The sequence below is a fragment of the Nelumbo lutea genome, chromosome 8 (genome assembly GCF_056320005.1).
Source record: "Nelumbo lutea isolate HS-2025 chromosome 8, American lotus-T2T, whole genome shotgun sequence".
NCBI classification, from domain to species: domain Eukaryota; kingdom Viridiplantae; phylum Streptophyta; class Magnoliopsida; order Proteales; family Nelumbonaceae; genus Nelumbo; species Nelumbo lutea.
Genome location: NC_142691.1, coordinates 51463487 through 51607665, shown reverse-complemented (window position 1 = coordinate 51607665; position 144179 = coordinate 51463487). Strand labels below are relative to the sequence as shown.

The 144179-nt window shown below is 38.7% G+C and overlaps 2 protein-coding genes and 1 non-coding gene across 12 annotated transcripts; 1 reads left to right on the top strand and 2 right to left on the bottom strand.

The window, feature by feature from the left end:
* Positions 1–58051: 58051 nt before the first annotated feature.
* On the bottom strand, positions 58052–102980 carry LOC148844151 (UPF0481 protein At3g47200-like). 10 transcript variants are annotated; one of them, XM_088959978.1, is made up of 5 exons: positions 102655–102979; positions 92417–92479; positions 73746–73827; positions 58539–59683; positions 58052–58296 (listed from the first exon to the last, which is right to left on the bottom strand). In XM_088959978.1, the coding sequence occupies exons 2-5, from the start codon at positions 92421–92423 to the stop codon at positions 58184–58186; spliced, it is 1347 nt and encodes a 448-aa protein (XP_088816104.1). In that variant the 5' UTR covers positions 92424–92479; positions 102655–102979; the 3' UTR covers positions 58052–58183. The 10 variants fall into 10 exon arrangements, 8 of the variants coding, with proteins under 8 accessions (XP_088816104.1, XP_088816108.1, XP_088816107.1 ...); XM_088959982.1 differs by adding an exon at positions 74153–74309 and having other exon boundaries at positions 58052–59683; positions 102655–102978; XM_088959981.1 differs by lacking the exon at positions 73746–73827 and adding exons at positions 67097–67264; positions 68195–70550 and having other exon boundaries at positions 58052–59683; positions 102655–102978.
* Positions 83447–83553, top strand: LOC148844152 (small nucleolar RNA R71). The gene has a single exon (XR_016103943.1). It is a non-coding gene; the product is annotated as a small nucleolar RNA R71 (small nucleolar RNA).
* Positions 102981–111659: 8679 nt separating the features above from the next.
* Positions 111660–115978, bottom strand: LOC148844150 (uncharacterized). Its single transcript, XM_088956898.1, has 4 exons — positions 114948–115978; positions 114523–114564; positions 112910–114000; positions 111660–112042 (listed from the first exon to the last, which is right to left on the bottom strand). Exons 1-3 carry the CDS (start codon positions 115660–115662, stop codon positions 112913–112915), a joined length of 1845 nt encoding a protein of 614 aa, XP_088813024.1. The 5' UTR covers positions 115663–115978; the 3' UTR covers positions 111660–112042; positions 112910–112912.
* Positions 115979–144179: the final 28201 nt, after the last annotated feature.

Sequence of the window (144179 nt, the reverse complement as noted above, 5' to 3'; positions counted from 1 at the left end):
ATTGTCTCATCTAAGGTCAGCTCTATTGTTGGTCACATACTCTTCCTTATTTGAGGTGTCTCCCCCCAAGTGAAGCAAACTATATCCTTAGAGAGATACATGAGGGTATCTATGGAGACCACCCTAGTGCACAGACCCTAGCATACATGGCACTTCGGCAAGGCTACTTCTGGCCCATAATAAAGCAGGATGCAACTCAACTCATCCAAAAGAGTGACTGCTATCAAAGGAACTCAAACCTACACCATTAGCTGGTAGTCCCACTCAGGCTCATTCCTAGTCCATAGCCTTTCACTGAATGGGGGATGGACATCTTTGGAGCTTTCCCCACCGCGGCTGAATAGAAGAAGTACCTCCTCATCGTAGTTGACTCTTTTACAAAGTTGGTTGAGGCCGAATGCCTGGCTTATATCATAGTGCAGAACGCTCAAGGCTTCCTATGGTGGAATATCATTTGTCATTTTAGCATTCCTTTAGTCCTCATTGCCAACAATGGCTCCTAGTTCATCGACATGAAGTTCGAAGCCTTCTGTGCCGAACTCAAGAGAGACCACTAGACAATGGCAGCTCACCATCCATAGAGTAACAGACAAACTAAAATCGCTAACCAAACTCTATTGCACGGTTCGAAAGCAAGGCTCAATAAGGCCAAAGGCAGATGGGTGGAAGAGTTGCCGAACATCCTTTAGGCCTACACTATGGACAACTACCAAAATAACCCTATTCAGCCTAGCATTTGGAGCCGAGGTGATGATCCTTATAGAAATCGGATCCCCCACACTTTGAACCGAGCTCTCCAATGATGAGACAAATAACGATATTGATAGCCCAACATGGAGGTGCAACAAGTAGGAGCTCGGGAGCATTGCAGCTAGGATAACCTAGAGCGGTCTAGTACAAGCCTTCACCATAGTTGCAAAATAAACACTAATCATGGAGGTGCAAGTTTAGAAAGAATGTTTCATTAATTAACCAAGCCATACACAACATAAGCCCAACACCCCATGTTGTATAGATAAAAAAAAAGAGTTCAGAACTATATTGATAGCCCAACATACCTAGCTTGGAGACAAGGGGTAAGGAACAAAAATCCATGGTCAGCCCTCTGTTAAGGGTTCTTTAGCCCAAACCTGGTCATCATCAGCAACCATGACCTCGGTCACTCCAAAAATCTCATGACACAACTCTTCAGGCTCGAAGGGGCCAAACTCTTGAACCACGCTCGCCACTTCTAGAAACTGGCACATCAGTCGCCTTTGGCAGAGAGCAAAGCTCTTCTGCCAAGAGTCAGTGGCATAATCATCCAACTCATTTTGGTGGAACTCCAAAACCTTGTACTCGGTGACTTGCAGATAGTCTTGTCCCTCTCTTCAACCCCCACCTCACTTTGGACAGCTCAGCCTTCAAATGGGCATACTAGCTGCAGCCAAAACATAGTTAGCAAGAAAGGAAAAGGAACATTGGAAAGTAGAAAGAAGTTGAGCTTACCGCCATGATCTAATGGATTGATGCACTCTCCTGGAAGCTACTGGTGTGGTTACTAGCCTCCCTCTTGGTACCAGGGAGGATCATGCCCCGAGCAAGTTGTTTGGCCACCCCCTCGGTCTCGAGGGTGCCATCTGGATGGACCGATCAATGTGGCACGTAGACATCATCCATTTCACCGCCCTTGGTCGAAACATTACCCTGAGCATCCCTCTTCTACGATGAAGACTGCTTGAGCTAGGGGGCATCCTCAAAGTTGACCACCACCACCTTCTCTGTCGACCTCGACCTATTCACTTGTCAAGGAATGCCCTCCGCTAAATGATGTTGGGAGTTTGTATTCCCCGACGACATGGCTGAAGCCCTTGCTTCCTGGGCCTTCCGCACGGCTGCAACCTGCATGTGCCAAGCTCCGTCCTCAGTGTAATCCATATCAGAATCTGCAGAAATCATTACAAAAATCAAAACTATTAAAGCAAAGTGGAAAGGAGTTGATGCATTGAGAAAGAACCATGCATTCTACGGACCGGACTAAGACTAGTTAGCCGATGGATGCATCAACCTGGCTAGGGTCAACATCTGGGGTGATGTGTACTCCGTAATGTGCACCCATACTATCCTCTTCACGACAGCCACCTCCTCCTTCGACAGCTTAGCCTGGGAAGGGACCTTATCCTTAGTTTGAGTAGTAGTTAGGGTGAAGGGAAACAACCTACTTCCTCAGTGCTTGACAAAAAATAAGCTCTCTTTCTAGTGCTTAATGGAAGAGGGAGCCCCAATGAGCACCTTGGTGTTTGGCCTAGTTTACAAGTAGTAGTAACTTTGCTTGTGCTTCCTCAGGTAGAGGAAGTACCTAAACATCTACAGTAATCTCAATATCCTTGAGGGTGCACTAGCACTAGCACAATAGCTATGGCCTAGCTGACCAGGTACTAGAATGAGTTCAGCATCAACTGAACGGGTAGGACCCAAGATCACCTCAGTACGACTATGACCCCAGGATCTAAAGGTAACCTAAGGCTGGTGATCAAGCTATGGACGTACACATAGACCTCCCCAGGATGAGTTGAAGTGTCCCTCTCACCAATTCTTGGACATCTCAACTTGAACTCCTAGGGAATGCTATAAGTTTCCCAAATCTGTGCCATATCGACAGAGGTCAGAATGCACGGAATCAAAGTGAATCGCTCTTCGAACCTCCTGCAAAGATCCATCCTTCCGACTCCATATCAACCTTAGTAGCCTCTTTGGCACCAACCTCCTCTCAAGCCTCAACTCTCTCAAACCCGATGTAACCTTCCTCGTGGACCTCGACCACATTGGCGTCAATCTTCGGTGCCCTAACCTCAGCCGCTTCACGCCAAGGGCTATCCTCACTCTCACTCCCCAAGGTATACCCAGTAAAAAGAGAAGAAAGGGAAGACACAGTAGAAGACATCTTACTGAGAAAGGAAAGAGCTTGGGACACCTAAAACACCAAGCATGGAAACAACATGAGATGCAACCAAATTCCAAGGAACAAACACACAAAAATAACAAAGTAAAATGGCTTTCCACCCCTTTATATAAAGGTAGCCAACAGTCCAAATAAAACTAGATCAACGATGCTGATTTAGTGTCGCACTCCACACGTGGGTGACCTCAGGAAGATGAAATGATGTGTTTTCTAACCCGTAACAGAGATGGAGTGAGTGTTGAGTCGCCTGGTTTGGCCATTGAACTAGTTTGACTCTAGACTGACCAGCTCAAAGAAATTGGCATTCCTCAGTCGAGGTCCATAGAACTCTTCTACTCATCCGCGAATGATCCATACGCACCTCGACTTTGGAACTAGGGTAGTGGTGTTCAAGTGGTTTTCGAGCTAGTTGAGGATGCCATGTGGCGGGCTCCGTGGCCGCCCACTTTAGACTGCATCAGCCTCATTGCTTGAATCCATCTGATGGACAAGCATGATTAGAAGGAGTGTTTCACACAGACAAGGAAGCAAACTCCACCTAGGAAACGGAAATCTCTTGAAGACCTCGACAGATAATCTCATCCCAACAACCCCGAAAGCTTAATTCGACTAAGACATAGATGCTCGGCTATAAATAGGCACCCCCTACTCAAGGTAAATGACTTTAGACTTTGGACCTATTGGGACACCCTTTTGCATTCACCTCGATCTCGACTAACCTGATCACCTCGGTTCATCTTGACCGATCTTCCTCCCTAACATTGATTTGAGCATCAAAGTACTTACCTGGGGATTAACTCCTCGGCCCTCTAACTTTTTCTGTGATTGTAGATCTCTTTAGTGTATGACTTTGTCCTTCAACATCGGCCTCATCCAGTTAGTAGAATTATGTGACTATGTCCTCAATTCAAGCCACCTCGGATCAGCTAACATCATTGTCCTCTCTTCTCAAGAAATCAATGTTTACCTTAATTGTGTCGTCACTTGGTGGTAACATTTTGAGCTTATATATAATCCCTAACTTAGAGTTGTTTTGATGACCTCCAAAGGATACTATTTTATTTTTATGATAGCTTTCATCAACTTGGTTGTTCCACCAACTTACTATAGATTGGTTTCCATCAAGGTTTGGAACCGGAAGTTGGTCGTTAATAGACCTGTTCATGGGGCAGGTAGCCCGACGGGCCGACCCGACCCTTGAATGGGCTTGAACATGAATTTTATCCTGCAAGCTTGACCTCTGGCCTAAAATCCTGACCCGACTATCTTTCGGGTCGAGCTCAAGATTTGTCAAAAAATCCCGACTCGAGCCCAGCCTAGTCTAACTTTTTAAAGTTTCTTCTAAGCCCTAAATTCCTAAAACCAAATAACCCTTTCCCATTTCCCTCTTTTCATCATCTTCTTAGTTCCCCTCACTCTCGCTCTCAAACTCTCAAAAATGACAATGAACTCAGGCACCATTCACTCTTAGAGGTGAGCTTAGACTCTTAGGAACTGGCGACAATGACGAATCAGGCACCGTTCTTAGTTCCCACTCTTAGTTCTCCTCTCAGACTCTCAGGAATCGAACTGACGACGAACTTAGGCACCATTCACTCTCAGAAGAAAGTTCAAACTCTCAAGAATTGGCGAAGACAACGAACTCAGGCACCGTTCTCAGTTCTCACTCTCATTTCTTCTCACTCTCAGACTCTCAGGAACCAAACTAGTGACAAACTTTGCCACTGTTCACTCTTAGAGGCAACCTCAAACTCTCAGGAACCGGTGAAGACGAAGAACTCAAGAACCATTCTCAGTTCTCACTTTTAAATTCTCAAGAACCAAACCAACAACGAACTTAGGCACAGTTCACTCTCAGAGGAGAGCTCAGACTCTCAGGAACCAAATACGAAAATGCAATCATTTTTTTAGGTCAGGCTTTTTATAAGGGCCTGGCCCAAGCCCAAGTTGTAGGCCCATTGGTTGGGCTGGGCTTGAGCTCGGGCCAAAAAAAAGTTTGTTAATGAAGAGCAAAAGCCTAGCCCAACCCATGACTAGTTCTAGTCATTAACTAGACTGCAAACATGAAAGGCTAATGGACAATTATGTAGAATGCAGTTTGTGTCTTCAGGATTCACACAAACATGGCATTCCGGATTGCATAATAATCCTCTTCTCTTAGGTTTCTTTTGATGAATTTTTTTTCCTTATGGCCAGCCAAAGAAAGATTCTTATTTTTGGAGGACATTCAACCTTTTGGTTATTTTGCAATATTTCTTAAGGTTGTGTTTGGTTGCAATGTAAATAAATTTGCATTGATGCAAAACCATGGCAATGCAAATGATTTGAGTGTAAATTCTAACCTTATTTTTCAAATTTTTATCATATTTTGTTTGATTATAGTACAAATGAAGTAAATTAAGACATGAAGCAGAATAAAGTAAAATTCAAAACAAAATTAAACAATAATTTGCATTCCCACGTATTTGTACTAGTGCAAGTAAACTTGCACTACAACCAAACACATCCTAATTAACTTATTTCTTCTTCTTCATTATTCAAAGCTACATAACACATAAGCTGATTTGACTGAGAAATTGCTAGTTGTGTTGATTCCCCAAACTAATTCATCTTCCTTTCGTTTTGAGGGAATTTCAATAGCTCTAATTTGCAACATTTTAAAAAACGACCCAGAAATGGAACTATTCTGGCCACTGATTTCTGACTCGATGGTTTGACCGTCTGGTTCGAATGAACAACCCATTTTGACAAACAAATTAAAAAAAATAAAAATAATAATTAAAAACAAAAAATAGTAAAAAACTATTGAACTGGTCGATGGTTTAACTGCTCGGGTCAATGAGTCGTTGGCATTTTCAACGAGTTTTGACCAAAAACTGGGTTTTGAGTAAAATGGAACCAATTGCCTAGACGGTTCTCGGGCCAAACGGTCCGACCATCCGGGTTAATGGCGGTTCAAAAACCTTGCTAATTTGTTGAGCTATATCGTAAGGAAGTAATTGAGATATTGTATAAGGTTTTTAAAACTAGAATGGATAGGGAACCATTCTAGGTTAGGTTTTCAAGTTGAATAGTCCAATCGTCCAGCCTAAATGGATGACCTGCTCTGATAAAAGAACAAAAAAAAAAAAGAAAAACAATTGTTGTTCGGGTCAACAATTCGACTGCTCGGGTTAATGGTTCACTGACCAAATCAATAGTTTTTAGCCAACAAGCGATTTTAGGGTGAAACGGAACTGGTCAGGTGACTAGTTTCCAATTTTTCAGTCCAACCTTCCAGTCTGGTTTTGAAAACACTCATACTGTATCCATGTCCCACCTCGCGTGCTCACGGTTCATAAGATTCTTAACTTTTCTTTTGCTTACCCTCTTTTAATGTAGTTGGAGGTTATTAATTCTTTGAGGGGGCATTTGTAACCCATTTGTCTTTCCAAACTTTACATGTTTTCCCCTTTCCTATCTAGACCTATAATGTCAGTCGTACTAGGTTGGCACAACACGAACTTAAGGCAACTTGGGTACATTCTATGTTGGGCCTCAGGCCTTGGCAGGTCATGCTTGGGCAACCTAGTCCCCCTCCTATGTCAAGCCTGGCACGATCCGTTTTTGGTTACTAGCCAAGCCAGGCTGGGTTATGCTAGATATCTAAGGAACCAAGTTTTTTTTTTTATTTTTTAGTTTTCCTAAACTAAGAAAATCACAAAAACATATAATAGTAGAAAATTAACATGAATAATAGACAATAAGTTATAAAAAAATGTGAAAATTTTATTTCATTTCAAATTTAATGTATACAAAAAATAAAACAAAAGTACCTTGAAAAAAATAATACAATGGAGTTGAATTAGTAAAATAATAAAATTAAAGATAAAAAATCATAATGGGATTGTATTATTGGAAAATATTACAAATATTTTTCAAATAAAATTCAAAATAAAATTTACAAGAATACAAAAATATTGGATACAACACATTTTCAAGTTTCACCTCCTCATCTACATCTGGTGAACTATCAGTTGAAGTGTCATTTTCTCTTTTGTCTTATAGTCTATCTTCTATATTTAGCTAATCCTTCTTGCAAATGTGCATCTCTAAAGATTGATCATTTAAGCTACTCTTCTTCTCATCCGAAACCCAATTACCTATAGAAAACACAAGACTCTGATGCAACTGTTGACATTGAAGGGGTTAGTATATCATGTGCCATGGTTGAAAGAACTAGATACTTGATTGTTGCAAATAAAAAACAAGGCTAAAATATCAATTTTGTCTACTTCCTCTTAGTTAAGGTAGTTAGACATATTTGATTGTTGCAAATAAAATTGGAGTTCACTAAATGACAAACTTAATGAAGAGGTGGTAGTTGATTGTTGCCTTCTTCTGCTTATTATTGACTAAATTTTATTTCTACTACCACTTTCAAGTGGTGTTGTCAACATGAAAAGCTAGCACCAATAAAGGTTGGACCATGTGAGATAGTTGAAGTTATTAATGAAAATGCCTACAAAATAAAAATACCTAGCCATATATGTACCCATAATATTTTCAATGTGTCAAACACTTGACACCGTATATTGGCAATCATTCAAACGATGACTTGAATCCAGGGTCGGATTCTCTCTAACCTTGGGAGAATGATGTAGTATAGGAAAAGATCAATAAATTCTATGCATGTTAGAACCACTCCAAAAAAAAAATGACGTTGGGATGACATTATTGATCAAATTGAGTAAATAATTACTAAGTTGGCTTCGACAACCCATCTTAGTTTGTTTTTACCAAGATAATGTCATCGTGGAAATTCTATTTTAGTTCATATTTACCAAGTTAGCGTCATAGTCGGATTTTCGAATTTGTCTCGAATTAGGACATTCTTTTCAAGAAGATTTAGAAGGATTTTAATAAAGGGAGTTCTAGTAGATTAGGAAACTTTCTTGTAGGAGCTATAAAAGTCCAAAGAATTCTACATAAAAAGTAGCTAGGGCAAAGCTATGGGAGTTCTATTGTTTTTCTCTTAATTATTCAGTGAAGAGTTGTTCTTCCTGTTTCTTTCGGCTTTGGTCCTTTTCTTTGAAGCTTTTTTGAATATCATTTGTTTTGGAACTACACCACTTCCTTTGAAGACAGAGAAGAGGAGATCACAGCCTAAGTTATACAAAAACCACTAAAAAAGCCAGTGAAAGTTAAAAATGAAAAAAAAAAAGAAGAAAATTAGTCCAAAAACTATAATAACACTACACTATTAAACTTATTCAGGGTCAGAAAAAAGGGAAGTAAGAAAGAGGCAAGGCATCTAAGTAAAGAAAGCTCACGTGCTAGAAAACAAAGCTCAAACAAACGGAAAAAATGATTAGAAATTAACAGAGGAAGCAAGAGGAAGTAAAACAAAATACTACTTAACCTACTTAGGCTCAAAGAAAAGTAGACTAGAAAAGTCAAGGATACCAACTGAAGACCTTAAAGAGAAGAAAACAAAACTCAACAATATAAGATAAACACTTGAACAATAGGAGAAAGGATCAAAAAGCTCCCTCTTTTGGTGAACTCCTGGTAAATAGGGATTGGGGAATGGACTAACTCACTTTTTTTTCTTTACGACCAAATCCTATCGTGTTAATGTCTGATTAGGTGCTTCTTTTCCTTTGCTCTCGGTTCTCTTGCTCTTCTTCCTCACAGTGCTTCCTTTTAAAATCTCAAATTTGCCCTTATAAATGGCCACAATATATATTTATTGTCTCCCCACCTTTGAATGAAAATGACCCATATCTCTATTCTCTCTCTCCCCCTTCCCCCCAACCCCTCCCCCCTTCTCCATTCTCCATTGTTATAGCCAACCGAGAAGCTAGAGCCACTATCCTCCCTTTCTTTATGGGATTAATATATATTTTAATAATATGATAAAATCTTTACAGAAAAAAATAAATATGATATAATCTTTATGGGGCAACAACTATAGAAGCTAGAGGAAGGGTTGATGAGAGGAGCATTCTGTGGTCTGCTTAAGAAATTGGTGATAGTAGTAATGGAGAGCACAAAGCCTATCAACTACACACAATGAGTATAAGTGATATGTTGGCGGCAATGAGAATAAAAAACAATTATAGTAGATGCAATAACATTAATGTTAACATTAGTCGAAGATATGCTAGCATGTAATCTTCCCTTAGTTCTTGGTTCATCATCAAACCTCAGAGTGTTGTTATGCTTTTGCACCTCTTATTTTTGCTATGTGGGGGAGCCATTTAATTTGTCAATCCAAATCATTTGTTGGATAAGAAACCTACTAAATAAACCATGTGAATGAAAAGCAGAGTTGCAATAGCAATACCTTCTATTATTTGTCTATTTTATTTGAATCTAAAACAGTGTCGGAAAGAGAAATCTTGAATAAACTGAAAGGAAGCATTTGATATTTATTGTTAAATTAAAAAGTAGTGTCATGAATATGCTGGTTGAGGTTCAACCAACTCCTTCTTCTTCCCACTCTGGGAGGTTTTGGCTTTGGAACCTATGGTTAAGAGCACATGAAAATACAGGATTATTTGCATCACAATAGGACCCTGAAGAGAGAGAGAGAGAGACGTTGGGATAACCATTAGAATTTAGTGATATTAAACTCTAGATAATCTCGTTATTTACATTGGCTCTCTTAAATAAACTTGTAACTAATTAATTGACTCTCTACATAATTGAGAATTCATGGACCCATTACTGGATAAAATAGATTGTCATGACTCATGACTCTTAAATTGACTCTTAGACTAACACAACTCATAGCAAACCACCCTACAGATACCAATATTCATTTCATCTCTGTGCCACCCATCCATATAGCATGGATTCTGCAACTTCACACCCCAAATGAGTCTAAATGTCACATCTACTAAAGGCAATTTGTTCTTTGCTCTAAGAAAACCCAAGACAAAATTCCACTATACAATTTCAAGATTGAACAACAATTGAGGATGGGGGAAAATGGATTATTAGAAGCTCTAAGAAAATTGACCAAAATTGAAATCTATTTTACTATTAATCAACACAGTTCTTTTGGAATTGTTAACACTTTTGCTAAGAATCTAAGTTAATGAATTAGATAGGAGTAGGCAAAGGCCTCCTATACAACTTGGTTGTATTACATTAATCTTGGTGAAAGTTATAGGCATTCAACAAATTATATATTATAATATGACAATCTGCGCAAGAGTTAGAGAAATATAGATCCTAAATTTAGAGTCACTACAAGAAAATAAATCTATAGCTACGAACAAAACTGTAGCTATAAGTTTATAGTTACAGACTAGCTATAGTCAGAAAACAGTAGCTACTGTTGCAGTGGCTATAGGTAATAGTTATGAATGACAAAATCCGTAGCTAAAACCAACATATAGCTATGGTTTATGCCTGTGGTTAAAGCCTGAATTATTAATTATATGTATATTTTTAACTATGGCTTTTAAGTTATCTCTAGCTACAAAATTCATTTTATAGCTAAGATTTGTTTCACAAGTGTAGCTAAATGTCAATCCATAGCTATGGTTTTAAGATGTCTATAGCTACAAAATTTGGATCTATAGCTACGGTTTTAAGATGTCCATTGCTACAAATATTAATGTATGGCTATGATTTAGTGGTCTATAGCAAAAGAGCATGAATCTATAGCTACTGTTTTTAATTGTTTATAGCTAAAATTGTTGATCTATGGTTGATGGCTAAACCCTGAAATTTTTTTCTTTACTTTTTTTAAGCCTTTTCTCCTATATCAAATACAAGCACAACTTATTCCATTCATAAAACTTGAACACAAAATTCCAATAAATGATTATGTAATAAAAAATGAATTGCATCTTAAGTGCTTTAATACATCCATGTATTTAAAATCTATTACAAATTCACGGTTCTTGAGTATAAAAACTCAATAAAAAATATGACATGTAAAATAAGATCAAATTTGTCTCCATCTGCATGTGTAACTATCTCCTTTAGCATGTTCAGCCTATAAGAAAATAATAGAAAATAAGTTAGAAGTCACATTTTTGGAGATATAAAATCATGTATGAAAATCTAATCATTAACTGTGCAATATACACTTACCTACTTCATTCCAAACTTAATGTTAAACAAATAAGAAGTATGACTGAAATCAAACTTGAGATGAGGCTTAGGATTCTTGACTGCAATTATGCATATCTAAGTATCTAACTATAAAAATACCTTGGGGTGAGGGTTCCAAGATAGCTTATCCTCCCAACTATAGTTTGTTAGGTTTATCTCAAGAATCTTTAATACAATATTTGGCAAAAAAAATGCTCATTAATTAATCTAGTATTCCATTTCTTGCAATCTCTAAATCAAGTAATTAACTTCAATCAAGCTTGTCTAAGTAGATCTTAATCCATAAATGCTGCAACCATTCAAACTTGGAAGCCATAAACGTCATCAAATATAGACTTTCCCTTGCATATACCTTAACAAAGAAGACAAGGAGTCATTTTTATTGAATAATTCCCAATTTTTTTCTTTATTAATTTATGCAGTGTCATGTGTATAATCCTAACTCTACCCTTGATTAATGGAACAAATTTCAGTCCCCAACCCTTTATATCCTTGTCAAATGCTAAAAGTAATTCTTAAACTTACTTTTTATGCATGTTATCTAAAAATCTGGGCACAGGCTGATGTGGAATGAGAATTAAACACATGGTCAAACCAAAAAGACAGATAGGTTCTTAGTTCAAATTATTCTCACACTTGGCGGAAGTTGGATTCTTGGGAAATACACAGTCTACATCTCAGTGAGTCTTGCTACACAAGAGCAATCATACAACTTCATAAGAGGAGGCTTTTCAGGCCATCATGGATCTCACTCCTTTAGATATCTATGGCTAGCATTGATGATGATCTTGCTTGATGCGCATGTCATTAGATCTTATCTTGACCTCGCTCTTGTGGGGGATCTAGCAGTATTAGTTTTAACACTCCTGCTTTTTTTTTGGCTGGTGTTAGGTAGGGGTAGCAAATGGGTGAATTGGGTTGGGTTAGGTTGGGTACCAATCCACTCATATTGATCCATTGCCACCCATATTTATTGGGTATTAGTGGGTCACAATCTACCTTGATCTTGACCCACCCATATGACTCATTAACCCAATGCAAATATTAAGAAAATATAAATATTATACAAAATGAAATTATAAATATTAAAAATTTAGAGAAAATACAAAAAATACAAAGAAATAATAAAAACACAAAATTTGACATACATTTGCAAAAGAAAGAAAGAAAAAAAAACAGATAGAAAAGCAAGAAAAATTGCAAAAAACAAGGAAAATTGAAAATATATATTTCAAAAAAGTAGAAATTGCATAAATATGTAAGTTGACAAAAATTAAAAATAAATATATATTTCAATTGAGAAACTAAAAAAAAAGATAAAAAAAAAAACAAGAATTGCATAAAATACCTAAAATCATAAAATTTTCAAAATTTATATTTTTCAACAAAAAATAAATAACAAAAAAATCATTAAAATATAAAAAATCAAAATGATCATATACTTTAGTTAATACCAAATAATATATAAAATGATGCAATTTTAATATATAATAAAAATGTAAAAATTGCAAAAAAGAAAAACATCACCTTTGCTCTAGTTCCTATAACCGGCGGCCATGCCATCCTAGATCTGGCCCTATGCCAAAATAAGAAGAGCGGAGAAGGAAGAGTTAGAAAACCTAATCGGTGGTACTAGTGACGACAATAAAAAGAGTAAGAAGAAGAGGAGAGGTGGAGGGAGTAGATCTGAAATTTAGATCGGTGGTATTGGTTGGCGATGATGATAAGAATAATAAGAAGAAGAGGGGAAGAGGAGGAAGTAGAACTGAAATCTAGATTGGTGGTATTGGCCGCCGACGATGAAGGGGAGGAGGAGGAAGGGTATAATATTAGATTTGAATCTAATATCTAATACCGACGATGGTGAGGAAGAAGAAAGAAATCAGGATGGACATAACGACGTTGGCAAGGTTAGTGATATCGACGACAGGAAGATTGGTGGTACTGGTTGTTGTAGCTGATGAAGCACAAAATGTGTCCACCAATAGATGCAGCACAGGATCTATCCACTCCCTCTGGTCTACTGAGGTGACTCGGGTCGAGTCCAGTTTATGCTACGCCGAGCTGTTATGCTGAGCTATGAGGTCAAGCTGGGGTCCGAGCTGAAATCTATTACAAGGAAAGAGAAGATAAGAGTGCCTAGGTAAAAGTTTTACCCAGGAGGACACTCCGATGCTTAAGTCAGTGGGCAATTCTATCAAGGAAGTTAGGAGAGAGTGAGAGCTTATGCGTGCCCACCTTCTGAAGTCGTCTTGAGGTCTTTTTATAGCCTCTTGGGGTCCAAGTGCTGATGGGTAACGTCTCTGAGCCTTGCTTGGAGCTGTTTCTGAACACTGGGAGTGTACTGGTCGGTTAGCTACTAGATCTATGCAATGGTTACAGGTCACCAGCTATTCTTGAGGTGGTTAGCTCGGTGGATTGCTCCGTATGTTTTGGTTACAGCACTCCTGTCGGCGTTGTTCGCGGGACTGTTTTGGACAAGTAAGTGAGTTGAGCTCGCTCCATCTCGACCGCGTACCTGATACTGCCTACTATTGGTGAGCTGCTTCTTTATGCTGGATGTTGTGGGTCGAGTTCGCTCTAGCTCGGCCACGTATCTGATATTGACTGCCACATGCTATCCTGGCGAGCTGTCTTTCTGAGTAGGACGTTGTGCTATTGCCAACGTCCACATGTCCATCATCAATGGGGTTGACCAAAATGCCCCTCATCAATTGCCCCCCCACTCTCAAGTCACTATTCAATAGACAAATAGAGTAAGAATTCCTGGGGTAATTTTGTTTCGATGTTTGGTTCGTCTTTTGGATCGGTTCATCCAACTCAGTCCATTTTGGTGGGATTTTGAATTTTGGAAATGGCAGGATTTTCTCTTCATTTTAAATTTCCACGGTTGGTGTGCTGACAGTTTTGGCGTGCGTGTCCTTTGGTAGTTGTTAGCAGCTTGCCAATGAGCAAGCACCACTCAATCGTGGGAGATGTGCTCCTATCACATAGCTTCCTAATCTGCACCGTTGACTTTCCTTCCTACGAGCTTTAAATATGGGAACTTTCGAGGCCCCCACCTTGTCGCTGCACTTTGTCTTCTTTATAAGAGTAGGTGTGTGGTGAGAGTTTCATAGTTTTCCTGCTAAGACAAGCTCTGTTTTCCATGGGAGAGATGCTTTTTCTTCTAATTTCAGTGGTTGTCATTGCCTAAGTCTTTCCTAGCATTCTCCTGGTGAGTACTTCATTCTCAACATGTCTCACAGTTCCACTAAGGGTAGGGTTCATTATAGTGGGTCGGGAGAGGAGTCTACTCGAACGAAGAGACTTTCAGGGTTTTGTATGATGGGACTATGGTTGGCAAACGGGAGGAGGTTAAGGCTGCTATGGCTTCTTTTAGGTGGTTTAAGTTGTCGAGAGATGAGGTGGTAGAACTATGTCATAGGTACGAGATCCCAGACGAGTAACAATGGGTCATGCCGGGTCCTAACCGTTATCCATGGGAGCATGGCTCAGACGGTTTATGTGTTTATGAAGAGTCTTTGGCAACGGGTCTTCACTTTTCCCTTCATCCCTTCATTATTGTCGTTCTAATGTGCTATCGAGTGTCCCTAGGTCAGCTCGCTCCCAATGGGATTAGGACGCTGATCAGGCTGATCAGCTTGTTCCATCACCATGGCTTCCCCTAAGTATTGAGGCCTTTTCAGCTTTGGTGCATATGAAGCGGGTTTTGGGTCCCTTTTGTTTCTATCTCCCTTTCCATAGTGGGAAAAAGATTTTTAACTTTCTAAATAAGGTTAGGAATTGGAGGCATCATTTCCTTTTCCTTGAGAAAGCAGGTGGTTGCGGCTGTAGTATTTCCTAGTATAGTAGTCCCTAGAATGTTCCTAAGTGCAAGGATGACAAGTTGTGGGCTGCCGTTCAGTAGCTCATTCGAGAGTGCGTTAAAATTGAGGATTTTCTGACCGAACCAATGCTTATGCAGGTGGGCGTGATCTAGATAGGTGGGTCGGATGTCTGGCCACTTGTTGCATCTTCAATTGAGGTTGCTTGTTTGTTCGTTTTTCTCTTTTGGTTTGGTAACTAATACTCTTTCATTTTCAGGTATGGCGAACTTAGCTTCGATGGTGTCTACTGATGCCAAGCAGAGGTCCTCCCGCAGGAAGTGTTGAGCTGAGCACAAGTTGTTGATGGGTGGAGCTTCTTCTTCTGGGGCTCCTCCTATTGTCGACCAGGAAGGGGAGGGGAATCCGATGCTTACCGAGCAGGGCCCTTCTTACCTTGCGTGAGAGGTAGGTCCCCATCTTTTTGATGTCCCACCCTTTATTCCTAGTATTTCGGACGTGAAGGTGATTGACGGAACGAGCGATGCTTAGATGGCACTTCAGATCGGCACGGACATCCTTCTCCTGGTGGACATGGAGCGAATTGCTGAGATGGATCTTGCGGAGGCCGGAACTCAGATGACCCAATGCATTATCTAGGTGCTTTTTGTAGGCCAATGTTGGCTTGCTTAATGCTGAGGTGCAGAAGCTCGGGCTGGACTTAGAGGGGGAGCATTCGGAGTGTTAACGCTTGCAGCACGATTTGTCTGAGGCGATGTCGCAGTGTTCCCAGAAGGAGTGTCTCGGGGCTGAGCGAGCTAGGGCAGAGGTAGTGGCTTCTTACCTGGAATCTCCTACGTATGAGAGTCAGTGAGCTTTGGATGGCATCCCTTCAATGAGCAGGGGTTTTAAATTGTGTCATTGCTACCTCTAGTCTCTTTATCCTGATCTTAATGTCAACTCTATTTCTTCTCAAAAGGTACCACTTGAGCTCATTGCCCAAGTGGACCAAGAACCACTAACCCCATCATATGAGGAGGAGGATGACGAAGAGGGGTTCGAAGGGGGAAATGGCGAGGAGGCTCATGATGGCGCTGGCGGTGAAGAGTAGCCTGTCTCTTATCTTGGCTGAAGATTCTTGTGATGATCTGGTGGTGTTTCTTTTCTACTACTCCGGGGGCTTTTAAGCTCCTGTTAAGATCTTGGGGCCTGCACGCCCTATATTGTCCAAACTTATACTTGTTTGTTCGAACTATGCTTGTTTCCTCCCTCCCCCACCCCCCATTTTCTCTCTTTCTTTTTTTTTAGGCGGCCACTTGGCCTGCTTCTTGTGGGGGGGTTCGGTTTTCTTTTATTTTGTAATAAAAGAAAAGTATCGTTTCTTCTATTCTTCTTGTCTCTCCTATATGACTTAGCCCTGTTGTGTTGCTTCGAGCTCTCTTGTTTCCTGGTGTCGATTGAGCTAATTGACGAGCTGTTTGAACCCTTATTTTTTTTAGGTGTAGTATCGACAGGTTGTTTATGTTCCATGCCCGAGGAATCTTTTTTCCATCAAGCGTCTCTAGTTCATATGTGTTTCCACTAAAACTCATAGAGACTCTATAAGGTCCTTCCTAGTTCGGGCCAAGTTTCCCAACTCCAAGTTCAGGCACTATGACTTTCTTGAGTACTAGGTCGCCAACCCTGAAATTGTGTTTCTTGACTTTAGTATTATAGTATTGAGCAACACGCTATTGGTAGGTTGTGATCCGAATGTGAGCAAGCTCTCTGATTTCTTCCAATAGGTTGAGGTTAGTTCACAACCCTTCTTCAATTGATTCTTTAGCATACACTTCAGATTGCAAGGTTGGAATTTCTATTTCCGTTGGTATCACAACTTTAGTTCCGTAGGTTAAGTTGAAGGGTGTTTCACCGGTTGCTGTCTTGGAAGTGGTCTTGTAGGCCCATAGTACAATGGGTAGCTCATCCACCCATAATCCTTTGGCTCAGGATAACCGAGCCTTGAGTCCCTGTAGTATTGCTTTGTTGGTAACTTCAGCTTGCCCATTGGCTTGAGGATGCACTACTAACGTGAATCTCTATCTTATTCCCATTTGATTGCACCAATCTTGAAACTTGATGTCTTCAAATTGTTTTCTGTTATTGAAAACTAACACTTTCATTAAGCCGAACCTGCATACTATGCTTCGCCAAAAAAATTTTGAACACTATGAGTTGTTATCATCACTAAGGATTCTGCTTCTACTCACTTAGTGAAGTAGTCCACGACTACCACTAAAAATTTTTTCTGTCCCTTAGCCGGTGGGAAGGGCCCCAATAGGTCTATGCCCCATTGCGCAAATGGCCACGGTTTAGTCAGGTATCGTAGATCGGCAGTAGGTTGATGTAGAATGTTCACATGTCATTGGCATTGATCACACCATTGGACCAGTTCGACTATGTTTGCCTTCCTGATGGGCCAGTAGTACCCTTGTTGTAAGGCTTTTTGGGTGAGGGCTCTACTTCCTTGGTGTCCTCCATAGAGACCTTCATGGATTTCACATAGAACTTGATTTGCCTCGGCTTTTCTTAGGCATTGTAAGTAGGGCATTGTGAAGGATCTCCTGTAGAGTAGCTCACCAACTATCACCTAGTGAGCTGCCTATCTCTCTATCCGCCGAGCTGCATTTTTTTCCGTTGGTAGTGTGTCATGTTTTAAGTAATCGTAGAGTGGGTCAATCCAGCTGAGCTCTAAGATAGTGATGTTGGCGGCCTCCTCTCTCACTTTTTCTATCGAAGGTCATGGTAATTCATCTACATAGACAGTTTGTTTTGTCAAGTCAATCATGCTCGCTAATTTGGAGAGGACATCATCCTCTGTGTTTTCTAATCTTGAAATTTGTTGAAGATACCATGATTCAAAAACTAGTACGAATGCTCTAACTTTGGTGAGATATGCCATCATGGAGGAGTCCCGAGCCTCATAGTTCCCATTTACCTAGTTTATGACGAGCTGTGAATTGATGCATATAACTATGTGTGGGCTCCTACTTCCTTTGCTAATGCCAATCCTGCTAGTAGGGCCTCATATTCAGCTTTAATGTTTGATGCTCAGAATAAAAACCGGAGTGCGTATTCCAACTTTGTTCTGCATGGTCCGTATGGTATTAACCCAGCTCCACTTCTGCCTTGATGAGATGAGCCATCTACATGAAGTATCTAGGGCTCCTCATCCCAGCTCGCTATCTTGTGAGGTAGGGGTGCCATGCTGGAAAAAACTTCTGTTGCTAGCATCACTTGTTCGGGCATCGGCGAGTTGTAGGTATGCTTAGCAATGAAATCTACCAAGACTTGTGCTTTAAGTGCTGAGCGCGTTTCAAACTGGATGTCATATTCACTGAGCTCGATTGCCCATTTAGTGAGTCTTCCCGAGATCTCGGGTTTCAGGAGAATTTGTTTCAATGGCTGATCTGTTAGCACCACTATGGGGTGCGCCTGGAAATAGGGTCTCAGCTTTCGAGCAACTACTACTAATGCGAAGGTGAGCTTCTCAATGTTTAGATGCCTTGTTTTGGTAGCGTAAAGCACTTTACTAACATAGTATACTGGTAATTTTGTTTTTGTCTGCCTCTATGACAAGGACTAAGCTTACCACTTCGTCACTTGTAGAGGGGTAGAGTTTGAGCTCGTCTCCCACCTCTGGCTTGGTCAGTAAAGGGGGCAAGCTAAGGTATTGCTTTAGTTCGTCAAAGGCGAGCTGACACTTCTCGATTCACTCAAAGGCCTGATTCTTTTTTATGGCTTTGAAGAAGGGAAGACACTTCCCTGTGGATTTGGACATAAACCGGTTCAAGGCTGCCACCTATCCTATTAATTTTTGGGTTTCCTTAATTGTCCTAGGTCATCTAGTAACTTTCCTGAGGTTACACTGAAAGTACACTTATTTGGGTTTAGCTTTAAGTTGTATTTTCGCAAAACTTCAAATACATGATTTAAATCGAAAACTAATTCTTTTGAAGATTGAGTTTTTACAACCATGTCGTCAACATAGCATTCAACTTTATTGCCGATCAAATATGAGAAAACAAAATTCACTAATCGCTGGTAGGTCACTCTAGCATTTTTCAAACCGAATGGCATGGCCTTGTAATAGTACAGGCCTATCTTGGTGGTAAATGCTGTCTTTTCTCAATCTTCAGATTCCATCAAAATCTAGTTATAGCCTGAATAGGCATCCGTAAAGTTGAGCAATTTGAATCCTAAAGTCGTGTCTACCAAGCGATCTATGTTGGGTAGGGGAAGCTGTCTTTTGGGTGGGCGCGATTTAAGTTCGTGAATTCTATACACATCTGCCATTTACCGTTTTCTTTTTTCACTAAAATCGAGTTTGTTACCCAGCTCGGGTACTGGACTTCCTCTATGAAGTTCGCAGCTAACAACTTCCCCATTTCTTCATTTACTATGTTCCACCTCTCTAGGGAAGGTTTCTTTTCTTTTGCTAGACTAGTCTAACTGTAGGGTCCACATTAAGCTTATGAGTTATCAGATTGGGGTCTATACCAGGCATTTTAGTAGTCGACCAGGCGAAAATATCTAGATTTCTTAATAAAAAACTTACCAATTCGGTGCATAGTGAATCTTTTAAGTGGGCTCCTATTCGTATAGTTTTCTCAGGGTTGGTCTTGGAGACATGCACTGCTACTATATCCTTAGTCGGGCGAGCTCTTTCTTCAGTGTTCTACGGTGGTGGATCCAGGTTGATGTTGACTATCATCTTCCCCTTGGCTTTTAATCATGCCACGTAGCATTTCCAAGACTCCAATTGATCACTGCGTAGTATCCTTACTCCTGTGTTTGTAGGAAATTTCAGTGCAAGGTGGTAGGTAGACACTACAACTCGCAATGCATGTAGAATAGGTCACCCTAGGATAGCATTGTAAGGTGACGAAGATGCTACTACTAGAAATTCATGTTCCAGGTGAGCAATGTGGGGTGGTGACCCTGCTCCATTCGGTAGCCTGGTTCTACCAATCGGGCGAACTACTTCCCCACTAAACCTACCAGTGGTATGTCAGCGGGCTATAGGTTGGTTTTACTTAATCCCATTTTCTTGAAGACTTCAACAAACAAGATATCGGTTGAACTACCTGAGTCTACCAAAATTCTTTTTACCATGAAATCATTTATGAGTAATTTTACCACCAAAGCGTCGTCATGAGGATATTGAATTCCTCACATGTTATCTTCAATGAAATAAATGACTTCTGTTCGGGGTCATTTATGTGGTTGGTTATCTTCTTGTTCCAGTTTGCGTATCGCATTCCTTCCAGCAAATGAAGTGCATCTTGCTATAATCAAGCCCCCCGTGATCACGTTGATAGTTACTCTGACCTGTCTCTCTAGTGCTTGTTGGGTTTTGGTAGGTGGTTACCGCTGTCTGCTGCGTTGCATTGCTTCCTTATCAACATCTAATTCTTGAGTTCGCTCATCCTTGATGAAATGTTTCAAATAACCTCACTTAATGAGGTCCTCGATTTCATTCTTCAGGTTGCAATAGTTCACAGTGTCATGCCCAAAGTCCTTGTGGAAATAGCACTACTTGTTTGGATTTTTGGTGTTGGGGTCCCCCCTAATCTTGGGAGGCCATTTCACATAGTCGTTGGACTGAATATGCATGGGAATTTCCTTTCTATGAGTGTTCAATGGCATAAATACCCTGCTGTATGCAGATGGTGTTCTAGGTCGTCACCCTTTCCTTCTATTTGGTGATCTGCTTTTTCAGTGTGGCGAGCTGTGTTGTGCCCAAAAGCGTGTGTCGTTATGCACTTCGGAATACCAGTTTAATATTTATAAAATTTTTTCGATTCTCAAACAATTACAAATGCAGTAAAAGGGTGAGAATGGGTCGTATCCATAGGGAAGTGAGGGAAAAATCATTATTTACTTAAATCCGAGAGAGAACACGATTGGAGAGTGCAAAAATATAAAAATTAATTAATTAAACTAAAAAATATATAATTTGAACATTGCAGAAATTAAAAGTGCAAAAAAATAAATAAATACAAAAATAAATAAATGGAGGAAATGACATAGAAAAATCTATAATCCAATCGGAGGTAGCAGTCTCTGAATCTCTCCTTCGACCCTCGAACTTCTCGAGCTAGGCCTTCCATCTTACTTGGCTGAATTGCAGATCTACAGAAAAGAAAATGAAGATCAAATATAATGAAAATAAATTGCAGAAAAGAAATAACAAAATTGGAATTGAAAGAGCAGAAATTAAAACTAAAACAAAGTAAAAGTGGTTGGGATTCGATTCTAGAGGTGGCAGTAGTGGTGTTGGCAAACTACAAGTAGGAACCCCTCCTCTTGCCTAGGTGTTGTTTTCTTCCTCTACCCTTGAACTTCTCAAGATCAGCCTTCTGTCTTACCTGGGGGCAGAATCCTACCCTTTCTTAGGAGCTCTTCGGTCCTTTTTATAGAGAAGTGTGGATATAACTAGAATTAGAGAGAAAGAGGGGGTGGCCTAGGGTTTAGAATGAAGGGCTAGGATGGTTATAGGGTGATCCTAAGGCTGAGAAGAAAAGGAGAGGGTGGCCAATATTATGTAGGGCTAAGATTTAATGGTTAGGGGCTAAATGGTGAGGATTAGAAGTTAGGTGGCACCCTAGGGTTTAAAAACTACAAAAAGAGTGCCCTAGAATGGATGGTGGAGATTGGAAGGAGTGGAGGGTGGAGATTAATCAACTAGGGGCGGCTAGGGTTTGCTAAGAGTGAAAAGAATGAGTTAAAAGGCACCCTAGGGTTTTCTAAAACATGGGGAGCATGCTAATACAGTAGGAGGGGCGCTAAACTGGGTTTAGCAGCTAGGAGGCGCCCTCTTGCTTTCAGTTTTTCACAAAAATACCCCCTCTCTCTGCTAGACTTCACACTAGCTTCCCAAAATCTGCATTTCAGCCATGTAACTTCCCCAGTTTTCCACAAAATTTGCACAGAGACCCTCAGAGGTCACAACATTGAATTTAACTGGGAAAAGGGCATACTTTGACTATTTTAAGGCCGAAAATACCCTTGAAATGATGCCCTTAAGGCATCAAAACACAAAGTTATCAAGCTGCTATGCCTTCTCCTCGGAGACCTACTTTTACGAGGTGACCAGCTCCTCCGCTTGGTTCGACTTGAGCTTGTCTCTTCATCTGTTTGTTTCCTTTTTCCCGTTGTTTCAGTGTCTGCTTCTACCGCCTCTTCCGCCCTAATGAATTCATAGGCAACCGTGAGGAACCCCACCATGGTAGTTGGAGGATGAAGTTCCAGCTCCCACTTTAACTTGCGATGTTTGACTTCCTTTTTGGCTGCTATAAGTTGTACTAAAGGGTCCATGTCGGGTATTTGCAGCTGTTCCATGTTGAAGCGCCGGATGTACTGTCTAAGAGGTTTGTTAGGTTTCTGGGCTGTGTTGAATAAGCATGTAGCCGACTTCGAATGTGGTGTGCTGGTAATGACTTGGTTGATAAAGAGTTGGGCGAACTGATCCCAGTTTTTTATGGATCCCGGGGCTAGTCCCAAATACCATAGCCAGGCTTCTTCTTTCAAAGTAGTGGGAAACGCTATACACATACTAGCATCATTTGCTCCATGAAGAAGCATGAGAGCTTGGAAATTGTTAGCATCTTCTATCGGGTTTGACTTCCCTTGATATGATTCCAAGGTAGGTCCTTGAAAATTTTTAGGGTGCGGGGCTCTAAGGATTTCCAATGCGAGAGGGGTTTCTCTAGTTAACCCGAGTTGTTTTGATAAAGTGATCATTCCTTTTGTCGCCGAGCTTTCTTCTCCCACACAAGCTCGGCTTCCTGCTCGAGTGAGCTGTATCTTCCTACCTAGGCAGTGCATCTTATTCTTCTTTATGTGTTCTTTGGCAGAACTAGCTACATTAGACTCAACAAGGGCTTCCGCCTGGCTTTATTCCACTCCTGCTCATTTGGAACTGTGGTGTTTTCCCTATTCGATGCGTGGATCTGACCATGTACTTGTTCCTGGGGTAATCCTTCTTGATCCAAGTTGTTGGGATATGGAGGATGTTGGCTGTTGTGGGACTGACTATCCCTAGGTGCTGGTTGTCTGGATGTCGCCGCATGCTATGATCAATCAACACTGTTGTTGTGGTTGCTGGTGAAGTTGTTGAGACTGCCGAACTCATTGTTGTTGTTATGCTGATTTTGTTGATTTTGTTGTTGTTGTTGCCCCACAATAGAGGCGAACCTATTCTCCCAAGAGTGCATCCATTCAGTCATATTATGTAGACATCGTACTAAGTCATTAAACTGTTGTACATCCACTGCTGCAGGGGTTGCTGTGTAATTCACGACGAGAGGTGGGGGTGACATGTTCATCCCTTCTTGCACGTTGTCGAGTGGTGAAGGAACATCAATTTGGCCTATGGTGATTGTTGGCACCTGGTCGTTAACATTACTAGCTGAAGGGTTGCTTGAGAATGCCATCAGAAAAATTCTTTGAGTGAAGGTGAAAGAGAAAAACAATGAAAGGGGATAAAGAGAAAGGAAAACACAGGATTTTTGCTACGGATTCCCACAGACGGTGCCAATTGATGAAGCACAAAATGTGCCTACCAATAGATGCAGCACAAGATCTGTCCACTCCCTTTGGTCTGCTAAGGTGACTTGAGACGAGTCCAGTCTATGATACGCTGAGCTGTTATGCCGAGCTGTGAGGTCGAGCTAGGGATCCGAGCTGAAAACTATCACAAGGAAAGAGAAGGTAAGAGTGCCCAGGTAAAATTTTTACCCTGGAGGACACTCTGATGCTTAAGTCAGTGGGTGATTCTATCAAGGAAATTAAGAGAGAGTGAGAGCTTATGCGTGCCTACCTTCTAAAGTCATCCTGAGGTCTTTTTATAGCCTCGTAGGGTCCAGGTGCTGTTGGGTAATGCCTCTGAGCCTTGCTTGGAGCTGTTTCCGAACTTCGGGGGTGTACTAGTCGGTTGCTTGCTAGAACTGTGTGGCGGTTACAGGTCGCCAGCTACTCTTGAGGCGGTCAACTCAGTGGATTGCTCCCTGTGTTTCAGTTACAACGCTCCCGTCGGCATTGTTCGCGGGATTGTTTTGGACAAGTAAGTGAGTTGAGCTCACTCTAGCTCGGTCACATACCAGATACTGCTTGCCGTTGGCAAGATGCCTCATTATGTTGGATGTTGTGGGCCGAGTTCACTCCAGCTCAGCCACGTATCTGATATTGGCTGCTACATGCTATCCTAGTGAGCTTTCTTGCTGAGTAGGACGTTGTGCTGTCACCAGCATCCACATGTCCATCTTCAATGGGGTTAACCAAAATGCCCCTCATCAGTAGCCATCGAAAGTTCCTCAAAATTTTCTAGATTCTTTTTTTAACACTTATATCAAACCCTAAAAGCTAATTAGGTAGATGACTAGAGTTAACTTTGACCCATGGGTACCCTCAACCCAACCCTAGGGTGGCAATGAGCCAAGCTTTTCACGAGATGCCTGAGCTTGGCTTGTTAAAAGCTCGGCTTGACTCGGTTTCAATCGAACTCGAGCTCGAGCCCAATTCACTGGCTCGATTATGAAGCAAGCCACGCTCGAGCCTATTAGAGCTCGGCTCGTGAGGCTCGCGAGTCAGTTTGAATATATATATATATATATATTCAGTAGGTGGTTCTTCCCAAAGCTAAGGTTTAGAAATGAAATATCTGACCACAATAAATCTTTACCTAAAATTTTTGGATTTCACCAGGAAACAAAAAAAAAAAGAAAACTCAAGAAAAACAAAAGACGATGCCGGAAATCCATCTTTGTTGGTGTCATTGCTCCTAATTTGTAGAGTACTATTATTTTAAAAAATCTACAGATAAATTGAACTGCCAAAGCTAAGATTAAGAGAGATTTGTCCTACTTGTATGTAAATAACTAACACGAGAAGAAATGGTATGGTTTCTATTTTGTTCAATTAGGTTTTGCTAGAGTTATTTTCTTTTCCTTCTTGGCAGCAACTTGGAGGCATTGTGGGAGTTTCAAACTTCTTAACAGGTTTTCCTTGCAGCAACAACAACTTTAGGTTCATGGGTTTTCTTCTGGTTGTAGCTAGACAAGGGAGGGGAGAGGAGAGAAGAAGATGAAGGGAGAGAGAGAGAGTGATAGATGACTGGTTTAGTTCTCCTCATTGCCTCCTTTCCTTAACCAGAGGAAGATGAACAATGGCTTGGGGAATCAGTTGCAGCAACAAAGGGAAGAAGAAGAAGAAGAAATAGAGGAGAGAGAGGGAAAGGTAGATAGGGCAAAGTTACCACTACTACTTTGGTTCGGTAGTGCTCCGTTCACTACCATTAGAGGTGAACTATGTTTTTCAGCCATTGAGCATACAGTGGTCATTGTATCAATGAATTTTTTGAGTAAATTAATTTTAGGGAAAATTCCTGATAGGTACCCTATACTTTAGGCTGAGTGGAAATTTAGTACTCAAATTTTAAAATGCAACAATCTAGTATCCAAACTTTCATTTTACGACGATTTAGTACCCGGTGTTAACTCACCGTCAGTTAGAAGACAAGAAGACCTAATTACCCATCAGCTATTTCGAGCAATGTATGAATTCCCAATCGAAATTACGAAAATGATCCAATTAGCTATTCGCTTGACAAGATTTTGGTTATTTTGTGCACAGTTCGGTTATTTTGAGGGAAGTGATGAATTCCTAATCATCATCAAATGCATCCGGCCGTGATAAATTTTCCTTGTCCCATTGAAAGTTATAAATATCATCATCAATTCCAAGTAAGAAGAGGAGATAATCGTTCAATTCTATTCCTGAAGTTGGTAAAGAGGAAGAAGAAGAAGAAGAAGAAGAAGAAGGTCCAGGCATAGGCATGGTCAAACCATCTTTCCTCATTTGCAATTGATGATGATCCTGATCAGCAACCTGGGTGATTGAGTCACCACATGCACCCTTATGAAGCATCTCTTTCAGTCAACGTCCTCTCCCGAATAGCCCTTCGACTAGACATCGTCCACTCTTCAAACTGGTTCTGCTAGCCTTATGCGTAGACATTCAGAGGTTCTACGACATAGATAGGAGTTTCTTGATTCTCCACTGTCACAGTTGGATATTCTCAAAACTCCTGGACCGACTGGCTTTTATGTGTTTCCAAAGACTAATCATGATCAAAGGCCATATCAGCGTCTTTCTTTTTCTGATCATATTGCTTACCCAGATTATTATTCTTGTGATGGATGATTCCATAGAGCACCCAATGTTCGAATTGTGACAGTTGGGCATTATTGATGAGGCTGTATTCATGCATGATCCAGCTCGTCTTGGTTGCATCTTTTCTACTTTTTTTCTCACCATTGAACTAATAGAACACAAGCATCTTCATCCACCCCACCAACATATCATTCTCGTAGATTTCCTTATCTACTGTGGTTGCCCTCCAAAACCCTCCTCCTAGTGGGTTCTTGACCACCCGATTTGGTCGTGATCCATTCTTCGACTTCTTTGACTTGTACGTGAAATAGTAATGTTCTTTGATCTCCCTGTCACCACCATCCGTGCATGGAAGAAACTGGGGTTCAACATTGTATACGTCCACTTCCATCACAGCATTTGAACAGAGTCTCTTTCCTGCAACCTTGTTTCATAAATAACGAAAGATGAGTTCTAACTTGGTCAGAAAGAACCTGTATCCCGTTGGGGTTGCACCATTGCTAGTAGAACCCATTAATTTTTCCTATAACAAAGAAAGAAAGTAGAGGAGAAATTAAAAGAGACAGACACTATCAGCTATGACCTATAGAGAAAAGAATTAAGCAGAAAATTCTTGAGTCAATGCTCAGAAGCTTTGATACTGCAACCAATGATGGTAATTCTACATCCATATACTTATATAGAGTGGAATTAGAAAGTTTACATGTTATCCACTTCTTCTTTCTTGCAAACGCTGAAACGAATCTTCTGAATTTGAAGAGTTTTGCATCCAAATTGGACATGAAAACCAACTCCCAAGAATACACACTGGTTAAGCAATCTAATTGTAAGGAGTTCAGACACTCACTTTGAGTCTGGACAGATGCCGAGCAATCTTCTTAAGCTACACATTCGGAATATCTCCCGCACTATGGGAAATGTTCCAAAAACACAGTGAGATATGAATGTGAAGAGCGCTTTGTGAGGAGATCCCAATTCCTAAAACCACTCCTTTCTTACTCAAAAAGGATAAGATACAACATTTGTCATTATGTCATTAATTTTGGTGGTTAATAATTGGATCGGGACTGAGTTTTGTTATTTTCAACCAAGTCCAACTCAAGAGTCAAGCTCATACACGAATAACTAATTCAAGCTTCCCTCAAAGTTTGAATTCAATTACAATTTGGTTCCAGTGACGGCATTCACTTGACAAGATTTTGGTTATTTTGTACACCGTTCAGTTATTTTGCGCATATTTTCTGGTGAAACATTTTGTGCACAGTTCTAATATGAAAATGGTTTAGATCAGAACCATCTTTCGGTTCATATTCCACCGAAACATTTTTAGTTCAGAACTGTGTGCAGTTCTGAAGCTAAACCTTGGTCCCACCATCTTTGGTGCCTCCAACAAGATGGCTATAGATGAATTCTGTATGCGGCTTTGGAGTGGTGCCTATATGAAAACTCCATCAGAACTGTGTGCGGTTTTGGAGTGAAGTTTGTATGAAAACTCCATTTGAATTGTGCATGGTTACAAAAAACTCCATCAGAGCTATGCACGGTTATAGAGATGTTGAAGGAGTTGGGGTAGACAGATGTTAGGTGTGAAGCTTACCACCTTTCTTCGTCGTTCCTCTCCCGTGTCATTTCTTCAACCATGTTTGAAGAGAAAGGGATGGAATGGGCATGCTCGGAATGAAGAGGAAGGTCAGAGTTGAGTGAAGTCCCCTCTCCTCTCTTGTTCTTTTAACCCATATTGAAGTCTAAAGGGGGAGTTGAGTGAAGTCTCCACTCCTCTCTCGTTCGTTCAACCCAAATTAAAGAGAAAAGGGGATTAGGGAAATAGAAAGGGAAAAAGGGTAAAATGGTCCATATTTTTTCATAAAGGTTAGTTTTGGTATTTTAAATGTATTTAATCCGCACCTGATATCACGTGATTCTTCTAACTAACGGTGAATTAATTCCAGGTACTAATTCATCGCAAAATGAAAGTTTAGGTACTAGATTGTCGCGTTTTAAAGTTCGGGTACAAAATTGGCACTCGGCCTAAAGTACAGGGTACCTATCGGGAATTTTCCCTTAATTTTAGACGAGAAGAGGGGTAGAAAGAGGATGGCATGTTTTAGTAAATTAATTTTAACATTTTTAGAAGTTTGTCCGTTAAATGTACCATTAATGTTAAACTTTGAATAACTTTTTGAGTTTTCATTGGAGTTCGTTGGTTTATATGGTGACCACAATCATTGCAGATGCTTTCGAGTTGAGCCATGTCGTTGTTCTCCATGTCATCTATGCTTAGGACATTTGGTGGTCCTCAGCTCGGCCAAATGTCACTCCATACCATCACCCCACGTGGTAGTTTGACCGAGAACCAAGTAATTACCCATCACCTTTAAATGTAACTAGAGATGTAACTAAATGTGTGTAATTTAGTTTGAAATTTACTTTGAGTTATTTATTTTTAAAAGTTAAATCAAGTTTGTAATTAATAAAGTATTTTATTTTTGAAAAAAAATTAAAAATAAACGTGGGTTTATGGTAATTTTTTAATGGGTCCTACTATTTGTATTTAATAGACTATGGATAAACACGTGTTAAACTAATAAATAACTGTTTAGGAGTGAAATTACCTACTTTTTGAATCCTATTTCTTGAATTTATAGGTGCCACGTGTCTAGCTTTCTAGAAAAATGAGAAAGTCACATGTCTAAATGGTGGAGGTTATAGCATGCAGTGGGCGATCTAAATGGTGATAATGGGTTGTAGGCTTTAACAACTTCTCAAAAAATGCCATATATCTTGATTTATAGAAAAATGAGAATACCACATGTCTGAATGGTGGGGGTTATAGCCTGAAGACCTTTCTATTTGTTAGCATATTGATGTATGGTATCATTTCACCGCACATGGATTGCAAATTTTTCCCAAAATATTAAAAAACACACTCTGTCCACACGATATTTAGGGAGATGTTGGATATATTACCCTACATACAAGTTATGCCTTTCATTGTAGGGCTCCTAACCGGTAAAGGGAAACTTTTTGCCCTTAATATCAATAAAAATAATAATTAAAATAAGACACTTTTTGGAAAAATATCAATTAAGGGCACTACGCAGTACTGTTGTTGTCTTCCTCGCTAACAAAGAAACAGTTTCCTGTGCCAAAGTAGAGTTCTAATCTTCTATGAATAGTCGCACAGTTCCTCACCATGAAAAAGAAAAGGAGAAATAAAGGAAAAAAATCCGAAGTAAAATCGGTAAAAATCATGGAAAATCTCAGATTTGGACATCGACCTCCTTGAAGGTTCGAAAATACAATTGAAACAGGAAAATAACTTAAAAGAATTTCCCTGAAACCACTCCTATTTTGAGGAAAATAACTTAAAAAGGATCTGGACATCGACCTCCTCTCCAAACTACTCTTCCAACGCCGGAAAATCAGGAATTTCTCAGTGATAAACCGCCTAAAATGAACTTCCCTGAAACCACTCCTGTTTCCTTCTCTTCTCTCCTCTCTCAAATCAGTCAATGAGATGGGAAACAAAAACCGCACTCCTCACAGTTGATCGATTTGGCTCCTGGCTTCACTTCGCCCAGTTTCTCTCTCTCTCTCTCTCTCATGAAAACCTCCAAACCCCCACCACCATTGCGACCTTCAAGTAACAAAACCACTTTCGTCTGAGATTTTCACTTTGGCATGGAGAATTCTTTTTTTATTAGGGGAGGAAGACGAGCAACAGTAATGCATAATGCTCTGAATTGATATTTTTCTAAAAAAGTTATTTTATTTTAATTATTATATAAAAATTATTTACTGTTCAGTCCACCTATAAAATCCATAGGTGTTCGTAAATTAGAATTCTGAAGTCCCTTATTATTGATATTAAGGTTGGAAGGAGATCCCGTCAATTTAATATTCTGTCACTTTCAGTCTGGTTAAAGATTTGGATCATAGAATTGGGAAGATTTGGATGAAGGTCGCGACTGACGATGTATAGGCGCCTTAGGTATTTGTAGAACTTCAAAGCATTTTCTTCATGAGTTATTCAATTCTTATAATTAAACACAATTACGGCCTATTGCCCATGGAAAGTTTCTTTTGACTCAAGAAAAAAAAAAAAAAATTAAATACATTCGATGCTCACAAAAGAAGGCAAAACGCTTCGTGGTCCATACCATCATACCAATCAGGAAGAAAGAAAGGCCATGTGAGTTAAATGTTGATTGTTGTTGACTCGGTCCTCAATTTTCGTCAAGTCAACATTTCCCTACTTCGGGTTCAAATATTAGGAGTTTGGGACCCACCAATTAATTGGGGCCAAGTGGCCAACCAATCAAATTCAAAGAGTAGAGCTGTTAATGCATCATCACCTCTGCTTTTTCTCTACTTATTTAATTATCATAATAATAGCCTGAAATTTTATTTTTATAATACAATTTTAACAAAAATTGATAATAAAATAGTAAACTGTTTATATGTTTATATAACAAGTGTTTTTGACTACCTATTTTAGACAAAATATAACAAAAACTGTAATTACGATATCTTTATATATTATGAATATGGGTCTGTATCTGTTTTAAACACCAGGAAGCCCTTAGAACCGGAACCAACATTTAGCTATGGGTCAATTCTACTTGACCAGCTGAACTAGTTTATCAATGGATCGGGTCTACCCCATGGATCCGAACCAATTCAGGCCCAGATTCAGTTATAATATATATAATTTTGATCATATTTTATATCTGAAATAATAAATTTAATGGATAATAAACAAGATAATATTAGTATTTTTTTTATTATTTTAGTAAATTTATATTATCAAAATTTAAATTTTAAGTAATTATTTAAATAAAGATATAGTTTTCAATATAATCGGGTCTATTGGGTCCATAACTGATAGGCTTCACTATTAACCGGGATGGTTCTAGGTCTATAATTTTATCCTGATTAGTAAATATGTAAATATAAATGTAATTATTTATCACTTTTATTATAGTTTGGAAGGAATACAAATGTAAATATGTAGAGTGCAAAACCTTAAATTTTATATTATTTTATTTGTATTTATGCTGTACATATTTATATTTATACTCTTTTCAAACTGAGCCTTAGGGACTAAAATTCTACCAAGACCTGACCCATTGACAGTCCTAAACGAAACTGAGACCGGTTATATTAATTTTGATTCTGTGATCGGTTTGATATTATCGAATAGACCCGATCCGTTGAAACCTCTTTTACTTTGTCGCTAAGGAATAAAGGTTTTACACTTGTTCCAGGAAGCAGAAAAGTAGGGAAAAAGTCATGACACGGCACCCACTGTATGTCTAACGTTGAATTATCGTCAATCCAATGTATCAGGTCAACAAATTAGGTAATAGATCATTAAACGTGTATTCACATCCGGAGGTGGAGGTGGGAACTGAGAACTTTCTTCGCCTACGAGTCTTCGGCTTGACGCAGTTCAAATAGGGCGGAGTCTGGCAGACGAAAGGAAATTGCATCACAATTCACAACTAGTGGAAGTAATCGCACTTTTTGCTGGAAACTGCTAGCTTTTCTGCAAATCGTGTAGACATATATATTAATCAGGGTCGGTTGGTTTCGAGGAGGTGATGGCCGAAATTTCATGTTGAAGCAGTTCAAGTTCTGCAATAGGATCCATGTGCAGGATGTTTTAAATTGGTATTCTTCACATAATCGCATGGCCCTTCTGTTTTCTGTTTAACTCTGTTTTTCTCCAATTTTTCTCCAATCAATTCAACATGGTAAGTTGGTGTTCGATCATATTTCTGAATGAAGATATGTTTATTTCTCTGCCTTTTGGGAGTAATGGGAAGAACCCTGTAGCTGTTTGTTTTCAATATGAGAAACAATTTTCATCAGTTTATTGTCTAAACATTTCTAGATGTAATATCTGTGAATTTTTTGCCACATTGCTAACAAATTGATTTCATGAAGTGTGTGTAAAATCATGAATTCCTTGTATGTCTTTCGCAATCCAATTTGTTTCTTTTTTGTTTCTATCTTTTTTGTAGTTCAAATTCATTTAAAAGCCAGAGAACTCGGAACATATCAAAGCTCTCAAACATTCACCCCTGCAAGGAAACAGAAGAAAACAAACACCCACATACACACAATAAAACAAAAATAGGAGTCCGACTATGTTGTAGTATAGAAATTGCCCTAAGCCAAGGGAATACAGTCATGCTGACAGATGACTGCCTCCAAGTCATTCCAAAGAATATCAACCAGATTCCTTGGAGGCGATCATCCAACTCCATAAAACCCATTTTGCTTGAATCCCATTGCTGCAACTGCATGTGCAGTTCCATTTAGTTTCCATTTCTTGCAGCCAAAATATCACAGAGAAATTCTGTAGCACAGAAACATGTTTAGTTGTATCAGCATTGCAAACCGCACCTTCAACTATAAATCTATCATATCACGGGCACTTTAATGTTGCTCCTTGACGCAGGTTCAGCCTTTCTTCACTAGTATACAAGGTGCATCATCATAATGCTCATGTTGTAACATTTATGTCTCGAGGTGCAGTTCATAGTAGCTTATTGACATTGTCAATTTTCAAGTTCCTTTATAATTAATCTATCCTACACCATTATCTTAGCATCACTATAAAATTCAGTTTTAAAGTTTAAATGTTACTCAAAATACAACCAACTTAGGCATTCAGGCCTTGATTTGGTTAAAAAGTAGAAGAATAAAAAGGAGAAAGGAAAATAAGGAAAAAAATTTCTAGCTATTATTAGTACTCCAGCCATGATCAAAAATGTGAAACCCTAAACTTAAAATAGTCATATTCCCATCAAAAAATAAAATAAAATAAAATAGTGATCGCTTTTTTGAACCTTGGCTTGAAGAAAACAGATCCACTCATAAATTTATTTTTTATTTTTGGTAATTAAACTTTTCATCAGAGACCAGAAAAGAGAACTTCAGACACAAACAGCTGAGACTAACGCAACAAACACAAACAACACCACTAATATCTAAGACCAACACTAAACCAACCAACAGACCAAAGACCCAACCAACAAACTGACCATAGTTGTCAAGGCATCGCCTAGGTGACTAGGCACCCTTGTCTGGGTGTCTCGCCCAAACCCTTGACTTTTAGAAACTAGGCGCCCTTCTACGCGACTAAGCACCTGCCTAGGTGACAAAAATGACAAGGCAGACACCTTTTGTAATATTATATTGTTATATCTTATTCTTTTATAATATCATTTGTATTCTTGTATCTTATTAATGTATGTGTTAATACATTTTATTGTATGTTATATATCAATTATACTTTGTTTTAATGTTTTACTATTGAATTTTAAAAGATGAAAGGGTTTTGAGGAGAGAAAAAGAAAGAAAGAAAAAAGAAAGAGGAAAGAAGGAATAGAATTATAAAGAGGTTCTTTTTTTTTTCTTCTTCTTCTCTCTCTTTCTCTCTAATTAAATAAAACAGAAACTCCATCCTTGCTTTTTCTATTTTACTTTCCATCTTGAATATTTATCATAAAAAGTTAACCTTCTTTAGCTGATAATTAATATGAAATTTCTCTATTAAATCCTTATTGTAGTAGCATTACTTTTGAAAATAATAAAATTAATATATGTAAAAAATTTGTATCATTTAGATGGGATGATTTGCCACATTTTTAGAGGAAATTTAATGTTTCTATAAAGAGAATTGCTATTTTCTCAATTAATATGCATGCTGAAAGGTGTATAAAACTAGGGAATTAGCCAAAAGTTAGTTTTTCATATTATAAAATTTTTTTGACACCTAGGCACCCCAGTGTCACCCAGAATCGCCTAGATGCCTTGAAAACTATGAAGCGGGCATAAACAGCACCTAACTACAAAGCACAACAAACTAGAAGACAAACACAACCCAAAAACTACACCAATAAACAGATGAAATTGAAGATTTTAACTGCAACCCCTTAAGGAGGATCAAAATTCCTGCTAATCCCAGCAAGATTAGCATCATCATTGAAGAGATCCATCAACCAACTTGGAGGGTCAATAAGAGTGGTGGGGTGTCCATTTATGCCTTTCTGTAGCCCGCTCATGACATCTCTTCTCACAAAAGAGACCATTTTCCTGTCATTGATAAGCTTGATGATGTCTTCCATGAGATGCCAAGCACTCATAACACATTCAAAGGATTGTTAATTGCATTTACAATTGCTTGACAGTCACTTTCAATAATCAGATTAGAGATCCCCAAGTCTTGAGCCACCAAGCAGCCTCCATGTCTACACAAAAAAAAAAAACATTCCCATTTCATCCCTAAAAAAGAAACCATATCAAAAGGTCAACACCCTGCTTCAAAAAACTGCCATCCACATTTGCTTTTATACATCCGACAGGAAAGCTTTCCAACAAGGATCCAAAGGATGGTATATTACATTGAAGGAAATTGGTAGTAAACATGATGAATAAGATCATTGCCATTTTAGAAACCAAGAAAAATATTAAGAGAAACATAGAACTTCATTCAATACAATCAAGTCATGCTATATTACAAGGACAATTTATGGGCCTATGGGCTTTAGGTTTCCATTATACTCAAAGCCCAAGGTTACACAAAATAGTAAGAACTGCCAAAATAGTGCGAACACCTTTTTCTTTTGATTCCACAACCTATTTTTTGAGTCAATCTATTACCTTAAACTCCAACTCCCACTCCCCGCACTGCTCAGTTCTTTCTTGCTTTGGTTGTCCATCTTCTATTACCTTATTGCTGGTGAGGTAGGTTGCAATGTAGGCATACCAAAGAAGGTTGAGAAAGCTGAAAATCTTCAACATCCGAAAGAACTTATCCAGACGACTCCCAATTATGGAGTCGGAAACCAATTTGGCTCAATAGCTTTAACAATGGCAATGCAAACTACACTGAAGATTTTGCCAATTCCATTCATGCCCTTGCTTAATGAGCTTGCATACATCTTCCTTGAATCAGGCAGTTTCTCATCTAGGAAATCCTCTAGGCCATCCCATGACAATCCTTCTGCAGACCCTAGCAAAATGAATTGGGGAACTAGCCATAAGACACTCATGGGGACACCATCATCGTGTAAACCATATTTCTTTATGACATTCAGCCTTTTGGCTTCCACCCTCTCAGCAATAGCACTACATAATAGAAACAGAAGCATCCCAAGTCCTATTCTAATTCGGATTTGAAGGCTTTGTTGTGAAGGAGATTTACTGAATTTATTAAGCAATAATGTGTAGCCATAGCTAGTGAACGACCTTGATATAGAATCACACACCAGGAGGATGAAGACGGGGAATCTTGTGTCATCCAATGCATTTGCTTGTTCAATAAAGAACGTATTCCCTATAGAGCTTACCAGGCCAACTGTGATGAAGGTGGTTAACATGAAGACAATTGGCCTAGCATTCCCCTCTTCTTTTGCCTTTTCCTCTTTATTTATGTCTTGAGTTGTTGAGGCATAAGTTGCACCTTCAACTGATTCTCTGCAACCCATTGATACAATACATTAGAGAGAGAGAGAGAGAGAGAGAGAGAGAGAGAGAGAGAGAGAGAGGAGTCACCTGACGCTGTTGGTTGTAAGCATTGATTGGAGCTGGTTACCATCTTCAATCTTATATTTTTGGTCGAGCTGGGAAACAGGTAACCCACATGTGAGGGGACTCGCGTCTGTTTTGATGTCAGTGTAGAAGGTAGCACCCGCTCTGAAAACTCCAGTTGCAAAGCCCATGAGTAATCCAATGGCTCCAACAAGAAGCGCCCAGTTGCGTTCCACAAGAAAATAGCTCAAGATTATGGCTATAAACATGTTAACAAGCATGTGAAACTGTGTACAAGCCTTGGCTCTTTCCTCGTCCTTAAAATGCGCAGATATTTGGCCAACAAGAAACTCTCTGAGCGACGCGCTCTGCCCAGCAATGCCCAATGCCATTAGGACAAGTCCGGAATAGAAAGGTATGGCCTTTCGTTTGCTAAGCCAGCTCAAAAGGGTATGAAAGCAGCTTGGTTTGTCCTTGAAATAGGTCGACAAGGCTGAAATTGATAAACCGACCGTTCCCTAAAATCAGAACAAAATGTTGGTTTAAATAGGCGAGAATTTCTTAGCAATTAGAAAAGTCCGGAGGGCAAGGCCCACAGGCCCGGGCCTGCACCAGGCCCATAAAAATGTGAGCCAGGCCTGGATATATACAGAATTGAGAAACTCTAACTCTTAGAAGCCATTTGATGACTTGATGGCTTGTTGTTTTGTTGTTTTCACTTAATTATTTTGTCCACTAAAAGACAGTAATACTGTACTCAATTTAGCCACTTCAGCCTGTTAGACAGTGTATGCCCTTAGCTCCAATCAGATTGATGTACATTATAACATTTATTGTAAATGAATAAAATACATATTTGATTCATGTTATTGTGGTGTGTTTATGTGTAATACCCTTAAACTGGACACTTATAAGACTGGTGTTAGTTTAGAATGTTCACAACCGGTGGATTGATCTGGGGAGATCTATCCTGATAAGGCTGATACTGATGTGTTGCCAAGTTGGTTGGTGTGGTCTGTCTCAGCTGTTAGGGTGAGACCTGAGGTACATACAGTGTGGGTTTATTTGAAACATTGAACCGGACCAGAATTCCAGTATGCCCTGGACCTTGGTGATTAATGGGCAAAATTGGAATGTTACACCTGACCCCTACACTCGATTATGATACTACACTAGGTGTCGGATTGGGCTGTCTTTGATATGCCAATCAGTGAGATCCATAGAGAGGATCAAAACTTGGGTATGTTGGGACAATTCAAGAATTCATCTGAGTGGGTGATCATAGTGACATGATCAGCCTCTTTGTCGGACAAAGGTAATGATCGGGGATGCACTCTCTTTGATGGAAACCAAAACTGCCGGCAGTTGATTTCAATCGTTGAAATTTGTTTTGCAAAATATATATATTTATATACGGATATACATATATATGTAATGGTTTCAAAATGCTTGCAAAAGGTTTTAATTCCCGGGATCCATGTTAATAAAGAGTGCAGCACTGCTCCTTGCAGCCAAGGGAGAGGTCCTCTCTTGTCGGCAGTGTTTGATCATTATGGGCTAAGATGTTAAGTGTAAGACCATTGAGGGTAATATCTGATGGGCTAATCATGCATCGGCCCGCAGTTCTTGGGTTTTTATAAGGTGGCTTGGCTCAGGGACCACTTAGTGTAAGTGTTGGGCCCATTAAGAGTTCATGTGATGGGATCGGGGGGTTCACTGTCTTTTCAGTGAAATCCAACTGGGCAACAGTTGGTGTAAGAGTTCATGTGTAGATCACTTAGTGTGGTGACCACTTAGTGTAAGAGTTCATGTGTAGATCAATGTTTGGGTCTCACGCCATACAAAGAAATCCAACTGGGCAACAGTTTGGAAGGTTAGTGAGCACATAGACTTAATGGGCCTAAAGCCCAATTCGAACTGGTTTAATATGATTAATTAAAAGGGGGGTGGATCTGGGATTTAGATCAGCAGATAGGATAAGGGATTGTCCCTATCCACTCAGAGAGTCTAGATCCAAATAAAGATTTGGATTTGGAAACTCCTAATAAGATTAGGAGGGTTGATCTTGATTTGCAGATAAGATAAGGATTTATCCTTATCACTTAAAGAGAGTCCAGATCCAAATAAAGATTTGGATTAGGAAATTTCTAATGGGATTAGGAAAAGATCTCTTTAAGGCTATAAAAGGAGGAGGGGGGCAGACTTCCTTCATACAAATTTTATATCACAGAAGAGAGAAGACAGCTACAGTGGGACTGTGCCATCTTCTCCCTTGCGCCCTCCTCCTGCTGCCGCCATTGCTAGTTCGATCTCCACATCTGTAGGAGCGATCAAGAAAGGTTCTTGATATCAGTTTTTGGAGAAAAACTGATATGAAGTCGTGCTCACATACCCTCCATCGAATTCTTGGTGAAGGATTCGGTTCTTGGGAAGAACCACTTGATGATTCTGCTCCATCCTACACTATGTCATCTTCAGTGGTAGCAGTCTTTGGCCTCTCCTTGGGCGTGAACACCTTCATTGGAGGATATTATTTCTTCGTATCAGGTATCCCCTTCTCCCACCTTTTTGGTTTTAAATCTGGTTTGGTTCTTGGTTCAAGATTGATCATTGAAAAATGCAGTTTTTCTAAAACATGGAATGTGATTCCCAAATGGGAGAGAGATAAATTTTTGAAATTTCGCCCTACCTACCTGCAAGGTTCGGCTATCCATATGATGGATCTCTCATCCCTTCACAACCTTCTGAGAAATGCTGCCTTATCTTGGGCGATAGGCATAATTATCTGCCTTAGCCCAAAAAATGCTGGTCAAGTTGGGCTTGTTAGCGTGAAACTTTTGGGGCTTGTGAAATTTGGGTTGAGCCCAAATCGAATTTGGGTGGAATTGCTCAAGGTTGTGATGCCTTAAGCAACCCAATTCGACACAAAAATTAGTGTCCAGATTTTCTGGTTGCCACTCTGTATAACAGGCTACATCTTTCGTGTGTAGGGAACAATGATGTTTTATCCATGATTGGTTACAATAGCCTGTTGTATACATCATGGCAAGATCACAAGTGTAAAATTTGACCCTAATGCTTAGTTTGGAAGGAGTACAAATACAAATATGTACAGTGCAAACACATATAAAGTAATATAAAATACAAGGTTTTGCACTCTACATATTTGTATTTGTACTCCTTCCAAGGCTCAGTTTGGAAGGAGTACAGATGCAAATATGTACATTATAAATACAAACAAAATAATACAAAATACAAAGTTTTGCACAATACATATTTGTATTTGTATTTGTTTTTAAAGAATGCAAATACAAATATGTACAGTAGAAATACATACAAAATATATAGTTTTGCACTCAACATATTTGTATTTGTACTCCTTCCAAACTGAGCCTAAATGTATGTACTAGTAAGTGTGTAAACTGAAAATTTGTTTTTTTTTTGATAATAATGATAGCTAATAATATGTTTCCAAAATATTGTATATTTTCTTACATTTCTATACCTACAAAAATTATTCTTATTTGTTACACTTATATTTGATTAATATGATAAATATGTGATATTATAGATGTTCCAAATGTTTTCTATAAAAAGTTTTTATATTTTTTGTTTGTTTTCATCTTTTTTTAATTATTATTATTTAATTATGATATCTAGGGTTGATACATCTGACCCAAATGGCTGAATTGTTGACACACCACCGAATAAGAAAACAACTCCCTTGAGTTTTTGATCATTATTGAAACCTCCCTTGAAATTTGGTAATTACAATATTTAATTCCCTAAATATAAGACTTAATGAGAGGGAATTGAAAGGGGAGAAGTATAATAGTTCAAATTATATTTTATGCCCTCACAATTAAAGAGGGACTAAATTTAAAAATAGGGGTATTCTAGTCAAAAAGAGGTTACAATGAATGTTAATGAGAATTAATACCTTAAATATAAGACTTAATGAGAGTGATTTGAATAAATAGAAAAGTGATTGTTTAAATTATATTTTTGTCCTTACAATTAGAGGGGCCAAATTCAAACATTGAGATATTTAAGTCAAGTAAAAATTCCACACTATCATTCTCACTTTTAATAATAGAATATACTAATCATACCCTTATTTACTAATTATTGAAAAATTGGTCTCACTAAATGGGATTTTTCACGTGATTTGAGGAATCAATTGATATAATAAACTGTAATCAAACATCCCCTAGATTTTAGGGCCTTGAGTAGGGCACTGGCTTAAAATTCTCAACATGAGAAATTCGGATTTTGTCCTCACAGCTATTGTAGCTGTGGATTGGGAATATCTTCTTAAAATAAAAAAGTACAAGTACAGAGTTGTTCACAGTATTTGCGAGGAGAAAATGAACTGGAACATGATGCAGTTGCACTATTATCTTAACTGCTTAAAGATAATGGCCCAACTTACTTGCTGGGCTGGACTTAGTCTTTTTCATGCCCAACCAAACCCAAAAAAGGTGGATTCATTAGGTAGGTGTTTGGCATCGGTGCTTGGAACATCACAACATTTTTTCATAAAAATGGTGCTGGGCATGCAGAGTTGTAAGCACCATTTTCTCATAAAAGTGTTTATTTTTTTGTTTGGAACAGGTGCAGGCTGTTTTTTGAGAAAACAACACTCATTTTATTTGGTATCAATGCTGACAGCAACATTTTCAACATTGATCTATTTATCCAACATCCAAGATGATGCCACATCATTGCACCGCTAGCAGCAACACACCGTTTTCCTAAAAAATATTGAATTTGGCACTGCTCGAGATCATACTTTCCCGATTTTTCCAAAGTGTGGTCTGGAGCAATGTTTTTTCTAAAAAAATGGTACAATCAAGAGGGTGTTGTTTGAAGGACCACTTTCTCTGATGTGGTGCCTATGTGGTGCCATTTTCTCAGCATCGATGCCAAATACCACCTAAGGCTACAAATAGATCAGTCAATCGGATATTGCTAGATATAAACTTCATTTGTTTATATTTGAGTTTGAATTGGATTTATATTGGATCTTTAAATATATGACACTTTAGTAAAAACAACATTCAACCTATCTTGGGACAATATAAATTTTAACTAGGTATATATGAGGAATTGGATTTTATCAATAGGATAAGGGTGGATTCATATTTGATCCAATATAATCAAATTTGGATCACCCTTAATGGGATAAAAAATGGAATTCAAATTCAGAGAATGGGATTCCATTTGCCAAGAGTTCAGTGTTTGTAGTTTTCAGTGGACTTGTCACTTGGGTTCTCAACCAGTCAAGCCAACTCCAAATCAAGTTCAGTTGGATTTATCTTGGTTCATTGGAACAGGTGAAGAATGGCTACCTATTTCCTCAAACCCCTTGAGGGAGAAGGAGGTAGTCAAAACTAAAGACCCAAGAAGAAGGATTTTATATATATACCATGCTGTGGAAACTGGAAGAAGCAATGAGTATATGATAACATCCAACAGTTTTGGTGAGTGGCAAAGCTCCGATCGATAATAAGGCTGTCAGTCCATCACGAACATTAACGATGGCCGCGGCATGAGTGAGCTTCATCCCAAGATCATCCGTCAAGAATGTCATCAACAGGCCCACCACCAGGTACTGAGCCAGCTTCGAGCAGATAACTAATCCTACCATGTAGTTGAATACAGAACTTCAGGGTTCAGTAATATATATGAAAATAATGGGTACGTTCGTGCAAATTATAAAACTACAAATTCAAGAAGAACCTTGAATGAAGAATCGACTTTTCGGGCCACCCGTGCGGTACTGGATCCAACCAATTATTTCTCTCTTAAGCTTTTCTGTTGTTGTCTCTGGTTGATTGTCGCTCATCTCTCTCTGAATCCTGGTTGAAGGATGGATGATAGATGGAAGAACGTCTTGTAGAAAGCAAAACGACCCAGAAACGGGTTTTTTTAGACTGCGGGTAACCAGGAAGCTAAGAGACAGGGCGGAGGCTGGAGATTGAAGAAGTGAGGAATTTAGGATTAAGAAGGAAGAAATCCAAGAACGTAAGAGAGAATTGAACTTTAACAGGACAAGAAGGAAAGGGTTTTGTGGGTTTGATGGCCTTCAATTATTCAAATAACCAGAATCCAGGATTTTATAGACCTGAAAATCTACCGCGTGAAGGAAATTAAAAGACTCCTTTATATTTTCCAACAATTTTCTTATGTATTAAGCTTCCTGTTCGAAACCAAAAGGCCACAGGCCGGTTGGGTGGAGCAAGGTTCAAATTAAACGAAATTTCTCAGCAGTTGCTTCAACCTCGCGATGGAACTCCGTCTGGGGGCTCGTTAGGATACTTCTTTGAAACCTGCCATTCGTCCAAACGTTTCTGCCTGCTCCATATATGCAAAATCTTCAGCTGCCCATGCACAATTAGTTTTAATCGTATAACGAATTTCTGCGTAACATGAATAAACACGACCTGTAAGAAGGGCTACATAGGCCAATCATGAATAAACACGTAAGTTTTAATATTGGGTTATATAGCCTATTATACAGTAAGTTTACTCGTTTAAGGGAGAGAACATCGCAACTACACAGAAACTTCAGCTGCATGGCCATCTGCAGCTTTTGTATCCCACAGGCACACCGCAAGGAAGATGTTTAGGCGGAGGCAATTTCTATGATGCCGGAAGGTTATGAAGAGTTTCTAAGAAATATCGACCGTGGCCCTCGAACCCTAGCTTAGACGGGAGTGTCGTGGCGGGGACGGAGCAACTGGACAGCCACTTTGTTTGAACTTCGTAACCCTCTCCCCACCTCTCTCTCTCCTTTGTGCCCGCTTTCTGGGAAGTTTACGTCCATGAAAGTATGAAACCATTCCATGTTTGTTGGGTCTGCTTCGCTTTCTTCTTCACCATCTAAATTAAGTTCGTCGGATGTGAAACCCTTATTGGTCGAATCCAAATATTTGTTTCGCGGAGGTAGGAGTATATCTTGTAATAAGGTTGTGCTAGCATTGGCAGCTAGGTAAGGGGGTTCTGTTCATCTTCTGTGTACTTAGAGACTTACAGTGGGAGAGAGTATTGCATGGCTTCTGCATCCTGAGTGGTGCAACTGGAAGAAAGGAACCTCACTGTTGGTAGATTTGCAAAGAGATGTTATCAACTTGTCATCGCCTCAATCGAAACTAGCTAATCTAATATGTTCGGCAGTAAATGAGTCCAATGCTGAGTAATAGGGTTGTAGAATCTGGATTCGCTGCGTTTGTTTGCGGTGTGTAAATACAAAATACAAGAAAATCCGGATTTAGCAAAGGACAAAACCAATAATATATAAAGCTCGCCCCATCTTTTATTAAATATAAAGTGTTGATGCTCGGATTAGCCGAGGGCAATAAAGTAAATTTACTCCCGAACTTTGGTACAAGGGCGAGGGCTTTGAGGCTTCGAATGGAGTGAGCCGAGATTGAGGACTGGAGGCCGAGGTGAACTATTTCTTTCGAGTCTAAAGAGACTGAGGACTAATGACAGGGATGAACGCCTTCGGAAGAACTGATGTTGAAGTTGAGCTGCTTGCCCGTGCATACGAGGGGTCTGAAGAAGTTCTTGTATGGTGCTATGCAAGGGAGAAAGTATCAGAGGGCTTAGGGGGTGACCCGAGGCAAGGACTCCAATGGTCAAGTTAGTGTCTCAGAGATTCCAAGTTGGATTAGGATCCTTCACCTTGTGGGAAGCACGTTGTATTTATACTTGGAGTTGCCCAACGGTGGTTAGGCTCAGAGGGTGCAGATGCAAGCCATACAAGGGCAGAGCGTGAGGATCTCACGAAGTTGGCACAGGGTAGCCCCTGCTACAATGGATCGAGCCCCGTCTTGCATGTGTGGGCTACACACCTTAGCCTGAAGTGGGCTGGACCAAATTAGCCTATATCACTTGCTCCCCACTCTCAAGGCCATGGTTGAGGCTTCAGCTTCAGCCGATGGGAGTGTTGATAGTGGGCGTTATCTGGCACGTCAGGAGAAGGGTACCCTGCAGTGGCATCGTAATTGTTTCATTCAAGCTTTCGCCCAATCCCGTTCCTTGGAGGAAGAAGGGTGAGGCTGTTGGAGGGCTCGACTTCGACTAGGAGGCCTGAGCAAGAGGTGCTCGAAAGGGCCAAGCCTGTGCCTTGACTCCATGCATCATTTGTTTGGCGTCATGCATGATATGGGTAAGATGAGCTGTTATGCTGGGGCCATGCCCCATATGGGTCGAGCGCATGGGGAGTCTTTCATGCAGAGGGTGGCACTTTGGGTGTGTTAGACAGTGTATGCCCTTAGCTCCAATCAGAATGATGTACATTATGACATTTATTGTAAATGAATAAAGTATATATTCGATTCATGTTATTGTGGTGTGTTTCTGTGTAATACCCTTAAACTGGACACATATGAGACGCATGTTAATTTAGAATGTTCACAGTCATTGGATAGATCTGGGGAGATTTATCCTACTAAGGCTGACACTGATGTGCTGCCAAGTTGGTTGGGGTAACCTGTCTCAGCTGCCAGGGTGAGACCCAAGGTACATGCAGTGTAGGTTTAATTTGAAACCTTGAACCGGACCAAAATTCCAGCATTGCCCTGGACCTTGGTGATTAGTGGGCAAAACTGGAATGTTACACCTGACCCCTAGACTTGATTATGATACTGCACTATGTGTCGGATTGAGCTGTCTTTGATATGCCAATCAGTGAGATCCTTAGAGGCAATCAAAACCTAGGTATGTTGGGACAGTCCAAGAACTCATCTGAGTGAGTGATCATAGTGACAGGATCAGCCCCTTTGTCAGACAAAGGTAATGATCGGGGATGCACTCTCTTTGATGGAAACCAAAGCTACCGGTAGCCGATTTCAATCGTTGAAATTTGTTTTGCAAAATATATTTATATATGAATATACATATATATATTATGGTTTCAAAATGTTTGCAAAAGGTTTTAATTCTTGGGATCCATGTGAGTAGAGAGTGCAACACTGTTCCTTGCAGTCGAGGGAGAGGTCCTCTCTTGTCGGGCAGTGTTTGATCATTATGCGATGAGAGGTTAAGTTTAAGACCATTGAGGGTTATACCTGATGGGATAATCTTGCATCTGCCCACAGTCCCTGGGTTTTTATAAGGTGGCTTGGCCCAGGGACCACTTAGTGTAAGTACTGGGCCCATTAGGAGCCCATGTGATGGGCTCAAGGGGTTCACTATCTTTTTTAGTGAATTCGGCCAGGCCTTATAACAGAGGTTAGGCTGAACCCATGTGGTTGATGTGTAGATCAATGTTTTGGTCTCACACCATACAGGGAAACCCAACTGGGTAGTAGTTTGGAAGGTTAGTGAGCACATGGACTTAATGGGCCTAAAGCCCATTTTGAACTAGTTTAATTAGATTAATTAAACTGAGGCGGATTTAAGATTTGGATCAGCAGATAGGATAAGGGATTATCCTTATCCATTCAGAGAGCAGATCTAAATATAGATTTGGATTTGAAAACTCCTAATAAGATTAGGAGGGCTAATTTAATCTGCAAATAAGATAAGGATTTATCCTTATCTCTTAAAGACAGTCAAGATTCAAATAAGGATTTGAATTAGGAAACTCCTAATGGGATTAGGAGCTGATATCTTTAAGGCTATAAAAGGAGGAGGGGGGGCGGACTCCCTTTCATAGATTTCCAAGATCACAGAAGAGAGAAGATAGCAATAGTGTGACTGCGCCATCTTCTCCCCACGCCCTCCTCCTGTTGCCGCCATTGCTAGTTCGATCTCCATTATTGTAGGTGCGGTCAAGAAGCATTCTTGATACCAGATTTTGGAGAAAAACTGATTGGAAGTCGTGCTGACATACCCTCCATCGAATCCTTGGTGAAGGATACAGTTCTTGGGAAGAACCTCCTGTTGATTCTGCTCCATCCTACACTGTGTCATCTTCAATGGGAGCAGTCTTTGGCTTCTCCTTGGGCATGAACACCTCCATTGGAAGATATTATTTCTTCGTATCAGGTATCTCCCCCTCCTACCCCTTTTGGTTTCAGATCTGTTTCGGTTCTTGGTTCAAGATTGATCCTTGGAAAATGTAATTTTTCTAAAACAGTGAATGTGATTCCCAGATGGGAGAGAGAGAAATTTTGAAATTTCGCCCAACCTACTTGCAAAGTTCGGCCATCCATATGATAGATCTCTCATCCCTTCAGTGGCATCAGAGCTAGGTTCAAATCCTGAAACAAAATAGATCAGATCTGAACTTGTGCAAATGGGCAGAAGGCGTTCTACCCGATTTGCATAGATTATGGTTTTCTATGAAATTGTTTCCCAGATCAAGGGCGAATGATCTGAAATTAATTCTTTATAAATCTGAATTGCATTTAAAATTTTTCTTTATGATTTTCTTGATTTATGGGTTGTTCTTACAAAGGAGATTGAATTCTTTATTGGCGCAGGATATCTGCGATTTGTAGATTTTTACATTATGGCCTGTAATTATTATTTTTTAATTTTCAGACTGAATGTATAGGAATTCGATCTGATGTAATATTAATAGAAAAATTAAGATTTTCTATTTATTTTATTTCAAGATCGAAGTTGGATGCACGAGAGAAGGAGAATTTACAGACGGGGGAATTGCTATCTGCGATTTACAGTTTATGAAACTGCAAAATGTGATCTGATTTTTGTTTTGTAGGTTTAGAGATGTGCAAACAACCCTGTTACTGATTCTTATTGTCTTTATTCAGTAAATTTAATTTCAGACCATTTTCTTGAATTAAATCTTGAAATTAAAAATCGAATCCGAGACCCATTCGAACCAAATTGGACCAAACTGGTTGGACCAAATCTGTGGTTCGATGGGGGTTGTTCTCAACCCTGTTTCTCCCACTCATGGATCAGGGATTGATGTTTAATTGAGAAATCTAATTTGGCCCACACCTGTAAGGCCCAGTTTTAAGGAGTTAAAACTACTAAAGCCCACTAATTACAGGAAAGCTATATGGGCCAAACTACTGACTGCTATTCAGCCCATATACCTGGATAATGTTAATCAGTAATATTATGGATAATTATGGGCTTTAATAATGGGCTTTACATATATTAATTAATTGGATCAATTTTATCCTTGCATGTGTTGTATGGATGTGTGATGTGCAACATTCATGGGCCATAAGTACTTGGCCCATGTAGATACGATAGTGACTCTTGCGCCCACCTCCCTCTGTGGTGGGCTCCACACCCCTAAAAAGGAACCGTGCGGAACCCTAGCCGTTTAGGGCCCACTAGAATCTAGCTTTATGAAAGTCAATGGAAGCCACTTTGGTTTGACCTAAATTGAACTAGGGCGTAACTTTAGTTCCCTTCGGAAATATGAGTGCATGTGATAGGGAGATTCATATGATGAATTCTCTAAAGGCCTTCCATCATTAGCACGAAGATGGGTCCTTCAATTAATGGGGGTACACACCATAAAATTGGGCTATCCCTTTTGCTACTAGATCTGTTGGAATATTTCATAAGATGATAGGGGCGTCATAGACCGATGTGGGATGGGCCTATACTAAAATGGAAGACTCTCTTACGGTACCTTGGCGTTCACAAATATGATGTGTGAGCACTCACTGGATAGAAAGGTTTAACCTAAAATGGCAATGAACCTTGTTTGACAGATGCCATAGGGAAAGCTTATATGATGAGTGGATGTGATCCTTCACAGAAAGGTTGTGGGGTTATGCAGCTGAAACTGTTAGATCCATGCACCCTATGTGGTTTCCCACATTTCCAAAGACATGATTCGCAGTCTCCATCACTGAGATGGGAGGGAAATCTCAGAGATGAACAAATGGAAATGGAACATAGATTAAAAGCCATATCTATGTAGATAACATGAATCAAATTAGGTTGTGGACTAATGTTTGCTTTTTACCAGAAATGTCAAACGAACAATTTGCAAAGATGTTGGATGACAGCACACTTAAGGGCCCAAACTATGCTGATTGGTACCGTAACCTTATGTTGGTCCTATCTTTTGAGAAGTTGGACAAGGTGGCTAAAAACCCTTCCCCGGAGCATCCGGGAGATAGGGCTTCAGAGGCCCGTAGGAGGGGCTATCAAGAATGGGAAGAAAAAACCTCCTTGGCCCGGTGTTACATCATTACCTCCTTGGACAATCCGATACAAAGGCAGTTCGATCAGATCGAACTAGCCAAGGACATATTTGATAGTCTAAAGACAATGTATGAATAGCAGAACCGTTCTACTCGCCAGAAGGTCTTGAAGCAGTTCATGACCGCACAAATGTCCAAGGGCCAGCAAGTTCATGACCATTGTCTTCGGATGATGGGCTACATCAATGAACTTGAGGCTCTTGGGACCGGACTAGACCATGTGACCCAGATAGATGCCATCCTGAATTCTTTGCCTCCTTCCTTCAATCCGTTCATCATGAATTACAACATGAATAAGTTGAATGTTAGCGTTCAAGAACTCAGCAATACGTCACAGAGGGCCGAAGAACTGATAAAGAAGGATAGCCTCTAGCCATGTTTGTTGAAGTTGGCAAGTCAGGCAAGAACAAGAGGAGGGCAAAGAAAAGACCCCAAAAGAAAGCCACTAAGTTCAAGAAGCAGAAAAAGGACAGAGCATTTGATGCCTGTCACTTCTACAAACAAACCGACCACTGGAAGAGGAACTGTCCTCAGTACCTGGAATCCAAGAAAGGTAATTTTGAATCTTGTATCATAGAAACCAATCTGTTGGTAACTTCTGCATCCTAGTGTATTGATTCCGGGGCTTCAACTCATGCGTGTAACTCATTACGGGGGTTCAAGGTAAGCAGAAGACTAAGTGATGGAAAAGTAACTCTTTACTTGGGGACTTCGGCAAGTGTTGCAGCTGCAGCCATAGGAATCGTAGAGCTAATTTTTAGAAAATGATCAATTATACTAAAAGATTATCTTTATGTACAAAATTTGAGAAGAAATTTGATTTCTGTTTCAAAACTGTGTGTAGATGGATATTCTATTTTCTTTAGTAATACGATTACTATTAAAAGAAATAATAAATTCATCACATATGGAGAACTTGAGAATGGTCTCTATGTTCTGCATCCTTCTCTAGAAACTAACATAACCAAACTACGTCGGTTGATATCCCCAAGAAAAGAACCCGTGGTACAGTTAGTTCCATGTGCCTGTGGCATTACAAACTTGGCCATATTAATAAAGATCATATCACAAGGTTGGTAAAGGATGGTCCTTTGGATTTTCTAAGTATAAAAGATCTTCCCACTTGTGAACTTTGCCTTTAGGGTAAGATGATGAAATGACCATTTAACGGTAAGCCTGAAAGATGTACAGGCACACTTGACCTTATATATACTGATGTATGTGGTCCCCTAAATGTTAGGACACGTAACTAGCACTTTTATTTTATAACATTCATCGATGATTATTCTTAGTACGGTTACGTGTACCTAATGAGACATAAGTCTAAATCCTTTGAAAAGTTCAAGGAGTTCAGACAAGAGGTCGAGAAATAGTTAAGGAGAGAAATTAAGACCCTTCGATCAGATCGAGGTGGAGAGTATCTCTCTGATGAATTCAGGGACTACTTGAAGGTCAACGGGATAGTATCACAGTTAGCTCCTCCTACTACACTACAACTTAACGGTGTTTCAGAGAGGAGGAATAGGACCTTATTGGATATGGTCCGGTCACATCTCGTGCACTCAGAGTTACCCACATCCTTTTGGGGTTATGCATTGGAGATTGCTATATATGTGCTGAACCGGGTTCCAACCAAATCGGTTCCAAACACTTCATATGAACTTTGGACCGGAAAGAAACCAAGTGTCAGACACTTGAAGATTTGGGATTGTCCAACACACGTTAAAAGAACGAGTCCAGACAAATTGGAATCCAAGACCAGTCGTTGCCTATTCGTAGGCTACCCCAAGGGCTCTGTGGGTTACCTATTCTATGACCCAGGAGAACAGAAGGTGTTCTATAGTCGGAATGCCCATTTCTTTGAGGATAATCATCGTCAGAAAATTGTTCTTGATAAGGAGAGCTTAGGAGCAGTGGGAGGTATCTCACAAGTTCCAGGTAATGACCAACCTAGAAGATCCACCTGGGTTTCCAGGCTTCCAGCCCATTTCGGCTATGACCGTGATAGTTACCTGGTGGAAGCTATGACTTGTGAGGAGGATCCCGTGACTTATATGGAAGCTATGTTGGACATAGATTCCTTGAAGTGGATAGATGCCAGACCTTTGAGGCTTGTCTAGTGGCAGAAGGGTATACTCAGAAAGAGAGCATCGATTATGAGGAAACCTTTTCACCGGTGGCCATTCTTAAATTCATTAGGATCCTGCTAGCTGTAGCAACATACCATGACTACGGGATTTGGCAAATGGATGTCAAAACCGCATTCCTGAATGGAGATCTTACTAAAGATATCTATTTGCAGCAACTGCAAGGTTTCATAGCTATGGGTCAAGAACACATGGTATGTAAGTTAAATAAATCCATATATGGACTTAAGCAAGCTTCTAGGAGTTGGAACATCCGGTTTGACTCTACCGTCAAAATGTTTGACTTTGAGCAAAATCCGGATGAGCCCTGTGTTTATAGGAAGTCCAGTGGGGATAAGGTTACATTTTTGGTTCTGTATGTAGACGACATTTTACTCGTTGGGAATGATGTAGGAATGTTGACTACGGTGAAAGTATGGCTTCACAGCAATTCTCCATGAAAGATCTTGGAGAAGCCTCCTATATACTGGGTCTTTGACTCTATAGAGATAAATCGAAGAGGATAATAGGATTATCCCAATCTGCTTACATTTACAAAATAGTCAAAAGATACAGCATGGAGAACTCCAAAAATGGAAATGTTCCTTTCAGGCACGGAGTCACTCTCTCTAAGAAAATGTCTCCCAAGAATTTTGAGGAGATTGAGGGAATGAAGGACGTTCCCTATGCCTCAGCCGTAGGGAGCATCATGTATGCCATGCTGTGCACTCGTCCTGATATTGCTCAGGTAGTGAATGTGGTAAGCAGATTTTAGGCCAACCCAGAGCAGGAGCAATGGACTGTTGTGAAAAATATACTTAAGTATCTTCGAAGGACAAAAAAGTTTTGTCTGGTATTCGATAGTAGCTCACTACAGATCCAGGGGTATACTGATGCTAATTTCCAATTGGATCCAGATGATAGAAAGTCTACATCTGGGTATGTTTTCATGATAGGATCGTGTGCTATTTGCTGGAAAAGCAGCAAACAGGGGTCGACTGTAGATTCCACAACCGAAGCTGAATACATTGCCGCAAGTGATGCTGCCAAAGAAGTTGTATGGATGAAGTTCATTCATTCATGGGAGTAGTTCCATCCAGCACATCACCCATTCCATTGTTGTGTGACAACAATGGAGCTATCGCTCAAGCTAAGGAGCCACAAGCCCGCTCGAAGTCGAAGCACATCGAGAGGAAGTAATAGCTTCTGCAGGAGATAGTTGGAAGAGGGGACATCCTGACTCAGAAGGTAGCATCAGCGGAAAATGTAGCAGACCCATTAACTAAGCCACTGACACAAAAAGTGTTTGAGAAACACGTGAAAAGTATGGGACTCCAGCTTATACCAGATTGGACCTAAGTGCAAGTGGGAGATGTTAGACAGTGTATGCCCATAGCTCCAATCAAAATGATGTACATTTTGACATGTATTATAAATGAATAAAGTTTATATTTGATTCATGTTATTGTGGTGTGTTTCTGTGTAATACCCTTAAACTGGACACATATGAGACTCGTGTTAATTTAGAATGTTCACAACCGTTGGATAGATCTGGGAGATTTATCCTGCTAAGGCTGACACTGATGTGCCGCCAAGTTGGTTGGGGTAGCCTGTCTCAGTTGCCACGGTGAGACCCATTGTACATGCAGTGTAGGTTTAATTTGAAACCTTGAACCGGACCAGAATTCCAGTATTGCCCTGGACCTTGGTGATTAGTGGGCAAAACTGGAATGTTACACCTGACCCCTAGACTTGATTATGATACTGCACTATGTGTCGGATTGAGCTGTCTTTGATATGCCAATCAGTGAGATCCTTAGAGGCAATCAAAACCTAGGTATGTTGGGACAGTCCAAGAACTCATCTGAGTGAGTGATCATAGTGACAGGATCAGCCCCTTTGTCAGACAAAGGTAATGATCGGGGATGCACTCTCTTTGATGGAAACCAAAGCTACCGGTAGCCAATTTCAATCGTTGAAATTTGTTTTGCAAAATATATTTATATATGAATATACATATATATATTATGGTTTCAAAATGTTTGCAAAAGGTTTTAATTCTTGGGATCCATGTGAGTAGAGAGTGCAACACTGTTCCTTGCAGCCGAGGGAGAGGTCCTCTCTTGTCGGGCAGTGTTTGATCATTATGGGATGAGAGGTTAAGTTTAAGACCATTGAGGGTTATACCAGATGGGATAATCTTGCATCTGCCCACAGTCCCTGGGTTTTTATAAGGTGGCTTGGCCCAGGGACCACTTAGTGTAAGTATTGGGCCCATTAGGAGCCCATGTGATGGGCTCAAGGGGTTCACTATCTTTTTCAGTGAATTCGGCCAGGCCTTATAACAGAGGTTAGGCTGAACCCATGTGGTTGATGTGTAGATCAATGTTTTGGTCTCACACCATACAGGGAAACCCAACTGGTAGTAGTTTGGAAGGTTAGTGAGCACATGGACTTAATGGGCCTAAAGCCCATTTTGAACTAGTTTAATTAGATTAATTATACTGAGGCGGATTTAGGATTTGGATCAGCAGATAGGATAAGGGATTATCCTTATCCATTCAGAGAGCAGATCCAAATATAGATTTGGATTTGAAAACTCCTAATAAGATTAGGAGGGCTGATTTAATCTGCAAATAAGATAAGGATTTATCCTTATCTCTTAAAGAGAGTCAAGATTCAAATAAATATTTGAATTAGGAAACTCCTAATGGGATTAGGAGCTGATATCTTTAAGGCTATAAAAGGAGGAGGGGGGGTGGACTCCCTTTCATAGATTTCCAAGATCACAGAAGAGAGAAGATAGCAATAGTGTGACTGTGCCATCTTCTCCCTTCGCCCTCCTCCTGCTGCCGCCATTGCCAGTTCAATCTTCATTCTTGTAGGTGTGATCAAGATGCATTCTTGATATCAGTTTTTGGAGAAGAACTGATTGGAAGTCGTGCTCATATACCCTCCATCGAATACAAGGATCATTTATATGTAAATGTTCGGCCTAAATTAAGCCCAAACTAATTAGGTTTGGGGTTCATTATCCCTGAGAAGTGAATTCAGTCTAACCTCTACCAGAGGTGGAGTTGAACCCTTATGGACTTGTGTATGACCTTTGTAGGTTTAGGGATCACTATGCTTGAGAAGTGAATTCAGCTTAACCTCTACCAGAGGTGGAGTCGAACCCTAAGGCCCATTATTATATGATTAGTTTAGAAATCACATGATTACTTTGGCTTGAAAATGGGTACGGAGAACCCATTTTCTTAAGAAGATAATGTTTATAAATTAAAGATAATGACTTGATCCAAATTTGATTTGGATTAGTTCCTAATTAGATTAGGAGAGTACTCTATATAAGTGACTATGAGGGGAGGGGCAAATTCACTAGTTCTCTCCAATCTCTTCTCTCTTCTCTTCTTCCTTGCCTCCCAAAAACTCTAATTTGACCCAGCTGTGATAGGGGATGATTTTCATTAGTTATCTATTGTGTTTTTGTAAGAAAATCATCAGAGGATATCAGGTTCACACACACTTATATTGATCCAAGTAAGTTGGGAACTAATTTTACTGAAATGGTGTTGTTGAATCGGCTTCATGTACACATTACTTCATTTTCAATTGGAGGTTGATTTTGGGAGTGATATTGGGTGTGAATTACCACTCTAGGAGCTGCACACTATGGTCTTCATATCAAGTATAATTAGTTTTAGTTCAGATTTCTAATCTGGTCTAGTTTAGTATAAAATTGATTACAAAATTTTTTATTTCAAAATTACCATGAAATCGGTTGCTAGTACGGTTTAGAAAAAATTTAGAAATTTGTCCAGCCTCTAAACCTTATTCGTCTATGTCTAATCTGATTTCTAACCCTTCCAACAATCAGTTCTCCAATTGCAACTTTCAATTTTAGTCCAACATATGATTCATGTGAGTTTTGTTCTCACCCACATTCCTCTCTATTTATTTCTTACATATATTGTTATCATTTCTTCTTTGATATCATTCCCCCATTTGTTTCATTTTATTTTCTCCTTTCTTTTACTATGACTTATGAAATGAAGTTCAGTTTGAGAGAAAGAGCTTATAAGTTTCGGATGTTAATGCTTCTCCTATATTAACAGCTAGTTGCTTTAATCATTCTTCCCTTTCATTTAAGATTTAAAATGCTCGAGGTCCATTCCATCTTAGCTCAGATATTCCTGTGTAATTGTTTACTAGTTGAATTTGATGTTTGGGTTCTCATGTCTTAGCTTACAATGTTTAATTTGACTTGCTAAAATGACCTAGCTTGCAAAAAGGGTAAAGAAAGGGGATGATGACAAGGACAAGTTTTGAAGGGGGATTGGCCAAGAGGTACAGATTAATTCAACCACAAGAATATAAAAATAAAAAGGGAAGAATAAACAACATGATAAAAAATTGGGAAAAGGTGAAATGGGTAGATCAGTTTACTAGGCTTGGACATACTCAGGTGACACGAGGGGAATAAGTTGTTAAAAGAGAAACAATAATAAAAAAGTGAAGTAAAATAATTATAAATATAAAAAGAGAATTAAAAACAAAAATAAAAAAGTAAAAGATGATGATGATGATGATTATAATAATAAAGAATAATTCCATAAAAAATAAAAAATAGGCTTCCATAAGAGAATAGCATAAAAATATAATAAATAAATAAATAATTAATAAAACCAAAAGAAGAAAATAAAAAATAAGAAATATATCAATATAAAAAATTATTATGAAATTTAAAATAAAAAATAATATTAAAAATAATAGAAAATAGATATAAATAAGAATAGGGAGATTCTCTTGTCATGGTTTGTTCTTAACTTGTTTTTCTTATTAATATGCTCTTAGTTAATTGAAGAATTATATTTTGTGCTTATGCTTATTTGAAATCCCATGTAGGCCCCACTTATTGGACTCGGGTAGGAATGTCAATGGGTCGGGTTCGGCACAGCTTTTCCTTAACCCTAGCCTTATCATCTAGTGCCTTAACCCATACTTGACCGGACTAAAAGATGCATAATTACCGAACCCGATATAACCCTATAGGGTCTAACCTAATACCAACCCGACCCAACTTGTAACATTTCAACTATATTCTTTTAACACATTTTAAAGATCTAAAATCCATTAATTTAAGTTAGAAAATTTCTTTATAGAAAACCAAAAGTAACATGTAAATAAATCTTAAATTTTAAGGCTATAGAGTTAGGTGTAAAAAGGTTACAAGAATACTTTATATATATGTATTAGGTTAGCAAAACTCGAACCTGATTCAGGTTGAAGTATTAAAACTCTAAACCAACCCTAAAACCAAATGTGCATGACCCTAAACTGACCTTATAGGGTCGGGCCAAGCCGGTTTTACCATTTAACCTGACCCATTGACATCCCTAGACTCGGGAGTGGGGTGCTTAACTCCTTTCCTCTCCCATCCAAGTCTTACCTGTAATAGTTTAGCTAGTGCATTGGGTCTTGGAGTCACTATAAATAAAAATTATTTTTGATGCAATTCCTGGAAGTCCCATCACCTCTATTTCACTTGACTGATGGGTGGTGACTCCATATTAGCCCAAGTGTGTTGTTTTCCAATGCTTAGACTTATACTTTTTATTCTTATTGTTTATTAACTATAGAATCACTAACCTAATAGTAGGCTGTAATTTTTTAACTGTTTAATTTATTTATGAGTTGCTATCCTTTTGTTAGCAGTGCTAACCCTGCAGCTCCTGCTACTATATTGTTGAAGGCTTATTGACTAAGCCTTTACTCTTTCATTGCATACTATTTGTTATAAGGCTTAGATTTAATTTGAAGGGAAGGGTTGTGAGTTTGGTTGTCAAGAGATTATGAATTTGGTTTAAATTCTAGGACAATCAAAGTTTTTTTAGCTCTATCTAATTCACCCCCCTTCTTAGGTAAGGCTATCTTTCCCAACGCTTCCTAATAAATTTCTTGGGCTTTGCCTCTTTCCATCTTGCATTGCTTCTTCACTATCCTTCTTAATAGAACATCAATATAAACAATGAACTATTCTCATTCTTTTTGTCTTTTCACACTCAACCCATCTTTGCTCTTTACTCATTCCATATATTACTTTAAAATTTCAAATGACATGGTTTTTGCAACTTCAAGGTAATTGAGAGGGATGGTTCGTAAAATGGTTTCTGCAATTGAAACTTCAAGTGGCTGGTGGAGAATGAAACATTCAACAAACATTCTCTATTTATGGAAGAAAAATTGAAAAATCTAAATTTGGTGTATAGAAACCTATTTAATTCAGGAAAGAAGAAAAAATAGGAATGTAAGACTAAATCTATATATAAAGGAAAAGTATTGGAAGTAAATAGGGGATCGATAATGAGGTGGATTTAGAAAAGTAAAATCTATACTACTATTAAAAGTTTGAATGAGAGTATGGAACTTTTGTTTGATTAAAATACTCTATTATTTGAATTTCTTCCCTCTCTAATTGTAAGGATAGAAATGTAATTTGAACAACCACTTTTCTCCTCATTTGAATCTCTCTCACGAAGTTTTATATATAAGATATTAACTCTCATTAACATTCATTGAATCCTAATCTTGACTAGAATACTCCTATTTTTTAATTTGGTCATTCTCTAATTGAGGGCACAAAATGCAATTTGAACTACTACATTCTTTCATTGAATCCTATATTAATTAACCATATTAAAGAAAAATAATTGTGGCAAAGAGTAATTATTTTTCATTAATGATAAAAATAATTTACAAATTTAAAACCAACCCAAAAATGAAGTTGTTTTCTTGTTTGGTGGCGAATCAACAATTCACCCTTTTGAGTCAAGATGTGTCAACCCTTGATTCCATAGTTAAATAATAATAAAAATTAAAAAATATAAAAACACGTAAAACTATAAAAGATCCAAAAAAATGTATAAAACATTTGGGCACATCTATTATATCATATATTGATCATATTAAACAAAAATAAATGTGACAAATATGAACAATTTTTATAAACATAGAAATACAAAAAAATTTAAAAATATATTATTTACTATCATCATCATCACCATCATTATAAAAAATTGTAACGTGCAAAGCATGTGCACACTTACTAGTTCAGACAAAGAGAGAGAGAGAGAGTTAGGGAGGAGGCAAGTAATAGGGAAGGGAGAAAGTAGAAGAATGCTAACCTGCATTGCTTTACTTTATATATAGGAGCCTAAGATCTTTCTATCCATTGTGTGGAACTCACATGAAAATATGCTATAGGGCTATTTTTAACTTTTCACCTTTAGTTTGGGGATTAGGATTATAACAAAAGAGATGTAGATGCCATGATATATATCAGAAACTTGAGGGGAGACAACTATTATTAGCAAAAAGCAGAGGAAGTTTCAGCAATTTTCAGAAATTTCTAGGGAGGTTTCAGCAATTTACCCTACTAAATAAATCCTAATTATCTTGGAATTCTGAATCTGGTGCTTTTGAGCTTGTTGGGATCTACTCCTAGAAAAAAACTGTTCCAACATGCCTTCAATTGGGTTTGACACATCACATCTCACTATGAGACTAGGATTCACCATGTTTTAGATGTGTAATGTAGGACTATGTTGGAATGTATTTTCTAGGAAGCAAATCTGTGTTAAGATATTGATACGACTGATATGGATACAATACACCCTGTATCAATAGTTTAATCATTGATCTAGATTCCTTTTTTGGCTCCTCCCATTTTACATGTCAATCATCTGGTTTTATTACATCATCAAAAATTCCAAATCTTTAACCTAATTGAAATTAGAAGTGCAACTTGGGTGGGCCTAGGTTTTCAGGCTGTGGACTGGGCCTGGATTAAAAACCTCAGGCTTGGACAAAATTTAGGTTGAGATAGGGTTGAGACCTGAAGCAGCATGAGTCCGATCCCAGCCTGGGTTGCGAGTATGGATCTCCTACCCAGGCCTCAATATAACTCTACATGAAGAACATCTCCCCCCTATTTGCATGTTACTATTGATTCATGGAGAGATGTTTTCAATGTACAATTATGGGTAGGATTCTTGTGGGTAGATGATCTGAATATTCCCCTAATAAGAGATTTTTTTTTTTCTTTCTTTTTTTTTATTTGTGTGTAGCCCTAATCAGAGCTGGTCACAATACTAGAGGTCACACGAAATATAGCAAAATACTTTATAGGAAGAACAAAGTCTTTAACATATCTACTCAACTAAGACATAAAGTCACACCTAAAATATGAAATCACACCCGGAGGACAAAATGAAATGATACAACATAAAGTCATGACAGTTTCAACAATACAGTAGTAGACTTGCATGAAGATATTGACATGGTTATCGTTCCACCGCCCACCGTTGAAAGGGTAGATTGTAAATATGTTTGGATACACCCAGCTGGAGCAGTTCAACCAAAGCAACGGGTCAAGAATGATGGAAAAAGAAAGAAAGCACAGCAAACAAGGTCTGTATAAGGGTGAGAAAAAGAAGTAATGCTGCAGCAATAAGTGAGACAACCGTGAATGGATTCTGAAAATGCCTACGCTGGAAAATTGCTCTCCATACCTTCCAACGATTTTCAGAATGCTTATTAATGGAGAGACAGTGCTCAGTATAGTAGAAGTTATAGATGAAAGCACCTTTACGAAGATTGTTGAACATATCTGATGCTTCTTCATGGTTGCCCATGACATTCGTGATTATTCCTTTCTTATTGAGATACTGGACATCCTCGGGAGTGTTGATGAGGCTATCCATTAAGAAGGCATAAGATGTGATCCGACGAGTACAATTATGATAACACTGCTCAAATGCGATCATGTTTCGAAGTAGGCATTCGGTGTGGCTCTGAACAACTAAATTTGGTATTTCTAATACACCATTTCTGAAGCTTACATCTAAGAAGCTAGCAGCATTCTTCTTCTTGAACTTGACTCCAGCTTCTTTGAGTTCTGTCACACAATAATTTAACGTGGGCACTCGAATGTCATGTTTGTTTTTCAATTTCAATTCCGATGGACAACATATAAATTGGCGAAATAGATGGAGAAGATGTAATATAGGGGCCTTGTCAATAACTGGGATCTTATTGTCTGTTGGAAATATGATATTAAAGATGTTGTATGCAAGTTTCTCGAGGGCCATTGGTTCTGAATCTTTTGATGGCATGAGGCAAATGGTTTTTTCAAATAGTGACTTGAGGATAAAAAAGGGAAGTTGGTTTTCAAGTAATAAAATGTCGCTTAATATTTGTGGGAACTTCCAATTTTCCTTGAATATTGGGTCCTGGTCCTCGTTGGTGGTGTTGCTGGGAGGTTGTTGCCGCTGCTCTTTATACTTATAAAGCAATTCAAGAATGAAACAACCATCCACTAACATCATTGTCACAAACTCATCTGTAAGGAGTTCTCCGAAGGGTTCGGAATAGCACTTTCGAGCAACTTGTTCTTTCTTTTTCAAGAATTGGATGCACTCGTGCATGGTTGTTTTCGGGTTGGCAGTACGATGGAGAAAGGCTTTACAATATGCTAGTTTACATTCTTGCATACCTCGTAGACTTGCATTGCTATAATGAAAGGGGCCAATTGCTACTGTCTGAGGGACGTAAACCTTTTCATTGATTTCGCGAAGTGCCGTTGGTATTCTGTAGATACTGAAAGCAGAGGCTTCAGAGGCTTCAGATTTGTTTTCTTTTGTACCAAGCAACATCTGTTCGACAGAATCTAACAACACCGTATGCTGTTGGTCATCCTCTGGGTTTCTTCTCTGTTCTGTGATTTCTCCTCTAGCAAATCAGAGAATTAAACAAACAAACAATAAGCCAATCAGAATTACAATGAAACGTTTCTGATGGTTTGATGATAAATAGAAAAGATAGCAACAGGACTAGTAAAAGTATACGCTAGAGAAATAGAAGAGAGAAAAACTTAGTAGCTTGTTTCTTTTTGTTTCTCTCGAATGTGACTTTGCAATACAGGAGGAGATATTTATAGTAGCTAGAGTCGGTAGAAGATGAACCGACTCACAATTGTGGTGTCTCGACATACATTGGAAAGAGACTCAACTTACATTGGAAGAAGACTCGACTTACATTAATTTCTTTGCTTCTCAAGGATGACTCGAGAATTCTGATTTAATGTTTCTGAAAATGTGTAGAAGCTTTTAATACTCCTCCTTGGTGCACATTTCAGCAATTCCAATCATGTCTTGTGATAATTCGAGCTTGTCTTTTGGTAGTGCCTTTGTGAATATGTCTTCAGTCTTATGTCTGAGTTCTATTTCTTTGTTTCCTTCAGCTTCTCTGATAAAGTGACTTGATGCCTATATGTTTGGTTCTGCTGTGAAATACGGGATTCTTTGCCATTGCTATAGCTGATCTGCTGTCACAGTAGATTTCTGTAGCCCCCACTTGTGGTTCCACCATATCATCAAGTATCCTTTTGAGCCATATAGCTTGGCTTGTTGTCATTGATGCTGCAATATATTCCGCTTCAGCTAATGATTGGGCGCAACTGTTGCTTGCTTCTTTGAAGCCCAAGAAAATATCCCTGGTCCAATTGTGAAAGCATAATCTGACGTGCTTTTCATGTCGTCTACTGATCCTGCCCAGTCACTATCTGTGTAGCCAATGAATTTTGAGTCATGTGTGACTCTGTACCAAATTCCATAGTTCTTTGTACCTTGCAAGTATCTTAGTATTCTCTTAGCTGCTCCATGGTGGACTTGACTTGGAGTCTGCATGAATCTTGATAGTAGACTAACTACATACATGATGTCTGGTCTTGTAGCTGTTAAATAGAGGAGGCTTCCAATCATACTCCGAAATTGTGATTCATTTGCCTTTGGTGAGCCATCTTCTTTCTTGAATGCTTTATTGTTGTCTAATGGAGTGGATACTGTTTTGCAGCCCTCCATTTTGAATTTCTTCAAAAGAGTCTCTGTATACTTCTTTTGTGAGATGAAGGTCCCATCTTCTTCTTGAGTTATTTCAATCCCGAGAAAGTAGTGCATTAGGCCCAAATCAGTGATATCAAAAGTCTTCATCATGTTTTCTTTAAATTCCTTGACCATCTTCTCATTATTTCCTGTATAAATGAGATCATCAACATATAGAGAGACAATAAGTGTGTCATTTGTACCTTGAGTCTTGATGTAGAGTGTTGGTTCACTGTTGCTCCTCCTGAATCCTTGCTCCGAGAAGTAACTGTCGATTCTACTGTACCAAGCTCGCGGAGCTTGCTTTAAGCCATATAATGCCTTCTTTAATCTGAGAACTTTATCTTCTTGTCTTTGCACCACGAACCCTTGAGGCTGCTCCACATAGATTTCTTCCTTAAGATGGCCATTGAGGAATGCTAACTTCGCATCTAGTTGGAAGGTTTTTCATTTCTTCTGTGCAGCTAGTGCAATCAATGCCCTGATTGTGTCAAGGCGTGCAACTGGAGCAAATGTCTCATTGTAGTCGACACCATATTGTTGTGAGTATCCTTTGGCAACTAATATTGCTTTAAGCTTCTAGATTGAGCCATCTGAGTTAAGCTTTGTCTTGTAAACCGACTTAACTCCAATAGTGTCTTTGTCTTGTGGACGATCTACAAGCTCCCAAGTCTCATTTTTCTCGATCATTTTTATCTCTTCATCCATAGCTTTTCTCCATTTTTCTTCCTTAAAAGCTTCTTCAAAGATTTCTGGCTCCATGAGCATCAAGTTGCATGTTTTATATATTTCTGTTAAGGATTTAGTTTGCCTTGGTGGTGAGTCTGGAGGAGACTCTGAAGCTTGTACCGGTTCTGATTGTATTGTCGGTTGAGTTGGCGATCTGGTTTGATCATAGTCTTCTTCAATTCCTCGCCTTGGTAATAGGGGCATGCTGATACACTTTTTTCAACTTCTTGTCCCCAATTGTATGCAGCATCCTCGTTGAATCTTATGTCTCGATTGATTATGAGCTTCATTGTTCTTAAGCTATAGACTCGATAGCCTTTTGATTGAGTGCTATAGACTAAGAAGATTCCTTTCTCAGTCTTCTCGTCCAGATTGCCTCTTTTCTCTTATGGGACGTGAGTGTAGCATATGCAGCCAAAAACTCTGAGATGCTTTGCTGATGGCTTTTGCCCACTCCAATCTTCAATTTGTGTCCTATCTTGCACAACTTTAGTTGGACATCTGTTGAGCAATTAGACAGCAGTGTTTACTGCCTCTGCCCAAAAAATTTTGGGAAGACCCTTTTCCACGAGCATGGCTCTTGTTGTCTCCATAACTGTTCTATTTTTTCTGTCGGATACTCCATTTTGTTCTGGAGCATATCCGACTGTGAGTTGATGCTCCATGCCTTCATCTTCACAGAACTTGTTGAATTCAATAGAAGTGTATTCTTTGCCTCTATCACTTCTTATTGTCTTGATGTTGTGACCACTTTGCTTTTCGACACGGGCTTTGAATTTCTTAAAAATATCGAAGACCTACCATTTCTCTCGCAAAAAATAAACCCATATCATTCTAGTATAGTCATCAATGAAGAGAATAAAATACCTGTTTTGATCATTTGATGGAGTACGCATTGGACCGCAAACATCTGTATGAATTAACTCTAGTGGCTCTTTGGCTCTCCAAGCCTTGCCGGATGGAAAGGGTTGTTGATATTGTTTCCCGAGCATACACCCTTCACAAACATTGTTGAGCTCCTTGATAGTTGGTAGGTCATGCATCATGTTCTTCTGCTGAAGAATCTTTAATCCATGGAGATTAAAGTGTCCGAACCTTCTATGTCATAGCCACGACTCGTCCACTTGTGCTTGTATTGCTATATTACTTGCATCTCTCCATTGTATGGGAAAGCATCTATTTTCTTTCAATTTTGTTTTTGCAATTTCAAGAGTTGTCTTGCTTGTCATAGATTGTGCAAGAGTCTCCCTCAAAATGTAAAGAGTATCATTTTTCCATCATTTGACCTACACTGAGTAGATTTTGATCAATGTTGGGGACCAAGAGTACATCATTTATGTATTTCTTACCTTGTCTAGTGTCAATAACAATGGTGCCTTTGCCGGTTGCTTCCATGAAGTCGCCATTACCAATTTTGACTTTTGTCTTGATTTTATCAAGACTATAAAAAATGCTTTCATTTTTAGTCATGTGGTTACTGCACCCACTGTTTAGATACCAAGTATCATTTTTTTCTTCTATTGCAGATTGACAGACATAGAAGATATTATTTTCTTCATTTTTCTCTTCTGAAAAAAATTAACTTGATGGAATTTCTCCAAATGACAAGCTTTTTCAACATGCCCGAATTTTTTACAATTTTGGCACTGTGGTTTTCCTTTAAACCAACAATCTTTCTCAAAGTGGTTTTTTCTTCTACAAATACAACATGAAGGATACTTGTCGTTATTTTCTTTTGGTTTTCCTTGTGACTTTCTCCCATCAACTTTTGATTTATGAGATCGCAAATTAACATTAGACTGAAAGGCAATTTCAATCGAATTTTCATTCTGCCTATCTTGCCTATTTTCATGTGCCTTGAGAGAGCCCATTAATTCTATTGGTGATAGAGTTTCTAGATCCTTTGTTTCTTCTATCACAGAAATTATTGCATCATATCTCTCTGTACAAGAAATTAGTACTTTTTCGACTCATTTCTTGTCAGAAATAATTTCCCCATAGGCTCTCATTTGATTTACTATTTCTTTTATTCTAGAATAGTAATCTTTTGCAGTCTCATTATCCTTCATCTTAAGATTTTCAAAATCTCTTCTAAACTTCTGCAATTTAACAGTGCGTACCTTGATAGTTCCTTGGAACTCTTCCTGTAGTGTGTCCCACGCTTCTTTTGCAGTTGATGTGCCCATAATTCGAGGAAATATATCCTCAGCCATGGCTTGTTGCAAGAAAAATAATACTTGACAATCTTTTTGTTGATTTTCTTTTGGTTTGCTGAGAGAGCAGAAGTATCTTCAGGAATGCTGAAACCTTCTTCAACAAATTTCCATAGATTTTGTGATCGAAAATAGGTCTTCATTTTGATGGACCAGAAATCATAATTTTCTCCATGGAAAATTGGAAGAGAAAGAGTAGAGTGGTTGGAATCGGTATTCATAATGGTTAGAAGGAATTACGCCCAATGTTGATCAAACAAAGCTCTGATACCACTGATGGTTTGATGATAAATAGAAAAGATAGTAATAGGACTAGTAAAATATACGATAGAGAAATAGAAGAGAGAAAAACTTAGTAGCTTGTTTCTTTTTGTTTCTCTCGAATGTGACTTCGCAATATAGGAGGAGATATTTATAGTAGCTAGAGTCGGTAGAAGATGAACCGACTCACATTTGTGGTGTCTCGACATACATTGGAAAGAAACTCAACTTACATTGGAAGAAGACTCGACTTACATTGGAATAAGACTCGACTTACATTAATTTCTTTTTGCTTCTCAAAGATGACTCGAGAATTCTGATTTAATGTTTCTGAAAATGTATAGCAGCTTTTAATAGTTTCAGATAACCAGAGTTAAAGAGACAATCATCACGTCTCTAACTCTTGGACTGCTAAGTTATAGCAGAAAACTTTGATTGCTAACACGGGAGATTTATCAATACACCCCCTCCAGCGAAAATGGCCCAAAAGAACACAAAGCTTGGATTCAGACACCTGTATCTACGTTGACTGCTTTGCAACAGCCAGAATTCAAACAAGAAAAGCACCTGCAACTAAACAACCATCGGATCCGGCCAGAAGCATATTAACAGTTACCAGATATTCTCCAACAACTAATATCTCTAAACCCTCTAAATTTGCGATTCTGGATTTTGTGCTTGTAAGATGATGGTATTATATAGTTACACTAACCTGGCTGAACTGGAGTCTGACCGGACCATTTTTTAGACCAATTAATTAAAGGTCCAAGTGTTGGATACTCTAGAATATTAATTGATAAGCGTGCATTTGAATCAAATATTAAAATATTCTGAAAGCACAAAGCATTCAGATTAGGCCATAAGTAATCTAGAATGTTAATTAAACATGTGCACTAATAAGGAACATTCCAGAATAAGGGGTAAAGGAAAGAAAAATAAGAAAGCTCTGACTCAAGAAGTCTTCAGTTCGAGACTCACCCAAACTTTATAAATAGAGGTTCCATACGCATTTCAGGACACTTTTACCCATTACTCATATTGAGATTTATTTCTTTTCTCTCTCTTTTCTTTCCCTTTCCTGTCTTCTCCTCTCCAGTCTCTTTGCAACCAATAGCTATTTTCTCTCCAGTCGCTGGAATTCTATCTCCGGCCGATCCCTTGCTAGGTAGCCCCTCTAGGGGTTCGACTGCTAGCTCCTCTATTCCCTTCTTCTCCATTGTCTTTTTCAGGCACTTTCCATGATAGAAAAGCAAGATGATACGAAAACAAGAAAGATGGATGGAGAAGATAATAATTTCTCTTAATCATAAATTCAATAGGTTACAACCTATTTATAATAGAGCTAGGGATATTAAAATACAAAAAGGATATGTACAGCTAGTACAACTAATTAGATTAGAATTATCTCTCCTAAGATTAAGGAGATAATGATACTAAGTGTGATAGAATACGCTAACATCCCCCCTCAAATTCAAGATGGTAATGTATCAATCATTTGGAGTTTGCCAACTAGAGCACGAAAGCGAAGAAGAGAGTGAACTTTGGTAAATATATCTGCAGACTGATCCTGGGAAGAGACAGGAAGAAGGCGAACAGTACCCTCAAGCACATGATGACGAATAAAATGACAATCAGTCTCAATATGCTTAGTGCGCTCATGGAATACATCATTGTGGGCAATCTGTATGGCGCTACGATTGTCACAGTAAAGTGAGGTTGCAGATGAATGAGTAATTCCCATGTCGTGGAGTAACCATAACAACTTGGAGGTAGTGTTAGCAAGAGCTCGATATTCAGCCTCAGTACTGGAATGAGAGACAACCATTTGCTTCTTATTACGCCAAGATATAAGAGACTCTCCAAGAAAGAGGCAATAACCAGTAGTGGAGCGTCTATCAGTAGGATCACTGGCCCAATCAGCATCTGAATATGCAATCAAATGAAGAGAGGAAGAACTGGAGTAGTGAAGTCCATGAAACAAAGTGCCCTTGACATAACGGATGATACAAAGCACAGCAACATAATGAGTAGTGCGAGGGGCAGACATGAACTGACTCACAATATAGATAGCATACGCAATATCAGGACGAGTAACAGTAAGGTATACAAGACTGCCAACTAGTTGCCGATATAGGGTGCAGTCACTAAGAGGAGTACCATCAGTGGCTGAAAAATGGGCATTAGGCTCAATCGGAGTGTTAACAGTCTTAGTATCCGTGAGTCCTGCACGAGAAACAAGATCAGTAGCATACTTGGCCTGAGACAGATAATATCCCGATTGGTTGGAGGAGACCTCAATGCCTAGAAAATAATTTAGTCAACCAAGATCTTTCATTTCAAACTGTTTTCTAAGAAAAGTCTTAAGAGCGGAAATGCCCTGCAAATCATCGCCAGTAATGATCATGTCATCCACATAAAGGAGGAGAAGTATACAACCCTGAGAGGTCTTACGGATGAACAAGGCATGATCATAAGTGCTAGATTGAAAACCAAAATGACAAACAATAGAGCTGAATTTGGAGAACCATGCTCGAGGCGCCTGCTTAAGTCCATATAGAGCCTTACGGAGACGACAAACCTGATTAGGGAGATGATCATAACCAGGAGGGGGCTGCATATAAATCTCTTCAGAAAGATCGCCATTGAGAAAAGCATTCTTAACATCCATCTGAAATAGTTGCCAATGCTTAGCTGCAACAATTGCAATAAGACTGCGAACAGAAGTGAGACGGGCTACTGGTACAAAAGTCTCCTATAATCAATACCATATTCCTGTATGAACCCTTTAGCCACCAATCTAGCTTTATACCTTTCAACTGAACCATCTGCCCGGGTCTTGATTTTGTAGACCCATTTACAACCAATCACGGATTTATCTGGAGGCAGGTCAACTAAATCCCAAGTGTGAGTGCTTATAAGAGTTTGAATTTCTTCTGCCATTGCTTTCTGCCATAGAGGGTTAGTACTAGCCTCGCGATAGGTGGAAGGCTCATATAAAGATACAATGGTAGAATAATAATTAAAATCACGAAGAAGAATGGAATGTTTAGTGACCCTACCAGAACGACGGAGTGGAGTATCAGAATGATCAGGATCTAATTCATCAGGAGGAATCAATGGCTCAGAAGAAGGCAGAGCTGGAGGATCCATAGCCAAGGTAGATGCATCAGGAGAGGTTGCAGGTTGTGCAGTACTGGCATAGCTATCAGATGAAGAGGTAGTTGGACCTGCAAGTAAATCATCAGGAAAAAGTGAGATAGTAGGATCAGTAAAAAAATGTGAAGATGTCATGGTAACTCAAAATGGGGAGAGACTGGAGAACATTTTGTGTTCCCAAAAAGTAACATGACGAGATATGCGAAGTCGTTGGGAAAGAGAATCCCAACACCGATATTCTTTATGTTCAATACCATACCCAAGAAAACAACATAGATGTGCTTTTGGTTCCAATTTGGTATGTTCATGAGGTTGTAATAGAACAAAACAAGCACAACCAAACACACGAAAAGACTGGTGATTAGGGAAATGGCCATACAATCGTTCATAAGGAGAAATGTTACCAATAAGAGGAGAAGGAATGCGATTGATGGTATAAACAGCAGTGAGGGCTGCTTCCCCCCATAAATGTTTAGGACAAGAGGAAGAGATTAAAAGAGCTCGAACAGTATCAAGAATATGCCTATGTTTTCATTCCGCACGCCCATTTTGTTGAGAGGTACCGAGACAAAATCTATGAATGATAGTTTCATTTTGTGAAAGAAATTGGGTAAGGATAGAATCACTATATTCCATGGAATTATCAGTGCAAAAAATTTTGATGATAAAGGAAAACTGAGTTTTGATCATGGTGGCAAATTGAATATAAATTGCAGGTAATTCAGATTTATTACGCATGAGAAAAATCCATGTATATCAAGAGAAGTCATCAACGAAGATCACAAAATAACGCGAACCACCCATGGTATTATGAGGCGAAGGGCCCCAAATATCAGAATGAATAAGATCAAAAGGTGCAGAAGAAACAAAAACACTTATATTAAAAGGCAAATCATGATGTTTTGAAAGAGGACATGAAACACAATCAAAGTGTGTTGTTTTAACGGGGCCCAAACATCCATTAAAAATTAAAGATCCTAATCTAGAGGTAGAAATGTGACCGAGGCGAGAATGCCAAACACTTGAGGTGACAGCAGTAGCAAGAGATGGTAGTTGAAGAGATGATAGCTCAAACAGTCTCCCAACCTTACGGCCTGTCCCAATGATCTTCCTGTCCATGGATCCTGCACAGTACAACCACGACTTGAGAAATGTATTTCAAAACCAAGTTCACATAATTGTCCAACAGGTATAAGATTTAGAGACAATTGAGGTACCAAAAAAGTGTTAGGAAGTGACAAACGAGATGTTGAAACAGTGCCTACACTTTTGACAGTTAAGGTGGAACTATCGGCAGTATGAACAATTGGTGCAATAGAAGGATGTGACTTGGAAGTAAATAGTGATGTATTGGATGTCATATGATTGCAACAAGCAGAATCAAAATACCATGATGAGGTAGTACCTGGAGTGAGAGACAAGGCTGGATTAGAAGGCATACCAAAATCAGGTTGGAACTGGTGAAGAAGACCTTGGAGTTCTCTAAGAGAAAATCTTGGAGAGGTGTTATCAGAAGAATTCTCTGTGGCAGCAGCTACAATAGAACTCGAAGCCTGAGAACCCATGGATGATGACTTTTGTCCAGACGCCTTTTTGGCTTGCAAGCGGTGGCACTCGGAAATAGTATGACCAGTCTTTTTGCAGTAATTGCAGAAAGTCCGTTTTGAAGATTTAGTTGAAGAAGTAGCAGACGTACCCGGAGTAGCAAGAACAACATCAGTAGATAAGGATCACTCATCTCGAAGTGTTTTTAGACGAGTTTCTTCAGAAAGCAAATCTTTGATCACAACTTCAAGGGAAGGCAATAGGCTACGATGAAGTAGAGTACCACTAATAGGTTCATACTCATCCCTGAGAGTCATCAGAAGATGCCAAACACGTTGGCGATCGCGAAGCTTGGAATAAGTAGTGACTGCAGAGGTACTATCCCATTCAGGTTCACACTGTGCTAACTGATCCCAAAGAACTTGTAATTCAGAGACATAACTGTGAATGGTCTGTTCAGGTTGCTGCTTCATACGGTGAAGACGCCTATAGAGCTGAAACTGATGCACATCATCAGAAATAGAATAACGAACTTGTAAGAAACCCCATACCTCTTTAGGAGAGCCATATCTGCGAAATTCCAACTTGATGCTTGCAATACAGGTATTGCGAAACCAGGTCAATATTTGATGATTTTTCCTGTCCCATTTTTCTACTCGTTCAACAAATTTATCTTCTGTTTCATCAACAATTTTAGTAGGTTTGGGAATCTCACCAGTCACATATCGCCATAGAAGGCGGCCCTTGAGAAAACTACACATCTCTTGGGACCATAAATCATAATTCGAGCCATCGAAGGTAACAGTGATGGGATGAGAGATATGTTGAGCAGCTTCAGATGAATCCATGAGGAGAAGCACAAATCTTTGGAGCAACACGAATCACGGGAAAATCTTAGTACTAACCTTAAGAAGGCCGTCAGCGTTGGCGCGACGCTCGAGGGTGAGATCACAGAGGGCGAGGGCTCTTGCTGCGGTGGACGAGTCGGGAAGGTGAAGGATCCGTACGACTATGTCTGGCTCATCTACTCCCTCCCTTCCTCCTCGTTCTCCCGTACGCTTGCTCTCTCTCTCTCACTAATGGCACAGGGGAATACGACAACTCTCAATCTCCAAAACGACGGGGCTGAGGACGGAAGAACCTCTCAAAAAAAAAGACCAACTTATCAGCATTCTCAACTGCCAATCCTTAATCATACAGTAGCGTCACCGACGTCGATAACTCTAGCGAGGTCGTCAAGAAAAATGGTCTGCTGATCCTTAATCTCACAGTAGCGTCACCAACGTAGATAACTCTAGCGAGGTCGTCGAGAAAATACGGTTCCAACAATTGCCTGAAATTTCAGTATTCCAGCAAAGCTACAGATGAAGATATACGACAATCAAAGAGTACAACCACAAAAACGGTTCCAACAGCCGCCTGAAATTTCAGTATTCCAGCAAAGTTGCAGATGGAGAGATACGACAATCAGAGAGTACAGCCACAGAAGACGAAGAAGAAACACAGCATCGCAGCCAAGGTCAAGGACTCGAAGACCGTGACGAAGGTCCACAGCACATCATCTACGATGGTGAAATTGAAATCAGGCCATCGGAAACTCTCAAAGGCCTATCTTGTTGTGAAGTACGAGAAGTTGAATTCAAGCCACCGGATGCGAAGGCGCTGCAAGAGAAGGCAGCGAAGAAAGCTGCACAGGCTGTAGCCGGAGGAAGAGTAGAAGATATTGAAGACTCTGTTCCTTACTGATTCAAGACTTGGATCATGACGTCGACGAGCGGGAGGCCTGCGTTCATATTGGCGATGGAGACGGCTCTGATACCATGATAGAAAAGCAAGATGATACGAAAACAAGAAAGATGGATGGAGAAGATAATAATTTCTCTTAATCATAAATTCAATAGTTTACAACCTATTTATAACAGAGCTAGGGATATTTGAATACAAAAAGGATATGTACATCTAGTACAGCTAATTAGATTAGAATTATCTCTCCTAAGATTAAGGAGATAATGATACTAAGTGTGATAGACTATGCTAACATTCCAACTATACTTTCAGGGTATAGACCACTGTCAACACTGCCTTACAGCTCTCAAAGCAAGATATGGTCACTTTTGCAACGAATCTTGATTTTAGAACGAGTTGAAACAGTAGAGAAATAATATAAAAAACTGAGAAAGAATTCTGTGATTCGGTGATAATAACCAGTTGAACCTAGGTTGTATTTATAGAGTTTTACATGATGACTTCGACTTTGAGTTGGTTTTCAACTCCAAGAGGACTCTCCTTATCCAAGATAAATTAAAATAAACAAAGATAAGCATGAAGATAAACAAGAACTCTCAGTTCGGCTATCCTAGCCTATTTTGATCACATGTGTTAACATGCTCCCTCAAGCTGAATGGGGCAACGTGAAGCTTGGTCCTCTCATGAGGAGGACAAAGGTTTGGTAAGAACATCTGCAATCTGATCACTGGAAGGTATGTAGCTGATGCGAAGCTTCTTCTGAGATGACAAGTTACAGAGAAAATGATAATCAACTTCTACATGTTTGGTGCAAGCATGGAAGACTGGGCTAGTAGCTAGGTAGGTGGCTCCAATATTATTACACGAGGAGACAGGGGTAGAGAGAGAATCCCAAGTCAGAAAGAAGAGACTGAATTTAGAGAACTTCAGTTACTGAATTTTGCGAGGGCACAAAAGTCGGATTCCTTACTGAACCGGGCTATAGTTGCTTGCTTTTTAGCATTCCAAGCGATAAGGATGGAACAAAGATATATAGACCTACCAGTGGAGGCAGTGAAATGAAGACCAAAATCGATAGTGGGTTTGAGATAATGAAGAATACATTTTACCACACTCCAATATTCCTCAGTTGGGCAATGCAAACTTTGGCAACCTTGTTAGCAATAAACGAGAAATTTGGCCTGGTTATGGTAACATATTGAAGACAACCAACCACGCCCTTGTGTTCAGTGGGGATGAGCCAATGGCATGCCAGAAAGCTTGGACAACTTCTTAGAAGTCACCATGTGTACGGGTTTGGCACAATCCAGCCGAGTGCGGTGCAATAAATCAGCAATATAGCATTGCTGAGACAAGAATAAATCATGAGATGAGAACACTGACAAGAATAGTGCAAATAGTCACGAGTTTAACAACTGGACTAAATGTCTCAAAGAAGTCCAGACCCGGAATTTGGTGAAAACTTTGCACTACTAACCAGGCTTTATAGCAGTAAGTAGTACCATTTGAATTTCTTTTAGTTTGAACACTCACTTGGTACCAACCACATTCATTCGAGAATCATAAGGCACAAGATCTCAAGTGCCATTATTTATTAAAGCATTACATTCTTTTTGCATGGCGTCATGCTAGTGAGAGGATTTGGCAATCTTAGTGTAAGGGCGGGTTCACTCTCAGTGCAAGCAAGTAGAGAAATAACTATAGAAGGGAAAGGGTACCTGGAGGCATGAACAACAAGTGTGGTATCAAGGAGATCCTAAATACTACAGTATCGCACTGGCACAGGTGCAAAGGTGCTGGAATGAGAAGAAGATTGCAGAGAGGCATCGGGGAGGGGAGCGTCAACTTTGATGGTGACGGACCTGATTTAGTCAGAGTAGGATGCTGAATAGGTATAGGGAGATAAAGGTACCCCTAGAATGTGGACTCCTTGGCAGAGAGGATGAAAGAACTCCAGAAAATGGATTTTCATTGAACACGACATGTGCAACAAATAACTTCTCTGTCAGTGCATGATAGCGTCACTACCCTTTGTGAGTGTTGCTATAACAAAAAAAATGCACTTAGAGATCGAAACATAAACTTGTGATTGTTGTATGGTCAAGAAGTGGATAGCAACACACCCGAAAAATTTTAACATAGAATAATCTAGAGCTCTATGGAATAAATTCTCATATGGTGATTGCCCGTGGAGAGTAGATGAGAGAAGCTGATTTATTAAATAAACTGTAGTCTTGGCTGCATTAGCCCAGAAGAAGGGGGGTTTGGAGGAGGCTCGTAGAGAGAGGATTGATTCTATAATGGGTTAGTGTTTCTGTGAGTGTGAGGACAGGTGACTTGATAGGTGATACATTGTGAATCCAAATAACTTGATAATTTTCTATATTCACCACCAGTCAGATTGGAATGTGTGAATTTTGGCATTAAATAAAACTTTGACAGGTCCACTATTTGGAATAATCATCAATATATAAAATATAATAAGCATGTCCACTATTTAACTTCATAGGAGTAAGTCCTTAAGCATTAGAAAAAATCAAATCTAAAGGACGCTTAGACTGAAAAAATAAACACTTTAATGACAATCTATGACTCTTACCCATTTAACACCACTCAAACAAAATTTTTAGACCCAACTGAACTGAATGGAAGAATATATCGCGAAATAACCTATCTCACGATGTGGAGGGATGCATGTCGTAGTTTCAAGTGCCATCCTTGAACTGAGGTTTGTTCACTAACCAATGCTTTATGAGAATTATCATAAATAATAGCTGAAGATAAAAAGCATTATAGACCATTTATATTGACACCTTGAAGAAGAATATTCCCATATAATCCTTGACAAAACAATAATCATGAAGGAATTCGAAGTATATGTCATTATCCTTGGTAAATCAACTAATAAAAAGCAAATTCTTGCAGATATTAGGAACACAAAATATACCATTCAAAGTGAAAGCAAATTGATTGAACAATGAGGATGAAGACCCAGTATGAGAAATTTGCAAACTTTACCCATTACCAATGTTGACTTGATCGGATCCCATATACTTTGATTGATTCTACAAATTATCAATGTTCAGAGTCATGTGATGTATAGCTCTAGAGTTTGGGTACTATGTTAGGTCAAACATCTAGTTCATATTGTGTGAGTTGATATATTGTAGCTGATATTGAGGTTGATATTGGGCTGTGCTCACACCTCCATGAAAGGTAAGAGGATCAGTAAAATTATCATTCTAAAAACCAAAGACATACCTTGCCTTGCAACACTGTTGTGTCCTATGTCCATTTTTTGTTGCAGATTTGACAAACCACACATAGATTTTTATTTCCTCGGCTGTCATTAAAAACGACTATTGCTGATTTAAAAATTGTTCTATTGGAATTGTTGATGATTGAGGGGAAAGGGTCCTTGACCTTGATCCCTACCGCAACCACCATTTAAATTTTGAACAAATTGTTGAAAAGTTAACATTTATAAAAGTATCATTTGAATAACAAGATTGCTCTTCAAGCCAACTTTCATGATTAAGAAGGGAACCAAGAATATCTTCAATACCAAGGCTATCAGCTTCAGGTCAATTGGCAATAGCAGAAATAACAGGTTCATAGTCTCTACCAAGGCTAGCTAAAATAAATAGAACAAGATCAAATTTAGATACCAGTTCAGATAGGGTTGAAAGGCTATCTGTAATGGCTTTTGCTCGTTGAATGTAAGCTGAGATGGACAACAATCCCTTCTTGAGATTCTGAAGTTGTCTCCATAGCTGAAGTATTTTGGATCGGGAGTAGTGGCTTTAGAAGACACTATCAAGTGCACTAGGCAATCAAGTAATATAATGATGAGTAGCGTATCATTCCCACAGAGATTGATCCAACAACTACTAGTACTGAATCAGCCTTTTGTTATTTGACAATCTGAAATGTTGAATAGAAATAAACTTAACTCCTAATTGGCAAACTACCCTAAGTATTTTCGGATTAAACCGCCTTAAGCAATGAGAAGAAATGTTGCATGCAAATACTAGCAGAATCGGCTCAGCAATTAAACCATTAAGCTATCCAATTGAAGTTGAATCCAATCATGGATTGGCTAATTCCTAGTTGTATGAGCAACCTCTTACGAGCACAGCCCACTCTATCTATGCACAACAATTCCTATATTTCTATCAAAAATTTAATCTCCATAGATGCATTAAGAACAAAGAATTCGAAGGAAACACATTCTTGTTGAATGAATGCCAAACGAGCCATGCATGTTATCTCTAAGATGCATTCAATCCATTTTCTTGATCATTTGATCTGATTACCTAAACCCTTTCTCAAGCAATTCAAGTAATCCAAGAAACAAGAATAATTCGGCCAAGATTACTTTATTAATAAAAAATCCTAATCAATAAATCCCAAGAATGAATCACAATCAATCGAATAGCATTAAATGATTAATTACATATCTGAATTAACATCCACCATGGTTCAAATAATAGAAAGGAAGAAAGATTCAACAAAGAACAACCATTAAACCCTAATTGAATCTAGGATACCGAATTCGCAAAATCAAAGAAGAAGACAACATAGGATTTCTGCATCAATCTCCGATCCCCTCTTCAATTTGGATTTAGTAGCCTTTTCTTCCTTCTCTAGCATTTCTCCTCTTGAATTTGTCTTCAGGGGTTCGAACCCTAATTCCCTGTCTTTCTTTTCTTTTTATACTCTTTTTTTCGGTCTCCTTCTCTAAAGTCAGCCGCCTTTTTGGAGCCTCCCTTAGGGCTGCGGTTGGGCTACAGTTGGGCCTCTCTACTTGGTGGGCCGAAGTGCTTCCCCCATAGGGTTTTGGCTGGGCCTTTCTTCTTGATGGGCCAAAACAATTCCCTTTTCGCCATATCAACATGCCTTCATGCTCTCTTCACCCTAAACTGTCCCAAACTCTTAGTTTCTTGAAATCTTTCTCAATTTGGGTAAAAACCATTGAAAATTACCATCAAAATCATGTACAAGGCAATAAGAATAATGTGTAGCATGCGCACACATCAAACACCCCCACACTTAAGCCTTTGCTTGTCCTCAAGAAAAGTCAAAGATATTACCCATAAACTGACCATTCCCTAGATTATTTTCATTTATCGAATGACTTTTAGGATGACAATGCGTTAAGTGATCGGAAATCCTGCATAAGCACTCTGATTCATCCCCATGATTAGCCACTCTTACCACATACGTAAGAGCAAAGGAAGGGGAGAACATGAGATTTTTCTTGCTCCAACACTTAATTCCATTCCATATATATGAGCTCCTTGACCACCATAACTGACCATCACCTCGAATTTGGTCTCAAATCCTATCAATGCACTAAATTAAATGTTCAACCGTAATTTTGTCCCCTTGAACCTCAACCGTCACCGAATTCTTTTCTTTCTTTTTTTTTTTTGTGTGAGTGCATTTTATGCTCCATCTCACACGGGTCGCAGGCTAGAGGCAGATAACAATACTCATATTCCAAGTTGCTAGTTTTACTATTCAACTTGGAATAGCGGAGTTGGAACTGAACTCATATCATAAACCGCTAGTTTTACTATTTAGTTCATGACAGCGGAGTAATTCGGACTTTGTCCCTTTCTCTTCTCTTTTAGTTTTTTGTTTTTGGTTTTTTTTTTTTTTTTTTTTTTGAATCACATGTTGGAGTTCATGCATTAACAATTCATGATGTGCACTAATTGCTCGAGTTTCATTCGAACTTCAATCAAGAACCCTATACACATGGATAGAATTAGTGCTGGTCATGATGAAAGTCTTATTCGACTTCGTTAACCTCATGAATTATGACAAAATTGGATAAATCACAGGAACAAATTCTAGCACTTGCAGTGATTTCCTTCACTTCATCGTATTCCCTCTTGGAATTCACCTTATAGACAGCAATAATTTTGAGGGGAATTCCAGTTTATGCGGCCTATCAATGCATTTATGTATTAGAGTGATCGAGGTGCATAGCTATAGCCTCCCCCACACTTATCATGAACATTGTCCTCAATGTTCCTATTAATAGAGTGTGAATATGGGTTCAGCAATGTGGATAGTGCGAATTCAAGCAATATGAGGGGGTTTAAAGAACTTCCCTGAAGAGCGTTCTGAAATCTGGAATGGCTCTTTCGTTTGGACCCTCTAGATGCTAAGGATCAAAAGAAACTAAGAGGAGAGAAACACTAGGGGTGATCAGCAATTTACATAATTTAAATCTTAGAAAAAAAAAACTCAAATGATATGGAAAAAGAAAAGCAAAAAAACAAATAAAAAAACTACTTATCAGCATTGGGTTGCCTCCCAATAAGCACTTGTTTTCTGTCTGAAGCTCGACATTCCAGTGGGACCAACGATCGTCTAGGTATACCATGGATGGGGTAGGCAACGTTCCATCCACTATATATGGTTTAAGGCACTGGCCATTGACCTTAAATGTTCCTTATGTCGGGTGCGTGACCTCTACAACTCCATGAAGGAAAACTTGTGATATGGTGAAAGGTCTAGACCACCTCGATTTCAGCTTGCTTGGGAACAACCGGAGGTGTGAATTATACAATAACACTTGCTGTCCCACCTGAAAGTCACGCCTCAATAGATTCTTGTCATGCCATCGTTTGGTTCTTTCCTTGTAGATCTTGGCATTCTCATAGGCTGCAAGTCGGAATTCATCCATCTCATTCAGCTGCATTTGTCTCTGTGTTCCTACGGCCTGCAAATCAAAATTTAATAACTTCAAGGCCCAATATGCCTTATGTTCAAGTTCAACAGGTAAATGACATGGTTTTCCAAAGACCAACCTATATGGGGACATGCCGATGGGTGTTTTGTATGCAGTCCTATATGCCCACAATGCATCATCTAGCTTGACTGACCAGTCCTTCCTAGAAGAGTCTATCGTCTTCTCCAAACTTCTTTTTAGTTCCCTATTAGCTAATTCGACTTGGCCACTGGTTTGAGGGTGATATGGGGTTACTAATTTATGCGTGACACCATATTTTCGCATCAGCCGCTCAAATTGGGTGTTGTAGAAATGAGTTCCCTTATCACTAATTATGGCGCGAGGTGTGCCGAATCGAGTGAATAGCTTTTTGAGGAAGTGAACTACTCTCCTAGAGTCATTTGTGGGTAAAGCCATGGCTTCCACCCATTTGGACAAATTGTCAACAACAACTAGGATGTATTTATTTCCAAAAGAATTTCGAAAGGTCCCATGAAGTCAATACCCCACACATCAAAGATTTCATAGATTAATATATTGGTGAGAGGCATTTCATTCTGTCGATAGATATTACCTGTCCTCTGGCATTTGTCACATGCGGACACATACCTGTGAGCATCTTTGAACAAGGTGGGCCAATAGAAACCTAATTGTAACACCTTGGCTGCAGTGCGATTGGATCCGAAGTGGCCTCCCGCTTCCCGATCATGGCAATATTGGAGTACCAACTCCATCTCCTCATCGGGGACACACCTTCGAATGATCTAATCTGCACAAAGTTTATACAGAAAGGGGTCCTCCCACAAATAGTGTTTTACATCAGAGAAGAATTTATTCCTCTACTGATATGAAAGATTAGGAGGGAGAACGTTTCCAACAAGATAATTGGCAAAATCAGCATACCAAGAAGATGTATCTATCTGAATGGAATAGAGCTGCTCGTCCGAAAACTCATCTCGGAGGGTGCTAGTTATCTTCCCTTCCAAATCTGCATTCTTTAACCGGGAAAGATGATCAGCAGCTAGGTTCTCGGTACCCTTTTTGTCATGGATTTCAACATAAAACTCTTGCAACAACAAGATCCACCTGATCAGCCTTGGCTTTACATCCTTCTTTGCAAGTAGATGTCTGAGTGCCGAGTGATCTGAATACACAATAACCTTGGACAAAATCAAATATGAACGAAATTTATCAAAAGCGAAAATTACCGCTAGTAGTTCCTTTTCCGTCGTGGTATAATTCTGTTGAGCTCCATTCAAGGTCCTGCTAGCATAGTAAATCGACTGAAAATGTTTGTTCACTCTTTGTCCTAAAACAGCTCCAACTGCTGAATCACTCGCATCGTACATCAAATCAAAAGGAAGTATCCAATCCGGTGTTATTATGATCGGGGCATTAATCAGCTTGTCCTTCAGAATGTTGAACGCTTCTAGGCATTCCTTTGTGAAATCGAAGGGCACATCCTTCTGCAGCAAATTGGACAATGACTTAGCTATCTTGGAGAAATCCTTGATGAACCTTCTATAGAATCCTACATGTCCCAAGAAGATTCTCACAGACCGGACGGATGTTGGTGGTGCCAACTTCTCAATTGTCTCCACCTTGGCTTTGTCGACCTCAATCCCTTTCTGTGAAACCTTATGTCCAAGCACAATGCCTTCTTGCACCATGAAGTACATTTCTCCCAGTTCAGCACTAGATGGGTTTCCTTGCACCGCTTGAGTACCTTCTCCAAGTTATGTGGACATGCATCGAAGGAAGTGTTAGACAGTTTTGTATGCCCTTAGCTCCAATCAAATTTGATGCACTTTTGACATTTAGTGTAAATAAATAAAGTACATGTTTGATTCATGTTGTGTGGTATGTTTTTGTGTAAGACCCTAAAATTGGACACTTAATGAGACTCGTGTTAATTTTAAATGTTCACAGCCGTTGGAAAAGTCTGGGGAGATTTATCCTGCCAAGGCTGACACTGGTGTGCTACCAAATGTTGGGGTGGCCTGTCTCAGCCGCCAAGGTGAGACCCAAGGCACATACAGTGTGGGATTACTCGAATCCTTGAACCGGACTAGATTTACAGTATTGCCTTGGACCTTGGAGATAGATGGGCAAAACTAGAAAGTTACACCTGACCCCTAGACTCGATTATGATACTGCACTAGGTGTCGGATTGGGCTGTCTTTGATATGCCAATTAGTGAGATCCTTAGCGGGGGTCAAAACCTGGGTATGTTGGAACAGTATGAAAATTCATCTGAGTGGGTGATCATAGTGACAGGATCAGCCCCTTTGTTGGACAAAGGTAATGATCGGGGATGCACTCTCTTTGATGAAAACCAAACTGCTAGCAATTGATTTCAATTGTTGGAATTTTGTTTTCCAAAATTTATATATATGATATATAGATATGTACGGTTTCAAAATCTTTGCAGATGGTTTTAATTCCCGGGATCCATGTGAGTAGAGAGTGCAGCACTATTCCTTGTAGCCGAGAGAGAGATCATCTCTTGTCAGGCAGTGCTTGATCATTATGAGCTGAAAGGTTAAGTGTAAGGCCATTTAGGGTAATGCCCGATGGGCTAATCTTGCATCTGCCCACAATCCTTGGGTTTTTATAAGATGGCTTGGCCCAGGAACCACTTAGTGTAAGTGTTGGGCCCATAGGGTCCATGTGATGGGCTCAGGGGGTTCATTGGGCTTTCCAGTGAATTCGGCTAGGCCTTGTAACAAAGGCTGGGCCGAACCCATGTGGTTGATGTGTAAATCAATGCTTGGGTCCCACGTCATACAAAGAAGCCCAACTGGGCAGTAGTTTGGAAGTTTAATTGAGCACTGTTACTTATTGGGCCTAAAGCCCATTTCGAAGTGGGCTGATATGATCACCCACTTAAAGAGGGCGAATGTGAGATTAGGGTTAGCTGAAAGGATTAGGGTTTTAACCCTATCCACTCTTGGAGACCAAATTCAAATGTGATTTGAATCTGGTAACCTCCTGATAAGATCAGGAGTGGGTTAACCTAATCTGCAGATAGGATTGAGATTATCCCCTATCCAAATACTGATTTGGATTGGGATAACTCCTAATAGGATTTGGAGATTTCTTAATCACTAAGAAAGGAGGAAACCCTAATCAAGAATTACAAGAATTTGACCTAGGGTTTAGCAGACACGACACTCTGCAATCTGAGATGGGATCTCACTTTCCCTAAGCTGAAATCTGCATTCACGCCAATTTCAACCTTAGGGATCTCCTCCAGCCGCCGCCACCTTGCTGCATAGTTCGAACTTCATTGAAAGGAAGATCAAGAAATCTGTTCTTGATATCAGTCTTTTCTGAAAGACTGATTTGGTTCGGTGCTCAAGTCTTCAACGAATTCTTGCAAAGAGTTCGGTGCGTAGGACGCAAACTGTTGGTTCTGCTCCACCATCGCTGTGTCATCTTCAGTGGGAGCGGATCTTGGACCTCTCTTTGGGCATGAACACCGACATTGGGAGATTTTCATTCTCCGTATCAGGTATAACCCTTCCCTTGTTCTTTGGTTCAGATCTGGTCTGGTTGGTTTGAATTGATCCTTGAATAATTGATTCTAAAATCCGGGAATATGATTCCTAGTTGGAAGAAAGGTAGGAAATTTTTGAAATTCGCCCACTCATTCCGCAACCTTTCTGGCATCCATTCGATGGATCCTACCATTCTTTTAGGAAGAGCCAAAGACTGAAAAATCATCCATGAAGATCTCCATAAACTTCTCAACCATATCAGAAAATATAGTCATCATGCACCTCTGAAATGTTGTTGGAGCATTACATAACCCGAATGGCATCCTCCTGTAGGAAAAGGTATCGTAGGGACATGTGAAGGTGGTCTTCTCCTGATCTTCCAATGAAATCAGAATCTGATTATAGCCCGAGTACCCATCAAAGAAACAATAGAACTCATGTCCGGCTAGCCTCTCTAGCATTTGATCGATGAAGGGTAGAGGGAAATGATCCTTGCGTGTGGCTTCGTTTAATCTTTTGTAATCAATGCGCACTCGCCACTCGGTAATGGTCTTAGTAGGTATGAGTTCATTCTTTGCATTCGGTACTACAGTCATGCCTCCTTTCTTTGGCACCACTTGGACGGGGCTCACCCATGAGCTATCAGAGATTGGGTAGATGATACCTGCGTCTAATAGCTTGATAACTTCTGCCTTCACCACATCCTTCATTTTCGGGTTCAGGCGCCTTTGGGGCTGAGCTGTGGGCTTGCTTCCATCTTCCATTAGAATTTTATGGGTGCATAAGGACGGATTAATTCCCTTGATATCTGCAATCTTCCAAGCCAGAGCTGTCTTGTGTTCCCGTAGCACCCATAACAGTTTTTCCTTCTGCAAAGGGGACAAGGCTACTGATATGATCACTGGTAGGGCTGAAGGTGCTTCTAATAAAGCATACTCCAGATGCGGTGGGAGTTGCTTCAGCTCAAGGGTGGGCGACTCTTCGATTGAAGGCTTGCTTTTTGGCATCGAGGGTCTGTGCCAGCTCTCCAACATGAGGAACCCCTTCCCTTGAAACTGCGGATTGGCATTCAGGTACACTACCATGCTTTGAGTCTCTTCATTTTCTCCCATTATGGCTTCTCCATCTTGTATGCATAGCTCAAGGGGATTGGCCGACCTGTTAACCTAAAAATAGCCACCAACCGCATAATCAATGACATCTATCATATAACATGAATCATCACTAGAAGGTGCACGTTTCATAGCATCAGACATTTTAAAAATTACTTCCTCATCTTGAATCCTAAGACTGAGTTGCCCTTATTGGACATCAATCATTGCCTTTCCTATAGCTAGAAAGGGTCGCCCTAGGATAAGTGGGACATCAACATCCTCTTGCATGTCTAACACTATGAAATCCACGGGAAAAATGAATTGTCAACCTTTACAAGTACATCTTCTATGATTCCCCTAGGATGCGTGATGGACCTATCAGCTAATTGCAATGCAACTCTAGTGGGTTGGGGTTCACCCAACCTTAATTTCTTAAAAGCCGAATAGGGCATCAAATTTATACTAGCTCCTAAATCACACAATGCCTTGTTAATTTTCAAACTGCCTATAGTGCAAGGAATAGTGAAACTCCTTGGGTCTTTCAATTTCTGAGGCATCTTGTTGAGGAGGATTGCTGAGCATTCTTCATTCAATGCAACTATAGCCATGTCTCCCAGTTTCCGATTGTTCGCCAAGATTTCCTTCAGGAACTTTGCATAGTGCGGCATCTGGGCTAAGGCATCTGCAAAAGGAATGTTAATATGTAAACTCTTGAAAATTTCATGAAACTTACTGAATTCCTTTTCCAATTTGTGTCACTTAAGCCTATTGGGAAATGGTACTTGCGGCTGTTAGCTTGTCCCTTTCTTTGATTCAGACTGCTCTTCCTCCTTCTTTTCGGGTTCTAGGGTTGCACCCATCTTACCTTCTTCCTTTGCTTTCTTCTCCACCTCTTGCAACTCCTTACCACTCCTCAAGGTAATGGCTTGCACCTGTTCTCTTGGATTTGCTTCGGTATTGCTGGGTAAAGCACCTTGGACTCTAGAAGATATCATCTGTGCCAACTGCCCCACTTGAGTCTCCAAGTTCTTGATCGATGCTTCTTGGTTCTGAAATCTTGTTTCCGCACTTGATATGAACTTGGTCATCAGCTCCTCTAGATTAGATTTCTTTTCTAGCTGAGTGAAATTTTGAGGGAATGGTTTCACCGCATTTTGATTTGACCAAGACAGATTTGGGTGGTTCCTCCATCCGGGGTTAAATGCACGAGGGTACTGATTTTCTTGCTGCCTTTGAAGATTCCTACAAAATCTACTTGCTCGGGGGACTACATGAACTGATTTCCAACTTGACATTCGGTGCTGGTATGACCTCCCCCACACCATTCATAGGCTATGGTCTGAACATGCATGGTTGCCAACTGTATTTCATCTATCTTCTTGCTGAGGGCACCGATTTGTGCAGATAGTGCTGTAGGTGTCTACATTGTGAAGACCGGGCTGGCTCCTAACTTGGGCTCTCTCGGAATGCCACTGATAGTTGTTTGCAGCCATCTCCTCAATGAGTGCATGGGCAACTTTAGCTGTCTTGTTGTTAATCGATCCCCCAGCTGCAGTGTCCATAATAGTCTTATTTGCTTCGGTCAACCCATTATAAAATGTCTGAACTTGCAGCCATACAGGAAGTCCATGATGAGGGACCTTCCTCAGTAATTCCTTGTAACGCTCCCATGACTCATACTATGACTCCCCGTCCTGTTGAGAGAAGGTGGTGATATCATTCCTCATCTTTGCAGTCTTGGACAGAGATAAATACTTGGATAGGAAGCGGTTGGCCATTTTATCCCAAGTAGAGATCGATCCAGCTGGTAGAGAGTCCAACCAGGTCTTAGCCTTGTCCTTCAATTAGAACGGAAACAATCTGATCCTCACCGCATCATCACTAACTCCATTGTGCTTGAATGTGTCACAAATCTCCAAGAAGTTGGCGATGTGAGTGTTTGGATCTTCATTAGCTAAGCCGCAGAACTAAACAGTGTTCTGGATCATCTGAATGATTGTTGGTTTAATCTCAAAGTTGTTAACAGCTATTGCTGGTCTCACAATGCTCGAAACTGCCCCGGTGAGGGTTGGTTTGGCATAGTCCATCATGGTCCTTTGTTCGGCCATCTCTGTACCTTCAGCTTTCCCTTGCGTAAAAGCTCTAAAGTGGCCGCGGAGAGTTCGTTCAATCTCTGGATCATAGGTGATGCTCTCCTTTTCACTTCTGCGTGTCATAAACTGTACAAGTCAAAGTCATAAAGATACTAATACACACATATCATGAACATACTGTACAAAATCAAATTAACAACAGTAGATTGTTCCTAATATTGTTGTGATAAATCCTCGGCAACAGCGCCAAAAACTTGGTGGCTTTAGAAGACACTAGCAAATGCACTAGCCGATCAAGTAATATAATGATGAGTAGAGTATCGTTCCCACAGGGATTGATCCAACAACTACTAGTACTGAATCAGCCTTTTGTTATTTGACAATCTGAAAGGTTAAACAGAAATAAACTTAACTCCTAATTGGCAAACTACCCTAAGTATTTTCGGATTAAACCACCTTAAGTAATGAGAAGAAATGTTGCATGCAAATACTAGCAGAATCGGCTCAACAATTAAACCATTAAGCTATCCAACTGAAATTGAATTCATTCATGGGTTGGCTAATTCCTAGTTGTATGAGCAGCCTCTTTCGAGCACAACCCACTCTATCTATGTGCAACAATTCCTATATTTTTATCAAGAATTTAATCTCCATAGATGCATTAAGAACAAAGAATTCGAAGGAAACACATTCTTATTGAATGAATGCCAAACGAGTCATGCAGGTTATCTAAGAAACAAGAATAATTCGGCCAAGATTACTCTATTAATCGAAAACCCTAATTAAGAAATCCCAAGAATGAATCACAATCAATCGAACAACATTAAATGATTAATTACATATCTGAATTAACATCCACCATGGTTCAAATAATAGAAAGGAAGAAAGATTCAACAAAGAACACCCATTAAACCCTAATTGAATCTAGGTTACCGAATTCATAGAATCAAAGAAGAAGACAACCTAGGATTTCTGCATCAATCTTCGATCCCCTTTTCAATTTGCATTCAGCAGCATTTTCTTCCTTCTCTAGCACTTCTCCTCTGGAATTTGTCTTCAGGGGTTCGAACCCTAATTCCCTCTTTTTCTTTTCTTTTTATACTCTTCTTTTCGGCCTCCTTCTTCTCTAAAGTCAGCCGCCTTTTTGGAGCCTCCCTAAGGGCTGCGGTTGGGCTGTAGTTGGACGTTTTTGCTTGGTGGGCCGAAGTACTTCCCCCATATGGTTGAAGTCAATAACTTAAGTAAAAATGACGAGAAGAAGGGTTAACATGATGCAAAGCTCTCTCAAAAGATGAAAACATATACGCACACAATTAGAAAGTAGCTAATGATAACTCAAGAAAGTTGAATCTGCTCCAGAAAATAGGACAATTGGAACTTCGAAAGTGGCCCGGGCCATCAACATTGATGAGCTGAAAAATAAAATGAAAATGGGAGGACAAATGGACATTAAGCCTCTTCTCCAAATTTCTTGGAAAGTCTAAACCCCTCAAGGTCCTCACCAATAAGGCTCGTGACTGGAATTTGGAGAGCAAAACAAATATTCATTAAATTGGGGTAGTGCTGAAACTTGATATAAACACTCACAAAATGTTAATCTTAGTAAACCTTTCATACTTGACATTCCACTCACCTCGGAAGATCATGAGGATACCTTACGAGTTTTCTATGAAAATGTACATGACCTATGTGCATCGTACGGTTGGAGAGTTCACAAGTACTACCAGTGCAAAATCAACTTTAAAGAATTAAAACTTGAATGAAGGATGGATAGTGGTTAATGGGAAGAAAAATTCTAGCAGAAGAAGCATCCTTATTTCACGGGTGAGAACCCAAGACAGGCACAAGGAACTATGAAGAGCACCAATTGGGCCCAATTGAGAGCCCGGAGATAGGAACACATGAAGATCTATCAGGCTCGGTTCATTAACCCAGGACACAACGATTTTGCCACCTCAAGGGTGATTCAACACCAGGCCCAATAGACATCAAAAAATCATGTCCAAAATTGTCAAAATCCCCCTTGAGACAAAATAAAATGTACCTTTGTGCTCTTATTATTGATGGGAAAGTCTCTAAAGAGGTATTTAAATTCTCAATGATAAAATGGATAAAAATCTTTCTAGTTGGAAAATTCTCTTGCTAGCAAGCTAACTTTAGTTAATTCATCAACGCAATCCTTCAAAATTCCTAATAATGTCATAGATGTTAGGAATGAAGGCGTGCGCTCTGTACGAATTGGCGAGCTTTGCGGAGTCACTTGGCGGCCTAAGATGGTCGTGTTCCCTGCGTACAAACTCCATCTTGACCATCGGGGATTTGCAGCCCCAAGCGACCTCGAGTATAAAGAGGAGGTGACCCCAAGGATCTGGAACTCAAACTCTCTTGTTAGTATTTAAGATCTCCTACTCTCTTGTGGCCTCGTCTGGGTGTCCGCACCTCGGACCTCGCCCACCCTACATCTCTCACGACTAACTTGACCGTCAGAGTCCTCGCCTCAGGTTTTCACCCAAGGTCTCTAACGCTCTCCTCCTCGCAGGAATGACTTACAAGTCCTCGGACCTCAGACCTCAATCCTCGGACTTCCTCAAATATTCTGAGCATCGACAATTGGCACCGTCTATGGGAACGTCACTAAGACTTCCCTCAACTCAACTTAAAACTAAAAGAATCGACCAACTCCTAAGCCTCAGCTAACATGGTGAGGAACACCAGGAATTTCTAGAACCTGGTTACAACAGAACAACTCCAAGCAGTCATCGACCGGCTGGACCACCTCACCCAATGGGTTGATGAGGCGTACCCCCAGGCGAAAAGCCGTCCCTAGGGCGGTCACCCGCCGGGAGCTCAGGCCACCAAGGCAAGCACAAATCCACAGACCTGCTTGCCCTCGGCCCTGACAACTCCCACCGAGCCAATCCTTCTGAATCCGGTAGCAACCGACACTCTAGCCAACCACCAAGAACCTCAAGACCCCCCAGTCGAAGGGGGGAAGAATTAGCACAGTCTCGCAACGATGGCTGAGACTTTGAACAACATCATGCCACCAAAGAGAGAACCCTCGGGACGAAGGTGGGCAGTTTGACCATCACAGTCCCTTCTCGATGGTTGAGGGCTGGCGTCGCACCTCTCCCTCATGGTTCTCAAACCTCTGAGACCTAAACAATTGGCGGGCCAAAAGGAATAAACGTGGCCCCTCATTTGAGCACTTGAGGGTCCAGGCCGACCCCCATCGAGTATGCAAAGACCGGGATGGGGCATAGGATCCACTTGACCCACAGATCGAGGACCTGCAAGCCTAGCTCAGAGCCGTCAAGGATGAGCTTCACCAAGTCAAAGAGATCCAAGCTGAAGCCTCGGCCAGCCAGAACCATCCATCCAGAAGGATGGATGCATTCACCTCGGACATCATCTCCAGGCCTCTTCCCCCACACTTTAAAGATTGGAAATGTATGATGGGACGACCGACCCTGATGACCACTTGGAAGGTTTCAAGGCACCAATGCTCTTCTATGGGTACTCTGATGCCCTGACGTGCCGGACTTTCCAAGCGACCTTCAAGGGGGCAGCTCGGCGTTGGTTCTCTAGTCTCCCTCCTCGCTATGTTAGCTCGTGGGATCAATTTTCCAACCTTTTCCTCACCCACTTCATCAACAGTAAATGGTGCCAGAAGAGTGTCATCTCCCTGATGCCCGTTGAGCAGAAGTGCGGAGAGAGTCTACAGTCCTACAAGTACCACTACAACATCGGCCACGACACCGAGGACTACTATGAGTTAAAAAACAAGAGAGTCCCTCATCTACCATGCCCACCTTAAGCAGTATGTCGGGTGCGAGGCCGGGGTCTCGTCCTCGCAGCCACAGCAGCAACTCGCTGGTGTCATCGACGTCATAGTGGGGGGCATAGCCTCGGCTGGGGCCTAGACCTTAGCCTGAAAGGCCTATGCCAGGAAATTCGACATCCATGGGTCGACCCCCAAGAAACCGAAGTAGAAAGAAGCCCTTACCTTCAAAGACGAGGACTTAAAGGGGGTCACAGTCCCCCACGATGGCAATCTCGTGATCTCGGTCGTCGTAGCAAACTTCATGGTGAAGAGGATCCTGGTGGATAGTGGGTCTTCGGCTGACATCCTCTTCCATGAAGCTTTTGAGAAGATGAAGCTAGTGCCCAAGAGCCTTCATCCAGCCGATGTTCCACTCATCGACTTCTCTGGCAAATTGGTCAGGCCGGAAGGAAGAATCACCCTACCTGTCACAATAGGGACAAAATTTCAGTAGGTGACGAGGATGAATGAGTTCCTGGTGTTATGTGGCAGCACTAAAAGGCAAGAACAAAAACACCCTGCCCTAGACAAGGCTGAGCCCAAGAAAACAGTCTGCATCGGGTCCAATCTTCCGTAGGAAAGCCTATTTGAACTAGCAAGTTTCCTTAGAACCAATGCTGATGTCTTTTCTTGGTCTGTCACTGATATAGTCAGAATTGACCCTTTGGTCATTACTGACAGGCTAAGTGTGGACCTGAGCTCTAAGCTAGCTTAGCAGAGAAAGAGGAACTTTGCACTAGAGCATTGGAAGGCCAATGGAGAGGAAGTTGGCAAGCTACTCAATGCAAGCTACATTCGAAAGATACATTACCCTAACCGGTTGTCAAACGTGGTTATGATAAAGAAAGTTAATGGTAAGTGGCAGATCTGTATTGACTTCACAAACCTCAACCAAGCCTGCCCCAAAGACAGTTTTCCTTTGCCAAGGATAGATCACCTAGTTGACACCACTGTAGGGTACGGGCTACTTAGCTTCATGGATGCCTTCTCCAGATACAACCAGATCAAGATGCACCCTAAGGATGAGGAGAAGACCTCGTCCATCACCGAGCACGACACTTATTGCTATAGAGTCATGCCCTTCGACCTCAAGAATGCTAGGGCCACCTACAAGTGCGCCTCCATAACGTTGGCCCCCTGAAGGACAACCCCCAGGGCAATTCTATAAAAGTTAGTCAAGTCGGCCAACATCTACCCTTCATCCTGAGCACCTCGGCAGCATCGGGCCACCTTGACTCTTCACCCCAAGCACCTCGACGGCACTAGGCCACCTCAGCCCTTCGCCCCAAGCACCTTGGCGGCATCAGGCCACCTCGGCCCTTTGCCGCGATAAGTCAAACATAATGCAACCACGATCACCTCGGCCTCGCCTAATCGATCCTCGAAGGATCAAAGCTAGAAGAGCTAATGGTAGCCCCCTGTGATGAGGAGAGGGGCCCATACCAGCTCGGCCTCGGCTAGCGCCCTTTAACTTCTTAAAACGAGAAACTAAGTAACGAGCCACATAGGGTAGTAACTTTTGCTACTTGTGACCTCTCGAAAGGGGGGGGGGTCATAGACCCATCATTAAAAGAAAAAGAGATACGCAAAGTTACAAGATATGCAAAAAGTATTTCATTAAATATTCAATGTTCTACAATAACAAAAAGTCTCGACCTTTGATGGGGAGGTCGAGCCCTCTTTACAAAAAGATGTACAAACAAAAAGGAGAAAGCACATCAAGAGATTGGGCCGCCTATGCACCACCCTCGGCTGGAGGGGCAACAGAGCCCTTGACAGTAGCAGTATCAGTAGGGACCTCGGAAGCAACCTCGAAGGGAAGGGAATCAAGGAGCACTCTTAGCTTGTCCACTTGGAAGTCTTGCAGTAGCTTCACTAGTGCCTTCTTGGTGTCCTCAATGCCTTCTAGGTAGGCCTTGGCAGCATAGTTGGCCAAAAACTTCTGGTACTTCGGCGTCTTCCTCAAAGCAAGGATGACATTCCGATAGTTGGCTCCGACCTCCATTGCCCGCAACATTGCCTCTGTCGCCTGAGCCTCATCCTCCAGCCCTTTTGTGGGCCTCCAGCACGACCTCGTTAAGGCGAGCTCGCTCTAGGTCTGTCTTCTTCAAGTAAAGAAGATGAAAAGCAAGAAGAAAAGCAAGTTAAGAGTTAACCGAAGCTTACCTCGGCCAGGAAGTCAAGCCCCTGATCCCAAACGATAAGGGGGCTAGTTTGCACCATACCGAGACGATCCCCCTAGGGGATCATCCCCTTCACCAGAGCCCAGCTGACCCCCTTGGCATGGATGGAGTTGCCCTCACAAACGTTGCACTTGGGCCAGAAATCCCGTGCAAGGCACTTCCCCTCCTTAGCCAGCTCTGACGTAGAATGGGGGTAGATGAAGGTCCGGTTGTAGGCTCCTTAGTCGAAGGCCTCCTCAGAGCGATGAGAGTGTCCTTCCTTCGACCGCCGCCCTTGACAAGGTGGTCCCTGTGCACCAGTTTCATCATTAGGGTCGCATTCGGTGCCTCAGACAGCCTCTTCCTACCGGTTTCCTTCGGCTGACCTCCATCCGCCGGCCTCTTCCTCTTGGCAAGAACAAAACTTCTCTCCATGCGCGCAAGTGCCCCATCAGTCAGCCTCCTCGACATCTCTCCATGCGTGAGCCTCCTCGACGTTTGTCCTTCTGATGGCCCCTCGGTCAGGGTCTTCTTCCTTGCCATAGTGCTCTTCAGCAACATTCGCTTTGCGTCCAATGGCATCTCTGTAAGAAGAAGCAAAGAGTTAGTACCTCCAAGTAAAGTGAAAGCCAACGTGTGAAAGTGCCAAAAATAGGACTTCTCCTATTGAGGGGAGCAGATTTGAGCCCCGCAAAAACCAAAAGAAGCTCGACCTCCACTAGGGGCATGGCCTAGAGCATCCCCAACATGAGAAGATGGTTACTGCGGCGGCTTCATCATCCCAAAGAACAATCTAAGGCTTCTCGGTAGACAGGTAGATCTCCCCCCAACTAAACTTAAAAGACCAATCATCGAAATAGGAGACAAAGAAAAACTTGCTCTTCTAGTTGTGGACAGACGAAGGGTTGTCTATAGGTTGACCTCTCCGAGGATGGAAATAATACATGTCATCCTCAGTAGTACGTTCTCTCGACACAAAAAGGGCTGGGAACATCTTCGGCGTTAGGTCTAAGTCCCGAAGCCAAGCCACCACCAGCATGGCAATAATGGTCCTAAGGGCATTTGAGGCTAATTGGCTAAGGGTGATCCCATACCACTTCAATAGCTCCAAGATCAATGGATGAAGGGGGATTCTGAGGCCAAACTCCAGGAAGTGATGGTAGACACATATCTTCCCCTCCTCCGGCATCCACGACCGATCACTAGTGTCGGGGACCCTTGGTCTATAGGACCAAGGGATGTAGTTCCTCTTAGCTAGGGATCTCACCTAGTCTAAGTCTAAGATGTTGTCATGCTCTGAGCATGGCGGACGCTATATGTGCACCCCTTAGGTGGCGAACTCGACCACCGTCCTTGGACTGAGCTTAGGACCCAGTTCCCCCTCTACCACCGGGGGGGACCCTCGGCCTCCCTAGGCATCACAGATCCGGCACTCTCACAGGGAGAGTCCTCACCCCTTTCACCCCTTCGACTGCACTCGGCGTCACCGGGGCAAACCCTCTCCCTCAGCACCTCGACCTCTCGACACAGGGCTAGGATCTTGACAATTGATATGTCTCAACCGGAGCTGACGGGTGAAGGGGTTCGGAATGAGTCTGCCCTCGAGAGATCCAGGACTTCATAGCATACTAGGCTAGAATTGGAGTAAGACATGGCGAGAGGTAAAGACGGGGGCTCTAGGAAACAAGGGTCTTGGAAGCAAAAGCAATCAGGAGCGAATGAGGAGGAAATGTGTGACTAAGACCCCTATTTATAAAAGAATGGATGACCCAGATCAACACCCAATCCAACGGCTATGCCGTGACCACCTCCTCTATGGCCCCGTCTGCATGCCGACATGCATCACTTGCCTCAGGAAAAAGAAACGACGCCAAGCAAACCGGCTGGCCTTCTCACCATAACTCACTGGTTTGATCAATCAGGCCAGCCCGGCAAACGCGTGACCCAGTTTGCCTAGACCCCGTCTCCTCCTTGACTCACGGGATGACAAGGATGATCTCCACTCACATGCGTACCCCACCCCCGCGGTTTTGTGTAGCTCCTCCCAATAATTATCAAAAAAGAAACTAATGAGCAAGATTAATCGGGTGCAATCGGTTTTGACCCTTATTCCAATTAATAATTGGTTTTTCTTTTGGATCTACTTTGTAGTACTGATTAATAATCGGTTCGGGACTAGTCCACTCAGTCCAGGACCATACGTGAACCATTGACAGCTCTATCCATAAATCATCAAAGGCATATTCACACTATACAAAGTCGTAGAGATTTCACATCAAAATAAGCTAGCTTAGATCAAAAGATATAGTAGAAATAGGGCATACTGAATATTATGAATCAGATTGGTGGGGTTAAAGTAAGGTGGATGGGCTAGCCCCGTTGAAGCAAAAAAAAATTAAAAAAAACAAAACTCCGACTATAGCGATGTCCAACCCTACTAATCTACTGTCTTTTACCATGCTTCATAATTTAATGCAACAGCAGAATTCACTCCGTACTAAGTTGATGAACATACCCGCCATGTAAGTATGGTAAAGGTTCTGAACTAGGTGTCTCAACCACTGTATTTTGAAACATCCTGCATAAACAAAAGCATCGTATATAATACTCTGAAAAAATCAAATTATCAGTGCTCGGAGGTTCCTTAAGCTCAGTTTTAAAAGAGTACAAATATAAGTATGTACAATACAAATATATGACTGGTTTTCGTAACAATCACCACTAAAAATCTAAAATATAACAGGTTTCCATAAAACCAGTTCCATGAGAGTGCACTACTGAGCATTTAATACCCAGTTTTCATATGTTTTGACTTTGAATATGAATTGAGACTCAAAATAATCGAATCGGACTCATATGTTTTGAATATCATTTCGGTATCCTATTTATACTAATCGAATTTGGATATGGCCTTATTTCAATCCATAAATATCAGAATTCAACTAATTATTTAATTCTTACGTGTATATATAATATAAAATATTTATACATTTTATATAACTATACATATAATAATTAAATTATATAAACAATTTATGCATTTATATACTTTGAATATTTAATCGAATTCAAATTTGTACATAAATTTTCAATATCTATTGGATATTAAATCGAACCTGGATATCGAATTTTCTAATTGGATTCAAATTCAATCTGTTTACCCCCTATACTTAACCATTGTCTTATAGGGGTTAATGTGAAAATTTGTTTAACAAATAGAAGAAATGGTCCTGACACCTTGACACGCCAAGAAAGGTCAGACTGGCCAAAGTTATGATTTTGCAGTTTTGACTATTATGGTAATTCTTAGGGTTAGATGAACTCCACATTATAGGGGTTGATGTGCATATCTGTTTAACAGATTATAGAATTGCTCTTAACACATACATGCCAATAAAGGTTGGACTGCTCAAAATTGTGATTATGCAATTTTGATTGTTAAGGATTGTTGTAATGGTGGCTCTAGCTTTCAAATGGGCACCATCTTTTCTAAATGGATGCTGTAACATGTTTTATAGATGGTAGAATTAGTTTCAAGACCTAGAACTACCGTTAAGGATTGTTATGGTAGTTCTGGTAACCAGTTGGGCAATGTATTTTGTGGGTGGATGTGGTTAGCCATTTAATGAATGAAAAAATTAGTCTTAAGACCTCGAAATGTTAGGTGGGCTTGGGCCAGCCAAAACTATGACTTAATAATTTTGATTATTAAGGACTGTTATATTGGTTTTGACAACTAGTTAGACATTATATTTCATGGGTGGATGAGACAACTCATTTAACAGAAGATGGAATTAACCTCGAGACCTAGACACACTAGGAAGATCCAAGACCTAGACACACTAAGAAGGTCCAAGCTGGTTAAAATTGTAATTTCTCAATTTTAGTCACTAAGGACCATAATGTTAATTTCACAGGATAAATGGGTACTAAAACTTGAGGATGGTGGAATTGGTATCAACACATGGATATGCCAAACATGGCCTGATCAAACAAAATTGCATTTTTGTAATTTTGACCATTAAATATTGTTATGGTGCTTCTAGAGATCGAATGGACATCATTTGCTACGAGTCTATGTGGAAACTCATTTAATAAATTATTGGATTTGTTGTGACATAGGGGATGTTAGGCAAGGTTAGGCCACCCAAAATTGTAATTTTACAATTTTAACTGTTAAAGGCTATTATCGTATTTCTAGCCACTAGTTCGATATTACATATTACGGTTACAGGTGTTAATTTGTTTAACGAATGATATAACTAATCCCAAGACATAAATAAGCTAGACAGGGTAGGGCTGACCAAAATTGCAATTTCACCATTAAGGATCACCATGGCGGTTCCGATGGGGCAGATAGACTTGTTTTAGCGATGAATGTGGAAAGTTGTTTAGTAGATGGCAAAATTGGTCTCGATACCAGTACATAATTAGAAGGCCAGACCAACAAAAGTGCAATTTTGGAATTTCAATTAGTTATGGTTTTAGCAATGCAATGCTCATCATATTTTAAAGTTAAATGTGAAAACTCATTTTCCAAATGGCCAAATTGGTATGAAGATCTTGATATGCCAATAAAGGCTAAATTGATCAAATGGTGGAATTGGTTTTGACATCATCATGGCACTTTCAGGAGCAAAGTGGGTAACATCCTTTAGGAATGGATGTGGAAACATATTTAATAGATGGTGGAATTGGTTTTGACACCTAGACATGTAGGCAAGGTCGAGCCAACTAATAGTGCAATTTTGTAATTTTGACTATTAATAACCGTTGTGGTGATTCCAATAGTTGGATGAGCAAAATTTTTTAGGAAAAATTCCTTATCAGTATCCTGTACTTTAGGGGTTGTCTCAAGTCAGTCCCCGGATTTTATAATGTATCTCTACAGTACCTAAACTTTTAAAAACTCTATACTAGGTCCCTACCATTAACAATCTATCAATTACTTTTGAAAATGTCAAAAATGCCCTTCTAAAGAGGACACTATTCCACTATCCTCTATACAAGCATACACATCCACCTACAAAAGATGGTGTCCATCCAACCATCATAGTCCCCATAACAATGTCGAAACCATGAAATCCTAGCTTTGGTTAGTCCAACCATATCTAGTGTGTCTAGGTAGTAAGACAAATTCTTCCATTCTTTAAATGGATTTCAATTTCCACCCACAAAAGATGGTGCCCGTTCGAATGTTGGAACCCCTATAGTTGTCCTTAATAGTTAAAACTATGAAATTACAATTTTGTCCAACCCAATCCTGTCTTGTATCTAGCTCTCGAGACCAATTTCACCATCCACTATACCAACCATAAAAGATGGTTTTCATCCAACCACATAGACCCCATAACAGTCCTTAAGGGCCGAAATTATGAAATCACAATTTCTGTTGACCTAGCCATATCTAGTGTGTTTAGGTGGAAAAATCAATTCTATCATCCTTTGAACGAGCTTGAGTTTCTACCCACAAAAGAAATTGGAACCTCCACAATAGTCCTTAATTGTTGAAACTCTGGACGAGTTTGACTAGTCCAGTCTTGTCTCGTGTATTTGAGTGCCAAGACCAATTATGTGATTCGTTATACGAGTTTCCACATTCTCCTCTGAGAGATGGTGTCCATACAACATTCAAAATCTCCAGAAAAGTCCTTAATGGTTGGAGCTACGAAATCATAGTTTTTGTTAACTTAGCTTTGTCTACCATGTTTACTACTGAGAGCATTTCCACCATCCATTATACAAGTTTCTATAACTAGTGGTAAAGTATCAAGACCAAATCTGCCGTCGATATATGGGCTTTTACATCCTACTATAAAAGGTGGTGCCCATCTTGCTGCCAATCCTTATAAGTTAAAACTACCAAATCATAATTTTTCTAATACTACCTTGTTTGGTGTGTCTAGGTTCTTCTAGAACCAATTCCTCCATCCATTAATACGGGTTTCCACATCCACCCACAAAAGTTGGTGCCCATATGACTGTTAGAACCTCCATAGTGTTCCTTGATGGTTGAAACTTCAAAGTTCCAATTTTAACTAACCAAGCTCTGTCTTGCATGTCTAGGGGCCAATAGCAATTCTGCCATCTACTATGTGGGTTTTCACATCCATTCATAAAATATGTTGTCTGTCAATTTGTCAGCACTCCATAACAGTCCTACGTAATCAAAATTGCAAAATCATAACTTTGGCAAATCAACTTTATTTGGAGTGTCCAACTACCAAAACTGATTCTGGTATCTATTATATGGGTTTCCACATCCACCCATAAAACACAATGGCCTTCTGGTCATTGAAACCCCTATAATTATCCTTAATGTTCAAAATTTGAAATCATAGTTTTGGTTGACTTGACCCTATCTAGCATGTTTAGGTGCCTAAACCAATTCTATTATCTATATACAAGTTCCACATCTATTCCTAAGAGACTATGTTAGGGATGATCATCGAAAATTGAAAAGCCAAACCGAATGGGCAAAACCAAATTAAAAACTATAATTAACCAACCCATTTGATTTCAGATTATTTTTTCAAGTCTATTGTTCATTTGCTTAAATACTACAGTTATTTTTTGTACAGGGAAATTGGAATTCACATAAAAAATAGAGAGGGGTGTTTAATACCCTTTTTCTCTCTCCCTCCCAATTTATCTAGAAGGCTCTTGCAGTGGCATAGAGTCACTAAAAATCAAGTTACTTTGAATTCCAATACTAGGAATCCCAACATTCCATTTTCTCCTCAATGATGGGTGGTGGCTCCTACAGTTCAACCATGAGATGAGCCACCTTTCGGTGCTCAACCAAGTGTTAGGACTAATTATGCTATCCATTATAGAAGTTTCCACATCCACCCATATTAGTACCAATTCTACCATTTGGTTAAAGGGTTTTCTCATTCACAAATAAAATTTGATGCCCATTCGACTAGTGAAACCACCATATTAGATCTTAATGGCTGAAACTATGAAATCTTAGTTTTGGATATCCTGATCCAACTTGACATGTCTAAGTGCATGTAGTACAGTGTTATACGCTCCCGGATAATAAGGTGAACTTATATACCTACTTTCAATGAGTTCAAATCAACACATGATCTCAACAAGTTAACTAGAGTAACTGAATCGAACCTTATTCCTAATCTCTCTCTCTCTCTCTCTCGGTTTACTTGAGATGATTTGGAGTCTTCACTCATCATTTGAAAAAAATGAAGGTGATGAAAACACTAATAATTGTTTTTTCAAATATTTTGGTTTGATAGTGACTCCAAACCCAAGGCACTGTCTGAACTAGATTGGGTATGACTCGTATAGGAGAGGGAAGGGGTTAGGCACCCATTCCTAAGTCTAATAGGTAAGGCCCACATAGGTGATCCAAAGAAGCATGACAATAAATGCATCTCTTAATCAATCAAGAAGCTAATGGAAAGAGAGCAAAGTAGGAACAATTCAGTACAAGAACCTTTTTATTATTTTTTTATTTACTTCTTTGTATTCCTTTTTATTCATTCTCATTTTTTGTATATCTATTCTCTTATTTTTTACTATTTCTTTTATTTCTTTATCTACTTATTTATGTATCCTATCATATTATTATATCCTTCACCTGAACAGTTTTTCCAAACCTTGAATCTTCAACGGTAAGCACCCTAATTTGCCCACGAGGGGGGCCGTCATTGGAGTTTCTATTCTCCCTTTTTAGGTTCACTCTAGAATATGTTTTGGTCCAAAGAGTTTAACCAAGGCCACCTCCTGATAAGATCAGAAAAACAAGAGATCCCTAATTCCCTCTAAGCAGGTCCCCCCAAACAAAGACAAACACTAAGTTCTCAAGATGGGTATTCCCATCTGTGGTTCTGAATCCATATCAAGCGAAAACCAAGCTAGACAAAAGTAAAAAAGTGAATGTGCAACTATAACAACAATGAATGCACTCACCTACACTAATATTTCACTAACTTGATAGAATTTTCTCATGACACATGGCTGCTAGCTCAAACGTAGGGATGAGCAAATGGGTAGGTTTCATCTAGAATTGAATGGAATTGTTCTCGAACCAGAACTGAACCAACCCCATCCAATCTGTTATAAGGTATGGTGTAGTTCCAAATTCTTGGAATCGACCTCCACCCAAGCTGAATCCAAGGTCTAGGGGTTTATCCTACCCGAACAGACCCGATGAATTGACGTTTTGGTGGAACTTACCTTGTAACTGATCTTGCCTTAAAATAAAATCCAAAACATTTTCAGGGATGTAAAGATTTGAACCCAAGTACTCATAGTTACAAAGGCCCTAGATCTCACTTGACCATTGAGTTACCTAAACTATTTGATCATTTATTTAATCATTACAAGGCCAAACATTTCCTTTTGTGTTGGACTATTGAGATAGTTTATGCAAAACCCTAGAGTACTATGCTATTTAAAGGATTGTTGTATAAGAATGGAAAAAAGCATTCATTAAAGGGATATACAAATGTTAATTGACCATTAACTTATACATGCATTTAAGGGGTTTAGCAAATGGTTTATATGAATTGGTAAAACACTGCATTTCCTCACTAGTTATACAGATGCTCGTTAATGGCTACCCTTCTCCGCAATTTACTCCAAGGAGGGGTCTTAGACAAGGATGCCCTTTGTCTCCTTATTTATTTATTTTAGGCATGGATGTTCTCTCTCGAGTGTTGAAGTTACAACGTTCTAACCATGTCCTATACAATATAACTCGTGGGAGAGGAGGTTCTAAACTAAATCAGTCGATGTTTGGGATGATATTTTAATTCTTGGGAAATGTAATATAACTGAAATTCACATGATAAAGCAAGTGAACTTTGAAAAGTCTTCTATTTTCTTCAGTTTAATACAGAGGAGTGTGAGGCGTCAGATAGCGAACGCTTTGGGAGAAAGATTAATGAGCACCACTGAGAAAGGGGGACTATTTATTAATAGATAGAGGTTGCAAGGAGGAGGAGGGCATGATCATTGATAAAATTAAAGCGAGACTATAATACTTGTCTCATGCATGCAAGACGGTTCTTATTAAGAGCACTTAACACTTTCACAGCAATACCAATGGGTTTTTAACCATTGCAGCCAGCTATCGTGCTCTGAGATTGACGGAAGCTCGGTCTTCAGGGGTGACCCCAACATTTGGAAGTGTGTCTAGGAAAAAATTTTGGAGCTTCAAGAATATTCCTCCTAGAGTCTACATATTTCTTTGGAGGTACCTTAATAATGTCCTCCCAGTTAGACTGGAGCTTGCAAGAGAACAAATAAAGTGGAGGCAATGTGCCCTTTGTGCGGTGAAGAAAATGAGACAATTGATCATCTTTATGTAGCGTGCCAGATTACAAGAGTTATATTCTTTGGCAGCTCTTTAGGTCTCAGGATTGATGAACTCAAACACCAATCTTTAATAGAGTGTTTATCTCAATGGATTCTAATGGATGATGCTTTCAATGAGAATGTAGTTTCTACCCTTGCTAAATGAGTTCCTTAGAATATTCCCCAATTAATATTAAGGGTGTGATATCTAATGCAAATGTGCAATTATCTAATTTGGAAAGCCAAATACAGAGCTCTAAATCCATTTTAAGGAACCTAGTGGTGGCAGAGACTAATAGATTGGCCAATCATTGGTGTCTCCCTCCTAAAGGTGCTATGAAGCTGAATTTTGATGGTGCAATAGGGGTAGGCAAAGCTGTTGCAGCTTTAGTGCTAAGAACCACTTTGGGCATTTTATTTGTGGGTGTACTTTTCCTTTACTTCCATGTCTGCAACTGAAGCTGAAGCCAAATCTCTCTTAGAAGGCTTAAGGTTCATTGTGGAGTTGGGATTGCCTTCGGTATTATTAGAGGGAGATATAAAGGTTGTTATTACAACTTTGTTGGAGTCTATAGTCACTCCCACTTGGCAACTTCGTCGGCTTGTGTTGGAATAATATAGAGCCATTTTAAATTTTCTCTCAAGTTTCTCAGTGGCTTTTGTACCAAGATTATTAGACAACAAAACAACACACATTACAACTCATTATGTTTTGTTTTTTTCTAAAATTATTATTTGGCTTATGTGCCCTGCTTTCTTGGAGGAATGTATCCATTCTGATTGCTCATTGAACATTTCGTAATCTATTGGCCTTATCAAGATTCAAAAAAATTATATATATATAATGTTACTTGGTTGAAAAAAGAAAACAATATAGAACCCAAAAGAAAGCCCAAAAAATCAGCCAAAATATGCAAATTTCCTCCTAAAATACCCCTTATTGAATCTTCATTAACAAACTTCTCACAAGGATTTCAAGGGCTCCACACTTGGCTTGAGTAGCAACTACAGGAAACTATGAATAGGATGAATAGCTTCTCTTATTCTTTTTGCGTGCATATATAGCAGCTCCAAGGTGTAAAGCAGCCTGAATCATGGTACTAATACCATGTTAACAAATTAGGGTTTCATATTAGAAGCGTAAGGTAGAGAAGAAAGAGAGTTGAGGGGTGTCATCAAATCAATGACCCCACCCTAAAAGCGCCATGTTTTATTGTATAGAGAAAATGATAAGTACAATTACATGAATGACCCTTATTTTGAGGGCAAACCATTAAACTAGATAAAGCATGATGTTGTATACAAAGTGAGAAAATAAAATCATAAAATACAAATTAAATTAGAACTAAGATTGTCTAAATACGGTTCCTACAACCATCAGAGTCTTACTTTTTATCCACATAGTCTAACAAGTTTAACTATATTTTGCTCTTCATTATTCCTAAGGGTGCAACTCAAGTTGGCTTAGTTAACATTTTGCACTGCCTTGGGCTCAGACCTTTGGGCTGGGCCCATTCAAATTTTGACAATATTCTAACCCAAGTCCACCCAAATTGCATTCCTAATTATAATTCTAATACCCATGATGTTACAAGTAAACTTGATGACAAAGGAACTAAAACCTATCTTCTTTTTCTTGAAAGATGCATATATAAAATTACTAAAATCTAAAACTTACTCATCTAGGCTATTGCATAAATTCACTACATAACCATCTAAAGTAAGAACTAATAACACTAAGGCTCCGTTCTCTCTTTTTGGTAAGTTACTTACCTAGCTAAGAGGTGCATTTATCCACGTTTTTTTATTTCTTAGGTAAATAAAATAATGACCATTATAACCATGAAAGTTCCATTATAAAAAGGAGAATTTTTGTCCCACTCAAGTGTTGGCAACTTTTCCCTAAGGACCTGCTCACTTTTCGATTAGTTACTTATTTGGGTAGATACAATTAATCAAGTAAGTTTTTGTTGGAAAACACTTACCCAAGTAAGTGAATTTATCCATATTCTTTTATTTCCCAAGTAAAAAAGAAAATGACCATTTTATCCATAAAAATCTATTATCAAAAGGGGCATTTTTGTCTCATTCAAGTGTTAGAAACTTTCTCTCAAGTGGAAAAGTTATTTACCCACCTAGGAGAGGGGTATCACTTAAGGGGAAAATAAACTTTCTTTGGTCCCCACATTAATCTGAATAAAGAACATGGGATTCTTAGTCAATGGGAACCAATATCCTATTGGCCAACTTTCCTCCTCTCAAACTCCAAAAAAGGAACACCACCTAAATGGGAAAGTTACTTAGGAGATGGGTGTACCCAAGAAACTAAACTTTTCCAGTCCCCACATAAATCTTAAAAAATAACATGAGTTTCCTGGTCAATGAACAACTTCCACCTCTAAAAGTGAATGCCCCCTAAAAGAGAATTGTTTAATGGCATGAATAAGAAATTATTGGCTAGCCTATGAAGAGAATTATTTCATGACATAAAATACTAATCTTTCACTATTTCACAATTTTATTAAATCATTACCAATAAAATAATAATCATTCAATGGCAGAAAGGTAAGAGTAGCTAAATCCAATCAATTTTACAAAACATTATGCATAGTGGAACAAAATGATAACTAAATTAACCTAACTACTCAATAATCAAGAAAAATTGAATGAAATAAAATAAGCACTAATCGGTAATCACCATCTCAAAACTTAATTAAAGTTTGTGAAAGGAAATGGGAATCAAATCATACTAACTCATACTAGATAATTTTACAAACAGAAGTTAAATGACAATCAATCACTATCCAATTTCGACAATACAAAAGAAAATACAAGTTAACCACCTTAATTAACTCTGTCAAGTTTGCAAAATTTCAAATAAAATAAGCTACAAATTAATCACCTAAATCACCTCTAAGAATTTGAAAAGTTAAAGTAAAACAGAACTTAATCACATAATACGATTCAAAAAAAATTGTAAAGTATCAGGCAAAAAAATGAAACGAGAAAGAAATTACTTGAACACAATTTAAAAAAAATAGATAAAATAAAAATTAAAGAGAAGAATGAAGGAAAACGATGGAAAATGAAATTAAAATACAAATAGTGGAATTCTGGAAATAAAAGTAATAGAAAATAACATAGAAAATGAAATAAAAACCGAATAATAGAAAATGAAAATAAAAATAGAAAAACAAAGCAAATAACAGAAAATATCAGAATATTAGAAGCATAGCATAAAATAGAAATAAAAGAAACAAAAAAGAAAATCATAGAAAAGAACATAAAAGAAAATAACCGAAAAGAAAAAGAATTAATACTAGTGATAACCATCAGATAGCAAGAATTAATATAATAAAAGGACGTGAGAATGAGGAAATATAAAAATAATAAAATCAAATACGACGTGAGGATGAGGAAAGTTTTTACCTCTTTTGATATCGCTGTGCAGGCGTGCAGCAAATTAATGTCTTGATGACGAACAGAGGGCAGCCACTCTAGTTTGGGGGGGGGGGGGGGGGGGAGGGATTGGATGGCTGGAGAAGGTGGGTGCTCGGTGATGGTGAAGAAGAGGAACCCAGGACTAGCTTGGATAGAGAAGAAGAGAGAAAAAAGAAAAAAGAAGAGAAGCAATTGTGAGTCGATGGCTGGTCGCGTTCGAACGCGAACTTGAGGGTTTTGAGCAGGAAACGGCATCCAAGAAGAGGAACAATTGGAGTACCAGGTGGAGATGACCAGTGTTTGGTTGCAGTGTAGCTGGCACCCTGTTAAAACTTAAAAGAGAAAAATACTCTGGTGACGTCATTGAAAAAAATTAGCTATGCGTCATCATGCAACGCCATATTTGTATAACATTAATTCAAAATCCAATTTTCTCTCTCATTTCACAGTCACATCCCATCTGTGTTGGAAATATTTTCCATATCAAAGATGTTTCTGATGTATGGTCATAAAACGGTATGGGATTCACATCTGCGCAACATAATGATGTTGCGCAACCTTGTATTGTCGATAATAATACAGAAGATGACATCCACTTTGTGCTGTCAATGGGATTTACATCTGCGCAACATAATGACCCACATCACATCTCGACCTTGTATTGTCGATAATAATACAGAAGATGACATCACTTGTGACAGGGGCAGTGTAAACTCTTTTTCATGGCCAGTTGTCAAGTTTACGGCAATGAAAAAAAGATCACATGACCTCTGTTGGGCGCTGATGTGAAGTCCAATGAAAGATGAAAATGAGACCCACCATGTGAATTAAACCATGCCGGGACATCAGGACATGGGTGACAACACATTTCAACCGGAGACCCTCCGGTGACTTTTTAACACGCCGGTGTTCGGAGAAAAAGAATCGGCGTCGGATTAAAGTATTGACGTGTTCAAAACTCATTAGACGGCCTCAGACTTGTCAAATGTGTTGTCAACATGGATCATGGTGAAACGGTTTTTTGTTGGAGGAGATCATTACCCCTTTACCCCTCTGGTTAGAAAAACAGCGGAATGAATTGATCAAACCGGAAAGATTTGACTTGAAATGGTCCGCTCTAAAATGAATTTCGATTTGATAAATATTAAAAACCAATGAATCAATTTGTTTGGATTATATATCATTTTAGATCGAATTAAAACGGACCATGAGGACTAGAAATATATATTTGAATATACTATTGTAAAATATAGCACAACCCCATAACCCGATGTTTGGTTCAACTCTCACTATTTCTCTTTCTTATTAAAGATTGAAATTTTAAAATGGTGAAGAATAGATAAAAATAGGTAAAATGAGTAAATATTGTTATGAATTAACACATTTTTTTTTTTAATATGAATTCTTTTCAAACTGGCAAGTGTTCTATGTTGCTCATTTTTATTATGAAAATTGTGTTAGCAGTCATAAACCATTGGTGTGGGTCTTCAAAATCATTGGCATAGATGTTTATAAGTGAATGGCCAGTGGTCAATGCCCGTTGGCATAAGTTTCCATAGAAATCTGCCAATAAACATTTATGGTGGTGGTTTTGTAGACCTAGGCTTATGATTGGCCACCAGTATAGGGTATCTTGGGGCATTATTATTTTTCATGTTGCAAGATACCTCAATTTTTGTGCTATAAATGGAATTTTCATTCTACAAAGAATTAAAACCATGGCAAGAATAACAATTTCTATATATGTTTCTTAATATCATCTCTATGGTATGCAAATGGATCAATTTCTATTGTACTTCTACTAATGAGGAGGTAATGTCATAAAAGTAAAACGGAAACCTTCAATGTCTTTGGTCCTAAAAATAACAAGAAGGCCCTATATTCTTTTTGGGGTATATTTAATTAGAGGGAGTATCTTGATCAATAGGAAATTTGACCAATTTACCCACAATTCATGTTCCAATGCAAGGTTGAAAATGGCAGTTGGAACACTGTGGGCATGGGCTTTCCCTGATAGAAGCCGCTCTCATTATAAGAAACACTTACCCAATAAGTTGTTACTGAGTGATAAAGAATGAATGGGTCCAAGAGTCAAATTTACATATGTGATCCACAGATGTCCCACGACATATCCCAACTACGAATTGAGAACATCTCCCACTAACAAGTTTGGAAGATGTTCACCATGCACACTGATATGTGCATGTGGAGTGTTTATGGGATGCTGTCTAGGGCACAGATATGATCTCCCAAGATCCCTAATTAACTAAGGTGGCATTTGGTATGTTTTAGTCCCACCCATGGTAAGGTATGGTGTTCTGTTACGTGTGGATGCTCTCCACCCAAAAAATAGCTTGGACAAGAATGAGTAACACCCCAATTTCTCATCCATAATATTTTTTTCGTCGATGGTCCACCCTAAAGTGTAGACAATTTGGTTTTAGTGTAACACACATGCATTACATTGGTCCAATTACTCTCATTTTATTTAATCTTTTAATAATTCTTAATTTTTTAATATTTTATTAATAAAATAATAAGTTTTAATGTTAATTCTAGAACAGGTCCAATAGTTCTCCTTCTCAACTATTTTTACATTACTTAAATATTAATTTTTTAATATTTTTATCAATAAAATAATATTTAAAATATTATTTTTTATTTTTTAATATTAAAATAGTATTTTTATTTATTTAAAAAAGTGCAAGTGTTGTTTACATATTGATGTCTTTTTTCAATTTACTTATCATATAAAATACAAAAATTAGACATTTTATAATCAACTGTGTAGGTTGGCCCTGAATGAGGTGTTGCTAGCCGCCCTATTGAGGTGTGCCTGAGTTGTGTATGATGTGCTCAGATTGGTTTCGAGGTGCACCTCCTTGACTTAGTCGCGTTGAGGTGTCACCCAACTGTTTTAAGATGCTACATGTCATAATTCCATTGGAAAGACCAAATTGCCCCTCATCAAAAACTATACAAAAGACTAAACCTAATCTACTTGGGTTAGATCAATGATGGCAAAGAAACAACTATAAAAGTAGTACATATCTCTAAAACTAAATCTATTTTAATTTTTTTCCTTGACACGGCATTTATTTTTGGTATAAATACTTATTGATGTAAAAGAACATCTATAGAGTTGAACACAGATTGGTTTAAATGAGTGAATTATTGTAACTTTGAAAAGCATGGCTTTCTTTATAATGTTTACCTTAATTTTATCAATATTGTATTTATATTGATTATCGATGTAAAGCTCTACCATGAGTGAAATTTCCACCGATTATTGATGTAAAACTGATGGAGGCCCATCCCAAGGCCCATCTCACCAGTAGGGGCGGCAGCTCATAGGATAAGGATAAGAGTCCAAGATAAGTCAAGAAAGGATAATTCAAGATTCATCAAGACTTAATCCAAGACTCCAAGACTTATCAAGAATTCCAGCAATCAAGATCCATCAAGACTTCAAGAATCATCAAGAATTCTAGAGTCAAGATAATCAAGATTTCCAAGACTTCCAAGATTCATGCATAGATGAGTTCCAGGGAGATCGGACGGAGGAAGATCAAGCCCAAGAATGTTCGATCCTATCAAGATCAAGATCAAGAAGAATTGGATCCATGTTTGATGTCTATCTTAGTTGTTCTTTCCTAGTTATTCTATGATTTCCAGATGTATCATAAATACTGCTATTTTCCAGTTAATAAACATCAATTCAGACTTCAGAATTTCTTCAGATTTCCTATTCCATTGTCTCCACCTTTTCTCTCTCCTAGAGTAATTGTGTAGTTTCGCTAGAAACTAGTGTTCGCCCGGTGCTTGCATAGCTAGCTCCGGTTTTCCATTGCTTCCACACTGCGTCAGGTTGTATCAGAGCAGGGAGTTCGCCCAGTCAGATGGCCAACCAAGATGGTAGCAGTCGCAACCCACCCCGTGACGGAGATCAGGGGTTACAAGCTGTTTGGAGAGCGATTGAAGAACAACGCACGGCCACACGTAACATCGAACAACAGTTGGTAGAAGTGACTGAACAACTGCGAACCTTGTTACGGGAGGTTGTTCCACGGAATAACTGCGTTCCGACGTCCAGTTCTTGACGACGACAATGAAGATGATTTAGAATTTGGTGGCGCTCCAGTTCTTCCCGGCAACGACAGAAACAGCAGAAATTGGCACAATCAAGGTGATTTCAATCCCCGTAGGAATAATGAGGAATTTAAACTCAAGGTAGATATTCCTACTTTTAATGGAGATCTTGGCATAGAAGGACTTCTAGATTGGATCACAGAAGTCGATAGATTCTTTGAGTACATGGAGATACCAGAGGAACGAAGGGTAAAACTGGTAGCTTTCCGATTAAAGGGAGGCGCATCTGTTTGATGGGAACGCCTAAGAGAGACCCGAATCAGAGAAGGAAGGGGTCCTGTTCGAACCTGGAGGCACATGAAACAGCTTATAAGAGGTAGATTTTTACCCCCAGATTATGAACAGTACATGTTTGAATCTTACCAACGGTGTGCACAGGGTTCTCGTAGTGTTAATGAATATACATATGAATTTTTGAGATTAGCTGAAAGAAATCAATTATCTGAAAGTGATAACCAGCAAGCAGCCCGTTATCTAAGCGGTTTGAGACCGTCCATCAGAGATAAAATTGGTGTACAGATGGTTCTCAGTGTGAAGGAAGCAAGGAACCTAGCCTTGAAAGCAGAATTGATGTTCCAAGACAAGGCACGTAGTGATAATTATCGCCGGTACAGCGGAAGTGACAACAGACCGGCAACTGCCGACAGGAACAAATCAGTCCTGACAGGACAGTCTTCTCATCCGACAAGTACAGCTAACGCCGGTAAGGTTGTTACAGGAGGACATACTCGAGATAACCCTTCCAACCCTCCTAAACCCAATAATCCCTATGCAAAGCATACTCCTATTAAATGCTTTAAATGTAATGAGGTTGGACATAGATCCAGTGACTGTCCCAGGAGGAAGGCAGTTAATATGGTAGAAAGGGAGGAGGAAGAAGATGTGGAGGAGGAAGTCTACTGTAGACCTGATGGGGAAGATGAAGAGGGTTCATACGAACATGAAGAGTATACTTGTGTTATGAGAAAATTAATGTTGTCCCAGAAAAATAAAGATACTTCTCAAAGGCACAGATTGTTCCATACTAAATGTACTATCAAGGGTAAAATATTTGATTTAATTATTGATAGTGGCAGTCAAGAAAATATTATTTGCAGGGATATACAAAGGTTACAATTACTTCCTGAAAAACATCCAAACCCATATACAATTGGGTGGATCAAGGAAGGAGGCGGCGTACGAGTGGAGGAGCACTACAAGGTACCTTTTTCTATTGGTAAGTACCATGATGAAGTATATTGTGATATTGTAGATATGGATGCTTGCCATATTTTGTTGGGGAGGCCTTGGCAATTTGATACAGATGCAAGGCACATGGGTAGGAAGAATACCTACCAACTTGAAAAAGAGGGTATACGTTATACTTTGTTACCCATGGCTGAAAATAACATTACAAAGGCCCCAAAAGCACATGAGAAAAATTTCCTTACCATTACCCATCATCATGCTGAATTTGTAAAGGAATGTAAGGATACTCGTGAGGTACATTTGTTAGTAGTAAAGGGAGAAAATATTAATGATGAAAATAAAATTCCAGTGGAAGTGCAGGGACTACTTGATGAATTCCCTGATGTAGTTCTAGAAGAATTACCAAATGGACTCTCTCCCATGAGAGATATACAACACCATATTGATTTTGTTACAAGTGCCAGTCTACCTAACCTCCCACATTACAGGATGAGTCCCAAGGAGAATGAAATCTTACGGGAGAAGGTAGAAGAATTATTGAAAAAGGGACACATTCAAGTCAGTATGAGTCCTTGTGCAGTACCAGCTTTGCTAACACCCAAGAAGGATGGCAGTTGGAGAATGTGTGTCGACAGCAGGGCTATCAACAAAATTACTATTGGATATAAATTCCCTATTCCCAGGCTGGACGACATGCTAGATCAACTTAATGGGGTTGTGGTTTTCTCAAAAAATCGATCTCAGGAGTGGATATCATCAAATCAGGATCCGTCCCGGAGATGAATGGAAGACAGCCTTCAAGACTAGAGATGGCTTGTTCGAATGGTTAGTCATGCCCTTTGGACTAACCAACGCACCCAGCACATTCATGAGGCTGATGAACCAGGTACTGCGTCCCTTCACTGGTAAATTTGTGGTAGTATATTTTGATGATATTTTAATTTACAACAAATCTATCACTGAGCATGTGGGACATATTAGGGAGGTCCTAAAAGCATTAAGGGAAAATAAATTATATGCTAATTTGAAGAAATGCACTTTTATGAGTGATAATTTATTATTCCTAGGATTCATTGTGAGCAAGGAAGGAATTCAAGTAGATGAAGAAAAGGTGAAAGCCATTAGGGAGTGGCCGACCCCATCAAATGTCACAGATGTGAGACGCTTCCATGGGTTGGCAACTTTTTACAGGCGATTTATTAAACATTTTAGCAGTATTGTAGCTCCCATTACTGAATGTTTGAAAAAGGGGAAATTTCAATGGGGAGAAGAACAAGAGCAAAGTTTTGCTCTCATAAAAGAGAAATTATGTATTGCTCCTGTCCTTGCCTTGCCAAATTTTGATAAATTATTTGAAGTTGAATGTGATGCCAGTGGAGTTGGCATAGGGGCCGTATTGTCCCAAGAAAAGAGACCCATTGCTTTCTTCAGTGAAAAACTATGTGAAGCCAGGAGAAAGTGGTCTACTTATGACAAAGAATTTTATACTGTGGTTAGATCCTTGAAGACATGGGAACACTATTTAATTGCAAAAGAATTTGTTCTCTACACTGACCACCAGGCCCTAAAATATCTCAGTGGGCAAAAACAATTAAGAAGTGATTTGCATGCTAGATGGTCTGCTTTCCTAAACAAATTTCCATATAAAATTGTGTATAAGGCTGGACAACAAAATAAAGTAGCCGATGCTCTTAGCAGGCATGTAGCCCTCATCAAAACCCTTAGTATTAAGATTGTGGGTTTTGAGTGTTTAAAAGACCTATATGCCCAGGATGAGGACTTCCAACAGGTTTGGGAGAAATGTGTGAATAGACAGCCAGCAGATGACTTTTACATCTATGAAGGATTCCTTATGAAAGGGAAACAACTGTGTATCCCTTGCACCTCCCTCCGTGAAAAGATCATCAGGGATCTGCATGGGGGTGGATTAGCAGGACACCTGGGAAGGGATAAGACAATTGAAGCAGTTAAAGGGCGTTATTACTGGCCGAAATTAAGAAGGGATGTGCCCACTATTGTAAGCAGATGTTATATTTGTGAGACAGCTAAGGGACAAACCCAAAACACTGGTCTCTACATGCCCCTACCCGTTCCTACTGCTATTTGGGAAGACCTGTCCATGGATTTTGTGCTAGGCTTGCCAAAAACCAAAAGGAACATGGACTCCGTCTTTGTGGTGGTTGACAGGTTCTCTAAAATGGCTCACTTCCTCCCATGCAAGAAGACATCAGATGCATCAACGACAACCAAATTATTTTTCAGGGAGATTGTCCGTTTACATGGAGTACCCAAGACCATCACATCAGATCGTGACATAAGGTTCCTAAGTCACTTTTGGATGACCCTGTGGAGGTTATTTGACTCATCACTAAACTTTAGCAGCACAGCCCATCCGCAGACAGACGGACAGACAGAAGTGGTGAACTGGACCCTTGGTAATGTAATTCGCAGTATATGTTGGGAGAGACCCAAATAGTGGGATTCCTAATCATTGTTTGGATTTAGTGAAGCTACCTAGAGTCCCCGGTGTCAATGCATCCACAGAACAGATGGCGGACCAGATCCAATCCGTCCAAGAAGCCGTGAAGCAAAAACTAGATCAAACCAACGCCAGGTACAAATTGGCAGCAGACAAGCATCGTCGGGCCCAAGTATTTGACGTCAGTGATGAAGTTATGGTATTCTTGAGGAAGAAAATGATTCCCGTGGGAAAATACAACAAGTTGCAGCCTCGGAAGTACGGACCATACAAGATCGTGAAGAAAATCAACAACAATGCCTATGTCGTGGACCTACCAGATCATATGGGTATCTCCAAGACCTTCAATGTTGCTGACCTTCACCGCTACCTGCCAGAGATGACACTTGCCTATCCTAGTCGCGACTCGGGGTCGATTTCTTTCCAAGCGGGGGAGAATGATGGAGGCCCATCCCAAGGCCCATCTCACCAGTAGGGGCGGCAACTCATAGGATAAGGATAAGAGTCCAAGATAAGTCAAGAAAGGATAATTCAAGATTCATCAAGACTTAATCCAAGACTCCAAGACTTATCAAAAATTCCAGCAATCAAGATCCATCAAGACTTCAAGAATCATCAAGAATTCTAGAGTCAAGATAATCAAGATTTCTAAGACTTCCAAGATTCATGCATAGATGAGTTCCAGGGAGATCGGACGGAGGAAGATCAAGCCCAAGAATGTTCGATCCTATAAAGATCAAGATCAAGAAGAATTGGATCCATGTTTGATGTCTATCTTAGTTGTTTTTCCTAGTTATTCTATGATTTCCAGATGTATCATAAATAATGCTATTTTCCAGTTAATAAACATCAATTCAGACTTCAGAATTTCTTCAGATTTCCTACTCCATTGTCGCCACCTTTTATCTCTCCTAGAGAAATCGTGTAGTTTCGCTAGAAACTAGTGTTCGCCCGGTGCTTGCATAGCCAGCTCCGGTTTTCCATTGTTTTCACGCTGCGTCAAAAACTATACTTCATCCAAATGCTAATAAATAGAAAACGGGAATGAGGTTTTACAACAATCCTTATTTACACTGAAAACAAACACAGCCTTTAAAGGCTGGGTTTACTTTCTAAAGCCCCGAAATCGTACCTTCAAGATCATTGTTCTGTCATTGTACCAACAGCAAGTTCATCATTGTAGATCAATCATGTAAACTTAAGCTCCATACTATTATCCAAAAATGGATTCTCATTGTGTATGTAAAAGTACCCATACACTCCATGAAACTCAAAATCTGGATGAAATGAAATAAAAATAGAATTTCTGTTGACAAATGGACATACATATAGATCCCATCATAACATAGATTGAATCACCACTCCTCTTAATCGGTGCTTGTTGTTCTTTTGTGCTTTTGCCATTCCGTGCGTTGTAGTTTTGACCAAAAACAGTTGTTCATCCACTTTCTTCAACCTCCCGATTACGAACCGGACCAACCTTGTCCTCCACCTCTCTCTCTTTTTCTCTTTTCCTCTCCATTCTTTTTTGTTTTCTTATTCTTCATTCTTCTTTCTCCCCTGTTTAAGCCAAAAAGCATCATTAGACACCAAAACCATCAGTTCGCTGTAGGGGGACAATATTGGATTTTTGAAAAACATTAAAAAAATTTAACGGAACATGAGTTGACATGCAATCAATACTTAACAAATAGGAGCCCAGATTTTCTATAAAAATTCCCTACCCACACTCTACCCTCTGTGAATTGGAACAGCACATCTCTTAATTCATTATAGAGATGTGTAACTCCAATTTAGGAAATCCCGAATGAACAAATAGCTCACGAAAGGGAGGTCTTTGCAATTGTCATAGGACATCATCCACGAAAGGGAGGTTTTAGTATATAGCATAAACTTGAGGAGTTAAGTATAAGTATTTTACCCTTGAAAATATATGTTAGTAAATAAACACTATGTAGTCAAGAATCTCTCCTCACAACTGAAACTCCTGGATTGAACCATTGCTTGAGAATGAATTAAATAGGAAACAGGAAATAAGAAGGGTCTGGTTCCAAGGGAAGAAATCAAGCCCAGAAGTAAAACAGTGAAACTGTACAGCACCAAAAATAGGCCAGCAGTCATACAGACCCACCGGATCAGCATCAAAACCACAGCCTCCATCTGGCCCAACGAGCCAAACCCACACTAGGGAGACAAGAAACAAAACAGCTCTAAAAATAAAATCTTCTAAAGGGTATATGGGGTTTGTGGGTATATATACTGACTTCATTTGATATTGTTTTGCAAAAATAATCTTCTATTTCATATTTTTAAGTTGTCATGGCTTAAATGGAAAAAAAAAAGGATGGATATAAGGTGCCAAAAGTATGCTTTGGTAAGCATGAAATACAAAGAATAGTAAAACATTACTACTATATATGCACGCACCTGCTACTGCTTAGGTACAACCCAAAGGCTAGTCTTGGTTGGAATAGTCAATTTAAAGCTTCCATTAAACGACATCCAAACTTTTTCCATATCAGGTCGCGTCTCAGGATCTTTCTGTATGCAGCACAAAGCCACAATACACAACTTCTCCACATTTTCATCCTGTTCAAGGTAAATAGTATCTCGTCCTTTATTATCATTTTTTGTAACATAATCATGTATCTCATACGGAAGCTGCCCAAATTCGACATTCATCTTAAGATGTTTTCCAAGCATTTGCAGCAACGTCATTCCATAACTATAGACATCTGACTTGTTAGTTGGGTTAACAGGTAGTTTCTCATCATTAGGGTAAAGTTCCGGAGCGGCATATCCCTGGGTTCCTTTTCCACATTCCTTTGTTTTGGTATCCTTCCTTTTGAGACTGTGCTTAGCAAAGCCAAAGTCGGAGATCTTTGGAGTGAAATCCTTATCTAGAAGAATGTTTCCAGGCTTTATGTCAAGATGAATAATCGGTTTAGGGCACTCCATGTGCAAGTAACGAAGCCCTCTAGCAACGCCAAGTGCAATTTTGTATAGTTTCTCCCAATCAAGTCCAGTGATGCAGTCGAGCAGAGTCATGGGCATATAATCGGAGACAAGGGCTCTTACATCTTTCTCTGAACAATAACCTCTAAGCCGGAGGATGTTCATATGGGAAGCCGCGCTAATTCCTAAGACCTCATTCTTGAAATCTTTTTCATTACCGTCCTTCCTTTTTAATAACTTCACAGCTACCTTAGTGCCTTCAGGTAGCAATCCTTCGTATACTTCACTATACGCTCCTCCACCCAACATTTTATCCCTCTGTATTATTTCATCCAGTTGACAATGACTGTATTCTTTTATATTATTTTTTTCCACTTGGATTTTAAGTGGCTCACTGCTGGAGGGGTCTTTCTTATTTTTGGGGTTTTCCCTCATCTCCTTAGCTTCCTCACCGCCACCATTTAGCTTGACTTCTTTGCTATTGCTTGATTTATTCAAAATTGAATAACGTAATGGAGATATCTTCTTCTTCATCACCAGTAGTACTATGATCACAATGATAACTGACCAGGCAAAAACAAAAGAGATGTAAATATGGCATTATTATTTTGTGTGTGTGTGTACGAGAGAGAGAGAGAGATTCTTTGTTCTTATGAAATTTTATAAATCAACAATAAGCAAATATTTAAAAGATTTACTCAGATCGAAGAGGAGCATTAGGAAATGATGGATGTTCCTGTAAAATCAACAATAAGCAAATAGTAAGAGGTTTTTTGGTGGTTGGAGGCTTGGAGCCTCCCCAGTGGTTGAGTGGTTGAAAGATATTCTAAACTTGGATTGTTCTGTTATTTCTGTGTAACGTTAATATATTTATTCACCAAAAAAAAAAACGTAAAATTCACATTCAAATTATTTTTCTATCCTCTTTGATGTTGAGACAAACAGATTTTTAAATTTTAGGTATTAAACATGTTTGAAATACTGACGGGTTGATCGCTCAGTATTCTTCGATGAAAATGAATTTTTACCAAAAGAAAAGCAGATGAAAAGGATAAATTAATGGCTGCATATAATTATAACATTACCTGCTGCACCAATCGGTATCCATACCCATAGCTTCGCCTTTCCTGAAAATATGATTATGGAAATAGAGTGACAGAGTTTTAGCTGAGCAAAATAAATTATATAAATCAAATATAGTTATGAAATTAAAAAGTCCGATCATGAAAACGGAAACCCTTGAGTACCACTCAGAACAAAAGAAATAGAAGCTTCATCTGAATGGCACTCAACTTAGGGATTTTCGTTTAGGTCTATGTATTAGAGTCCATGGCTATTGATTGTGTAAAGAAGGAAAAAAAAGAAAAGAAAAGAAAATAATAGGAAATCCTCCTCAAACTACTGCAGATTAAAACAGAGGAAGTACTTATTATTTTTATTAAATTTGTTAAAAGAGGGGAAGAATGGAAAAGCTAAATCAGATGGGCATGTGCATGGGGATCTATATTACCTGTTCCACTGTTGGATACGTTCCCTGCGCGTATATTATTCCACTGAAGACTAAAGCCGGTGGCCAAAAGAGTCGACAGATGTACTCTATCCGTCATGCCGGTTAATTTGGGTAATTGGCTCAGGGCATCCGTGGGGAATTGTACAGAACTGCATCCCTGTGGAAAACCATCAGGCATGGAATTGCTAGGGGGGTCGTAGTAGAAGTACAGGTCAGTGCCACTGCAAGTTTGATAACCCACAACATACGTATTAACAATTGAAATATTCCGAGTTAAGGGATCTGAAGAATTGCCATCACAAATCAGGAAGTTAAGATTGTGGCTCATCAATTGAAAGTAAAGAGAAGGGGAAACAGGAGTGGTGAAGTTGTAGATGGAAGCGCATTCATTGTCCACCACGAGCTGGTAGAATTTTTGATCGAAAATTAGCAATGTTTGATTCGAGTAAAAGATTTCTCGAACCATATAGGTTTTACCATTCTCCTCAAATTGGATTGTGGGAGTAGAACCATCGACACATTGGATGATTCTCAACCCACACTCCGGGTTAGTGGCGTTGGAGAAGGGATATCGGATGTCTGCGAGATTCCCACACTTGAATGAAGTACTGCATCCTGGGGAGACGACTCCTTCAGCCGTGTGAAGACAGCTGAGAAGCAGGAAGACAACAATAAGAACAAGGGCCGCCTGGAAGGAGGGGAGGGAAGCACTCATCTCTCCTTGCAACTCCGGTAGACAACGGAATTGTTACGTAAGGAATTACTCCCGTTGGTGCCGAATTCTCCCCTGCTCTTTACTCTTGACAGGCAGATATAGAACTAAGCAAGAGGTCGATGGGTGCCATTGAATGGTCGGCCATGAAGGAGGATGGACCCACACCAATTGTACAAAGACCGATAAATTCAATACTCAAGCGAGTCAACAATGGATTTTCTTATTTTTAATCTCCAACTGGTCGGTCAACACTGATTGCCCCACCTATAATACGTATCTTAACAGTAAAGGAACAGCAGTAAACATGGAGAAGGGAAGGCAGAGGGAGAGGGAGAGAGAAGAGAGAAGGTAGAAGAGAAGAAAGAAAGAAGATTACATTAATATTAGGGAAAATTTCTGATCAGTACAGTTGGCTCTCGAGAAACAATTTGGTCCCGCGATCCAGTATTGCATGTGAAAAAGACAAAAATGCCCTTCAATATCTTTTAATTTTCTTTATCAACCTATCCGCTAAAACCAAAACCAACCCTTTGAAGATCATATTCACACTATCACAGAGAACCTTGGGAAGGTCAGAACGTCTTCCTGTCCGTATACAGAACAAAGATTGTTGGCCAGTGCCATCTGAAGGACAGAACGGGGAAAACCAGTACAGCTGCAAAGTTGAGCTCAAACCATGGTACTTTTGGAGGAAGCAAGGTTCCTAGCGATTTATGGTGGAAGGTAAAACCGTCGACATCTCTGTAACAGAATTTGGAGAGAGAAATAATTCTCTTTATTCATTTGAAAAGGATTACAAAAAGGTTTATATACATCAAAATGAAGAAGCCAAAAAGAAAAGGAAAACTAACTAACAAACTTGTAACTAATCTTGACTAAGAGTAACTAATTTCAAAACTATAAAGTACAAGTTTAGTCTCTAATAGCCCCCCTCAAGCTGGAGCATACAAATTTTCAATGCCCAGCTTGCAAATTGAACTATTAAATGAGTGAGGTGGCAAGGGCTTAGTGAAACAGTCAGCTAATTGGTCTTCAAAAACTATTGGCATCAGGTGAATCAAACCAATTTGCAATTTTTCCCTTACAATGTGGCAATCTATGTCAATATGTTTTGTACGCTCATGAAAGACTGGATTACAAGAGCTGATTGATTGTCACAAAAAACAAGAGCAGGATCAACTTGAGGAATCTGCAAATCTTTTAATAGATAAGTAAGCCATTGAACTTCACATGTAACAGCAGCAAGGGCACAATACTCAGCTCCAGAGGAAGATTTGGAAACAGTTTGTTGCTTCTTGGATTTCCAAGATATTAGACTATCTCCCAAAAAAACACAATGGCCAGTGACAGATCTCCTGGTATCATGGCATGAAGCCCAATCTAAATCTAAGAAGGCTTTCAACTGTAAAGATGATGAAGCAGAGAAGAACACACTTTGGCTAGGACTAGCTTTTAAGTATCGAAGAATTCTATGTACAGCTTGCATATGAAAATCTGTAGGACAGTCCAAAAACTGAGAAAGATGTTGGATAGCAAAACAAATGTCTGGCCTTGTGTTACATATATAAATTAATTTGCCAACCAATTTTCTGTAGGAAGTAACATCTGTTAAAGGAGTACCAGCATCTTTATCAAGTCTTTGAGAAGTAATCATAGGAGTAGACACTAGCTTGCTGTTTATAAAACCTGTTTCCTCCAAGAGATCAATCACATACTTCCTTTGGTTGAGATTAATGTCAGTCGTGGATCTGGCAACTTCTAAGCCAAGAAAAAACTTGAGTTGGCCAAGATCTTTAATTTTAAAAGCATCATGTAAGAACTTTTTGACCTCATTTATCAAATCAATGTTGTCACTTGCTAAAATGACATCATCAACATAAATTAGCAAGGCTATAAAATGAGAACCAGCTTGTTTTGTGAACAGAGAAGAATCAAAAATTGCCTGAATGAATCCTTGAGACAACAAGGCATCAGTGAGCTTTTGATTTCATTGTCTACTTGCCTGCTTGAGACCATAGAGTGACTTAGTTAATCTGCACACTTTTGAAGGATCAAAAGTTTCAAAACCTGGGGAAGAGTCATGTAAACTTCTTCATGCAAGTCACCATGTAAAAAGGCATTGTTAATATCTAGTTGATGAAAATGCCAATCTTTAATAGCTGCAACATGTAAAGATCTAATTGTTGTTATTTTTGCAACTGGAGAAAAAGTATCAAGATAATCAATGCCATTCTATTGAGTCTATCTATTGGCAACTAATCTTGCCTTGTATCTTTCAATGTTACCATTTACATGATACTTGGTTCTAAAAACCCATTTGCACCCTATAGGTCGTTTTCATGCAGGTAAATCAGTTAAAACCCAAGTATTATTTTGCTCTAATGCTTTGATCTCAAGTGCCATTGCATCCTTCCAGCATTGTGATTTTATAGCCTCATTATAGGTTCTAGGAACTTTGGTTTGGGAGATTTGAGTAGCAAAGACCCTATGAAAAGAAGATAATTTGTGAGTGGAATAGGTAGAAGATATGGGGTGAGGATTGGAGGTTTTGAAAACAGAATTGGCTTTGAGGTTTGGTATTTGACAATGATATTGATCAAGATATGAAGGAAGTGTATGAGGTCTGGATGATCTTCTAGGTTGAGTTTCAGAATGTGTACTTTGTATGGGGTCTGGTGAAACATTAATAAAAAGGGGTGAATCAACAGTGGTATTATCAGAAGTGGTAAGTGGTGGTAATTGATTAGTGACAGGTAAAGTTGTGATGTGAGGAAGATTAGAAGGTGAAGATGTAAAAGAAGGTGGAGAGGGTTTTGCTAAAGGAACTGCATATTTTGTGGGAAGAACAAAGTCTGAATTATCTTATTGAAAATGAATTAAAATGAAAAGGAAACGAGTGTTCATAGAAATGAACATCTCTTGAGACCATAACCTTTTTGGTTCTGAAATTATACAAACGAAAATCTTTAGTAGCAGAAGGATAGCCAAGAAATACACAAGGATCAGCTCTAATATCAAACTTAGTTCTATCTGTATCAAGTGTAGAAGCAAAGCAAATGCATCCAAAAACTTTCAAATAATTAAATGAATGAGCAATATTATAAAGAAGCTAAAATGGAGTTTTGTTTGAAATGATTGGGGAATGAGTTCTATTTATTAGATAGACTGCATGAGAAATACAGTCAGACCAGAAGGAAAGGGAAAGTAGTGATTGAAACTTGAGAGCTTTGGCAACATTCAAAATATGCTGGTGTTTTCACTCAATAATAGAATTTTGTTGAGGAGTATACAGACATGTAGTTTGATGAACAATACTTCTTGAAGCATAAAAATCAGGCATGTTAAATTCCAAAGCATTATTAGATCTAATACACTTTACTTTTGCATAAAACTGAGTTTCAATCAAAAAACAAAAATTTTGAATATGTTGTCTAGCTTCAGATTTAGTTTTCATAAGTTATATCCATGTAAACCTACTCTTGTCATCAACTATTGTCAAAAAATATTTATGTCCATAAAATGAAGGAGTAGAAAAAAAAAAAAACCCCATGTATCAATGTGAATCAAATCAAAACAATTTGCAAAAGTAGATTGTCTAATGGGGAATGAAAACTTTCTTTGTTTGGTATAATGACATATAGAACAATAATTTGAAGATGGTAGTATTATAGAATGATCCAATGCTCTCAAAAGTTTCAATCGAGGATTAGACAAATGCCCCATTCCAAAATGCCATATATTAGTGGCAGTAGGCTTATTACAAAAAGGAACAGAAACAAAACTACAAGTGATGGTAGGATTACAAGTAATAGACGAATTACAAGAAACAGAAGGTAGGACAAGCTTGTAGAGGCCATTGACCTTTTTAGCTAGTCCAATCATCTTCCAGTGTTGATGATCCTGGAGGATACAAAGATTGTGTTGAAAAATGAGACAATAAGGATATGAATCAATAAGCTTGCTAGTAGATATAAGATTGAAAGAAAAATGAGGTATATAAAGAACATTATGAAGTACAAAATTGGAAGAGAATATAACAGTTCCTATGTAAGAAACAGAAACCTTTTGATTATTGGGTAAAATGACATGTGTATTTGTGACAGGTGTATATGTTGAATAATTGGATAAGCTATTGGTTATATGATCAGTTGCACCACTATCAAGAATCCAGTGTGTTTGATGAGACTTATTATCATCAATGGTGCATGAAAGAATGAATTTACCTGATTCATTAGCAATTGGAGCAAAGGTTGATGCTAACTGATTGACCTGAGGTGTGGAGAAAGGTGCTGATGCAGAATCAGGAGCAAAGTTGACTTGCTGAAGTAGACTCATGAGCTGATTGTATTGATCCTGAGTAATGGAAGAAGTGGCCACATTATTGGCTGAAGTGAATCCATTATGAACACTAGAAGCAGAATTAGGAATTGAAGAATCTGGAACATCTGTGCCTTCATATGCTACTTCACTGTTATAAGAAACTTGATTGGCATGCGTAGCTTTTGAACCAAATCTGCCTCTTCCTCCTCTATAGCCAACTAGATATCTGTGCTTTTTATAGCAAATTTCAACTGTATGTCCTAGAGTATTACAATAGCTACAGATTGGCTTGGATCCTGTATTAGCATAGAACCTTTTTGAATTAGTGGTTTCTGAACCAGAGTTAAAAGAGGAAAAACATCTCTGAGATTGCTGTGAATTTTGTAAAAAAAATGGTCTTCGATTGTAATTATATCCTTGTCCTTGAGTCAAGAACATAGAGGCTGGGTCCTCAAGCTTAATCACAGGATTATTGAACTATCTTTCATGCTAAAGCACTAAAGAAAACAATTTGTTAATGTTGGACAAAGGATCCATCAAGAAGATTTGTGACCTAACTATTGAGAAATTATCATTGAAGCCTTTCAAGAATCTGATAGAATAATCATTTTGATAAGCTTTCTTAACATCTTTGAGTGCTTGACAAGAACATTGGGGCTCACAAGTGCAAACTGGAACAGATCTAAGAGTAACATATTCATCCCACAGAATCTTTAATTGTGTGTGATAATCAGTAATAGAAAATGAATTTTGTCAAAAATTATAAATCTCTTCTTGCAATTCTGAGATTCTTATAGCATCTCCTTGAGAAAATCTATCACACAAATCCTTCCAAATATCCACAGCATTGTCTAACAACAAAATACTTTTAGCAATTGAGGGTGATAAGGAATGAATTAACCATGAATACACCATAGTGTTGCATCTTTGCCAGGCTGGATAAGTAGGATCATCCTTCGAAGAATTAATATGCTTCCATCAACAAAATCAAGCTTATTCTTTGAGAGTAAAGCCATTCACATAGATCTGAACCATGAATGAAAGTTAGGCCCTGATAAAACTGGTGAAACTAACACCAGAGATGGATTCTCATTCAGATGAAGGTAAAACGGATTTGGTGGTGTATCTTCAGGCCTTGCTGCAATTGCAACTTGTTGTTGCACAACAGAAGGAATCTCGTTGTTTGCCATGCTGATTTTAGCAATAAAACTTGATCAAATTGAACTAATTTTGTGAAATCTGTAATCGCAATGTGATGAGGATTAAAGATTTGCAATTGTTTCTAAATTCTGAGAAAAAAAATTTTGTGGCTAAGCAAGATCAATCGCCAAGAAAAGAAAAGAAAATTCTCTGAGAAAAGAAAATTCCGTCCAAGAGCCCCAGCTTATTTGCAATTGCAAGCAGATCAAAAACGTGTGCAGAGGTTTCTATAGATACTCTTTGTGAAATCGGTTGTGCTGCTTCCATTGATGTATGCAAGCGGAAGACCAAAGGGACGCCGACAATCAGAACAAGCAACGCCAAGAAAACCCTACCAAGATTATCCAAAGAAGAAGCAATAATATCGAATAAACGGCGTCAATTACAGCTGAGAGAGATAGTAGTAGTCAGCATGTGGACGTCGTCGTCGTCAATGCAACCGCAAGCCTTGGAAGCACTCAGAATGCATCAGAGAAGCACAAAGCGAAAGATTGGCTACCAGCCGTGAAGGATAGCGGAAGAAAGGGAGAATTTCAGAAAATTCATCTAGGTTTTCTGTTTTCTTGAAAGAATCTTCTCATTCTATGTAGGAATAACATCTTCTTTGTTGCTTTGATACTCGCAAAGCAATCAAGAAACGACCGGAGAAGCTTTTTCCAGTTTTGGGGGAACCATGAACGAATTCCGATTTGTAGGGAAGAAAAATGAAGCTTGTGTATCTTTTGGTTCTAAAATGAAGCTCTGATACCATAACAAAATTTGGAGAGAGAAATAATTCTCTTTATTGATTTGAAAAGGATTACAGAAAGGTTTATATACATCAAAATGAAGAAGCCAAAAAGAAAAGGAAAACTAACTAACAAACTTGTAACTAATCTTGACTAACAGTAACTAACTTCAAAACTGTAAAGTACAAGTTTAGTCTCTAATATTCTGGGACCTAAAAGCCACGAAGTTCAATGGAGAAACTGAGCCGCTGTCCGATTACTATGTGGTCGTTGCCTGCGAAGATGAGGTTGTATTGCTTCTCGGTGATCTAAAAAAATATGCCTACAGAAAGATAGGGTGCCGACCAGCACTAATTGAGCCCAAATTGGTAACAAAGAAGGAGCATATATTTGGCAAGAAGAAATTCACCTCAAGAGTGAAATTTCATGACAAAAGCAGTCTTCATGAGATCTCCATAGAATTTAACAATAGCAGCAGCAGTGCAATACTAACAGTTGTGTTGGTGGGTTCGATCCAGAAATGGAGAGATAAAGGTAGATGGGAAGCTAGCCATCCATGTCAAACACCTTCACTGGAAATTCAGAGGTAATCAATCCATCTCCATTAATAAAGTTAGAGTTGAAGTGTATTGGGATGTTCATGACCGGTTATTTAGTCCTGGTTTGAGGCATGCATTGTTCATATTCAAGCCAATAACATCATCATCCACATCGACATCAACTTCATCGTCACTGCTGCCTTCGTCATCGGCAAGCCAGCAAGCTAAGATGGACATCACGTGGGACAAGGGAGGTTCGGCAGAAACTTGGAAGTTAGTTACAGCTAGGCCTGAATTAGTCTGAATTGGTGGACATGAGTGGACTGGTCAGAGTGGAACATGTCATCTACATACGGTGCCCAATAATTCCCCCATCTATACATCCATCCTTCTTATCTTCTCCGTTTGTTTGAACGTGGATGTGTGAGTATAATATCTAGTGGGTTTTTTTATTTTTCCTAGATATGGTATCTTTCCTTATACGATTGCACGGGACACAAGAAAGAAGATATTTTCCCTTAATATGGAACCTTTCCTTCTATTGTTATATTGGGTTTTATATCATTTCTTGAATAAGAATACAGTATGTTTTATTTTTTAGGATGATTTTGAAATTTTTAAAAGTTTTAAATCGCACATGAGGACACTTGATAGACATAACTAACAGTCCATTAACGGAAGGTATTGAATTGTCACATTTTAAATTTTGGGACCAAATTGTCACTCAAGCCAAATTATAGCATATTGATCGGGCATTTTCCCTTAATATTTATAGCATGACCATGAATAAAAGGTAAAAGACCCTTGTACCCCTCCTGAGATTAAAGTACAAGAACAATAATAAAACTACTTTAAACATATCAATCTATCCCTAACTAAGCAGAATAAGAAAATAAATATAAAATAAACTATTTCAACACTCCCCCTCAAGTTGAGACATAGATGTCAATCATGCTTAACTTGTCACATAAATTATTATGCCGCACATGATGAAGGCCCTTAATGAAGATGTCCACAAGTTGTTCTTCTAAGCTGACATATGGAGTACACACTTTTTCACTCATAAGTTTTTATCTAATAAAATGCTTGTCACTTCAATGTGTTTTGTTCTATCATGGAGGAATAGATTAACAGCAATGTTGATAGTAGCTTTATTGTCATAATAGAGTGACATGGAGTTTTTAATTACAAAACCTAATTCACCTAATAGGTTTTTTATCCACATGATTTCAACAACTCCATGAGACATTGTTTTGTATTATGCTTCAGCACTAGACCTAACTACCACACTTTACTTCTTACTTCTCTAGGTGATTAAGTTTCCCTCCACAAAGGTACAATACCCGATAGTATACTTTCTGTCATCAATTGCTCCTGCCCAATCAGCATCTACATACACTTTAACCTTTAAATGCCCTTGCTTCTAGAATAGCAAATCAGCTTCTAGGAACTTCTTGAGATTTCTAAGGATCCTTTCTATAGCTTCAAAGTAATTTGTCTTACATTTATGCATGAATTAACTAAAGACACCCATTGCATAGACAATATCAGGTCTGATCATAGACAAATATAAGAGTATCCCTATAAGTCTCTAGAACTTCTTCACATTTTTCAAAGACTCCCCTTGACTGTCTCCTAACTGAAGCTTAGGTCCAAAGGGTGAATCAATTGGCTTCACCCCTAACTTACATATATCCTCTAATAGATCTAATATATATATCCTTTGGAAAATAAAGATACCCTTTTGAGAGCAGGTGACTTCAATTGTCAAGGAATAACGTAAGGGTCCTAGATCTTTCACCTTGAATTGGCTGGCTAAGAATTTCTTTAGCTTTTGTATTTCAATCTTCCAATCTCCTATGACCACTATGTCATCAACATACACAATTAAAGCTACAAATTTTTGATCACCTTTCTTCACAAAGTATGATCTAATTGGGATTGTTTGAACCCTACTTAGTGAACGACTAAGTGAAACTTACTAAACTAGACCCAAAGTGATCTATGCCTTACTATGAACACCCACTTGTATCTCACTAGTTCCTTTCCATTAGGAAGATCCACCAACACCCAAGTGTCATTTTTGTGCAATACATTAATTTTTTCCTTCATTACATCTGTCCATTCAAGTTTGGACAAAGCTTCTACCTCATTCTAAGGAACATGAATACTATCAAAAAAGGAAATGAACATACAATATGAAGGTGAAATATACACAAAGTGAGAGATAGGATGATTAGTAATACAAGATTCAACACGCTTTCTCTTAGTAATAAAAACATCAAGATCATCAATAGCAGGGGAATCAATATGTAGAGGTAGAATCATATTAACGGAAGCAAGTATACCTGATTGATGATGAGGATCTACCTCTAGAGGGTCTGGTGGTGTTGGTCACATTGTTTCAAGTTCCACGGCTCTTAACTCTACTGGCTCTTATGGAAAAGAAGAAAGATATGAAATAGAGGAGGATAAGGAAGAGGATGTAATTAACCATGAGTGTGTTTCTCCTTAACCTATCTTTCCCCCTAAGGAGAAACCGAGAATAAAGGTTGACTCTTAGAGAATGATACACCCATGAAGACATGGTACTTGTGTGAAGTGGGGTTATAACAACAATAATCCTTTTGAGATAAAGGGTAATTAAGGAAAATACAAGGAATAGCATGAAGATAGACCTTACCACAAGTAGAGGACAAATTATAAACAAAGCAATGGCACCCAAAGACACGCATTGCAATAGGGGATAGAGGAGCCATAAGAAACAATAGTTGATGTGGGGCCTTATTCTCTAGTAACTAAGATGGTATACAGTTGATGATATATGCAACACATATAATAACATCCATCCAAAAGCATTTTAAACATTCATATGGAGTAATAAACCATAAGCTACTTCAAGGAGATGATTTTTTTTTCATTCAACAACACCATTTTGCTAGCATGTCCTAGCAGAAGTGCTCTAATGAAAAGATCCACATGAAGCAAAGAACCCCATGACATCAATGCGGAAGTACTTCTTTGCAATGTCCGATTGGAAAATATGAATCTCAGCTTAGAATTGACTAAAAATCATGCGTTGAAAATCTCTCACAATTTTGGCACTTCATCTCTAGATAGTATAAGATAAACCCAAGTATATCTAGATTAATCATCAATCAAAGTAATGGAATACTTATATCTAGTCTCAGAAGATAGTGTAACAGGCCCCGTAGAATAAATAATATGAAGTAAAAATTCAGATCTTTTATTTCTTAGGGTTTACCCAAGGAACCTGTACTTCTCCACTCTTCCCCTTCACAAAATAATGTTCTTTAAAAACTTGATTTTTAAAAAGTATAGTATATATAGTTTACAACTTATATTGTCTTTATTCATTAAATTGGATAACTTAATATGCAAATTATCATTATATTGTTAAAAACATATAAATTAAATTTAAATTTTGTAAATATTACCTTTTACACTACTTATTGTACACATTGAAAGATTTAAACAAAAATAAATGGTGAAATCACTTAAGTAATTCAATGGTCAAGTGAGACCATGGCCTTTGTAACCATGAATGTTTGGGTTCAAATATTCATTTCCCCAAAAGTATTATGCAGTTCATATCAAGGTGAGTTTAGTTCCAAGGCAGGTTCCAACAAGGTCGGTTCCACCAAGGCCAATGAAAGTTGGTTGTTTGGGTTGATTTAGGTAGGGTAAATCCCTAGACCTTAGAACTGGCCTAGGTGGGGATTAGTCCCAAGAATTTGAAACCAAACCCTACCCTATAATAGATTGGGTAGAGTCGATTCAAGGTTGTTTCCATTCAATTTCGAGTAGAACCTACCTGTTTGTTCACCCCCTAGCACACATGGATGAAAATGAGCAAAAGTCTTTTAAGTGCATCATATCAAGGCTGAGGAGTGACAAAGTAGAATTAGGTATAGTATCCTAACATAAATTAGGCTTGGATGTATTATATTAGAAGGGAATTCTTTTAGGTAAAACAAAGATAAACATAAAGTATTTCAGTCAGATACTAAGATTGTGACAAGTTGTTGGATTTCCTGCCTACAAATTTTTCCCACATCCCTAGGCACAAGATAGGCAGAGTTTGGATATGCCACCAACATAAGGTATGAACAACATCCCAACTAACCTTTGCAACCCTACATAAGAAACATCTCCCTATGAATGATAAGGAAGATGTTCCTAATATGTACCTATAGGCCAATTGAGTGGTGGCCCGGTTGGTGATTAGTCTGGGTAGTTCCAAAAGTGATATTGTTTTCTACCCCACTATCAGCTCCTACCACCATACCTTTGAGAAGAGTTATCAGATTATTGTTGAAAAAAGTTATGAATTATACCAAGTGAAAATGAAATGTGGCCCCTATGGGGGCAAAAGGCAATGATTCAATACCAAAACCACAATGTATATGCAGTTGTAGTGATCTCTTTGGAATGCTAGAAGCATTTTGTTCATAGGAGATCTGTACCCCTACATGGTGTTGGAAATATATCCCTTGGGAGATGTTCTTAATATAGGGCAATAATGCCCAATAGATAGAGAAGTGAGAAAAGTTTATGGTAGGAGAACATAGTGAAAGGGGGAAATGCATCTGTTTATGATGTATATGTGATGGGGGCCATATCTTGCCTATCTTACTCACCACATAGACACCAACGTGGCTTGGAAACTAAGTCATGTCCTTGGCCAAGTCGGTATTGCAAAAACTATATGTTGAAACCAACAATTGCGCCATCCAATGAGAACCCTAGATAGAAGTGAGGCACATGGAAAAGTGTTAGCTACTCATGGTTGCCCATTCCAAGGAGTGCAAGAACCATCCGAGAACCTTAGGCAATAATTACCATGGCCAATGCCATGTGGCCTTCAAGACATGGATCATAACAACATTCCCATGTAGGTATTTAATAGAATGACTCACAGGGTATTCCCTTCTTCTGAATGCTTTAAGTATTCTAGCTCTCTTGCTCTCTCTTTCCCTCTACTACTCTAGCATAGCTCAACTAAGGCCAACTTATCGAAAGTAGCTTAGTCTATCTAGCCTTCTCATCTCTTACTGACTTAAGCATCAAAGTGCCTCTCCTCGAGAACCTCCTTGGGGCCTCTACCTTTGCTACCTTCCAAGTCACTCGGTGTCTATCACTTCGTATTGCTCATCTCCTTCAGCATAGCTTGTGTAGAAATTCCAGTTCAGCTTGTCCAACTCAATTGGACTTATTTATTGCTACACCAATTCAAACAAGGCCTCTAGTTTCTTTTTCTCCTCATACACCAGCGACTGTGTCTCTCAAGAATGTCTCTAATTGCTTTTGGTACCCACTCTCCATCCAAGGGAATCTCACTTTGGATTCACTTCACCCACCTTGTAGGGCTCAACAAGCACCACAAGTGTCCCATAAATAGTTCCACTTCTTGTGACAAGGCAACAAGTTGAATAGCTAATCACCATGGTGCAAGCACTAAGACAAGACATCCCACAAACTTTAGTGCCTCCTATTGAAGCTCTCCCCAAATAAGGGGTGCCCCCTCATGCTGATCCTCTTGTGAAGGAACCCAAAGGGAACCCCAAAGAGTTTATGCAACCATATGGGGAGCATGAGTGACACCTTTTGCCTTAATAGTCTATCTCCAACACCTAGAATTGAGACCGGAATGCTCACTCCTAAGGGACACAACACTTTGGAACCCGCATTCCAAACAAGGGGGACCTAGGACCCTAAGTATAGCTCGACAACCATAGTAGTACTGTTTGTAATCCAAATCAAGCTCGATGAGAGAGGGGCATGCCCTACTAAAACAAACCAAGCAAGTCAACCTTAATAATAAGATCCAAGAGATGTGTGACCATTTTAGCAATCAATCCACCTCTTAGTATGAATTGTGCTTATGCATTAATAATCCAAGAATAGAAACACCTAGCCATGGTCTTTCAGAAGAACATCTCGGTACTAGATGTTGCAACCTTCTATGTTTCCATCTCGAAACTCTGTAATAGTTATTCTTAAGGTGGTAATTCTTGATCCAAGTACAAATGCGACCACTATAAGTGGCAGGCCCATACCAAAGATCTTTGTTATGCGATCATTGGCTACCTTGAAGGATGGAAGAAAGATAGGAGCAATTGTAGTAACAAAAACACACAATCCAACTCCACTGTGCTTGTGTTCAGTCTTATGCACTGGATCTCCTATTGTTGGCCTGACATCAAAGCAATATTGGAGCCTCCTATGCCTCTTAAACATGGAAGCTTCTCAAGATGCTAGTGTCCACATGACCAGTAAGATCACTGCCCCTGTCTCATTGTCTACTTTTGTTTGTAGGATATTAGACAACAGAGCATCTGAACATATGAACTTGAACCTTTACGTCTTATATGTTCCCTAATTTTGCCACAACCTTTATTAATAAGTAAATTCATAAACCAGGTGCATTATTATGTGACTTTCTTGGGAGATGCATCATGATGGAATATATTGTCTTCAACTTAACTCATCAGCCTTTTCTCTCGGTTCTTATCAATGTGGCATAACAAATTAAACCACACTTATTCTAACAATTATCATTTAGTCTTGGTAATTACTTTTCAACTTCAATAAAACATGTTTATGATGCATGTGAATGAACTAAGCACTCCCGAGTTCCATTCCCACTTAGCTTATCTTGGGCAACAACTCCATTTGCCCTCATTCATTACAACATTTGGGGTGCACATCATGTTTTGTCTCTATCTAGTACAAGATATTTCTTGACTATTATAGATGACTTTAGCCATTGTACTTGGATTTATCTCATGAAAAATAAATTTGAGACGCTGCTTGTATCCTTTTATCACATGTCTTAAACTCAATTTAATGAAGAGAATAAGGTAATTTGTTCAAACAATGACAAAGAATTTATATCTAAACCCATGCAAATTTTCTTTTTAGAACATGAAATAATTCTTCAAACATCCTATGTTGACTCCCCTCAACAAAATGGGATTATTGAGAGAAAGCATGACACTTCCCTGAGGTTACACGAGCTCTACAATTTGGGGAGAGTGTATGCTTATTGTTCTATACACAATTAATTATGTTTCTTCCACTCCTTTGCAAGGCAAAACATTGTATGAAATCCTCTTACGAAAACCACCTACATATGAGCATTTTCATACATTTAGGTGTTTATGCTATGCCTAGCATCGATCACTTTTACGTGAGAAATTTGTTACTCAAGTTGATAGTTGTTTGTTCATTAGATATCCTCATGCTCAAAAGGTATATCGTGTTTATAGACTAGACACCAAGGAAGTGTTCACATCGTAGGATGTAACTTTTTATGAAGATGTGTTTATACAAGTGGGTTTGGATCTCCAACCCACAGGAACCCTATACACACATGACTATGTACTACACATTGAGAACATCTCCTATATTTACATGTTGCCATTCATGGGGAGATATTCCCAATGTATAGATGCAATGTCCTATGGGTAGGAGATATAGATTGCATATGAGCTTGGATCTCCCACCCACAAGACACTACAGGTGTACATTGGGATCTCCTCCCCATGTTGCCATTCATGGGGTAATGTTCCCAATGTAGGAGATCTAGGTTCCACATAATAAGGGTATCTCATCCAAAATCTTCTACCCATACCTACCCACAAAGCACTACAACCAAGTATGAGTTCACATTAGCACCCCACAGCACATCCCAACTATGTATTGGGAACATCTCCCATTGACAAGTATGGGAGATGTTCCCAATGCACGCTGAAATGTGCATGTGGGGCATGTCTTGTGGGACACTAATGTGATCTTAGCATCTCACCATGTATTTGGATCATCTCCCTAACTCCCCATGTGAGTAAGTGCAGGTAGAGTTCAGTGGGTAGAAAATTAGTTGATCCCTGAAACCCATAACCTTCGAAATCTCCGCTAGAACTTCCTACAAGACAATTTGCACCTTGCCTCACAATTTCCCTTTTATAGAATGGATGGTTCCCAGTATCTAATATCCCAATGTTGGGATGGTTCTAACTGCACCAAGGCATAATGGTATATATTTGCAACGATGCTATTAGGGCTAGCAATCTTGACCCCAGCCCATTTGACCCACCCAAACCACCCACCTTGAAACCCACCTATACCCATCCATTCTATTGGTGGGTCAATATGGATCAAGCAACCCATTAGGGTCAACGAAAAAGGGTTAGGTGGGTTGGGTCGAGGGGGTCAAGGGTTGGGTTAACGATTTCACTAAGCCTCACAATAAAAAATGCATTTAAGGAAAGTCAAACTTGAGTCCTAGCACGTTAACATTCTTCTTCAATTTCAAGCCGCCAAACCAAATGCAATTTTGTGATTAAAAGTGATATACAAATGATTTTATTAGATTTTGTGTTCACATGCAATTTAAACAAAAAACAAGTATTTATATTTAACAACTCTAACTAAAAATTAAAAAAATATTATTTTATAAACTAATAGAATAAATGATCTATCAAATCTACATTTATATAAAAAGATGACTTATAATATCAAAAAATTTATACAAATAGAATATTAATAATAGAATAATTATTTTAATACTTAAAATTTATAATTTTGCACATGATATAAATCTTATAATTTTGATAAATTATTAACTAATATTTTAATTTCCATTAATAAGTAATAACAAAATATTTATTATTTACAAAAATAAAAATATTATAAACAAAAGTGTTAAAGAATATAATATTAAATGGAAACTATCAAATCCACTAATCTACATTTATTTCAAAAAATTATTTTTATTTCATAAAATTTATAGAAATAAAATTATTAATAATGGAATAATTATTTTAGTAATTAAAAGCTATGAATTTGTATATTATATGTATCATAGAAATTTTAACAAAACTGATACACTCTAAGTTAAGATTATAATTTTATCAATTTTTAATTCATATTTTAATTTGAGTTGACTTTTTGTTAATTTTAAAAATTAAAATAGGAAAATAAAATGATATTTGATATAATAATTAAAATATAATAGGTGCATATATTTCTTCTTATATATTATTAAAATTTATGTTTTTCAAGTATTTGTATACTATTTTGTGATTATTTTCACTTTAAAGTTAGTGTTATTAATGTATTTATAAAATTTGTATGTATTTCCCTAGTTATCCATATGTTTCCATATTTTTTATCTGTTTCCATGCATTTCCAAAGTATATTTATATCCCTATTATCCAATATAACAATAGATACTTTAATCCTAGGCTTTAGTAATTTGGAAGTCATTGTTCAGGTCGAAGGATTCTAAGTAAAGTTTGAGCCTTCCTCCTACCATTTTTTGTCATGCTTTTACGGTATGTTTTCATGTTTTCATGTTTTCTAATGTTTTCATGAATTTTCTACTTTTTTTGTTTGTTTGAATATTTTTTATTTTTTCTATAAAATTTATGCAATTTTTTTGCATTTTTACATTTTTTGCAATTTTCTAAACTTTTTATAATTTTTGGTACTTTTCTGCATTTTTTGCAAATTTCTAGTATTTTTTAATTTCTTAATATTTTCTGATATTTTTCTGCATAATTTTGCAATTTTATCTTATTTTCTGCAATTTTCTAAATCTTTATTGTATTTGCTACATTATTTTTTCGAAATTTTGTGGAACTTTTCTATATCTTTTTCAATTTTTTGGTATTTTCTGCATTACTTTTTCAACTTTCTTGTATCTTTTGTATGTCCTATAATTTTCTAGCATCTTTTGTATTTTCTGTAATTTTTTGGTATTTTCTGCATAATTTGTGCAATTTTCTAGTATTTTCATGCATTTTCTAGTATTTTCTGCATTGTTTTGCAATTTTTCTGTTATTTTTCTCTATGTTTTCTTTTTTGAATTTTCTGCAATTTTTCTTCATATTTTTTGCATTTTTCTAGTGTTTTCATAAATTTCTTCAATTTTTTTGGTATTTTGTGCATTTTTTTTAAAATTTTTTCTACAAAAGTCTTTCAATTTCTGTTATTTTTTCTACATTTTTACAAAAATTTCTGTATTTTTTCTAAATTTTCTGTAATATTACTACCGTTTTTGCACTTTTTGCAATTTTTCTAGTATTGTTTTGCAAATTGGCCAACTTGTTTCTATCACATGGTGGGCTTAAGAGATGATTCTCTTAAAAATGTTATTTTTGAATGTATGGTTGACCTGACCGTTTTATAGCACATAGTAGATTTGAGAGAGTTTGTTCTCTACCCATTTCTGTATTTATAAGTGAGTGTAAGTGGGTTAGCATGAGTGATAGGGTGAGAGTAGGTAAGGGTCAATATGAATGGGTTAAATGGATCAATATGGGTGGATTAGGGTGACCTAGGGTTATGGTAGATTATAACCCTTTAACGAGCATTGATGATGGATCATGGTGAGTTGGTAGATAAATATAGGTGAATTGATATTAAACCCTTACTCAATTCACCCATTTGCCACCCCTTTTATCATGCTGTCACCCTCGTCAAAGGCATAATAAATAAATAAATAAATTAAAAAATAATAACCTTAACCTTCTTGTCAAAAGAAAAAGAAAAAGTGAAAAACATGAGTCCTCATGAGTCACGTTAATCCTTACTTTTCCATGCTGGACCCAAGCTCCTCCGCCGGGGTTTCCTGCTTTTTGTCAATTCTGCTTATTTTAAGCTGTATCAGAAATATGCATTTATTTGAACTCTATTTCTTCTGTTTCTTCAGTTAATGAATGATTTTCAGTTTTATAAAAATAGATAAACAACTAAAGAGCGGTTTTAAGTTTTAAATTTCAACTGCGCTTTTGAAATTAAGAAAATTCTTCAACTCTTCCATGAAAATTCAGGAGATACGCAATAACCTGTCAAATGATTCCTCATGTTTTGCTTATCAAACGCGGTTTCAATTGCGCTTTTGAAATTACGAAAGCTCCAATAAAGTGTGGTGGTGGTGGTGGGGGGCGTAAATTGCTGGAACTTTCCTAAAATTTGTGAGTTGTGACCATTGTTGAAACTTATTTTGAAGTTTCGTAACTGCGATCACCTCCCTTATGCTTTCTGCAGTTGCGTAGACCCTCCTCTATTAGAATTATTTAAAAAGAGTCATTAAAATGTTTAAAATATCCATGCAGTTATTAGTAAGCTTGGTTTTATGGAAAAAAAACAATACAAATTTTATGAAAAAAAAAAAAAGAAAATTTAAAGTTTCTGTTTTACCATTGAACGGTTGATATGAAGGGAAAGGGTTAGGAGCAGCGATTTATATGCAAATAAAACTTGAAAAATAAGCATTTTGATCAAAATACCTGCATGGGTATTTTGTACATTTTCATGCCCCATTTGATAGAATTCTAAAAAACGGGTCTACTTACAATTATATAAGAAAGTTCAGAAAAGGTAAATAGATTATATATATATATATTATTTTATATATATTTATATAAAATTATATAATAATATATTAATAACATAAATTATTTTTTAGTTTTATTATACTAATTTATTTAATTATTGTATATATAAGCAATTGTATACACAAAATTCATATAAAATTAAAATTTAAGTTTTTTGTCAATTGCTTTTAAATAAATAGCTTTGGCCCGATGCACGGCCAAACCTGGCCCAAGGCTCGACCCACGGGCCAGCCTAGCTCGTGGCACGCCACGGACCCCCACGAGCCTGGGCCTTGAGCCATGTTGGGCTGACCTCCAAAATTTTCATCGTGGAGGGTAGCACAGCCCGTAACGGCCTACGGGCCAATATGGCATGGCCCGCACTTTGCATGGGCTGCCCATGGGCCATGTCATTCCAGCCCAACATAGCCCACTTTACACCTCTAGGTGCTAGTGTTCGAAAAGTCAAGAAGATTATAGCACTTGGGACCAGAGTCAAAATACGACATGGTTATGGGAGATGTCCTTTACCTAGTAGTTTGAGTCAAAGAAGAAGGCTAAAGGTTCTACTAGAAGGTCAAGGACTCTGAAGACTTAAGCGGAAGCAGAAGCAGACAATGGTAGTGACCGCCTCAACCATTGACCCTATTTAAAGAGGAACGAATGACTCATATTGCTTTAATCCAATTGTCGCGGAGCAACCAACTTGATAGCCCAAACCAACACATGCCACCTGGCATCAACCTCGGGAATGCGAAACGACACCGAGCAAATCATCTAGTTCATGCATTCGTCGATACTAGGTCAGAAGTGACCCAACCTGGGCGACCCATCACCCGTCTCTCGTACGGTCACGACCAGTCGACGCCAATGCCCATACTACGTACAGATCCATGATGACACCCGTGATAAACACGGCCGATGCCCATACAAGACACAATACTGCACCCTTGGACCTCCATGATTCTCCTAAGAGGCGGAGTCAGCAACAAAGCAGTTGTCACGTAACGACCTGGTGGAGCTCTCAATAGTCGAGGCCAACGTCCCTATGCTTCTAAGCAACACTCTCTTCAACCAAGCTGAGGCCTTCTCCTGACGCACCATACAAACGCCTTCAAGTAACATCGTGGCACTCTCTTCGGTCGAAGTTGAGGTCCCCACTCAGTCCGCTGTCTGGACCTTGTCCATTACAGCCTTGAGATTAGGGGGTAAATGATGTAGGTGCATGTGGCAAGGCCCAGGATGGTGCCATGTGGCCTTGGCCGGATGCAATCCTGGTCGTCCACTACTAACCACCTCCAAGTAGGGTTGCCTCTCTTCAAGTAAAGGGATCTTGCTCCACATTGCTCCCTAGCTCTCTTGCTCTCGAGAGATCTCGTCTGAGCCCTCTTCTCAAACCTCGCCCAACCCCTTTCATACACTTGACTAACTTGATCGTCGCAATCTCTGCTCGTGAGCGTGAGATAACACCCAGAGCCTCTGACTTGTTCTTTTATTCTCAGGTTGGCACATCTGTCGGGCACAGAAAGCAAATTTACCTTGTTGCCCTTGGCCCATCCTTGGCAGCAACAGAATTGTTTTAATGGAGATATACTTACTAGAAAGTAGTTGGAGAAGGAGAGAAGGAAGGAGGAAAGAACCTTGGAGTAAACCCGAAGCTGGAAAGAGGAGGTTAAAGATAAGATTGAGAGAGAGAGAGAGAGAGCATAGCTTCGTCTAGCAATTGCACAGAAACTCTTCTGGCGGCTAAAGACTAACAGTCCATGGCAGCTAGAACAGGCATACCCAAATAAAATGTTTAAACATAGTGTAGGTTTTTAACCGTATGCTTTCAACCACTCAAACCCCGGCCAAGACGGAGATGGGAATTTCATGGAGTAGGCACAGCAAGTTCACAGTGAGTTCTTCGTTTGAACCTTGAGCTCCGACGGGCGACGATTGTAAAACGAAATGAAACTTACAGGAAAATAAACGAAAAACTTCCTTACGCGGTAGATGATGAGCTATAAAAATCCGAAAGCAGTAAACCCATAAACATCGATCATTTCATTCCCATCTTTTCTTCTAAATTCTTTTGTCCATCCATTTCCGGTTAACGGTTTCTTTCTTCTTAATTCCTCCGGTTACCCATTTCATTTTATTACTGCATTCTCTGAAAAAAAAAGAACGTTCCAGAGCTCAGCTTTGCCCTCTACTTCCACCCAACCACCCAATCAGATTTCAGAGAAACAGAGAGAGATGAGCGAGAACCAACCAGAAACAACAATAAAAAAAGTTAAGAGATGGATCCAGTACCGCTACAGTGGCCCGAGAAATCGATTCTTCATCCAAGGTTGTTCCTTATATTTTTTAAATAATAGTTTTATTTGCATGAAACGAATTCTTAATTTTTAGTATCATTATTGTTGATAATTAGTGCGCTGAAGTGATCTATTTGTACATGGTAGGATTAGTTATCAGCTCGAAGCTGGGTCAGTTCGCGGTGATGGGTATGTTGATGGCGTTCTTAACGGATGATCTTGGGATGAAACTCACTCATGCAGCAGTCATCGTTAATGTGCACGACGGACTGACCGCATTCACGTCAATCGGAGCTTTGTCACTTGCCAACCTTGTTGGACGTTATCCTGTACTCGTTACCTCATCTTGTTTTCATAGCATGGTAAGTACAGAAATGACAAATCCTCTTCTTGGGTCTGAGGAACTAGGCATCCATAGGCCCATTCTTCATGCTAGGATTGCTGATTATCAGTGCAAACTTGATTGTAGTTGTCTTGACTACTAGAGAATCCATTAGTTCGAATCTTCTACCAACCAGATACTCCCAACACGTCCCAACCAGCCACTGCTGCACATTGACCAGGAACATCTACATCAATGACAACGGAGATTGTTCCCAGTGTAAGGCTGCAAATGGCTTGTTGAGACAGTGTTGAGAGCGTTTTATTGGTAACAGATCTCTACATGGACAACGTAATTTTAAAAGGAGATGAGGCACATGAGTGTCAAGATGAGGGGGAACCAAAACATGGACTTGGCATCCGGTTCCTTGCCCCTCTCTACAAAGAGGCTACGGCCTCTATTACACCCTAAAACATATGATTAATTTTAACACAAAAATTGAATATCAATATGAAAGTTGCTATAAAATAAATAAATTGTATCCCATAAAATATTACAAATAATTTTAGTATATATATATATATTAACTAATTTAGACAAGCATAACATAAAATTGAAAATAATATAGTCTCATATTGAAAAGAACAGTTGCTATCTATTTCTGTTAGAAGAAGCAACAAAATAATGAAAATAAGTTACAAGCAAGTGTATTTCAAAATGTTTTTCTGAAATTTAATTCACTGTTTATTATTATTAAAAACTATTGTTATTAATATAAACATGCAAACTAAATATAAGTTTTAACAACAATACTAATATTAATCTGTATTAAACACATATATATATATATATATATATATATATATATATATATATATACACGTACATACCAAATATTGTAATTAATAATAAACATTAGTTCTTCTGAAAATTATTTTCTATAATTATTAATTGTAATAAGTGAAGTAATGTTTTTAGTATTAGCACAATAATAATAGTAATTATTATTCTATTATTTAATATTTATAAAAAAATATTTTTCGGAAGCTATTACATGTTTTTGTTATTTGGAAGATTCAATACATCTTAATTATTTAATCTATTTTTCATGATTTAATAACATTTAAAAATTTTAAATTAATTATAATTTATATTATTTTTATTATCAAATATTATTAAAAATATTATAATATTTTTTGTGTTTTTAATAAATTGTTTTACTGTTATTACATAATTTTGTTATTTAAAATATTTTTGTTATTTAAATAATATTTTAAATGTTTAAATATTTCATTACTTGAATTATTATTGTAAATTTATGATATAATATTAAATATTTTATTATATAATTATTTAGATATTTTTAAGATTTTTTATTTAAAATATTTATTTATTGAAATGATTCAATAATATATTAACTTTTATTTTTTGATAAATTTTAAATTTTTTATTATTTTAATAACATCTAAATAATTTTGTTATTTAAAATTTAAAAATATTATTTATTTATGCAATTGAATAATCCATAAGATTATAATTTATTTTTTTATTATATAATTTCTTCATGAATTTTATAGAAATATAAAATTATTAATAATCTGAATATTATTAAATATATTATAATTATTTTGTGTTTTTAATAAGTGTTTTAATATTATTATATGTTATAATATTTAACTATTTCTTAATTTTTTTAATTCAAACTTTCTTTAGATAGATATAGATGAGAAAGTGGGGGAGAGAATAGAGGGGACTCGTTTTTTTTTTTTTATAGAAAATTGGAGGACTCTAGTAAAGATGATAGTGGTACCGCATGGCTAGACATCAGAAAAGCAATTCTCTCTTTGTTTATTTATTAATTTTTGTAAAAAATGAAAAGGAAGTCTTATATATATATATATATATATATATATAGGGGTGCACCCTTAAATGTATAATTCTATTTTAATATACTTCCCTATACATGTTTCAATTGGTTCTTTTTATTTCTTTTTTGTCTTTGTGATGTAGAATAAGGTGCAGAAAAGTTTTCTGAAGCCTAAGATCGAAAAGTAAAGAAGTGGATAATACAAATAATGAAGCTTCCAACAATCATATATAACTTTTGATCTAGTTTCCGTTTTCAACATAATCGTATTTTTAGGGCCCAAATTCCATTCTTTTGGCCTTCAAAAGTGTTTTTTTTTACTTTCGTAAGTCTTTATCTATGTGGTGTCAGCATATTTTGAGCCCAAATTTGTTTAAATCAAATTACAAGTTCTACTATATTTGATAATTTCACTATTTTGGAAAAGTGAAGGTTTTGTCCTTCCCAATTTATAAATAAGTCAATGTACAAATATAAAATTATTAGTGAATTGATTTGTTTTAGAGAATCAATCTCTCTGTGGATTCAATGCTCAGCTCGAAAAGGGCAAATAGAAATAAGTCAGCCCAAAATGAGCTTTTTACATCTTTTCGACATTCTAGCTTTTGATGGCTAGATCTTCCGCAAGCCAAATAGAAATAGACCGAAAATCGATCTATCCGACTTGCAAACAGCCAAAAGACCATGCATGAAAAACACGCCAAACAGGCCCTAGATCTTTTAACCACCATCCTAATAATTGCTTCAAAGTTACATATTTTGTATCATTTAGTCGGATTAAATGTGGGACCCACTAATTGGTTGGTCCTACCTGATAGCTGTCAAGTTATGGGCCGGACCAATGTCTCTGGGCTGGGTTTGGACCCCAAACCTTGGGCTTTTTTATTTTTGTGCTGGGCGTAGGCCTAGCCCTAGGATAGCCCTAAACCCTATCGCTGTCAATTGATTAGGTAGGCCCAACAGACCTGAACCGAATCGACCCAATTATAGGGTCTGAGTCTGGATTATGGTTGGGTCAGGATCGGTTTTGCTTATACTCAACCGTTTTAGACCTGAACTGACCATATATAATTGTATAAACAAATATGTATGTGTTTATTGGCATTATTACAATGACACACTCACCTTAATACCTTTTTCTCTTTTACAACTTACAATGAAAAAGCTTATTTTAATTTAGTATGACATACTTGTAATATTATCATATTATGATGTCTAAAAGTGTAAAATATAACAAATAACTAGATTTATTGTCAAATTACTTTATAGCCGTCAACTATAATTGGGTCACTTCAGATCAGACTAATAGTCCTGATTACAGACCTGATAGTATCTGGTTCAGAACTGGTTCTACATATTTCCTTATTGGGTCAGGTCAAGTCGTACTCTGATCCGGACCAGACTTGATCCATTGATAGCACTAGCTAGCCCACGCCTAGATCAAACCTTATCCAATCACAGCTCAACCTTCACCCAGTTTGCCCGAGTCCAGTCAATGTCTCAAGCTTTAGTCCAAACTGGCTCAGTCCTTGTGCCCAAATTTTAGGATTGAGTCTGGGTTGGTCTTCCGACAGTTAAAACAAGAAATATTCACCTAATTAAACGTACATTTTGTCTTGATTTCAGGGAATGGTCCGATTATCTCTTTCAGCCTTGCCGACCTATTTCAAGGACAAATCAAGCAGATTTCATACAGTTTTGAGCTGGCTTAGCAAACTAGGGTTCATATCATTTTATATGGGACTTTTCCTAATAACATTGGCCATTGCTGGGCAGAGCGCTTCACTAAAGGAGTTTCTTGCTTACCAAATATCTGCCCATTATGAGAAGGATGAGAAAAGAGCTAAGGCTTGCACACAGTTTCACATGCTTGTTGGAATGCTTATAGCCCTCACCCTGAGCTATTATCTTGCATCATTCAACTGGGCCCTCGTCATTGGGGCCATCGCATTATCTATGACCTTTGCAACTGCAGTTTTTACAGTGGGTACTCCCTTCTACTCTGGCATCAAAACAGGCGAGACTCCTCTCTCGTGTGGCCCTGGGTTACCTGTTTCCCATCAGAATACCCAGCTCGAACACAGAAACTATAGTGAAGATAGAAACCAGTTCACATCAGTGCCTACAACCAACAACCCCAGGTATCTCTCTCTCTCCCTCTCTCTCTCTCTCTCTCTCTCTAACCCTTATTTATTTCAATGCGATGCAGAGGATCAGCTGAAGTTGCCACTTGTGCCTCATCACCTCATGGCACGAATAGAGAACAAAAGAAACTAGAAGAAGTGGGGAAAACTAGGCCAATTTACTTCATGTTAACGACCTTCATTATAGTTGGCCTGGTAAGCACTATAGGCAATACATTCTTTATTGAACAAGCAAATGCCTTGCATAACACAAGATTCCCTGTCTTCATCCTCCTAGTTTGTAATTCTATATCAAGGTCGACCACCAGCCATGGCTGCACATTCTTGCTGAAGAAACTAAGCAAATCTCCTGCAGAACAAAGCCTTGGGATCCGAATTAGGATAGGAGTTGGGATGCTTCTGTTTCTATTATGCAGCAGTATAGCTAACATGGTGGAGACTAAAAGGTTGGGTGTAGTAACTCAACATGGTTTACAAGACAAGCCAAATGAAGTCGTCCCCATGAGTGTCTCATGGTTGGTTCCCCAATTCATCTTGCTAGGGTCTGCAGAAGGATTGTCGTGGGATGGTCTGGAGGATTTCCTAGATGAGCAACTTCCTGAATCGAAGAAGATGTACGCAAGCTCATTAACCAAGGGGATGAATGGAGTTGGCAAGATCGTCGGCGTAATTTGCGTTCTCATCGTTGAAGCTATTGATCCAAGTTGGTTTTCTGACTCCATAAATAGGAGTCATCTCGATGAGTTCTATCGGATGTTGACCATTTTCAGCTTACTTAACCTTCTTTGGTATGTCTTTGTTGCAAAATACCTAACCAGGAAGGAGGTAATAAATGATGTATGATTGTAGTTGGAGCTAGAAAGAACTGAGTAGTGCGTGTGGTTTAATATAATAGTGACTCAGAAAAAGACCGTGAAATCAAAAGAAAAAGACATTGTTAGAATTGTTTGAAGTCCATTGTAATGTTTTAGTATATGTTTGGTTCCATTGGAGTTTACAGAGAAGCCATTTATTACTTTAAATGTTTATATGTACTATCTTATTCTAAATGTTTCCTGTATTTTCTGTTTAGTTTGGCATCATTTTAAATTTTTGTTAATTTTTACCTCAAATTAACACCCATAAAAGCATTTTGTTTCAAGAAATGCTGGAGTGTTGGGGGAAACAAAAATTTGATGTTTTTCCAAATGCCGATGTACAAAAAACCAAGCATTTTAGTTTTTTATTGTTTATTTGATAAATGGTGAAACTAAACAGTGATTTCATATGAAATAAATATTTCATATGAAATAAATACAAGTACGCACATGACACTGATGTGGCAGTGTTTTTTGGATTAGGTGTTTGCACTATTTCGGCAGTTTTTACCATTTTGTGTAACCTGGGGCTTTGAGTATATGAGTTCATTTTATTGAAAGAAATTCAAGGAATGTTTATGAAATTTGTAACGAGTAACTCTACTTTCATCAAGCTAGGGGTCAAAGAAGTGATTCTGTTTTAGAGTTGTACATTGTTCATCGTTGTGGAGTACTGATAACTAGGTTTTTACTTTCTTCCTTTCTTTCGTCCTTGAATAATCCAAGTTCTGAATACCCAAGATGGTTATATCTAAGTAATATTTAAACTTATGTATTAAGAAAATGATGAGGTATTAAGAAAAAGAAAAGAAAAAACTTGAGCTGGATTCTATAGTTATGCTAAGATAATGGCTTAGGGTTGATGACAAAAGAAGTTGAAAATTGACAAAGTCAATCTACCATGAAATGCATCTCAAGCTCTAAATCTTATAACAAGAGCATTATGATGTTGCATCTTGTATATTAGTTATAATGACAATGTAAGATTTCACCTGTGCCAAGGTACAATATTAAACTGCCTGTGGTGTAACATTTATAGCTCAAGGTGCAATTTGCAATACAGTTTCAACAATACATGTTCCTATGCAACAGAACTTCACTGTAATATCTTGACTGGTTGGTATTCTTTGTAATAACTTGGATCTGGAGGCGATCATCAGTCGCTAAGACTCTGCTTCTTAGTTGTGTGTTTTTCTTTCTTCTATTTCTTTTAGGGTGTGGACATCTGAGAATTTTGATATGTTCTGTCCTCTTGTTATTATGGCTTTAAATGAATTTGAATTACAAAACATTTAAAAAGAAAAAGATAATAGAATTCATGTATTTATTACGGGCGAGTAAATATGCACGTGGCAACCTCAGATAACAATGATAATCTCAACACTTTTTCTTCAAAACCGAGGTGTGTTGGTGGATTTAAATTTTGCATCTCATTTTCATTGCCAATAAAAATACTTCTTATTTATCATATTTTCTTGGGAGAATGGCCAATAACCCTAATGTCAGAATTTGTAGGTTCAAAGTACATTTGGGGCAAGTGTCAGCCCGGAATTTATACCAATTTACGGGTGGGTATGGATGCATAGGGTGTGTTTTTTTTTTTACGTTTTATTGAATGTTTATAATTGTGCAGTGAGAATCAGAAATCTGCATTGAGTCTATCCGTACTTCACCGTATTTTTTTTGATATGGTAAATATATAATATTAGAGATATGCATTTCTTTTTGTTTTTTATAATTTTTTTTCTATATATTTTGAGTTTTTATTATGTAATTATGACACCATGGATTGACCTAATCTATTTGAATTGAAAAAATGTGATCTCATTTTTGGGATAATTCTAAAAATGTGATCCCATTTTCATAGTTAATTCTAAAAATAATTCTTATTTATCACATTTCTCTTTGTTTTATACGATAAATTAATAATATCTTAGATCTACCAAAAGTTCTATAAATTTTATATTTTTTTTTGTATTTTTATCTATTTTTTAATCTTTATTATTTGATTAGGATAATGATTAAACTGTTATGGTGCAAATCAAGTGTGTTGGGTTGAGTTTAAGTTCAATCCAGGGACCAAAGTCAGGCTTGACCTATCCAACCTGCATTAAATGCATGTGTATAACTATATATGCATGCTTGTATGTAAATGTGTGTCCTATACATGTATGTACTAATTTGAACTAAGGGTTAAGCTTGGTTCCAACCTAAAAAAATAGAAAAACCCAAACTTTTGAACCTAGACCTAAGTCCATCTCTAGAACCAAAAATTGTGAATTGGATCAGTTTGAGCTCGAGTTAAGCCCACCCAATTTTCATCCTTATGAACCATTGACGACCAATTAGATGCAAAAATAGTTTTATGTTCAAGTTAGTTTACATTTTCATTCTCTTTCTATCATTAATAAAAATAACTATATTTATCACACTTGTGTTTGTTTAATATGATGAATACATAACGTTAGAGATGCACCCAAATGTTCTTTTACAAAACTTCTATATTTTTAATATGTATTTTATTTTTCTATTTTTAAACCTTTCTTATTTAATTATGACATCATGGGTGACCAAAAAGGTTGAACCATTGACCCACCAATTGAATAGAAATGTAGTTTCATTTTTAGGTTAGTTTTAAATCTTGTATTCATTTCCATCACTAAATAAAATGATTTGATCCCATAACAGGGACAACCCATAACCCCCCATCCCAAATGCAGGTGGGATTAGATCCCAAGTCTCCACTACGATCAACAAGAGACATTACCGACCAGCTTTGGAGTGATATGTCTTTCTAACAATTTGTCTTGCCTTGGTGTTATAGGGGTAGATCAA

What these genes read in the sequence shown, in the direction of transcription:
- LOC148844151 (XM_088959976.1), bottom strand. An exon ending in CAACAGTGTTGCAAGGCAAG is followed by an intron (nt 59,684 to 73,745) that starts GTATGTCTTTGG and finishes CTGATTTGCTAG; the next exon opens with AGGAGAAATCACAGAACAGA.
- LOC148844150 (XM_088956898.1), bottom strand. Translation starts at nt 115,662, where the DNA reads ATGAGTGCTTCCCTCCCCTCCTTCCAGGCGGCCCTTGTTCTTATTGTT. An exon ending in CGTATCCAACAGTGGAACAG is followed by an intron (nt 114,565 to 114,947) that starts GTAATATAGATC and finishes TCATATTTTCAG; the next exon opens with GAAAGGCGAAGCTATGGGTA. An exon ending in GATACCGATTGGTGCAGCAG is followed by an intron (nt 114,001 to 114,522) that starts GTAATGTTATAA and finishes TTGCCTGGTCAG; the next exon opens with TTATCATTGTGATCATAGTA.